This window comes from Hyperoodon ampullatus (genome assembly GCF_949752795.1).
Source record: "Hyperoodon ampullatus genome assembly, chromosome: 12".
Lineage (NCBI taxonomy): Eukaryota > Metazoa > Chordata > Mammalia > Artiodactyla > Ziphiidae > Hyperoodon > Hyperoodon ampullatus.
In genome coordinates, this window is record NC_136925.1 from 11,832,812 (window position 1) to 11,976,990 (window position 144,179).

Below are 144,179 nucleotides of genomic sequence, written 5' to 3' on the forward strand. Positions count from 1 at the left end.
GGTCTAATTGGGAGCAGTAATTGTTGGAATTAATCATTTGGTTTTCCGGAAGGAGCTCATAATAGAGGACCTCCTTCCAATCCCACCATATGCACAGCATCACCTTCTCTGGATGAAGACCTGCCTTTAGTGTGGTTGGTTGTGGTTCATTTCCCTTGCCCCACGATCTCTTCCGTTCCACATTATTGTACAGTGTCCACTTTTCATCGCCCGTCACCATTTGTTTTAAAAACGGAAACTTTTCATTACATTTCAATAGAGAATTGCATGCGGAAATATGGTCAAGAAGGTTTTTTTCTCTTAACTTATATGGAACCCAAACGTCAAAGCGATAAACATAACCATGCTGGTGCAAATGATTTTCAACAATTGATTTGGATATTTTGAGTATGTCAGCTATCTCCCGCGTGGTATAATATTGATTGTTCTCAATTAATGTCTCGATGTGATCACTCTCAACTTCAACTGGTCTACCCGATCATGGAGCATCATCCAGTGAGAAATCTCCAGCACGAAACTTCTCAAACCACTTTTGACATGTTCGATCAGTCACAGCACCTTCTCCATACACTGCCCAAATCGTTTTTTGTGTTTCAGTTGCGTTTTTACCTTTCTTGAAATAATAAAGCATAATATGCCGAAAATGTTGCTTTTTTCTTCCATATTCAATATTAAAATGGCTACACAAAAATTCACCAATTTTGATGCCTTTTTTTTAAATGCACGCTTATGTGACAGCTGTCACATACAACCTAACAAAATTGTTTCGAATGAAGTTAAAGACAACTAAGCAGAGCCATCTTCTGGAAAAAACTGAACGAAACTTTTGGCCAACCCAGTACATCAGCTATTAAAAATGGTTCATTCTAGTCTTGAAAAAAAATCACCAACTTCACATAAAATTTAAAGTGGTAGGGAGATTATGATCTTTAATTCTTTAACTCCTCTCCTAACCATAAATTCTCCTTCACATACAGAGTTAAAAAGGGATGTAAGAGGAGTTTAAATTCTTGGCCCTTCAGCCAAATAAAATAGTAATAAATGGCTGGAGTGGGAGAAGAGAAATTGAAGAGATTTCTTTCTGAGAATTGGTGCTGGTCTATGAACTCCCACCTCTAACTCCAAGAAGTGATGTGTGTGTGGAAGGCTGAGGTGACATGTTACCATCTAATCCCTAGCCTAGTAAGGGAGGCCTCGAGGGAACTACTTAGGAAATCTGACATATGGTCCTTGCATCTGAGAGAGGGCTGGTAGCCAACTTAGGCATGGGAGAACTTCAGCCGACTCTGGAGTTCGGCTGACTCCCTCTGGGATATCCAAGAAGGGCTGAGAGCTTTAATATGAGAACTAGGACAAGGCAGCTACATTGGGAATAGCCTGCGCTCTCAAAGGTTATTGGTGCAAGCCATACGGATCATGTGGTGTACAGGGGATTTGGGTGGTGTTGGAGAAGGGGGAAAACTGGCCTGCCGTTGTCTTAAATCTCTCCTCCAAGCCAGCGGGCCTTCAGGAGAGGATTAGGAGACCTTAGCAGAAAGAGGCAGAAGTTTAAGTGACCACAGTATGCCCTGCAGCAAGTGAGGGAATTCTAAGTGGCTAGTTGGACTAGAGATATCTCTAGTCACTTTGAGGAAACTATAGGAGAGAGGCCTCCCCAGAAGTGAATGGCCCACAGGAGAAAAGGTCACATTCAAACACTCGCAAGTTCAGAGAGCAGGAAACCACCTTGGATGGTACAATTCACAGTAAAACTCTCTTCTCGATTTTCTCCTTCCCCCCTCATTTTGCCCTTCCCTTCCCTTCAGCAGGATTCCAGCCCGAAACAGGTCGGGGGTAACATAACCACATAATGCTTTGTCAAGAGATGTGGACTTCATCCATAAAGTTGCGTTGTGACTACAAATACGTTTGCTCAATTCAGTGGTTAACGATGTACCCACGCTCCATGGACCCAGGCAAGCCACCCGGAACCATTCCGTGGGCTTCACTATGGGCCTATGGCGGTACCTTGCTCACTTATTTATGAACATCACGAGAAGCTGCGATTTCATTCTGATATGTTCACAAAGTCAAGTACGTTTAGGGTATAAAGTCATCATGGAAATTTACAGGCATGTAGAGATCTAAATATAAAGGCCATAACATCACATGATAAGGCAGCGTCCAGCCCAGCAGCTACTCAGGCTGGGCCCCGGTGCCAGCAAATCAGAAGGTCATTTGGGCAGCTGGGAAACGTTCCCTTCATTGTCCGCCATTCCTGCAACCTGGGGAGGACTTCTGCCTTGGACACTAGGGAGCCTCTTCCTTTACAGCGGCAGTGGAAGCCCCCAAGGCGGCCGAGCTCTGCAGAAACAACGGCTGCGGCGCGCGTGCGCTCCTTGCTTTTCCGGTTCAGCAGCCAGGACCTACTTAAGTATTCCACAATGGTGACGTGACCGGGAGGACACGCCCCTCAGAGCCCCGCCCCGCAGCCGGCAGCGCGTGACGTCACGGCGTCCCGGACGCGCCCCGCCCCCGGACGCTCGTCGCCAGGGGCCGCTCGCGGGCCCGGTCTCCTAGGCAACCAGGCGCTCCGCCCCTCAACCCGTTTAACCTTTAGGGTACGCGGGGCCGCGCTCAGCGCTGGCTCCGTTCTCCTCTCCCTTTACCCCCTTCGCCGGGGTTGTCCCGGCCGGAAGCGAAGATGGCGGTGGCGGCGGTAGGCGCGGCGTCAGCCGAGCTGGTGATCGGCTGGTGTATCTTCGGCCTCCTGCTCCTGGTAGGGGAGACGCTTGGAGTTCCCCAGGGCCTGGACGGGGGAGGGGGCAGCCCCGCCGTTGGCCTCCGGGGCCGGGACTCTCCTCGCCCCGCCGCGCCCGCCCCTGCGGGGGCTGCGGGGGCCCTGGTCGGGGCCGCGGTGAGGGGCGCGCCGGCCCCTCGTTGCCCGCGCGGGGTGGTTCCCCCGGCTGGTGGCTGCGTCCTTACTCGGACTCCGCGCTGGCGCACCTGGGTATGGGGGCCCGGGGAGAGGAGAGGCCCTGGGAGCCGGGAGCACCCGCCTCCGCTAGTCCCGTGGGCGGCGCGTCGTTGCCCCGGGAGGGGGGTGTCTCTGCCCCTCTGAGTGGTGCACCTTGTCCCTTCCCTTAGGATGGGAGTCTGCAGCCTTCTCTTCCCATTGTGAGACCCTGCCTTGGTGGCGTGCGGTGTTTGTTCTGACGCCGGGTTTCGCGTTCTTTCCAGGTCTCTGATGGGCGAAAACCTGTGCAGGGCGGAGCTGGGGCCCCGGTCACTGCCCGTGTCAGGGTCTGTGTACCCACCTGTCTGACTTTAGGTGCCTCCTTCCCAGCCCCCTGGTTCCTGCTTCTCCACTGAGCAAAACGTGGGCCTTAATGGGCCAAATGGCCTAGGTTGTACTTCCCTAACCCATATTAAAACCCTTTTATTTGGGAATTCAGTTTATTTCTCTTCGTACCCTTCCCCAGTCTCACTCTTCCCTCGTGGTCTCCAGCCCATCCTGTTGTTGCTTCAACAGGACAACTATCTGCCCCAAAGTATTTTGCCACTTTTCATTAGGAAAACAACAAAATCAAACCAAAAAACTGTTTACTTCACTTGTTGAAATCAAGACTTGTCTCATTTTACTTCACTTTCTTGATTCCACTACCGTGTCTGCAACCTCTGTGTTATATAGTCTGTTTTTCCAGTAAGTGTTGACGCGGAAACTACTCTCCCCTCCAAAGTGCGAAAACTTGAAAAGGCTTCTCTCTCTTTTTTTTTTTTTTGCGGTACGCGGGCCTCTCACTGTTGTGGCCTCTCCCGTTGTGGAGCACAGGCTCCGGACGCGCAGGCTCAGCGGCCATGGCTCACGGGCCCAGCAGCTCCGCGGCATGTGGGATCTTCCCGGACCGGGGCACGAACCCGTGTCCCCTGCATCGGCAGGCGGACTCTCACCCACTGCGCCACCAGGGAAGCCCCGAAAAGGCTTCTCTTGTTGCCTTTACCCCTCGCCCGGAAAGTAATAATGCCTTTACCCCGGAACACACTTTATTCTGCTTGGAGAAAAGTGGAAACCGTGAAGGTTGGCAGTGGTTTCCAAAGCCTGTGCTTGGAGAGTTCACTGGCTTTTCCATACCCTCGTATTCACTTGACTTTGTAGGGGAGCAAAATTTGGCGCCCCAAAATGGCTCTCTGGCTTGATGGCTAGTTCAGGCTGATTATATGTAGGAAACAGAAGACTCGGGAAATCTTTCTTTTTTACCTCTGTCTTAGCTGCTGGGAGAATTTTAGGTAAGGGGCTTGTTTCCAAAATAGAGGCATCACCTGAGATATCTGCAGAGGATGTGGGCTAGGCGTGATGGTGGTGGTGGTGCTCCGCTGGGCCTAGATATCCGAGTCCCTCTGTCCTGTTGTGTCTGCCTGGCCCAGCAAAAGTGTATTTGCCAACCTTTTGCTTTCCATCTGCATGTGAATTGCCTTCCTCCTTGTCGAAGTCCCAAACCACCCCCCGCCAGGATCCTCTGTCTATAGCTGAAAGTGGTATTTAAGGTGAGGGCTTTGGCCATTTTGGCGAGTTTTCTTGGGTATCTCCCTTGTATACATGTTCTCAAGCGTTTGTTTGATTTTCTCCTGTTGATCTATCCCATGCCAATTTAATTGTTAGACCAGTCAGAAGAACTGAAGAACGAAAGGTGCATTTCTTCCTTCCTGACAGTTAGAGGAAAACAAAGGAGCATGTAACCTGTATCAAAGTCCAGGGGAGAGTCTCTTGGCAGTTATCAGTGAAAAACATGTAAGGTACAGCAGTTGTGCTGTCAATTGTAGGAGGATGCAAACAAAACAGAATGTGGCCTTTAGGAGGGCCTGAAGATAGGTGGGGAAACAAAAATTCTTGTAACAGGTTATTTTAAGTACTGAAAACCAAAGTATGGTTTTATGAATTAAATAGGACTTCAGAGAATAGAGAACAATATTGGGAGAAAGTGGAATTGAGGCAAACTTTGGGCAGGTAATGAAGGGAAGCCATTGAAGTTGGTGATATTACAGTGGGAACAAGATAAAATGAGAAGGGAATTAAAGGTCTGAAATTAGATGTGGGAGTAGAAAGAAGTTAGTAATGAGGGCCATTGTTTAATTTTCGGCAAGTCTCTTTAGTTCCTGGATTATTAGAAGAGAGCTGAATTCTCATGTCTGCTTCTGCATTCAGCCTTTTCAGAGGTTATTTTGGTTGAAGTATGTGAAGTTTTAGTGACATGCAGTTGGAAGCAGAGTATCTTTTAGGTCACTGGGGACCTTGTTCTATAATACTACACCAAAACTCAGTAAGTCGAAGCTTCTTAATATGAAATACGGATTCTGAAACCCTATCAATGGACTTTCGTTCAGTTGTATTAAAGTCCACGTTGTACTTTGAACGGATCTTTCCCCATGCGTGGTTTTATAATGTGATGCATTTGATCATTTAGAAGATACTGGTTCACTGAGTTATGCAGACCTTCCAAATATGGATACCTTTCATTATATAAATCAAAATATCACATTCATCAGTGTCACTACTGATCTTTTCAGAAGAAATGTCTCAGAAATAAGTATTGAGAATTGTCAAGCTCACAGTTTGGTTTATTTTATAATGTAGTAACTATTGATAGATTTGCTACAGAGTCCAAGCTCGCTCTGCTCGCCGCGTGACAGGCCAATGAACCTGAGACGAGGTGTGCAAATACGACTTTAACTCGGAAAGCCGGCAGACCGAGAAGATGGCAGACTAGTGTCTCTGAAAAACCATCTTATGGGGTCTGGATGCCAGTTTCTTCTGCAGAATCAGAGAGGGAGAGGTGGTGAGGAAGTAGTAGTAAAAGGGCCATCAGTCTTGCAAAACACTTCCTGGAATGACCAGCCTCGGAGAGGAGGGGGTGTGTTAGTTTCTTTTTCCTTGCAGCCATTCACAGGCAGGCGGGTTCCCTGAGGCAGGCCATTAGGTATGGTTATAATAACAAAAGCAACGAAAAGCAAAGGTTAAAGTCAAAGAAACAGATCCAACGTGGAGTCCGATTTAGCTCTTCCCTGTTACAGATTTAACCTGTAAACAACTGTTTGGGGTTCTGTTTTAAAACTGTAAAGGGATCTTGAGACCAAAAAGTTTGGGAACCTCTGGCTTAACTATCTTGCCTGCGTTGCCCTTTCCCTGCCTGTTATTGGCAAACTCCTTCCTTTGCAGTAATACGTGTCACGCTGAACTTTGTAAAAGTGCACATCTCCTTGAAGTCCAACAAAAAATTTATTGAGCACTTTGTGTCAGGTACGGCTAAGGATAGAAAGAAAAGGCTCATCTTCCAGTGACTTCCAAAATAATTGGGGAATGTTTTAAATATCTGTGAATTAATTTAGAAACAAACCCATTAAATATTAATATAAGTAACATTTTATGAAAGAATATTTTCCAGAACAAAAAGAAATTAGTAGGTTGTTAAGCTGGAATTTGAATGAAGGTCTTCTTTCTCCCTTTCTCTCTCTCTCTCTCTCTCTCTCTCTCTCTCTCTCTCTCTCTCCCCCCCCTTCCTCCCTCCCTCCCTCCCTCTCTCTCTGTCTTTCTCTCTTTCTCTCCCTTCCTTCCTTCCTCCCTTCCTTCCTCTCTCCCTCCCTCCCTCCCTTTCCTCTGTTTCTTTCTCTCCAACAACCAGGTTCCCAGGAGCACATTCTCCTTTTCACCTTATTTTTCCCTGCTATTCTGATACCAACTGAAATGTTAATAATGTAAAGGAATTATATGCAACAACTTGGATGGATTTCCGATTCATTATGCTAAGTGAAAGAAGCCAGACTCAAAAGACATACTGTATAAGGACATGATGACATTCTAGGAAAAGCAGAAGGTATGGGGACAGATAACAGATAGTGCTTGTCGAGGGCTGGGGAGTACAGAGACAGGTTAACTCTGGAGTGGCAAAGGGGGTTTTTCTGCGGTGATGGAACTGTGATTATATCTTGACTGTGGTTGAAGAATTTGGAAACTGGAACTAGTTAGGTGGTGCTTAGGTTAGTTAGGTGGTGCTTAGTTCAGTTCTGGTTCCTGAACTAGAAGGGAAGTAACGTTACATGAAAAACTGGGTTTGCCTGTTGATGGGTGTTGAACCAAAAGACACAACCAGGCCAAAGGGCAGGAGTAGGGAGACCACTGGGAATCTTTCCCAAAGCAGTGTCTCCTCAACAGCAAGATTGGGGCAGTTTTAAGCTAAGGGTGTATGCATATTATTAAGGGGCTTGAGCAGAGGAATAGAACTGGGGCAGAGGTCCACAGAGTCCAAGCTTTAATTGATTGAAGTCACTAGGGTCAGAAAAGGTCAACATCATCACCCCTTAGGTTCCAGTTGATCTAGTGGTTGAGCGCCTGAGGCGGGGTTAAATTCTGCAGAACAGCTCAAGAAAGTGCTTCAGGCTAACCTTTACCACCATTGAAACAGAATTGGGAGTTTACAACTGATTTATTATCTTTACTGTTGTTACTTCTCTCACCTGATAAGTCTTTTGTTCCTTTAAGATCTTTAATTACTGAGACCCATTCAAGCCTGTGCGCTGTAGCCAGGCTTAGATCACTAAATGGCTTGGGCCAGAAGTGGCTTCTCTTATGTCAAGAAGGCCATGCCTGGTTCTCTTTCTCTAGGGAATCCCCGCCTTATCTGCTTACTGTGAAAGTTAAATCTGTTGAAAAGCATGAAATGCCAAAACTAAGCTTGTGTCCCAGGGCTTTGATAGAGCTTAGTTAACACCCTGGTTTTCAGGTTCGCCTCAGATTGGAATCCTCAGGCATTTGAAGTGCTGAGGCCTGTAGGAGCCTCACTCTCTGATTGAAGTGGTTTGCGTGGTGGGTGTACAGGTAGGTATTTAAGTTTTTACCCAGGGGATTCTAACACAGCCAAGGTTGAGAATCACTGATTCAGGATCTGTCTGCTTCCCCTAGGATTAGGGCGGAGGTTCTGCAAGTGTAGTCCTTGGACCAGCATCAGCCTCACCTGGGAACTTGTGAGAAACGCGGGTTTTCTGGACCTTCTCCAGACCTGTTGGATCTGGAACTCTGTGCCTTAGCAGCCCTCCAGGGGATTCTGATTCTGGAATCTAAAGTTAGAGGATTGCGAGAGTACAGTCCTATACCCTCTGTTAGTTTCTAGGAAGATGGTGATGACTCTTAAGGGTACCTTGTTGAGATGTCAACCTCAGTACCTCTGAGTGTACTTTTTCCCTGAAAAGTTCCTTGCAGTGCACGTGCATCCATTTTCAGTGTTCACTTTTCTTCATTTAATGCCCTTTGAAATGTGAATTATACTATAATGTGTCAGTTGCATGGTGATGATTGGCAGTTAATCTTTAGTTGAATGGTACTCTTGAACTGTCATAATGGGACAGAAGTTAATTTTAATTCAAGTGGTATTCTGTGATGCTTCAGCAGTAGGAGTAGAATAGAATAACTTCTAGTCATGTCTTCTTTAGGTTGGGAAGATCTATAGGGAAAAGTATTCAGAGCTAGTTAGAACTGTAATGTTGTGTGAAACCATGAACGGTTATACTGTGTTCAGTGAGGAAATATGTAACTGAGCACTGTTATTTACAACTTTTGCTTGTTTTTTTTTTGGTGTCTTGGCACCCAAGTGAAGTTATACTGCTTTCATGAGCTCGGCTTTGAAAGTTATAAATCTTGAATAAATTTATAGGGGGTAGTGGATGTTGCTTGCACATCCGGAAGAATCGCTACTTGACATAATGTTTCCCATTGGGAACTTCCAAACACAGACTAAAATCAGTTTTAGAGAATACATAGGGCAGTAACAAAACATTTCTTTCTGTTCTATTCCAGGCTATTTTGGCATTTTGCTGGATATATGTTCGTAAATATCAAAGTCAGCGGGAAAGTGAAGTTGTCTCCACCATAACAGCGATCTTTTCTCTGGCGATTGCTCTTATCACATCAGCACTTCTACCCGTGGATATATTTTTGGTTTCCTACATGAAAAACCAAAATGGTACATTTAAGGTAATTATCATCATACTATGGGGATTTTTCCCTTTCATCTTCTTGGCAATTAAGTATTTACTGAAATGTTTAGCAGTGCAGTGTATGTAGTGTTTTATTGTCGTTTCTGGGAATAAGCGAGAATGGAAATGCACATAGAGGCCGAGTATGTGACAACTACATGGAACAGACTGTTCGCTGACTTACAACCATCCAAGTGTGAAGAATGCCTTTTGTTAATCGGAAAATGTGCTAAGTAATCATAATAGGGTTATTTTTGTGCCTCTTGCAGCTCCCTTGAAATCTGTTTGACTTGATCTGCGTCAATGCAGTACATAGATAATTTAGAAGGGATTTTGTTAGTGGCAGATTAGGGTCTTCATCTCTATGTCTTACTGAGTACTGTGAGTCACTGTGATGTAGGCTGCGGATTATCAGACCTGAGTCCTAATCTTGATTCTCACTGTCTAACTTGTGTCTTTGGCCCAACTGAACTTTTCTGGACTTCAAGTTCCTCATTTTTAAAATGCATGGTGTTGGACTGGAAAATTTCTGAGATCCTTTTCAATTATGCAAGTTACTTTTACATTTCTTATTAGCGTAACCTTCTGTGAGGCAGGAACTGTGTCTTGTTTGTTTCTGTATGCCCAGGGTCTGACAAGCAGTAGGCACTTAAATATTTGAATGAAATATTATTTCAGTTATCTTAGTAATGCATGGTTCCAAAATAAGTTCCTGAATTGGGCCAACTGGGCTGAAATGATTTGATAATTTTTTGTAGTTAGGTTTGGATAGATTCTGAGTGCTGTGAAAACTACAGTTATTTTTTGTAGGTCAGTCATTCAGTTAGCGAGTATCAATTGACCACTTAGTATGTGCTATCCACTGTACAGAGATAGTAACTAACGTTGAGTATTTACTGTGTGTCAGACCCTTTCCTAAATGGTTTACCTGTCTTCCCGCCATTAATGTCCCAACAACCCTATGAGGTAGATAGTGTTTATCCATGTTTTTATGGGTGGGAAGCCGGGATTCAGAGAAGTGACGTCACTCATCTCGGGTCTTGGGGTTTGTAACTGCTGTTGCTGGGGTTTGAAGTTCTGCAGTCCGGCTCCAAGACTCTTTGCTCACTGGGATCTGGATCTGTACCTCTATCTATATCTGTCCATCTGATACAGTGGAAGTAGTGTTATCCCTTGTATAATTGTTGTTTGAGTAGGAGATTTTTTAAGTTTTAAATTTAGAATATTTGATCTGTTTAGATTTTGTGGGATTATGTTTGCATCTTGAAATTTCTAAAGTAAGTATTTTCATGAAATTATGAACTTCCCCTTAGCTTATGTAGTTGTTCTGGGACCATGCTTAATTTAGTAGTCACTTTCTGGGTACTAGTTTTTTGTTTTACTTTTGTTTTTTTTTAATCCGTGAGATTGCATTTATACTTGTTTAAACAAGACTTCAGGAATTCACCCACCTAAAGAAGCAAAAGTATTACCCATAAAAACTTAAGGCATTTATTTTATTAATAATATGCCCCAAAAGAGAAGAAAATGTATAACTGTAGTTAATGTGCTTATTTTATGGTTGTTAAATCTGAATGTGCACCAATAATTAGAAGGGAAAAATTCCATGTTAGTGTTTTTTTCCCCCAATTAAAAAAAAATGTTTTCTTTCATTATTGAGGGATTATTTATTCAGCAATTGTATGTTCTTTTTTTTTTCCTGCTGTTCATTTACTTAGTTGTCTCTATTTAGTTCTGTTTGTTTTTAGCTAACTCAGCTTAATGTACCAGTTTTTGCCCAATACTTTGATGCCTTTCTTGATATTTTAAACATTCTTTGTTTCCCTTTCTGTCTTTTTCTGGGAGGGCTGGATGGGGGACTAGTGAAATTCATAAGAGTTGTCATTTGAATCTGGCATGTGCTAACACTCAAAGGAGAACTGAAAAGACTTTCAAAGGACACTTCCCCAGTAAACCGTAGCGAGTATTTTCTCCAAAATGTTATTAATGAATTCTCTTGAGATGCTTAGTGAAAGACAAGAATAGGTATTTAAGAACTGGTTTTCAGACTTCATGCCGCAGCTGTAAATTTAGCTGTCTTCGGGTAGAAGTGTCCACAGTGTCTTTAATCGCTTCTGTCCTTATTAGTCAGGATGAATGTGCAAGTTGACGTTGTTTTCCATGATGAATTATGTTGTATCCTAAGTTTTACAATGTGCATTTCTTATTCCTAAATGAATATAAGTATTGTCTAACTTTCTCCATTTCCACCTCAAATATTGAAGCCTCTAAACCGATTAGGGACCTGCTTAAAAGGTATAATTGTTTGGAAACTCGAGATATCAAGGACTGCTGACATTTGGCTTAGGAACTGAGGGTGCCAGGCAGGCAATCAACATACTTTCTCTTTTTTGTCTTATTTGCCCTCCTAGCTGTTTCTGCCTTCTTTTGGCCAAGGGTGTATTGTAATAATGTCTGAACTGTTTCCATTCACCTTTTTTTAAACACATGGCACTATGAATAATTTCAGCCAGATAACTTCTTTGTTTCTAGTTTTTGTGAAATAATTAACTTTATAGATTAAAGGGAAAAAAACCCTAAAAGTCTAGTCAGAAGTGTTCTATTATAGTGTCTAGTTGACCAATAACTTTAGCTAGTGATATACACAAAGTATACCAATCAAAAAGATCAGAAATGGCCACTAACGTGAACAAATATTCTTTATTTTATACAGTGTGTAAAATTAAAATAAAATCAGTATTTAAGATATGGCATTGCAACATCGCAGCATTTGTTTTGGTAGCTAAGATATTCACCTCCTCCTTCCGTCCATCAATGGTTAGTCTCCTCATGGCCCATAGTTAGGAGATGTCTGGGTTGAACTCCACTACTACCTCATTCCTACTCTCACATGCTGGTAATTTCATCTTAGAACTCTGTACTCTTTGCTACACATTAAATATATTCATGCACTTAATATTTACTAAGTATGAAATGTGTACCTGACAGATGTGGATGCTAGAGATGAACGATTACAACCAATGAGGCCGCTGCTCTCAGGGAGCTTACATTCTGTGCGAGCAGACCAACAGTCAACACACAGAACAAGCTCGCTTCCTCGTGCTCACTTCTGTGAGGATGCAGAACAGAGCGATGTGAGGGTCAGCTTGGCTGTGGGTGTTGAGGCAGGAGAACGGGCCGAGGAGGACCAGGCTGCCGGCGGTCCTGGAGGTGGGAACTGAGCGAGGGCCGCCTCAGGGAGAAGCAGCAGCAGGTACAGAGGCCCTTAGGCAGACACGATTTTGGCCCGTTTGGCCGAGGTGTGGCATTGGGGGCTGAGCTTTGCTGCGAGCTGAGATGAAGAAGAAGGTGGGGACAGATTGTTGGTGACTTTTCGGCCATGTTAATGGGTTTAGATTTTCTTCCAAGGGCAATGGGAAGTTAGTGAAGGTAAAAAATAAAGGTGATGTGGGTTAGAGGGGCACTAGTGGAGAAAAGTGATTAAAAGCGGTATGGATTGTGGAGCTAGAACTGCTTGGATTGGCTGATGGATTAGATATGGGGGTGGAAGGAAAATGAAAACTAGAGATTAACGAAGCACTAAAGCCTAGTACACCTTAGAGAAATAGGGCAGCCTGGGGGAGTAATGAGACCTGTGTGTGCACACGGGCAAGTGAGGGATGTAGAAAAACGAGCTGTATCTTGGACAAGCTACCTTCAAGGTGCCTATCATACGTATTCAAGCGCGTATTCAAGTGCGGCATCGAACAGGGAGTTGAAGCTCCAGGGACACCTTAGGGTTGGAGAGAAGTGTCTGGAAGTCATCAGCATGTGCGTGGTATTTAGAGCTATGCACTGTCCAGCAGCTGGGGAGACCTAGTGGTCAGAGAAAGCTTGGCATGGGCCATGGATTCGAGAGCTGCATTAGTTACCTGGAGGCTGGCCCAAGGGGAGGGGCTGCAGCCTGGGAGGTGGGAAGGAAGACGAAAGAGGGGCTTCTCAGGAGAAGAATGTGTTTCAGGAAGAGGGATGCTGAGAGGTGGAGGGAGAGAGGGAGGGGAGTGACCGCGGCTCTGGTGAAGAGCAGTTTCCATGGAGCCGCGGGGCAGTGTGCGGGCCGGAAGGCGGGCGAGCAGTGACGGGATGCTGACAGCTTTTCAGGAAGCTCTGTCCTCCAGGGGAGTAGGAGGTGGGGTGGGGTGTGTTTATCTGTGGTGGAGGTGTGTCCTTTCATGGAAACTACGAGAGCGTGTGTGCTTTAGGGTTCAGTAGAGTGGGAGAGGTGTCTGGGAGGAGAGAAAGGGTGTCACTGCAGGTGCAGTGTCTTTGTGAAGGCGGAGGGGTGGGGACCCAAAGGGAAAGGGTTGGCTGTACATAGCACCGGTGCTCGGCAGAAGGAAAGGCTAGCATTCGAGTACAGATGGCGGTCGGTTCTAGACTTGGGGGTGAATTGAGTAGCTCTGTTTTGTCCTCAGATTATTTGAGAGACCTTTAAGTCAGTGTTTGTCAACCATTGGCTTCTGTGCTGGGTGACCCTTGTGAGGGCTGTCCTGTGCATCACAGGTGTTTAGCAGGTCCTGGCCTCTGCCACTCAGTGCTGGTAGCGTACAGAGCCCGCCGCCACCCTCCAGCGTCTCCAGGACATTGCCAGGTGTCCGTGGGGGGCGGAGTCACCCCTTCGTGAGAACCATTGGCCTAAGGTGAGGTTATCTGGTAAAATTAAGGAGAGTCAAGTGTGGTTTGGGGTTGGACTGAGCATTTCAGAAAGTCATCTTGAAGAATGGGAGAGGGAGTTTTACATACACGAACCGCTACCTCTTTGTTCTGTGGACTTTATATCCTTTTGCTTTCTTCTAAAATGTTTTTCTTTCGTATTCTTTACTTAGTATTAGTTCTTGTTTGCCTCACATTCCTGTGGGGCTTCTGAAGTTCCTTTTGGTCTCTACTTTGGGAGGCAGTAGCTTGTGAAATGTATCAAAGGCACAGCATTTCTCAAAATGTAGAAGAAGGAAGTTTCATACACTAAGCTCTTTTGACAGTACATCAGATACCTTGGAAGCAAGACTGTATATAAAAGCCAAATACACAAATAGTACTTCAGTGATGTTGTATATTTTACACATATTTTTGCTTTAGAATAGTAACAGTAATGCTGTCTAACTGCCACAAGATTTGGTTAAACTAAAGAACGTTGGAGGGTAAAAGATACTAAATTTCAGTGAACCTTTGGCTTTAATTACCTTCAGACTTTCTACATTTAATCTTTTTCTGAGGTTGGGGTCTTCTTCAGTTTTGAATTTTAACTTTTATGTGATTCTCAATGGATACGTTAATACCTCGTGGGGTTGTCTTGGAAGTTGGTAGTGAGCTTGTGTGAGGATAGATGTAATTATCCTCTGTTCCAAAAAACCTTCAAGTTTGAAAAATCTTTTAAAATGTCTGTTTTGATGTATAAACAATCACTAAAGAAGCACAGCTTTTGGGAGTGGAAGCTTTGGTTGTGTGTATATTCATCTGGATACTTGAGTCGTTGATGAAGAAATTTCCAACCATTGGCTAGACTTCTCCCCAGTGCTTCTCCAGTCCTGTGTGGTGAGCACTGCCTAAAGTTCTTTCCATTTTTCTGTAGTATATGTACAGTGTTTCTTTCATTACGTTTTTTAGACAAAGATTGCGTATGTTGTTAAAACTATTGGTTGCAACTTGTTCTGTTTACCCGCACTCAAAAGTACTTTATGGATATCCATATACGCCTGTATGTTTTTCAGATGACTTTTAGAATCAGCATGGCAAAACACTCTACCCACTATTGGGATTTTGATAGGCAATATATAGTTTCTATAGATTAATTTGGGGGGATTTGGTATTTACAGTCTTTTCATGTGGGAACGTGTAACTTTTCATTTATTTGGATCTTTTTTATACTCTGTAATTATTTGTTTCTTTATATAGTTAACGTAATTTTAAAATTTAGGCCATTAAGTTTTTCTTTTTTTAAAAAATTTATTTGTTTTTTATTTATTTATTTTTGGCTGAGTTGGGTCTTCGTTGCTGCGCGGGCTTTCTCTAGTTGTGGCGAGCGGGGGCCACTCTTCGTTGCGGTGCGTGGGCTTCTCATCGTGGTGGCTTCTCTTGTTGCGGAGCACGGGCTCTAGGCGCGCGGGCTTCAGTAGTTGTGGCGCGTGGGCTCAGTAGTTGTGGCTCAGGGGCTCTAGAGTGCAGGCTCAGTAATAATGGTGCTCCGCGGCATGTGGGATCTTCCTGCACCAGAGACCAAACCCTTGTCCCCTGCATTGGCAGGTGGACTCTTAACCACTGCGCCACCGGGGAAGTCCTCTTAAGTTTTTCGTAGTCTTAATTGCTATTGGAAAAATACTATTTTCATTGTGCGCTGTGTGTTAAGGTTTGCATTTGTAGTGCTAAATTTGGGCTTTCCACATTTTTGTTCTTTTAGGCATTTGTCAATTAGAAATTCATAGGTATTCATTGCTAGAGGTGTTTGTAGGTGAAAAAGGAAAAAGAAGAAAAACCTGAATTATTTTAGGAGAGTTAAATGTTTCCACTCTTCCTTAAGAGACCTTGTAAGTGGGATGTTGATACTGACTTGAGCTTTTAAAGTACTGATAGAACAAAATTGACCTGGATACAAATTTGAGCCTTGGTACTTAATCGCAATGACCAGTCACATTGACGCTCCAGGCTTAATTTTTTATATGCATACAATTAGGATAGTCAAAAAGGCTTGCTATTATACCCCAGTTCTATTTCATTAATGTATAGATTTTTTTATTTGAAAAGATTAATTAGAATTAATTTTCTATGTTAAAGTACTAAATTTAAATGACTAATTTAAAGAAAATGTGGGTTGACTGCTAAGAAGTTTATATTGACTGTTCTTTTAGGTATTTTAAAATATCTTTTTTCTAAAATACAAATCATACCTGTCACTCTGCACAAAACTGCATCACTATTTTCCGTTGCCTTTAGGACAGAGGCCAGAATACTTGGCGTGACTCACAGTCCCTCAAACCTAATGCCTTTCCCTCCCTCACTCCACCTGCTTTCTCTTCCCTTTCCAAAAGCTCTAGTCAATCTATATTTTGCTTCCTGCAGGTTTTTCAAAGTCTCCATGTATGTTCCTTCATTCTCTTCCCTCCTTCCCACTGTGTTATTCCGGCCCCAGTTTAGTGGCCCTGGCCTGTAGCTGCCTCTCCTTCACGTGCTTCCCCAGAACCATGTCGTCACGTTAGCTCAGCATTCACCTGTTGAAATTGCCTGTTTACTTGTCTGTCTGTCACTTCTTGAGGGCACAGACCATACCTGTCAGAGTCCATGATACATTTATAAGTGATATTCAATAATATTAAAATTTAAGTATAATTGTTAAGCAAATGGCTGTTTCATTAATATTTCTATTGTTTCCTTTTGATCCTAGGTCTGGGCTAACGCTAATGTCAGCAGACAGATCGAGGACACCGTATTGTACGGTTACTACAGTGAGTATATTTCTATTTCATTGCCTGTCTGGGCTGCTCGCCAAAATGTAGAATAAAGCTACATATAGACTTTTTTTTTTTTTTAATTGGAGTATAGTTGCTTTACAATGTTCTGTTAGTTTCAGCACAGTGAATCAGCTGTATGTATACATATGTCCCCTCTTGTTTGGATTTCCTTCCCATTTAGGTCACCACAGAGCGCTGAGTAGAGTTCCCTGTGCCACACAGTAGGTTCTCATTAGTTATCTGTTGTATACATTTTATTGTGTATGTGTCAGTCCCATTCTCCCAAGTCGTCCCAAGTCCCCTTTCCCGCCTTGAAGTCCATACATTTGTTCTCTACTTCTGTGTCTCTCTTTCTGCTTTGCAAATAGGTTCATCTGTACCATTTTTCTAGGTTCCACATACGTGCGTTAATATACGATATTTGTTTTTCTCTTTCTGACTTACTTCACGCTGTATGACCGTCTCTAGGTCCATCCACGTCTCTACAAATGACCCAATTTCGTTCCTTTTTATGGCTGAGTACTATTCCATTATATATATGTACCTCATCTTCTTTATCCATTCATCTGTTGCTGGGCGTTTAGGTTGCTTCCATGGCTGTTGTAAATAGTGCTGCAGTGAACCTTGGGGTGCATGTATCTTTAGGAATTGTGGTTTTCTCTGGCTATATGCCCAGTCGTGGGATTGCTGGGTCATAATATAGTTCTATTTTTAGTTGTTTAAGGAACCTCCATACTGTTCTCCATAGTGGCTGTACCAGTTTATGTTCCCACAGTGTAGGAGGGTTCCCTTTTCTTCACATCCTCTCCAGCATTTATTGTTTGTAGATTTTTTGATGATGGTCATTCTGACTGGTGTACAGTGGTATGTTGTTGTAGTTTTGATTTGCATTTCTCTAATAATTAGTGAAGTTGAGCACCTTTTCATGTGCCTCTTGGCCATTTGTATGTCTTCTTTGGGGAAATGTCTATTTAGGTCTTCCACCCATTTTTGGATTGGGTTGTCTGTTTTTTTGATATTGAGCTGCATGAGCTGTTTGTATATTTGGGAGGTTAATCCCTTGTCAGTTGCTTCGTTTGCAAATATTTTCTCCCATTCTGAGGGTTGCCTTTTTGTCTTGTTTATGGTTTCCTTTTAATTCTGATATCACATTTGAGATGACTGTTTCAACACCATGAATAAGTAGTATAGAACTCATCTGGTCGTCCTGAAACTTCTGTTACCTACTTTGTTTCACTTAGGTTCACTTTCAGCCCTTCTTTGTGGAGGTTCAGTCAAGTTCCCTTAAATCTCTGCTCTCTTCCTCTGATACCATTGTTTGGTAACTTTTGTTACCACTTTCCCACTTGCACTCTTGATTTTGAAAATCTCAGTTTTCTAGAAATTTCTTCTATGTATTGGCATTAGTAGAGTGTACTGTCTGGGAGTTTGCAGCATCAGCCAGTTTAACCTGGGGGTCATGGTGGATTGGTGTGTTTCATACTCTACAGAACCGATTAATCCGGGGGTGGTGGTGGATTGGCCCTTCCTTCCCTCCTTTCCTCTCTCTTCCTTCCCTAGTGTTGGATTAGAGAAGCTATTTATAATAACCACCTAAATGTTTTCAAAATTGTCTCTTTGAATAAATATGACTCGTGCTTTTATACAAATGTGTAAGTGCTGAGTTAGGAAAGGGCTGTCCTTTTTTTTTTTTTTCCCAGCAATGAATCAAGAGGTTGAATAAAATTTCAGTAGGACACTGAAAAAAAAATCTATAGAAGTTTCTGTTGATGGGGTAAGTTTTTCAGGGGTTTCATTGGATTTTAGCTTAGCTGCTTTGGCTCTTTTGTTTCCTGATCTAAAATCTACAGGACCTATGAAATTCCATTTCTTTGGTATAGATTTCAGAAATATTTTTATGGTATTTTAATGTAGAATTTATTATTTCTGATGAATAAATTAAATGTATATCATGAAATCTAGATTTGACCTGTTAAGTGAAAACTTTTGAAATGGTGGTATGTTAAGCAGAATACAAACTTATTGGCAGGATATAAATCACTTCTTCAAAAACAGTTTTGTGGGATGGGGCCTCTCTCCTGTGTAACACTACAGTGTATTTATGCTGTCGAACCTGTGACAAGATAAGCCAGCTTTTATCTTAGTGCAGTCCAGGTTTATGAACCATATCTTATCAGTGAATCTAGAGGCTAGTGGATTGATCCATTGTAACCAAGGTTACAGAGACTTCTACACTGGAATGTTAATTCAGCGGTCTTTCCAGTTGGTTTCATAGAGAGAATTAAGCCTACAGGAAGTGATCTGTGATTATTTTTCTTAATCCTTCCAAGGATAGTGTGTTTCTAGTATCATTTTAAATGCATGGGAGAAAATTAATCATTATAAGCAAGATGATTTAGGGACTTAGGGTTTGATCCTCTGTATAACTTGGGTTGTAGTGAGAAATAATAACTGCCTCGGGATAGGATAGTTGAGTCACTGATCCAGGGAAGAAATCTGCATGAGAAGCCCGATTATGAATAGAAGATTTCTTGATGACTATGGAATTGAAGCAAGAAGATTTAATTCATTAATATTAATGGTTGTTGTCATAAAGTTAGTTATATCTATTTTAGCTATGGCTGGTAGGCCTTTGACTTTGACTCAGATAATGCCCTACAGCTAGGAACCATAGCTTCTGAGATGGTTATTGTCCTCAAGCCCAGCCGTTGCCCAGAAATGCTGGATATTATCTAATTACATATTACATCTCTGATTCTGCATGCTGAGGACTAAGCAGACTCCAGAGAATCCGAAGCACTATTTTTATCCATTCCCTTCTGTGAGATTCTGTAGTTCATCTAGTATTGCCTAACATATCAACACATTTTCGTTGTCTGACCTTCCCAGGCACTGTGCAGGGCTTTCATGTTCAACACTTTCTTTGATCTTCATGAACATCATTTTGTGGAGGTATTTTCTACTTTTTTTTTTTTTTTTTTTTTTTTTTTTGCGGTACGCGGGCCTCTCACTGCTGTGGCCTCTCCCGTTGCGGAGCACAGGCTCTGGACGCGCAGGCTCAGCGGCCATAGCTCACGGGCCCAGCCGCTCTGCGGCATGTGGGATCTTCCCGGACCAGGGCACGAACCCGTGTCCCCTGCATCGGCAGGCGGACTTTCAACCACTGCGCCACCAGGGAAGCCCGGTATTTTCTACATTTTACAGGTGAAGAAATTTTTGCCTAGCGATGTTAAAGATCACCTTGTTAGTGAGTGATGTAGCCCAGAGTGGATATTATTTCCGAAGCTGGAGCTGCTTACCGTTAAGTGGCCTGCCTTTTAATAAATTGTTCTGGGGATGTTTGTTACCTCTGGGAATGCTTAGCCAGCCCTGAACCCCTGGGGCCGCTTCAGACATCATCTGGAGACCTTTTAAATAGTACAGAATGTAGATTACATCTGCAGAGATTCTGATTTACTTTGACATTCAGTTAATATCACCACTGTTCTTATCAGAGAAGTGTTTATGTATTGGAAGGATGTAAGACTCAAGGTGCTGGATTCAGGTTTTCCAAAAATTCCGGTTTTCTCTTGACACCTCAATTTTTATCATTAGTAACAAATACTGTTACTTATTTTCTTTAAAGTGATGGACTCACTTTATTCATTTTTGAGAGAATCTGCCTAATACTCCAGTCTGGATAGCTATAGTTTTTCTGTCCGTTGTTCTTTCAAGTAAAAATGATATTCTTTGAAAAAAAGTGCCTAGCGTAGCTCACAACTGAAATAGCACAGGTGGTTCTCACAAGTACACTGAATGTGTACTTCCCCAAACACAGAACACTAAAAAGATGTGCACTCAAGGGAAGACATCTCAGAATTTTTCTACTTAGAGGAACTTTGCTGAATAAAAGTGCCCCCCGCTGGTGAGCGCTTGTAGGGTGAAGAGTACAGTAACTACTAGTGGAAAGGGAAACAGCATCTTAACATTGTCATGCAAATAATTTCACATTGCGGATACCCTGCAAGGATCTTGCTGATCCTAAGGTTTCAAAACGACATTTTTAAGAAACTTCTGTTACGTTAATGGGACTTTGGGTGTTTTTTCTGGAAAGTTTGTGGAAGTGAGGCCTGCTGCTTCTACCCACTGGATACCCCCAGCTGTTGATCGGTTATTACCAGTCTTCATTAACTGAAGCTGCCTGCAAAGGTACAGTTTCCTGGAGCTCGTGGAAGGCTGAGAGGGTAGAGTTTGTTTCTGCCCCTTTGCCCTGTACTCATGGGGACCTTGCACACAGGAGGAGACTTCCTCATCTGAGGATGTTGTGCCCCCGCCAGAAACATTAAGGACTTGTTTTGTTTTTTCTCGTTCTGAAAGTTTTTGTTTATTTCTTCATCTGTGTCTTCAAATTTCTTTGATATTTTCTTTGAAAAAGCGTCTCTTGTCTGACGTTTTGGCTCTCGGTTCTGTTTTAATCTCATATTTGGACCTCTTATGAAATCTTTTATCTCTTCTGTATATGTTTAGCCTTTTATCTGAGCTCTATTTTTGATTTTGAATTTATTTTTATCTTTAAATTCTTTCATTTTATTTATTGTAGTCTATTGTAAATGTTTATTCTGTTTTCTCTGACTATTCTTGAAATTTTTAGTTTTAATTCTTTCACCATCTACTTTCCTTTACTTTCTTTTAAGTGAATTTTCCTTTTATTTAATCATTTTTCCTAACCCTTGTTTTGATTTTGTAGTGAGTGCAGGCGTTGTAGAGATGGGGAGAGCCCAAACAAAGAGCAGGGATTGTTTAAGGCTGTCGTGCTGGCTTGTCTGTAGTTGTCCTGTCACTTTCTTCAGAGACCCTTTCTCCTCTTGATGCTGATTTTTCGGGCTGTCATTTTTTGTCTACATATAAATCGAGTCATATACTATGTATTGTTTTCTGTTTGGCCTCTTTAGTGCTCAGCATTACATTTGAGACTTAACTGTATTGTTGTGGGTAACAGATTACTGTGTAATATTCCATTGTAACAGCATACCATAGTTTATCCATCCTCGTATTGATGATCAGTTGGGTTGTTCAGCTTTTGGCTATTTCAAGTACTGCTGCTGTGAGGCTCTTGTATATATGTGTGTGGTGTGTGTATGTGTCTACGTATACATATAGATAGACACATATACATATATATATATAAATATATACACTGCATTGTTTTCCACTGTACAGATACTCTTTTTCAAATAATCCCAGATAATTAGATATTTAGTACGTTCTTACTTTTTGCTGTTAAGCAATTCTATAGTGAAAATAGGAGACTTTGCCAAAGTGTGTGCATATTTAGATGAGTTACGTTATGGAACTGAGGAAGAATAAGATGGACCAAGAAGGTTTCAAACTCCTGTTTCTATGCCAGGCATTTTAGAGCACCTAAGAGAGTTTTTAGGAAGTTTCTCCTCACTCCCTGTTGGTTAATTGCCGAAAAATTGTACAGTCATTTTTTTTTTTTTTTTTTTTTTGCGGTACGCGGGCCTCTCACCGTTGTGGTCTCTCCCGTTGCGGAGCACAGGCTCCGGTCGCGCAGGCCCAGCGGCCATGGCTCACGGGCCCAGCCGCTCCGCGGCATGTGGGATCCTCCCAGACCGGGGCACGAACCCGCGTCCCCCGCACCGGCAGGCGGACTCTCAACCACTGCGCCACCAGGGAAGCCCCTGTACAGTCATTTTGAACTTAGTATCTAATTTGTGAAGAGTGCCATGGGACCTGGAGGTCAGCTTAACTTCTCTCTGACTTCCCCACCTGTGAGATGATACTGGAGTAGTGCCTCTTCATCGTAGCAGGAGTGTGAGAAGTGTTAGTGCTGAGTAGGTGTTAATGCCGGGCAGACTTCTCTCGAACTTCATATCCCTGTGTCCAGTGGTCCATTTGTCAATTTCTACCAAGAAGTTAACATCTCTAACTTAACATTTCTAGGACAGCTGATCCTCAATCTGTTATACTCTATAAATTTCCTGGTTTCAGTGAACAGCAACTGGAAGAATAGAGTTGCTCAGGCCAGAAACCTTGGAGTCGTCCTTGACTCAGTTTTTTCACACTGTGTATCACATATGGCAGTACATTCTCTTGTGTTTGACTTTCAGAATTTATCCATAATCTGGGAGTTCCCTGGTGGCCTAGTGGTTAGGATTTTGGGCTTTCACTGCTGTGGCCCTGGGTTCAATCCCTGGTTGGGGAACTGAGATCCTGCAAGCCATGCAGCATGGCAAAACAAAAACAAAATTCATCCAGAATCTGACCACTTCTCACTGCTGTCTTAGTCAGTTGGGGCTGCTGTAACAAAAGCATCGTAGACTAGGTGGTTTAAGCAGCAAACATTTATTTCTCTGAGTTCTGGGGGCTGAGAAGTCCAAGATCAAGGTGCTGACGATCTGGTGTCTGGTGAGGACCTGCCTCCTGGTTTGCAGATGGCCCTCTTCTTGTTGTGTCCTGACATGGCAGAGAAAGAGAGAGAGAGCAAGCTCTCGTGTCCCTTCGTACAAGCACTAATCCTGTTCATGAGGGCTCCACTCTTGTGACCTAATTACCTCCCACCTTGAAACCCCGGCTCATTGGAGATTAGACTTCAGTGTATGAATTTTGGGGAGACGCCGTTAGTCCATAACGCTGTGTAAATGCGAAGGGATAATGGGTACTTCCATGTTGTTAAGGTTGCATGATCTGGGGTGTGACCTCACACGTGGCCAAGTAAGAAGGTTGGCAGAGCCTCTCCCCAAAAAGCAATACAGGACTGACAGAAGAACAACTTCAGTGCTTTGGAAATCAACCAAATACAAGACTCTTTGTACTTGCAGACTGGTAAGGACAGTGGTTGTGTGTAATGTTTTAGACTGGGTCTGTTGCCTCCCCTCTAACCAGCTCTCCCCTCTTCAGCATGGTTATGTTCTGAACTGAATGAAGATAAAAATACAACATATCAAAATTTATGAAGTGCGGCTAAAGAAGTGCTCAGGGGATGACTTGCAGCTTTAAATTTCTCTTGAGAAAAGAAGTCTCAGTTGGGACTTCCCTGGTGGCACAGTGGATAAGACTTCACGCTCCCAATGCAGGGGGCCCGGGTTCGATCCCTGGTCAGGGAACTAGATCCTACATGCTGCGGAGCAGCTAAGAGTTTGCATGCTGCAACTAAGGATCCTGCCTGCCACAACTAAGACCTGGTGCAACCAAATAAAAAACAACAAAAAAAAGTCGTCTCAGTTGCCTAAACTGCTGCCTTATGAACTAGAAAAAGAAAAGCCAACTGAACTCTAAGCGAGCACAAGAAAGGAAATAAAGGTTAGAGGGAAATCAATGAAATAGAAATCACATATTATACACCGTGACAAAGTGGGATTCATCCCAAGAATGTGAGCAAGGTTGGTTTAATATCCCAAAATCAAGTCATTTAACATACCATATTAATGGAATTAAGGACAAAACCCACAATAGATACAAAATCTCAATAGATACAAAAAACATGAATTTTACAAAATCCAGTATCCATTGCTGATAGAAACTCTCAGCTGTCTGGTTACAGAAGAGAGCTTCCTCAACCTGGTAAAGGGTATCTATGGATAACCTACTCCTGACAGGTGGAAGACTGAATGCTTTTCCTCTAAGATTAGAGGCAAGGCAAGAATGTGTGCTCTCACTAGTGCTGCTCATGGGGATTCTAGCTAGTGTAATAAGTCCATATATAAATAGATAAATAAAGGCATCCAAACTGGAGAGGAAGAATTAAGACTCTTATTTTCTCAGCTGACATGAGATCCGATAGGTACAAAATCTCAAGGAATTATATAAAGTCAAATAGAACCAATAAACAAGTTTAGCAGGGCTACAGGATGTAAGATTCATATGAAAACTAGAAATCTACAATTCAAATGAAATGAAGAAAACGATTCCATTCACAAAGCATGAGAAGGAAAAAAGAAAACACCTGAGAACACATTTAACAAAAGAAGTGTAAGACTTACACACTGAAAGCTACAAAAAATTGTTGATAGAAATTAAAGATCTAAATAAATAGACATTTGTTATTAATGGATTTGAAAACATAATATTGTAAGGATGGCAGTTATAGCAATTTTCCCTCAAATTGACAGTGTTTTTTTTTTCTTTTTCTTTTTTTTTCTTAGAAATTGACAAATGGTTCTTGAAATTTACGTGGAAATGCAGAGGATCTAGAGCAGCCAAAAACCATTTTGAAAAAGAATAACGTTAGAGAATTATACTATTAGATTTCAAAACTTACCATAAAACACAATAAACAAGACAGGTGATATTGAAGAGGGATAGGTACATAGAGCCATAGGATTCAGAGACCAGAGAAAAACCTTTACATTCATGATCAATTGATTTTAAACAGCTGTGGCAATTCAATTTAATTCTTCTCAGTTTCAATAATTGTTGGGTAAATTGGATAACCACATGCCAGAATTACAACAACATTGAGCCTTACCTGACATATACAAAAATTAACTCAAAAGTCAGAGACCTAGACTATAAAAGTCTAAAACTTCTAGAAGAAATTCAAGGACATACGTTCATGATGGGTTAGACAGAGAGTTCTTAGATATGACACAAAAGCTTTATTCATAAGGGAAACCTTGATAAATTCTACTTTATCAAAATTAAAAACTTTGTCCTTCAAAAGACATAATTTAAAAAAATGAAGGTAAGCCACAGACAAGGAGAAGATATTTGCAAATCATGTATCTCATAAAGGGCTTGTATTCAGAATGTATAAACAGTTCTTACCAATCACTAAGTATACAGTTAAAAAATGAGCAAAATATTTGAGCATACATTCATCAATAATGATCTCTAGGGACTTCCCTGGTGGCATGGTGGTTAAGAATCTGCCTGCCAATATAGGGGACATGGGTTCTAGCCCTGGTCCGGGAAGATCCCACATGCCATGGAGCAACTAAGCCCGTGCGCTTCAACTACTGAGCCTGCGCTCTAGAGCCCTCCAGCCACAACTACTGAGCCCATGTGCCGCAACTACTGAAGCCTGCGAGCCTAGAGCCTGTGCTCCGCAGCAGGAGAAGCCACCACAATGAGAAGCATGCACACTGCAACTAGAGAAAGCCCACGCACAGCAACAAAGACCCAATGCAGCCAACAACAACAACAACAAAAACATTTATTTAAAAAAATTAATGATCTCTAAATTGCTTGTAAGCACATAAAAAGATGTACAACATTGTTCATCATTAGGGAAATGTAGATTAAATCCCCAGTGAGATGCTACTACACAGCCACCAGAATGTGTCAGCTTAGGCTGCTATTACAGAATACCGCAGACTGGGTGACTTAAAACAACAGACACGTATTTCTCATGGTTGTAGAGACTGGGAAGTGTAAGATCAAGGTGCCAGCAGATTCAGTTCCTCTCTTGGCTTGCGGAAGGCTGCCTTCTTGCTGTGTCCTCACGTGGCAGAGGGAGGGGGAGAGAGAGAGATCTGGCTTCTCTTCCCTTTGTCCTGAGGACCCGAATCATGTCATGGGGGTCCCACTCATGACTTCATCTAAAGCTAATTACCTACCAGAGGTCCCACCTCCAAATACCATCACACTGGAGGTTAGGGCTCTAACCTGTACATTTTGGGGTGAACAAACATTCAGTCCATAATGGCTGTAGTAAAAACCAGACACTATCCAAGTATTGACAGATCGGAGAAACTGGAAAGTTCAGACGCTGCTGTTGGGAATGTAAGGTGGTGCATTACGTTGGAAAGCGGTCTTCACCTTTGCTAAAAAGTTAAACTTACTGTATGATCCAGCTGAACATAATGTCCACATGAAGATGTGTGCAAATTCCACAGCAGCTTTTTTCGTAATAGCACAGAACTGGAAAGAATCCACACGTTTGACAACTGATGAATATTTAAGTGAAATGTGTTCTGTCCGTACAGTGGGATGCGTGTTCAGCAATCTGAGTCAGAGATCATCAAATTGTGGCTTGGCCCGTGGGCCCCTGAATCTAGAGACCTATTTGTTTACCTGTTGTCTGTGGTTGCTTTCATGCTCTAACATCAGAGTTGAGTGGTTGTGATAGAGATGTATAGGCTGTAAAGCTGAAAATATGATCTGACCCTTTACAGAAAAAAATCTCCCAACCCCTGTGCTTAGTGAAAGAAGCTGGAGACGAAAGACTGCATCTTGTATAATTGCATCTATATGAAATGTCCAGAAAAGGCAAATCTCTAGAGACAGAAAGCAGATCAGTGGTTGCCTCAAACTGGGGGTTGGAGTGGGATTAATTGCAAACTGGCACAGAGCAGCTTGTCTGAGGTAATGGAAATGTTCTAAAAATGAATCATGGTGATAGTTACCCAACTGTATACATTTACTAAAAGTCATTGAATTGTAGACCTACAATTCGTGCATCTTGTGATATGTAAATTGTATTACAAAGTTGTTGGGAAAAATATTTAATGGGCAAACGTAAGTCAAGAGCTTAGCACAGAGCTGGATATACGACAGGCTGTCAGCACAGGATAGCTGCTAGTGTTATGACTTAAAACTTGAGGGGACTTGCATTATTATGATTTCTTTTTATTTTCTAGAGTTGGAATCTTATCCTAATTTACAGATGGAAATAAAATGAGGCTGAAAAGTTATGAAGTGCTAAGGTTTATAAATTGGAATGTGATTCTTTGTATATCACACAACATGGCTTCCAAGAATAGTCAGGTAGTGATGCTAATTTGCATTATGTCTTTTTTATGTGCTGTTATTTCAGCTAATATTTCTATGTATAGCTTTGGAGTCAACAGTTATTGATAACAGTCTAGTTATTAATTGCCACGCAACTGTGAGTTACACTATAAATTGCTCAGCCTTTTCTCTGACCATGTAGTTTAACAATTTCTTGTTATAAAAATGGCATTGCAGCGTAAACCTTGAAATAAATACCATAGAGAGAGGAAACAACCAACGAAAATAGTCCTTAAGGTAAAGGACTGTTCTTCAGACGACATATCTAAAGTAAAACCTGTAAACGATTTTATTCTCCAAGTTCTATACTGTCAGATCATGCACCAGAATGTTTTAATCACTTTGGTCTACTGTCAGCAGTGGTACTAGTTATCTGTTGTCACGTAACAAATTACCCCCAAATTTAGCAGTTGAAAACAACAAACATTGTGTTACCGTTTCTGTGGGTCAGGAGTCCGGAAGCAGTGTCTCAAGGCTCCTCTAGGGGGGACCTGGCTCCCGAGCTGCACCTCATGGGCCTGGGCGGCCTCAGGTCTTGTCTGTGTGTCCTCAGCAGTGTCAGTTCCTGGCCATGTGCACCTTCCGTAGAGCAGTTCACAACAGGCCTGCGAGCACGCTGGAAACCAGTCCTTCAGTAACTTGTTTCCCCACTTTTGTCATACTGTCTTATCAGCAGTGATTTACTGGTCCAGCCCACACTGAAAGGCAGGGCGTGAATATTGGAAGTGCTGGCCTCATCAGGAGCATTTTAGAGGCTGCCCACCACAGTTGTCTTGCAAATGTTGACAATCTTGATATTTACTCAACACAAAGTACTTTTATACTTGCAAAGTATTTATTAAGCATGCAAAGTTTGAGGTTTGAAATCAGCATTTTGAAGTTCCCTGTGTGCCTTTCCCTGACGCCATCTCCTCCCCAACCCCCTTAGAAATAACCACTACTTAAATTGTCTGTGTTAATTCCTTGCTTGCCTTATAGTGTTACCACTGTGTCCTTATTTCACATTTTTTTGAACTTTATATGAAATTACTTGCTTGTTTTCATTAAACCACATGTTCGGGGGAATTCAAACATGTTATTGCATAAAGGGTAGTTTATTTTCATTGTGTATGTCTATATACTGCATGTTGGTCAGTCTGGACATTTGGAATTTTTGCTGTTAAAAATTGTGCCATGAACATGTTTGTACACGTTTCTTGTTGCATGTGTGCAAAATATATACATATAATGGAGTCGATGGGTCATAAGTTATGTTCATCTTCAACATTCTAAATAATGACAGATCATTTTTCTAAATGTACCAGTTTAAGTCTTGTTAGGAGGATATAGCCTTCTAGTTGCTCTATACCCTAAACTTTGAAATCACCATGTATTTTTCGTTTTTGCCAGTCTGGCGAGTGTGAAATGAGCATTCACTAATCTGCATTTCACTTATTTGGAAATGAAGTTGCATGTCTTTTAAGATTTATTGGCTTTTTCAGTTTTCTGCTTCAAGTGCCTTTTTGCAGTTGGGCTGTGTTTTTCTTACTGATATAAGAAATTTTTTAATGTACTCTGAGTAGTTCATACAGTGATTCTAAGTATTCTCTCTTTTTCCCACTAGAATTAAGCGATGTGAGAGTAGGGAACTCTGAGTTTTGATTTAACCATGTCTGTGACCCCCTAGAATGACGCCTGGAAAGTACTCAGTAGACGTTTGTTGAATTGAATACCTTTGTCAGGGGAGATAATCACATGAAGTTTTTTGGTTTTAGTTCCTCCAGGTGATGTGTTACATGGATAAATCGCTCTTAAACCAACTTTGCATTCCTAGGATAAACCCAGATTGGTCATAACGGTGGCTTTTTGGGTTTGTTTTTAAGTCTTCTGCTGGATTTGACTGCTGCTGTCTTGTTTAGGATTCTTTTAAAAATTGATTGAGAGGTGAAACTGGTCTGTAATTTTCCTTTATCTTATTCTCATCAGGTTTGAATATCAAGACTCTGCTAGCTTCCCAAAATGAATTGAGAAGTGCTCTTTCTGTGTGTTAGAGAATGCTGTGAACCACTGAGCGCTTCCGTATGGTTCTTTTCTCCCATAATCTGTTTACATGTGACTGGTGACTAAGGGGTAGAAGTGAGCATGGCACTTTGTACTAATATTCCTAAGGAACCATTCACAAAAGTTTTGCTTTTCACCTTGCAGCTGAGCTCTTCTGTTTTAGAATTCTTACCAGCCATATGGGAGTACATCCAGCAGGGATGAAACAATGATTTCATTGAATTAGGAGGTGTGATTTCTGTCTGACCATTTTGGTCTCCTTATTCCACTGAGTGAACAGGCCGTAACAGTTACTGTATCAGCTGGAGAGGCTGGTGCTGATTATTAGGGGAAGGAGGGAAGGAGAAGTATATCTGGAACCCAGGGGACTCTGTGGCACCTCGTGATGCTGCCGTGTTCAGTGGCAGAAACAAACTGAAATCTATTCCACTCACCCCTCACAGCACCACCAGGGACTCAGGATGGCTCAGGAGTGAATGTTTGGGGTCCCCCTTCTCTCTTACAAAATTCTCTCTCAGGAATTACACCTGGCTGCTGTGAACAGATTGGAAATGCATGGCTTAAATAGTACAGTGGTTTTTCAGTCTTACTTAAAATAAGTCTGGAGAGAGATTATCCACGGCTGGTAAGGCAGAGTCAGGAGGGGCCTGAGCTCCTTTCCTCTGCTCTCCACCCTTAGTACCTGATTTCTACCTTAAGGTCACCACAGAGTCCAAGAGAGCAGCTGGAGTTTAAGCTGTGATGTGTCCATTTCAGGCAGAAAGTCAAAGGAAGGGAGAAAGACAAAAAGGGAGTGGGAGCTGAAAGGAAAATGAGTATTCTGTATGCAGCTAGCGGCCTTGACCCCAGATTGTTTCAGCTGGGACAATGGGATAATTTTAGAAGGCTTTTACAGTGCCCAGAACATCTTTATACTTTGACCCTCTAAAACAAAATGCTTTGTAATGATTAACTATACTATTACAATATTGACTAAGTTATTCTTTGTTTTAGTGTGTTCACGGGTAGTTGGGAGGGATAAAGAATGTCTAAAAATTCAGAAGTCTAACTTATCCAGGATAATTCTTATGTGAGTTATAATTAATGATGCAGTTTTGAAAAGGTAGATTGTTTGCTTTGCATATATTTCAAAAATCATAAGAATTATCATGTATTCTTTGTTACAGTTTTTGTCTGGCCTTTTGAGAGTTGACGGCTTTCTGTGCACTTGTTTTTGTTAGTTTTGTTTTAAAAAAACTCGTTTTATGAGTTTAATTTTTGCCACTTTCTCTGGGCATGAGGTTTTTTAAACTTATTTATTTTTCTTTGTTTTTTTGTGTGTGTTTCTTTGTTTTTTCTTTTTTTTTTTCCTTTCTTTTGGACGTGAGGTTTAAAATATTTTTCTTAGTCTGTTTTCTTTGATGTTAGTGGGACTATTAAACCAAGTAGTCTGTTTATCTTTTACGTGCCGGTAGCAGTCTTTTTTTTTTTTTTTGCGGTACGCGGGACTCTCACTGTTGTGGCCTCTCCCGTTGAGGAGCACAGGCTCCGCTCCGGACGTGCAGGCTCAGCGGCCATGGCTCACGGGCCCAGCCGTTCCGCGGCATGTGGGATCTTCCCGGAGCGGGGCACAAACCCGTGTCCCCTGCATCGGCAGGCGGACTCTCAACCACTGCACCACCAGGGAAGCCCTGGTAGCAGTCTTTTAACAAAAACATTTACAAGTAAATATAAAGACGTCAGGATATAAGTGTCATCCCTGTTGGAGTTAAGAATAATTTTACTTTGAAAATAGCTATCAGTTTGAAGTACAATTTTATTATTTTTATTTATTTATTTTTGCATGGAACAGTGTTTTTCTTTTTTTAACATCTTTATTGGAGTATCATTGCTTTACATTGTTGTGTTAGTTTCTGCTGTATAACAAAGTGAATCAGCTACAAATATGCATATATCTCCATATCCCCTCCCTCTTGCGTCTCCCTCCCACCATCCCTATCCCACCCCTCTAGGTGGTCACAAAGCACCAAGCTGATCTCCCTGTGCCATGTGGCTACTTCCCACTAGCTATCTATTTTACATTTGGTAGTGTATATATGTCCATGCCACTCTCTCACTTTGTCACAGCTTACCCTTCCCCTTCCCCGTGTCCTCAAGTCCATTCTCTACGTCTGCGTCTTTATTCCTGTCCTGCCCCTAGGTTCTTCAGAGCCATTTTCCTTTTTTTAGATTCCATATGTATGTGTTAGCATATGGTATTTGTTTTTCTCTTTCTGACCTACTTCACTCTGTATGACGGACTCTAGGTCCATCCACGTCACTACAGATAACTCAATTTCATTTCTTTTTATGGCTGAGTAATATTCCATTGTATATATGTGCCACAACTTCTTTATCCATTCATCTGTCGATGGACATTTAGGTTGCTTCCATGTCCTGGCTATTGTAAATAGTGCTGCAGTGAACATTGTGGTACATGTCTCTTTGTGAATTATGGTTTTCTCAGGGTATATGCCCAGTAATGGGATTCCTGAGTCATATGGTCGTTCTGTTTTCAGTTTTTTAAGGAACCTCCATACTGTTCTCCATAGTGGCTGTATCAATTTACATTCCCACGAACAGTGCAAGAGGGTTCTCTTTTCTCCACACCCTCTCCAGTATTTATTGTTTGTGATTTTTTTGGTGATGGCCATTCTGACCAGTGTGAGGTGATATCTCGTAGTTTTGATTTGCATTTCTCTAATAGTTAGTGATGTTGAGCATCTTTTCATGTGCGTCTTGGCCATCTGTATGTCTTTGGTGAAATGTCTATTTAGGTCTTCCGCCCATTGTTTAATTGGGTTGTTTGTGTTTTTGATATTGAGCTCTGTGAGCTCTTTGTATATTTTGGAGATTAATCCTTTGTCTGTTGTTTTGTTTGCAAATATTCTCTCCCATTCTGAGGGTTGTCTTTTGGTCTTGTTTATGGTTTCCTTTGCTGTGCAAAAGCTTTTAAGTTTCATTAGGTCCCATTTGTTTATTTTTGCTTTTATTTCCATTTCTCTAGGAGCTGGGTTAGAAAGGATCTTGCTGTGATTTATGTTATAGAGTGTGCTGCCTATGTTTTCCTCTGAGAGCTTTATAGTGTCTGGCCTTACATTTAGGTCTTTAATCCACTTGGAGTTTATTTTTGTGTATGGTGTTAGGGAGTGTTCTAATTTTATTCTTTTACATGTGGCTGTCCAGTTTTCCCATCACCACTTATTGAAGAGGCTGTCTTTTCTCCATTGTATGTTCTTGCCTCCTTTATCAAAGGTAAAGTGACCATATGTGCATGGGTTTATCTCTGGGCTTTCTATCCTGTTCCATTGATCTATATTTCTGTTTTTGTGCCCGTACCATACTCTTGTCAAGATTGCTTTGGCTATTCAGGGTCTTTTTTGTTTCCATACAAATTGTGAAATTTTTTGTTCTAGTTCTGTGAAAAATGCCAGTGGTAGTTTGATAGGGATTGCATGGAATCTGTAGATGGTTTTGGGCAGTATAGTCATTTTCACAATGTTGATTCTTCCAATTCAAGAATATGGTATATCTCTCCATCATGTTGGTATTATGTTTAATTTCTTTCATCAGTGTCTTATAGTTTTTTGCATACAGGTCTTTTGTCTCCTTAGGTAGGTTTATTCCTAGGTATTTTATTCTTTTTGTTGCAGTGGTAACTGGGAGTGTTTCCTTAATTTCTCTTTCAGATTTTTCATCATTAGTGTGTAGGAATGCAAGAGATTTCTGTGCATTAATTTTGTATCCTGCTACTTTACCTAGTCCTAGTAGTTTTCTGGTAGCATCTTTAGGATTCTCTCCGTATACTATCATGTCATCTGCAAACAGTGACAGCTTTACTTCTTCTTTTCCCATGTGGATTCCTTTTATTTCTTTTTCTTCTCTGATTGCTGTGGCTAAAACTTCCAAAACTATGTTCAGTGATAATGGTGAGAGTGGGCAACCTTGTCTTGTTCCTGATTTTAGTGGAAATGGTTTCAGTGTTTCACCTTTGAGAACGATGTTGGCTGTGGATTTATCGTATGTGGCCTTCATTATGTTGAGGTAAGTTCCCTCTCTCCCTACTTTCTGGAGAGTTTTTATCATCAATGGGTGTTGAATTTTGTCAAAAGCTTTTTCTGCATCTATTGAAATTATATGGTTTTTATCCTTCATTTTGTTAATATGGTGTATCACATTGATTGATTTGAGTATATGGAAGAATCCTTGCACTCCTGGGATAAACCCCACTTGATCATGGTGTATGATCCTTTTAATGTGCTGTTGGATTCTGTTTGCTAGTATTTTGTTGAGGATTTTTGGCATCTATGTTCATCAGTGATATTGGACTGGAGTTTTCTTGTTTTGTGACATCTTTGTCTAGTTTTGGTATCAGTGTGATGGTGGCCTCGTAGAATGAGTTTGGGAGTGTTCCTCCCTCTGCTATATTTTGGAAGAGTTTGAGAAGGATAGGTGTTAGCTCTCCTCTAAATGTTTGATAGAATTCGCCTGTGAAGCCATCTGGTCCTGGGCTTTTGTTTGCTGGAAGATTTTTAATCACAGTTTCAATTTCGGTGCTTGTGATTGGTCTGTTTATATTTTCTGTTTCTTCCTGGTTCAGTCTCGGAAGGTTGTGCTTTTCTAAGAATTTGTCCATTTCTTCCAGGTTGTCCATTTTATTGGCATAGAGTTGCTTGTAGTAATCTCTCTTGATCCTTTGTACTTCTGCAGTGTCAGTTGTTACTTTTCCTTTTGCATTTCTAATTCTGTTGATTTGAGTCTTCTCCCCGTTTTTCTTGATGAGTCTGGCTAATGGTTTATCAATTTTGTTTATCTTCTCAGAGAACCAGCTTTTAGTTTTATTGATCTTTGCTATTGTTTCCTTATTTCTTTTTCATTTATTTCTGATCTGATCTTTATGATTTCTTTCCTTCTGCTAACTTTGGGTTTTTTTTGTTCTTCTTTCTCTAATTGCTTTAGGTGCAAGCTTAGGTTGTTTATTTGAGATGTTTCTGGTTACTTAAGGTAGGATTGTGTTGCTATAAACTTCCCTCTTAGAACTGCTTTTGCTACATCCCGTAGGTTTTGGGTTGTCGTGTTTTCATTGTCATTTGTTTCTAGGTATTTTTTAATTTCCTCTTTGATTTCTTCAGCAATCTCTGGGTTATTTAGTAGAGTATTGTTTAGCCTCCATGTGTTTGTATTTTTTACAGATTTCCTATAATTGATATCTAGTCTCAAAGCATTGTGGTCAGAAAAGATACTTGATATGATTTCAATTTTGTTAAATTTTCCAAGGCTTGATATGATCTATCCTGGAGAAATGTTCCATGAGCACTTGAGCAGAAAGTGTATTTTGTTGTTTTTGGATGGAATGTCCTATAAATATCAACTAGGTCCATCTTGTTTAATGTGTCATTTAAAGCTTGTGTTTCCTTATTTATTTTCATTTTGGCTGATCTGTCCATTGGTGAAAGCGGGGTGTTAAAGTCCCCTACTATTATTGTGTTACTGTCAGTTTCCCCTTTTATGGCTGTTAGCGTTTGCCTTATGTATTGAGGTGCTCCTATGTTGGGTTCATAAGTATTTACAGTTGTTATATCTTCTTCTTGGATTGATCCCTTGATCATTATGTAGTGTCCTTTTTTGTCTCTTGTAATAGGCTTTGTTTTAAAGTCTATTTTGTCTGATATGAGAATTGCTACTCCAGCTTTCTTTTGATTTCCATTTGCATGGAATATCTTTTTCCATTCCCTCACTTTCAGTCTCTGTGTGTCCCTAGGTCTGAAGTGGGTCTGTTGTAGAAAGCATATATATCAGTCTTGTTTTTGTATCCTTTCAGCCAGTCTGTGTCTTTTGGTTGGATCATTTTATCCACTTACATTTAAGGTAATTATTGATATGTATGTTCCCATTACCATTTTCTTAATTGTTTTGGGTTTTTTTTTTTGTAAGTCTTTCCCTTCTCTTGTGTTTCTTGCCTAGAGAAGTTCCTTTAGCATTTGTTGTAAAGCTGGTTTGGTGGTGCTGAATTCTCTTAGCTTTTGCTTGTCTGTAAAGGTTTTAATTTCTCTGTCAAATCTGAATGAGATCCTTGCTGGGTCGAGTGGTCTTGGCTGTAGGTTTTTCCCTTTCATCACTTTAAATATGTCCTGCTAGTCCCTTCTGGCCTTCAGAGTTTCTGCTGAAAGATCAGCTGTTAAACTTTTGGGTTATGTTATTTGGTTTTTTTTCCCTTGCTGCTTTTAATATTTTTTCTTTGTATTTTATGCTTGACAGTTTGATTAATATGTGTCTTGGCGTGTTTCTCCTTGGATTTAGCCTGTGTGGGACTCTCTGCGCTTCCTGGACTTGATTGACTGTTTCCTTTCCCATAATAGGGAAGTCTTCCAATATAATCTCTTCAAATATTTTCTCAGTCCCCCCTTTTTTTTCTCTTGTTCTCCTGGGACCCCTGTAATTCAAATGTTGGTGCATTTAATGTTGTCCCAGAGGTCTCTGAGACTCTATTTAATTCTTTTCTTTCTTTTTTTTTATTCTCCTCTGCAGTAGTTATTTCCACTATTTTTTTCTTCCAGGTCACTTATCCATTGTTTTGCCTCAGTTATTCTGCTATTGATTCCTTCTAGAGAATTTCTAAATTTCATTTATTGTGCTGTTCATCATTGTTTGTTTGCTCTTTAGGTTTTCTAGGTCCTTGTTCAACGTTTCTTGTATTTTCTCCATTCTCTTTCCAAGATTTTGAATCATCTTTATTATCATCACTCTGAATTATTTTTCAGGTAGGCTACCTATTTCCCCTTCATTGTTTGGTCTGGTGGGTTTCTGCCTTGCTCCTTCATCTGCTGTGTGTTTCTCTGTCTTCTCATTTTGCTTAATTTACTGTGTTTGGGGTCTCCTTTTCGCAGGCTGCAGGTTCGTTGTTCCTGTTGTTTTTGGTGTCTGCCCCCAGTGGCTAAGGTTGTTTCAGTGGGTTGCGTAGGCTTCCTGGTGGAGGGGACTGGTGCCTGTGTTCTGGTGGATGAGGCTGGATCTTGTCTTTCTGGTGGGCAGGACTGCGTCCGGTGGTGTGTTTTGGGGTGTCTGTGGACTTAGTATGATTTTAGGCAGCCTGTCTGCTAATGGGTGGGGTTGTGTTCCTGTCTTGCTAGTTGTTTGGCATAGGGTGTCCAGCACTGGAGCTTGCTGGTCGTTGAGTGGAGCTGGGTCTTAGCGTTGAGATGGAGATCTCCGGGAGATTTTCACCGTTTGATCTTACGTGGAGCTGGGAGGTCTCCCGTGGTCCAATGTCGTGGACTCGGCTCTCCCACCTCGGAGGCTCAGACCTGACACCCAGCCAGAGCACCAAGACCCTGGCAGCCCCACGGTAGTTCTGTGATCTTGGACCAGGCAGTGTACCTCTCTCTGCCTCAGATTTCCTTTCATGTAGCACCTCCTCACCCCAGAGGCCCAGTCAGGTGCGAGGGGAGGGCTGTCACTCCCAGGCTCTGCAGGGAGGAAGCCCGTGAGGCTGAAGTAGAGCTTTAAACAAAGCAATTTCTCTGTTTGGTGATAGTGGTAGCAGCATTTTTTTTTCCCATTTACAGATATATTGATATAAGTCCAACTTGGCATTAGAACTGATCCAAAACAAATAAAAATGTTAATTTAATTCCTTCTTTACAGTTTAACATTTACAGGCTAAAGGAAGAAATCTTTTTGAAGGACACTGAGAAAAAACAGATAACCAGAAGGTAGCTTAGAATGTGGTTTCAGGGAAACAAAGGCTTAGAGCAGTGCCAGACTGAGGGTATGTCAAGAGTCTCTTTAGAATTGTGTCTTCCCCACTTCCTTCCTCCAGGTGTTCACTCCTAGAAATTGTCTTTTCTGGGTATTCCTACCAGCAACATAGGAGATGTTTGCTTGCTCCACATCCTCACGTCTCTTTATAGTCAGTAGCTGTCCCAACCACTTGTTTGGTTTGGGTCATAATAAACCGGTTTTGCTAGTTCTCAGACTTCCTTAAGTTCAACAGTAGAAGATGTATTCTTGTGTCGGTGGTGCTGCTTTTATTCAGTTTCAGGTCTGTGAGGTTCATCCTCATCACATGTGTTCATGGTTTATTCTTCCTTATTGCTGTATAGTAGTCATCTGTGTGACTGTATCACTCAGTGTATCCGTTCACCTGTTGGTGGACAGTTGGATCAATTCCAGTTTTTTGTTGTTGTTGTCGTTGTTTTTTGCGGTACGCGGGCCTCTCACTGTTGTGGCCTCTCCCGTTGCGGAGCACAGGCTCCGGACGCGCAGGCTCAGTGGCCGTGGCTCACGGGTCCAGCCGCTCCGTGGCATGTGGGATCTTTCCGGACCGCGGCATGAACTCGTGTCCCCTGCATCGGCAGGCAGACTCTCAACCACCACACCACCAGGGAAGCCCCCGATTCCAGTTTTTGATTACTGTTAGTAATGTTGCTGTTAACTTTCTTGTTGTGAATCAGACCTGATATTGTTTAATTCTCACATAACTTTAGGAGGACCTGCTTGTGTGGCTGACACTTGACCAATACCTGGGGATCTGGCGCTTGGATGTTCCCTAATGTTACTAATTGCTAAATGGTCCTGTACAGCTGAATACAGCATGGAACCACACAGTCCAACTTGTTTAGCTTGTTTGTGTGCGTGATTTATGGTGAATACTTGCTTTCCTTCTCAGGGTCTGTATTTGGTCATCATAGCTGGTCAGTCAGGCAAATGTGCCTATATTCTAAGTCCCCAATAAGAGCCCTGGACTCTGCAACTCAGGCAGGCTTCTCTGGTCAGAAGGACTTTGCATGTATCACTGCACTTCATTGCTGGGGGAATAGAATTGTTCAGTCATATGGTAGGTATATGTTTAACTTAGTAAGAAACTACTGAACAGTTTTCTACAGTGTTGTGCTGTTTTACACTCCCTCTAGCAAAGTTTGGGAATGTCTGTTGTTCTGCATTCTTGTCAACACTTGGTATTGTCAGTTTAATTTTAGCCATCCTAGTGGGTCTGTAATATCTCAGTACAGGTTTAGTTTGCTTCTTCCTGATGACTAATGATGATGAGCACCTGTTAAAAGTGCTTATTGGCCATTTTGTATATCTTCTGTGATGAAGTATCTGTCTTTTGTCTATTTTTAAAAGTGGGTTATTTGTATTTTATTTATAGGAGTTAATTTTATACCTTCTTATGCTAAATGAGTATAATGGTAACTTAGGCATTTACAAGGTCATTGATCACACAAGTTCAGGAATGCCAGGAATGCTTATGAAATAGTCATTAGGCTCTTTGGCTGTGTGAAGGCCTAGGCCACCAAGTAGTAGACACAAATGATATACTGAGGCTGAAGCCAAACCTTACTGCGTCCGTCAGTTTATCAAAGTTTTTGGCATGTGGTTGTCAGCCCACTATACTCTGTTGTCCTAATTTAGGGTTTTTCCTCTTCTGTACAGATTATTTGATTATTTCAGTCATAATATTGGTATGGTGTTTAGAGTGATTTATAGTACTTTCCCTTTATGTTTAATTTTTTGAAGCTTTTAGAATACTTATTTTGGTTACTTTTTTCAGTACTTGTTTATTTCCACTGGCTCTTAGATCTGTAATAGAAATGTTAATACTGACTACTCTCTGGTTTGTAGTAGAAACACCAGTATTCATTACCCTTAAAGATTTACTGTCATTATTAGTTTCTCATAATATTAAAAGATTGCGTAAATTTCACTGAATATCTGTAGTGCCAAAATTCAGTAGGCTGACAGTCATTTTGTGATTGGTCAGTATAAATTAACTCTGATTTTTCTGTCAGTTATCTAGGGCCCTGTTCTGAGTTCTTTTTTTTAACTGTTGCAGTTAGTGGGGGCTGTTTCGTAAGTGGCCTCCAGATAAATGAGATGGTGCTAGCAGGTATTTAGATCATGTTTAAAAACTCTGTAACTCATACAGTCGTTCCTTCCAAGAGAATAAGTAATTTGGGGTTTATTACACATTACTAACAAATACTTTTTTTTAAATAAAGGAGTATAATGATTATCCTCCTGTGGTGGTTTTATATAATTATGTTGTCACTATTTTCCATGAACTTATGTATATGCAAATAAATGTAAATACACAGAAGGTTTTTTGTTTTGTTTTGTTTTGTTTTTTTATGCGGTACGCGGGCCTCTCACTCTTGTGGCCTCTCCTGTTGCGGAGCACAGGCTCCGGACGCGCAGGCTCAGTGGCCATGGCTCACGGGCCTAGCCGCTCCGCGGCATGTGGGATCTTCCCGGACCGGAGCACAGACCTGTGTCCCCTGCACTGGCAGGCGGACTCTCAACCACTGCGCCACCAGGGAAGCCCCACAGAAGGTTTTAAGGCCAGGTTTCTTAGGTAGGTTTGTTAATTCTCAAAAAGTTGTTTATGTTATTTTTATTTTAAATGCTGTATCTTTTGCTGTTCAAATTTTAAGTTCTGTGTTGAATTAAAAGAAATACTTTGATTGACTGACTACTGGTTGCAAGTATCTGAAATCTAATGTTATTTTAAAGCAGATTAATAGAAATTCATATTAGTTAACTTTGAATCTGGTTTTACTGTTCTTACTTTTTCTCTATCTTGATTTGTTATGAGATCAGTTTCATAACACTGCATATTTTAAACTTAGATGAGGGAAATTATTTATATCAAAAATGCAGTATCAATTATAGTTGTTTCTTTAACTTGAGTGACTGGCAAATGTGTCACCTGTACTCAGTATTAAGGTGGAAGGAAGACAAAAGTTAAAGTTTATTTAAATGAGATGGCTCACAGAAAGTTCTTAGCACTGGTGAGTACATAGTGAGACCTGAGATGTTAGCTGCCACAATTTATCAGCACAATTACTATCATGATTATTGCTAAAAATTGCCCCATAGTTAACTTGAATTATGATTTGTTATGTAATAGTGGTGTTGATTTCTTGGAATGGGGGTCAGAAAAGGCTGATTTTGGATATTACATATATGTATAGAGTTACGGTTCTAGGGATCAGATGGGGTGTGTGTGTGTGTGTGTGTGTGCATATATGTATGAAACAGTTATTAAGTTCATGTGTTTTATTTTAACTCAGCTTATTTCTTTCCACAGCCTTATATTCTGTTATATTATTCTGTGTGTTCTTCTGGATCCCTTTTGTCTACTTCTACTATGAAGAAAAGGATGATGATGATACTGGTAAATTCACTGTGAGTAGCTTTAATTTAGATGTCTCAGTTTATGGGGGAAAAGATTATTTCCTTCTTTTTCAGAGAGTGATGTGACTTTGAATTTATTCTAGAGCAGTGTTGTCTAATAGAAATATAATGTAATCCACATGTGAAATTTTAAATTTTCTAGTAGCCACATAAAAATAAGTAAAGAGCAGTTGAAATTATTTCTCATGACACATTGTATTTAATGTAATATGTTGCAAGCATTATTATTTCAAATAGTCAAAAACATGTTAGTAATGAGACATTACATTTTGTCACACTTTGTCTTTGAAATTTAGAGTGCATTTTACACTTACAGCACATGCCAGTTCCAGCCAGCCATATTCCAGGTGCTCAGGAACCACATGGGACTTGTGACTGCTGTTTTAGAGCGCTTCTAGAGCAGGGGTCAGCAGGCTTGTTTCTGTAAAAGGTCGGGTTGTAAATATCTTAGGCTTTGTAGGCCTTACAGACTCTATCTCAGGCACTCAGCTCTGTGGTCATAGTGTGAAAGTAGCCAGAGACGGGACTCAGCGAGTGTGATGTGAAGTAGGACGGGGTTGCGTGTGGCCCACACGATGTAGATTGCTGACCCCTGTTCTGGGGCATAAAGGAGGGACATTTGCAGACTGGTCTTACTGGTCCATGATAACACTGCTACAGAAACCTGATTAGTAGAGCACAGGTGCACGCCCAAAACTGCAGATCAAGGTCACTTAAGTCTTGGTAGAAAAATCTTCACTAAAACATTAGCAGATAGAATTCAGGAGCATCTTGAAAGTACATTAATGCAGTATAACTGAGTTGGGCCTATCTCTAGATTGCATTGGTGGTTTAGAATCAGCACATCTGTTAATAAATAGTAATTTAATAGGTCCTCGAAGAAATTGTATGTTGAAGGGTATTTGCGAAAATCGAACACTTTATTTGTGATTTCAGGGGGAAAAAGCAGCAGAAAAGGAATAAATTTCTTTTGTCTTTTTATTGAGTTATAGGAGTTTGTTTTATACCTTGTTTTTGTTTTATATTTAAATACACAGATATATTCACTCAAAAGCCAGCATTATGCATAGGTGTGTTTATTAAAACCTTAAAACATTTGCATTAAGATCATGAGCAAAGTACTTCAACAGTATTTTAAATGATTCCCAGAGTGGTAATCAGTGCAATTTGTTAGAGAAAAAAAATACTATGCTGAAATATTTATAAAGAAAGTCGAATTATTGTTTGCAGATACTATGTAACTCTACATTTGAAAACCCAAGGTATGTAAGGTAAAGTGGCTGGTCACCAGTTTACTGTTGAAAACTGAATGAGATAAATGCTTTCTCTTCTCTTCTCTTCACTTCTTCTAAAGCACATCTTCCCCATCCCTTTTGGTTGACCCTCCTTACCTTTACTTTAGGTATTTGTGAATAAGAATTCATCATTTAAGCATAAAGTTAATTTCTTTTTTTTTTTAATGATACCATCATCTGTCTCGTGACATTTATTTATTTATTTATTTATTTATTTATTATTTTTTGGCCATGCCTTGTGGCATGTGGGATCTTATATAATAAGTATACATAAGTATATGTTTGTTTTATATATGACGTATACATACAAACCTATGTAAATTAAATATTTATTGTAATTATTAATTATTACTTAACCCATTTTGGTGAATTGGGATAGGGGCATTGTGGATTCTGAATGCTCTCTGTTTTGAGAAATATTTTATTAAATATTGTGATAATTTTACTAAAGTAAATTAATTACTATTAATTCTCCCACTGGAGAGTTAATTATGCTTTAGGTGTTCTGCTTTTCACAAGGTCTAACCATTGAAAAGATTTTAAAAATCTAGTGTAGTTTGATAGATACTTAAGATGTGGTATATACATTGTTTTTCTTCAAATTTTAAGATTTATTTTTCAACAGGGGGAGCTTTACACAGTTGAATATAAATGTGCATAGGATATGAAAGTGCTGTTACACTATAGCCAAGAATATTTTACATTTTAAAAGTCTTACTAAATGGAATATTTTTTTCTCTCTTGACATCTAGCAAATTAAAACGGCATTCAAGTATACTTTCGGATTTGTTGTGATTTGTGCACTACTTCTTTTAGTTGGGTAAGTCTTGATTTTTGTTTTACTGAAAATGGAAATAGCATTATTTTAACAATAATAATAATAATAAGGACTCATTCATAAAAGTATAGGAAAGAAGATTAAGAAAATCTAAAAAAAAAGAACAAACTACCTTTTATATCACCAACAAGCAATAACCATAATTAACCTTTTTTTCTACAATGTTCTGTCTAGACATTTTTTATGTGCTCAAATACATGCGGAAAGCCCCTTCTCCCACATAACCTTCCATGTTGTAATTTTACACAAATGTGATTATATTTTATGGGATTCTTGGTAATCCACTGGTTGACATCTCTTCAGTATAGTGAATGTATATCCATCAATTTTGTCTGTATTGCATTTCCTTCTTAGGATACAACAATTTATTTGATCTTCTAGTGATGACTACTTTGATTCTTATGATGTTAGCAGTTTTTCCATGTTAGCAGTTTTTCCATTTTTATAAACAACACTTTGATGAAAAATCCTTGTCTGGATATCTTTTCAGATTTGATGCATCAGTCTTTAAATCTTTGAATTAAACTTTGTCAATGAGTTCGTTCTTAATTCTTCTTCCTTAAGTTTTTATAAAGTAATGGCAATAAAATTCTGCACATTTTTTATACATTTAAAGTTTTCTTTTTGGAAAACATTTGTCCCTGTTAATGGAAGACGTTCATCTTTGTTAAAATAGATCTTGATAATTTTGTTTTTTATGTTAGGAAATATATGAGGTGCTAATAAGTTTTTTAAAGTTTCTGCTTGTAATTTGGTCTCAGAATTTTCAATAAGTAAAAAAAAATTATCAAATACAATTTGTGGTGCGAATAAAATTGGTCAGTAACTTTTTGTACTTCTAGGAGTTCTTAGAATGCACATGTTCTATAGTCAAAGTATATTTTTAGGTCCCTTCCTTGCCTTGATATGTCATGAAAAAGAGTACTTGCTGAAAGGACACATTTTAGTGGTTTTGCTATTTATTTTAGCTCTCAAGTATATTTTTTTAAGTCTTTTTTGGCTTTTTAAATTAAGCTAGATATAGTTAGGTGAATTTGCTTTGTCAGTTTCAGGTCCCTTATCTGTAAATCTAAATAGAGATCAGCAAACTTTTCTTAAAGGGTAGATAGTAAATATTTCAGGTTAGGGGTCCATGTGGCACTGCTCAGCTCTCTTCCTGTAGCTCTAATCACAGACAATACATAAACCAAAGGACGTGACTGAGTGCCAGTAAAACTTTACAAACACGGGCAGTCCATAATTGGCCAGCTCCTGATTTAGACCATGACTGGGAACCCTCAGTAAAACCACAGATCTTTACAAGAGCCAGAATATCTTTCCCAGACAAAAGGGTTCCTGAAGGTTCTTCTGAAATTTGTTGGTTCTTTGCATGGAAAATCATCTTCAGTCCTAGAGAGTTTACATTTTGTATGATTTTAATAAGCTTTAACTGATTGTCTACATGATATTTATTTATTTAGAAGCAGTATATTAAAAGTGAAGCAAACAGCTCCTTGTAAATCCATTAATAACGAGAAGTGATGGTTTGACCAGATATTTTGAACAATAAAATATTCACTTATTTTCCAAATACTTACTGTGTTCCTGATGTGTTCCAGATACTGTACAAGGTGCTGGGGAAACAGCGATTAATAGAAAAGACAGTTCCTTCTTCTCACGGGGCGTACGTTCAGTAGGGGTTAGGGGAGTGGACGAAGAAAATAGCTTGTGTTGGGGGTGTGACATTTTCGGGGAAGGCACTGCTGAGAAGGTGGGGTGAGAAGACGCTTGAGGGAGGTGCAGGCGCCGTGACACATGTGGAGGGAAGAGCGTTGCAGTCAGAGCAAAATCAGGTAAAAAGCCCCGAAGCAGAAGAGCATCTGGCACGTCCGAGACGAAGTGAGGAAAGCAGGGCGGCTGGAGTGGAGGGGTGGAGGCGGGAGTAGCTGAAGGTGCGGGTAGAGGGGCCGGAGCTGCCGAGCCGAGCAGGGCATCAGGGGCCGTTGCCAGGACTCTGGCCTTTATTCTCGAGGAGTGGGGAGCTGTTCTGGGGGTCTGGTCGTGCAGTGACATGATCGACATTTTGCAGAGATCTCCGGGTGGTGTTTTGAGGGTTGACTTTGCGGGGGGTAAGGCAGGAGACATGAGGTCTGTTCAGTAACCCAGGCAAGACAGGATGGCAGCAGCAGTGATTAGATCCTGCCTGTCTTCTGGAGAGAGAGAGCTGGCAGAATCTTCTGGTAGGTCAGATATGGGGGGGTACGAGAGAGAAAAGGATGGAGGGTGCACCTGGAGTTAGCCCAGCTGCAGAGTCCGAGAAGCACTTCTCTCACTTTTGAAACCAACCGCAAGCTTTGATAATTCTCTGGAAGGATTCACAGAACTCACCAAAAGCAGTTATATTCATGGTTACCATCTATTACAGGTAAAGAATACAGACTAAAATCAACCTTTTAAGACATGCATAGGACAGAGTCTGGGAAGATTCCAGATGTGAAGCGTGTGTTGTCCTCGGGACACATTCCCCTTCTGGCTTCCATGTATGACAACGTGCATGGAGTACAGGTTTCCCCTGCCATCCAAAAGTAGACGGTTCCTATGAAACCTTTCATAAGCTGAGAAGGCCTAAAGGGAAGAAGCAATTACTTTAGGACACATCTGGCTCATGGACGCACAAGATAAATCGGGTAAAGCACAGATGCCCACAGACAAAGGTCAGAGCTGTGGTGGCCGATGCTGAGATGCTGAGCGTGGTCCCCGGCAGGGAGCTTGGCGGGGCTGCGCTCTCTGCTCTAGGTGCACTGCACGCCGCCTCCGGAGCAGCTCACTCCAGAACCAGCACTGATGTTGTCTTTGCTTTTTGCCTTTTTTGTAAAAGTGACGATCCTTCAGATTTCTTTTGGTTAGTGAAAACAGGTGCTAATGTAGGTCTTTAGTAAAAGTGAAGTGGTATAAAGTGGACTTTTGGAAACCTGGGGGAATACTTGTATTGCCAGCCAGGGAGGCTCACGTGAGCCTTGGTGCTTGGAGTTTTTATTGAGACCCTCTCATGCAGGCGTGTCTGAGTCACTGATCGCCCGCCTGGTTATATCAGCCCCCACTGATGCCACTGACCCAAAGCCCCACCCTAAACCACATGTTGGTCTTTCTGGCCACCATCTGAGGTTGGGTGTGGCCACCCCCTGTCCTAAACACAGACACTTCCATCAGGTATGACACGGATGGCATCCCAGAATCATGGGCAAAAGTCAGCCCTCGTTCTGGGGCAAGGCCGAATTCTTCACTACACAGGAGGGGTGACGTTATCATCAGCAGGCAGACCTGAAGGAGGAGCCGCTTAGGAGAGGGAGCGTCAGAAGCTCAGCCTGGTCCATGGCTAAGTGTTCAGAACGTTCAGGCGGAGATTCGGAGTCAGCCGCCAGGTCAGACTTCAGGACACTCAAGTTGTAGTCCCTGCTCTTTTCCAGTAGTGACACCCAATGAAGAAAATGAGCTTTATCCTGTGTGAGGTGTGGGCAGTAAGCTAAGTGACTGCTGTGCGGTTCTCCCTGGGTCACCTCCTGCCTTTCTTAGTACCAGGAGCCTGTTTTGGTGGAGTTGATGGCGTTGGCTGTCGGGGGGCAACAAGAGAGCAGGCAGGGCGTCCGAAGCACTCAGGCCGTGGGAGGGCCAGTCAGTGGGGAAGGACGTGCCCTGCATGGTTCTGAGAGGGATAAGAATGGAAAGAGTTCCAGGTAGGTGCGGAGGTTTGCTGGGCAAATGAAGGAGTTCCTCTCTGGTCGCCTTTATTTTCTCCATATATGAGGTGAAGGCATCTGCCCCGGACACTGATGTAGGGGAGAGTGTGTGGACTCCTCTATTTCGCAAGCCAGAAGTTTGTGACTAAAAGACAAGTAGCGTCTGGTCATCTAGGGCAGTGTTCTTCTCATTACCGTGTGTGAGTATTTGAATGAGGTGCATTTAGGTTAACTGATTGACTGCATTTCCTGAAACTTTCTTGAAGGTGACACGCTTCTAGTTTTTGTTAAGTGATGTATTTTTTTCTGACAAAACAGTAGATAATTTTATGGCAAAAACGTGGTCTAGGTTTAACTAATTCACGCAGCTAACACTTGGAACTCCTGTGGGTTGGGTAGTCTTGGGAATAAGGTTGGAGGGTCGTGATGTTTGTCCTCAAGGTTCACATGGGGAGAGATGCAAATAGATAACCTGAGTTACAATATTTAAGGGCTCTAATAAGAGATAGACGCCAGGTGTTGATGGTGGAGTAGCAGGTTCTGCCTTGCAGAATCAGGTAAGACATAAGAGGAAGTAATCTTGGAATCAAAATTTGATGGAGTGGAAGTTGGTCAGCAGACTAGAAAAAAGATGAACAGCAGGTGTTATGTATGCTTCACCCCTGAACAACATGGGTTTGAACTGTGCAGGTCCCCTTATACGTGGGTGTGTTTTTCAGTAGTAAACACTACAGTACTACATGATTGGTGGAGTGTGTGGATGTGGAACTGTGGACGCTGAGAAGCTCTGGACGTGGTGGGACCATGTCTGGGGGGCCGAGTATAAGTCGATGCTCAGAGTTTTGACTGCGTGGAGGGTTGGTGCCACTAACCCCCGTATTATTCTAGGGTCGCCTGTATTAGTCTGCTCACACTGCCGTGAACAGCAGGTGTTTATCTTCTCACAGTTGTAGAGGCTTGAAGTCCTGATCAGGGTGTGGTCAAGTTTGGTTTCTGGTGAGGACCCTCCTCCTGGCTCAGGGACGGTGTCGTTCGCACTGTGTCCTCACCTGGTCTTTCCTCTGTGCTTCACGGGGGAGAGAGTATCTCCAGGGTCTCCTCTTCTTCTCGTAGGGACACCAATCCCATTGGGCTAGGGTCCCACCATTATGACCTCATTCAACTTTAATTACCTCCCTGAAGGCCCTGTGTCCAAATACCATCCCACTGGGGGTTCGGGCTTCAGCATTAATTTTGTGAGGGCAAGTTCAGTCTATACTCTGTTCTCTGGCCCCCCAAAATTCATGTTCTTCTCACACAAAAAATGCATTTACTTCATCCCAGCAAGCCCCCAAAGTCTTAACCCAGCATCCAGCCGGAGTCCTAAGTCACATCTAAACATCATCTAGATCAGGTATGGGTGAGACTGATTCCTCCTGAGTCAGAATTCTTCCCCAGAAGTGAACTGGACAAGTTATGTGCTTCCAAGATACAAGGTGGGACAGGCATTTCCATTCTAAAAGGGAGAAATGGGAAAGAAAAAGTGATGGTAGCCAAGCAGGTTCAAAACCTAGCAAGGCAAATTCCCTCAGACCTTCAGGCTCAAGGCTAAGCATCTTGGATGGATGCTCTGCCCTGCAGGCCCCCGAGGGGCAGGTCACTGCCATGGCCCTAGGCAGCGGCCCCGCCCGCCCCCTTGATTCTGGGTGTGGGTTCTGCCCCCTGACTCTGCAGCAGCTCCCTGGCAGCTAAAGCTGAGTGGAGGGCGGGGGGTACCCTGTCCTCTGAAATTGAGGAGGAAACAGCCTTGCCTCCTTGGGGCAGTAGAAGTGGCAGCCTTGGTGATAACTGAATTGCCTTTGGGGTCATTCTTGGGTTTTCTTGAAGGATAAAGCATGTTCTCAGCTAAATAACTATCACCCTGTCCCGTAGAATCCCCAAAGTCTCATAGCCTTCCTTTATTTTGTCTCATCTCTGTTCCCTTAGTTCAAGTTGGCTGTGTCTCTGCTAGTGTTACCCTGTCTGTCTTCCTGTCTTCTGCTGAGATAGCTGATTGAATCCATGGTTTCCACCTATACTAATCTCCTTGTCAAATGGTTGTTCAGCCACACTCTTAGAACATCCTTTCTCATTGTTTGCAATATGGATAGGCTGCTTCCTTTTTGCTTAACCTATCTCTCTACTCTCTCTCTTTACTATAAATGGTAAGGAGAAACCAAACATCTTCTTCCAGCACTTTGCTTAGAATTCTCGTAAGCTAAATATCCCATTTTATCTCTTGCAGGTTCTGCTTTCCATAAAACACTACAAAACAGTTCAGCCAAGCTCTCTGTCGCTTTCTAATAAGGATCTCCTTTCTTTCAGTTTCTATTAACGTGTTCCTCGTTTCCAGCTGAGAGCTCCCCAGAATGACCTTTAGTGTCCATATTTCTCCCAGCATTCCGTTCATGGTGATGTATGTCTTCTCCAAGATGACAGAGGTGTTCTCTGTAGCGCTTCTCTTTTCTTACTGAGTCCTCAACATAATGACCTTTAACATTCACATTTTTATCAGTAGCCCCTTCGGGGCAGCTTAGGCTTTTTCTGGCATGCAACCTCAAAACTCTTTAGGCCTCTCCCTGTCACTGAGTACCAAAGTCACATGCACATTTTTTAGGTATTTGTTACAAAGTAGCAACCCGCTTCATGGTACCAAAATCTGTATTAGTCTACTTGTTCAACCTTAACAAAATACCACAGGCTGGCTGGCTTAAACAGTGGACACTTGTTTTCTCACAGTTCTGGAGGCTAGAAGTCTACAATCAAGGTGTCGGTGAGTTTGGTTTCTGGTGGGAGCTCTCTCCTTGGCTTGTGGACGGCCACCTTCTCACGGTGTCCTCACACGGCCTTTCCTCTCTGCTAGCAGTGGGGAGAGAGAGCCCTGGTGTCTCTTCCTCTTCTTACAAGGACACCAATCCCATCGGATCAGAGCCTCACCCTTAGGGCCTTATTTAACCTTAATTACCTTACAAAAGGCCCTGTATCCAAGTACCGTCCCCATTGGGGGTTAGTGCTTCAACATAGTAGTTTTGGGGGGAGGGGACACAGTTGAGTCTATAACATATGGTAACTGAGAGACTGAAGTTAGCATGGAATAGTTAAAGAATGATATAAAAAGTACAATGTAAATTTAAATCCTCCCTCCCTCGGTACAAAAAAAAAATGTAAGATGTGACATTTCAAGTGTTTGTGGTGGCAAGTGACAGACCATGACCTTAGCCACATAGGTGGACTCTGGGTCTTACTTACAGTGTTTAAGACGTTGCGTTTTATCCTGCTGAGCAACTGAAAGGCAGGGCAGATGTGTATGTGTTGGTGTGTGAACGCAGGAAAGCAAATACGTGTGAATTGGTTCTAACACTGAAGGATGCGTCAAAAGGGGCACTTGGGAGTTGGTCAGGGAGTGAAATATAAATGGTAGCTGGGAAGGCCACTTAGTGACCACTGTCGTAGTTCAGGGGAGAGGTGAGGGCCTGAACTAGAGTAGTTACAGAGAGCAGAGGGGAAGAAACAGGCTATTTGGAAGATAAATAGGACTTGGCATTTGAGTGTAGGAGGTGAAAATCTTATTTTCAGTTCTGCTGAATTCATCATTTCAATTCCATATCCACTGAAATGCATTAGCCTTTCCTTTGTCTCTTCCTGAAGAGGTAATCTGTATTAAGCTAATTCACTCAGTCAGATGGGATGTAAAATATTTTTTCTAAGCAGTTTCACTATTGTTAAGAGCCTAAGGGAAATTTATAGTCTCACGAGATTCCGGTTCTTATCTTGTTCTAGCATTGTGTGTCTTTGAAAGCTGAGGTTCTCTGTATCCAGTTCTTTGAGAGGGACTGAGATGAAGAAAGTATCTGTACCTTTCTACCACACAAATCCCATTACACTCTCGGTTACTTGAGGACCGTCACCATTTGGTAAAGGCCTGAGAATCTTATAACTGCTGCCTCCCTTCAAAATGACTCTGGCTGTGGTCCAGGCTCATCTGGCTGAAGCGGCCTCTGCATCTGTTAGGAGGTGCTCCCGGCAGGTCTTTGTCTGCGGGGCTGGTATTTGGCCGTGAACATTGCTTGGGCCCTTCTGGTTGTTATGCTCCATGTTCCTGAGTCCCTTACCTCACCCTCAGCCCAGTCAAAGGGTAAATCCCGGTTTAGCAGGGTCTTCAGGACCAAGGCCAGCGTCCGTTGATTAGTTAGTGCCTTTGCCATATTGGTTGTTAAATGTCTTGAGTAGTATTGTCCAGGACATATTGACATATTTAGTTGTGACTCGTTTGAATTCTGCTTGCGGATGTTACTCTTAGCTTATGAGAAGATACTTTATGTCTGTTTCTTGGATTATACTGCACTGGTGGCCAGGTGACTGCGGAGCCAGCTCTGGGTTTGTGCTTTTGCTACTCGTTCTAGTTGTACCTAAAATACTAGTGCTGAGATGTTAGCGCTCTGCTGGATTGCTTCAGAGTAAGTATTTTCCTGAAGTCGTTCTGACCGGAGTTTGGGCCATTTAACCTTTTATTATTTTTTTTATTTTTTAATTTTTTGGTCATGTCAAGTTTCCTCTGGTGTTATTCTTCACTAAATATTTGAACTGCTCAAGAGCCCTGCTCAGCCGCTAGAACATGAAAGTGTCAAGATCGAGAGAGCTAATTGCTTTTCTTCTGCCACTGGACAGAATGTCTGATTACCTAAAACTGACATAAATACTGAATGTTCTAAGTAGGAATGCTATTTTTAGGTATTTGTGACACGTATTTCTATTTTAATAGACTTTAGATGATATTTTATTACAACATAGAAGTTTTTCCCCATATTCACAGAAGTGATTATTCCAAATAACAAGTTCAAAATATACTCTTCAAAAAAAAAAAAAATATATATATATATCTGGAAAAAATTGTTCAAATAAAATAGAGGGATATTACATAGGTAGTTTTTTCTTGCTTGATTTATATTTTTGTTTAAATGCTGATATATAAGTTAATATCATTGTTGAAGTATAATATGCAAGAGTTTGTTTTTTGATTCCACCCTCTGCTTTTATAACCAGGGCAGCAAATAATGAGCTCTTTACATTTATTGCTCTATCCCTGTGAGTAATCACTTTTCTTTCTAAAGTAGTGAGAAGTATATCTCCAAGACTGAGAAGAGTGTAGTAAACTGATGTCAGTGCAAATAGTTAGAAATTTAAATAACCTCATGACATGTCTGATGATTCATCTTTTTATAAGAATAAAAAGTATTGGTAGTACCAAGGAGTAAAGGTTTTTGAAATTTTTAAAAATTAGAATAATTACTTTGTTTTACTTGCTTACGTTATCAGGGCAGGTACTTAAATATATTGGTGAACTCATGCAGTATTGCTTTGTCACAAAAACGGATAGATGTTACTGCTTTGCTTACAATTAAAATCAGGTTGGAAAGAAGGTAGTATTAGAGTTACTTCTTACATTCCTGTTTGATTCTCCATATACACAATCTAAGGGATACGGAGCCCTCTACTTTAGTCTCTTGTCTTCTTGCTTCTGAGCTAGATAATAAAGCGCCTTTCTGTCTGTCTGCCTCTCTCTTTCTCTCAGCTGTCGATTGAAAAATAAATAGAAACTACTCACTTTCATTATGTATATTAGGTAGAAAAATAAACAGAAAATACTTACTTTCATTATGTATATTAGGTAGAATCTTGAAGGATACAGAAAAATACTAAGAAGAAAGTAAAAAACACCCCTGATTCTACAATGAGATATTTACTGCTAATTCTGGTGTATTTCCTTTCTGTTCTTTTTTATGCATATAAATATACTGAAATCATTACTTAATGTTCATATTCTGTTCTCCTGATTTAACAAAGGAATTCTTAACCTGTTTTGTGCTGTGGACCTTTTTGACCATCTTGAGCCTATGCCTCCTTCTCAAAATAGTTTTAAATGCAAAAAATAAAATACACAGGATTACAAAGGAAACTGATTATGCTGAATACAGTAATTAAACCATTAAAACAAATTTGTGATATGGTAAGCACATAGATAAGCAACTTCTCACACCTCTCTGTACTTGGTGCAGATCTGATTTGCTAATTCTTTTGGGGGGAAAGTTGATCTCGGTTTAAAAAATTACTAAAAATTGAGTTTCAGGTCATTTCCTTTTATTTGACCTTTTGTCCTTAAAACCACTAAACAGTTATTTTCTCCTTCATAGTGCTTTTGTTCCATTGAATCCTCCCAGTAACAAAAATTCTACAGAGTGGGAAAAGGTGAAGTTCCTGTTTGAAGAACTTGGAAGTAGTCGTAAGTATTCTTTTAAAAAATAAAATCCATAATAATTCACATTTCATGACTCTTGCAACTTTTTTCATAAGTAGTCTATTTTTACACTGTTAAAAATTTAACTTCATAATTCTTTTAACCTGTGGTTAAAAGGGTATTAGACAAATTAGGAACTTTGTGTTACTGAGACTTCTAGCCATCTAGCTAGAAGTCTCTTGACTTCATAAAATTACCATGTTGAAAAGACAATGTAATTTTCAAAGTGTTTTAGCGGTAAAGGTCTTATAATTTCTGTGTGGTCTTTAATTCACTTAGGATAATATAGAATAATATGTTAAAGAAATGTGCTAGATATATTGGTGTTTATTTTTAATTTTTAACTGAGAGAACCCTATATTGCTCTTTGACCATGATTAAGTAATCTTTTTGTGGAATATAAATTACAGAGGTTTTATGTGGATGAGATAATAGTTTATTATAAATTTACCTCACCAAAAGATCTAAGATTTCCTTCTCTTAATCAACATGACCTTGGTTTTTAGAGAGGAACAAAAAAGCAGGTTTAGGAAGTTAGCTTAAGAAAGTTGCTTAATCATTGAAAAATATAGTTGGTGTTAGAAACTGATATCAAATAAGAATGTGTATTTTATTACTGAGAATTTCATGTGCCTTTGAACTATTTTCAAAGAAAGCTAGATAACTTATTTTATGAACATTATGCTGAAAATTTGTATTGCTTTTGTATTTATTCTTTTTATTAGGTACTGTACGTTCCTTGATCAGCACTTTCTCTTTACCCAGATACAATATTAAATGATGGTTAAATTAGGTCTTGGAGTCTTTGCTGTACAACTTCTTAATTTTCTTGCTTTCCACTTAAGATTTCACCTTGTAAATTGTGGTCCATTAATATCTTGCTGATACCAGCAAGAATACGGATAGCGGGTCTGGCATATACTGATACTGTGTGTCAGGATTTATGTACCTGAGCCTGTTGCTGAGAAATAAATTGCTTCTTTTCCTGCAGTTAACTCCTTCAGGTCTCTTTAGTAACTACTCTTCTGCCCTAAACATTATTCTGTAAGTTTTGATAGTCTTTGAGTGTTAGCATAACTTGAATCAGTGATTATAATAGGTAGCATTACTGTACTTGCTGTAATCTCCTTAGTCTTAACATTTGAAAAACCTCATATCTTAAATACCATATTTTAGAGCACATTTGGCTTATCACTATTAGTAATATCAACTTTTTGATTAGCCAGATATCTTAGCAGAACACTCCACTTTATCAATTCTAAGATGCATATTTTTATACATTTTCATATCTCTGATTTTGTGATGTATTTTATAAGTGGAGGTGCCTTAAAATGGCTATCAGCGAAATGCCAGACCTCTCCTAGTTGTATGAATACTTTCTGTTGATACTTCTAGTAAGATCAAGAAAGTAACAGCACCAGTGGTGTTTGATTTAATAAAATGTAGTATTATATGTAGTTAAAAAAAATTAAGGCTTAAAAATTTGTCTTGAATAGTTTCTGAACTTGTTAATAATATGCTGTCTCTAAGTGTTATATTTTAAAACTGAGATGTGAGTTTTAATAGGATGGGTCATTCTGTTATTATTTAATATTGATACATTAAATTAATTTAAAAATTATATTTGGTTCCACAGTACCTGCATTTAAACTAGATCAATACAGGTCCGATAGAACCTGTATTAAAACTAGAACAATTAGTATTACTCCAATTTAAGAATATTCAAATTTGCATATTTCATTGTATTATCTGGTATGTTTATTTGAAAGTGTCACTCTCACTACTCACTCATTGGCCTTCCTTTAAAAAGTTTCCTAAATCTAACTTGTTAGCATAGTATTCCTGTTTTGGTATTATGTTTGAATCTATTTTCTGTTTGTTTGCTTCTCCCCCCGCTCACTAAGGGAGCATGCTAGCTCCTTTCAAGTTAAAGAGGGAAGTAAACTCTTTACGATTTTAGTTCTAGGCTAAATTTTAAAAACTTAACTTGAAATTTAAGAACAGAGGAACTACGAGTTTGAATGGAGAGGGAAGACAGGGCCAAGGTCAGTGGCATTCCTATCATATTATTTCTCGAGGGCTGCCTTTGAGAAAGGCCAGGGCATTTTTTTGGCCAACTTTTGAGCATCTAGTATTTTGCTGATTTCTTTTTAGGCTCAATAATTAGGCAGTAATTTCCCTCTTTAATTTTAAGAGGTGAAAGAAAGAAAGTCTTAGTCTGAAAGATCTTTAACAAATCCTTTTATGAAGAGCTATTTAAAAACTCCTTTCCACTTGGAGTTAGCACTTCAAGAATGGGGTAATGCATATTGGTTTTATTCCTTTGGAATGTGTGAGAAACCCAATTTTTATATTTCTGTTGATTGGTTGAATATAAACGTTTGAATAGTTGTACATTTTTAACAGCGTTTTTCTTCTTTTGCAGATGGTTTAGCTGCCTTGTCATTTTCCATTAGTTCTCTGACCTTGATTGGAATGTTGGCAGCTATAACCTACACAGTAAGTATAATGGTAATAATTGAGTTAAAATTAAAGAATCACTTTATGATGCAATTTTGTTACCTTATTGGTATATTCAATTTAGCTCTGTTTTCCTCTTTAATATCTAGTACTTTCTTCATTTTTCTTGAGAGGAGGGTAGATTTTTAACTACTTGGTCATAATCATTTTATCTGTATTTGTGAAATTTAATATTCAGAAACAAACTTTATAATTTGTGAACCTTGAAGTGGTTATATACTATGCAATAATAGATTTAGTGATTTATAAGCATATTAGAACTCTGAACCATAGATCAGTACCTGTTGTGGATTCAGTAGATTTATCCTATATGGGGATATAGGGCTTTTAAAATCAGATATTTTACATCACTTGATATTTCTCTAGTATAAAGAATCTAATCTTATACTCTCAGAGACTTTGATTTTTTTTTTTTTCTGGTCTCTCTGGGAATGGTACAATATGACTTATAATAGCCTGACAAACTTGTGTGCAGAGTGCTTTTTGAGTTTTTTGCTCCAATTATAGAGGAAAAGCCAGTAAAAATGCTTCTTACTTGCCTCCCAAGGGAGAGTTGTGCAGGAAGCTTTAAATTATATGGAAACTTTTCAGATTAATGGAGTTTATGTTTAGAGCCTTCTTGATTGATACAAAGATGAAAAATGCTGGTTATAAAGAAAACATTTTGGGTATTATTCCAGTGTCTCCCTTTAAACAAAAGAAATGGGCTGTTAGTGTGATAGCAGAATCTGGTTTTGTTGCATAATCATTCAAGTGTCATAATGTATAATAAAAGAAGTCTAAAATCATGCATTTTAGTATCTTTCAGGTGCTTGGGTATTCATAGCCATTTTTGCTTTTTTCATGTATTACTATACAAGGAATATATCAGTGGGTAACTATCTTCCCATCTCAGAGAATATATGTATTACATGTGAATTGTCTTTTAGGAAACATTCACAAGTTAATAACACATTAGGAGTTAGACCTAGACTCTAATTGCTATTCTGTGACTGATTTGTTATGCTGATCTTGGGTTTGTCTTTTACCCTTCCTGGGTCAGTGTTTTCCCCATTAGATGGGAATAAAAAAATGCCTCTTAGGGATTTTTGAAGGTCAAACGATACTTTTTGTAAAAGTGCTTCGAGAAGTATAGGGAGATGAGGATATAACAGTCAATGAAAGATGAGTCGGGAGAAATGAACAGAAAAAGAGGAAACCAACACGTAAGGTCATCGTCAGGAACCATGAAGGGTCTGTGATTTTACCCCGCTTGTAGCTTGTAGTCTGCTACAGTTCCATGGATGTTGGTCAAAGGTGTAAGACTTCTGGTCAGAGAAGAACTTTCTGTTGCACAGCAATGGCAGCAGCCACGGGAGCGCGTTGTCTTGCGCCCGTTTCCTGAGTCCCGACTCCCATGGGGCAACATGAAGAGCACCCATCGAGACTGTCGCAAAGCTGAGGACCCTTGAGTGTAGGGAAGCTGAGTCTTTATTAACGGACAGGAAACGTGCCTGCTCTCGCTCCAGAGGAATACAGTCTTTGTCTTCCCAGGCTATTTGCTGCACAAACATTCTTGAAAAGATAGTACAGAGAAAAAAAGGGCAGTTAGTGCCTGGCTTGCAAGATGTGCAGAAATGAGAGACCCATGGAGAATTGTCTTCTGACGGCCGGGCCGAGTGGTGGATGCTGTGAAGATGCTCACACAGTGCAGTGTAGGGGACAGACAGTAGTGACAGGTCAGGAGTAGCTTCTCTGACCTTAGAGCAGAGACCTGAGTGAGGTGGAAGGACAGCCAGCCACGAGGGGAGGTGAGTGCAGAAGTCCTGGGGTGAGCACCCTGTGCTGTGCTCAGACAGTTAGCGGGAGGCAAAGCTGGTGTGTGGGAGCTCAGGTAACTGGGGAGGGTGGCAGACGTGGATGAGGGCATGTTTTATAGCGCCTCATGGACTGTGATTAGGATTTTGGATTTCATTCTGACTGAGATTAGAAGCTACTAGAAGGTTCTAAATGGAAAGTAATAGGATCTGACTAACATTTTAACAGTATTACTCTGGTGGGTCTGAATTCAGTAAGCTCTGGGGCTGATGAGTGGGAGTGGGAAAAATGTGTGAAATTATTAAAACTCTTTGAAAGAGAGCTTCCCTGTAGGAACGATATTGTAAAGATAAATATTTCAAACTAATATAGTTTATATTCAAATGGAAACTGTGAAACTTATCATTTATGCAATGAAACCAAGTATAATAATCATACTGACTTAGTTCAGATAGCCTTAGAAGAGCTTTACTTTTTCTAGAATGCAGAGGGCTGGGCTGAAGGCCATTGATAAAACAGTCAGAGGACCTGATGGCGGGAACCAGAAAGACAGGATGCTGAGTAGGTGGGAGGGGCCGCCAAAGGCCTGAGCCCAAGGGGGAGGGTCCAGTGTCATAGGCACCAGGTGAGACTGCCTAGGGGTTACCTACCTAGGAGTTACCGTGTGTGTTTTCTTTAAGTAGCATAAGCAGTACCGTTATGATCCTTGGGGGAGAGGCTTAAATGTGGGTCCCTTTTAAGTCCATGGATCTCTTGAACTACTTTCCCATCTAAAGTGGGAGTAATATTTAATAAGGTTGTGAGGATTTAATTAAGCGATTCATCAAGTCTTGGAATCTGTTGGCCACTCAATCAGTAATCACTAGGCGCTCAAACTATTGAATGTTCAGTGTCATGTGGTTCAAGCTACAGATTCCACCGCTTTCCTCACACAGTGAAAGTAAACCAGGTGTTAACAGCAGCTGTGTCATGATCAGTGAGAATGTGGATTATGAAGAGGTAAGTCAGTCAAAGAGACATTCACAGTCTGGTGGTGGTTACTCTTGGGTGTGTGGATAGACAGATAAACATCATGTAAATAGCACTACAGAATGTGCTCAGAATTGGGTGGAAGAATGTTTTGCTACCAAACCACAGTCTCGCCAGTTTTACTACCTAGGTGGGATAGAGAAGACCCTGGTTAAGGGGGAGCATGGTATGCATAGCCGAAGACTAGCTATGAGTGTGAGTGTTTATGTAAAATGTGGTTTCTGAGTCCTGACTTCCCCATCTGAAAAATGGGCCAATAATACTTATTCAGACTTTAATAAAAACTTGTTGAAAATCAACTGTTTATTGATACGTGGTTTTATTATTGGTAGGTGGCTAATGGTGCTAATTATCATATTTGCTTGTGAAAGCAAAGTTTTCTCCTAAGTAGTTAGGGAAAACTCAAGAATTGGAGCAGAACATGAATGAGGGTATAATAGATAAGCATGGGGAATAGAAGAGGTTTAGTTTTAATATGTAACGAAAGTGGGAAGTTAATGCTTAGAGCACTTTGACCCTGAGTACAAGGAATTAATTATTAAAGGTAAGATTATGTCTGTTATTGAATCTGTAGCTATCAGTATTGAAACCACAGAAGTTTTTGTAATGTATGTGTCAGTTGAATGTGAATTTCTTAGGTATGCATTGTTGTTTAGTTTAGAAACTAGTTGATTATTTAAGTTTTACCAAGATTATATCCACTGTACCACATCTCAAGGAATAGCCAAGTAATTGGGCACTCAATTTTAGGAGAAGAATGTCAAATGACATGTTATCTTGCCTGTTGTTTTCAGCTTAAATTGAAGGGGAATCTGCTACTTTTTAAATTAAAAACAAACAAACAAAAAAACCTCTAGACACAAATATTTATGCAGATATTTTAATTTTTTGGTGCCACCAAGTGGGGAAATGTTGAATAGTGCTATTTTCATACAAAATGTATCATATGGACCACTGAAGTGCCTGTAAAGACAGCGACTACTGAACTTTTTATTATGTACACTTATCAGTAAAAAAATTGAACATGTCTTCCAGGAGTTTATGAATTATATATATATTTATGCTAATAAATATCAGTTTACTATAAATGTAGACTCATGTATTAAAGAAAACTAGAGTGCTAAATTAAGGATTTGAAAATAGAAATAAATAGAGCAGTGGTTCTCAATAATCTTTGAAGACAGAACTCCACTTTAAAAATTAAATTTCTTAGCCTTCTGTGTGATAGTGTGCTTCATTGAGCCTGTGACCTGATTTGTAAGATGCACCTTATGTACCATTGTAAGGAAAAGGCCCTGCCCATGCTCTCTAGTCATTTATAGTTTTTGTTTTATATTAATGAGAGAAGTGTTTTAGCCTTACCTACATAAAAAAAAAAAAAAAAGGCATATCAATCTTCTGCATACAATATAAGGAAAATATAAGTGAAATAAGTTGTAAAGGTATTCCTAAAACTTCACATTTGGAATGTGAGTCTGCTGAATCACTTTTTTGAATTGGCTGTTCATGTCCATGTTTCACTCTACAGGGTTGTTTTATGCTATCAAGGGAATTGATGCTAACAGCTTTTCTTGGGTGCTCCATTCTTGTCTCAGGGATTTTCTTTGAAGCTGCTAACACACCTGTTGTGTAAATTTAAGCCATTTTTGTTGTTGTTTTGTTGTTGTTTCTTCTTTTGCTACCTAAGTAGCAAAGTACAAAATGTCTTCTACTTTGGGCATCTTCCTTTCTTAAGCTTATAAAGCTTTTGACTATTGCTTTGCAAGAAAATACAGAATCATGCTCATTGTTCCAGTTAATTTTTGCTTCACTGCTTGCTCCTTTGTTCTGTCTTTCCTTACACATTAACTTTTTGCTTCAATGTCAAATCGTAGTACTATCTTATAAGACATGGTAAGTGGCAGTTAAACTCAAGAGTTGTACCAAGAATGCAGGTAACTCCACTGGAGAAGTAACTATAATGTAACTAGCTATGACCAAATTTGTGAATGTGCAGGTAATGACAATTACATCATGACTTCTGCCTAGCCAGTGTTTGTAAGATGCATCCAAATTTCACTGATGTTAAATGTGAAAAAATATATGTATATTTTAGAATCAATGAATATTTAAAAGGGAAATCTTCATTGAATACATGTTAAGTGAGTTGTTTCCTTAGTCATGACAGCATCCGTGTCCTTGAATAATAGGTGTTATAAGTATACGCAGGACATATATTCAGTTTACAGGCAGTGCTTGGTGCTGACCTTTCTAATCCAAGGCTAATAGGTTGGAAACTCATCCTTCACAGAAGAGAGAGGTGCAGGGAAAAGTGCTGTTCTTATAGGGGCAAGAAGGTATTAGAAATGTTTGTAGTTTGTATATATTCTTTCAAAACATTTGGCTTTTAAAATACAGGTGGTGATTTATTCTTGGAAGTTGAAACAAATAAAATTGGAAGCAATTATGGCTGACCTGGAAGCATTTTAAATATGATCTCTTTATCTTTGTTGATTTTCTGGTAATTCACTAGAGGGCAGTAGTAAGCAATAAAAGTTTTGTGTTTCTGAAAAATGATAGCCTTCATATATTTTTTTCAAAGAAATCTGAGGTTAAATTCAAAAGATTGTTGTTTAAAGATCTTAAAGTTGTAGTGATTAAATATTTTGTATATGGTGTTATGTCAAGTTTATCTTAATCTAAATATTATACTTAAATTTCCTGATAATCATTGAAATTTAAGCATGTAATCCAAAAATAAGCTAAAAGCTAGGTAACCAAAACAATGATTACTTTCTTTTACTTGTTCTCTTCAGACAATTAATAATTCACAAAAAGATGTTGTATTCTGGTACCATGTTACCACAAGGTGTTACCAAGGACATACTTTTATTTTCTAAAATTTTTACTTTAAGCTATTTATTTAAGCTATAGGAATGCAGTTTAACTCTTTGAATAAATGTGTAAATTCCATGTAAGGAAATAAGTTCATGTGAATAAAGGGAACTAAAATTTTTTTTTGTTTGAATATTATTTTCTTAGAGAAGTTATTTTATTAATTGAACACATGTTTGTTCTTGGAATAAAGGTAGGTAAAAGAAGAATTGAGACCTAGAATTGAGCTCTAACCCTAATAGAGCTCTAACCCTTTTGCTCTAATAGAGCAAAAGAACTGAGACCTTACGTACCAAACAGTCTACTGCAGTTATTACTAGTCTGGCTGAGAAATCTATATTGTTATGAACTTTCCACATGATTCTGATTAGCTAAGTTTGGCAGATCTAGTGATAAAACAGACATGCAGACAAATAATGTTAATGTCCAATGTCCTGTACTATAATTGAGTTATAAGCAAGGCACATTTACAAATCAAGGAAGGTTTCTCAGGTGTGGTGTAATTAAGCTGAGACCTGAAGGGCACTGGACTGGGCTAATGAGGTAGGGTGAGACGTGGGTGTTCCAGATGAGGCACTGCATGTACACAGGTGTGGATGCGGAAACTGCAGTGACTGAGGAGCAGTGAACCATTTAGAGGCATGAGGTTGGGTGGTAGGGATCAGGTCACGAAGGGCTTCACAGGCCAGGATTAGATAGTGGCGTCTATTCACAAGACTAGTAATTGTACCTCTCATTGGAAAAAAAAAAAAATTGTAAAGTGACATTTTCAAACAGTCGTTCATGAAATTCTGATACATACAGAAAGAGGTGAACAGAGTAGTGTGGCTCTGGCTAAAGCAGCAGCAGCAGACCGACCCTCCCTGGCTCCCTGCCTTCTTGTCTCCTGTGTGGTCCTGATGGCCCTGACGCAGAATCCTGGGCACTCCCACCAGAGCACTTGGTCCTGGGGAATCTCAGTGGATGCTAATCAGAGGAATGACATAATCTGACATGAGGGTTAGAGCAAGATCGCTTTGGAAACAGTGTAAAGGATGGATTTGTAGAAAGTGAGACCAGCAGACCAGTGAGGAGAATTTAGATGACCTTGTCTTTGACAGTAAACTCTAAGTAGTGGCCACGTTTTTAGTACTGACTGGAGTACAGATTCCTTGGGAAATAATTGGGTTGTCCAAAAAGTTCGTTCAGGTTTTTCCATAACATCGTATGGAAAAACCCAAATGAACTTTTTGGCCAACCCAATAGTATTGAGTTCTGAGGTTAGTATATTTAGAGACCCAGATCCATCAAGCAGAATAGCAAAATTTGGGGTAAAATAAGCCTAGTTCGGAGGTGGTTGGAAAGACAGGAAAATATACTTGGGCATAAACTGGGTTTAGCAAAATAATGTTGCCTCGGCAGTTGGTTGTAAAAAGCAACGTGGACTTGTGGTAAAATGATATGTGAGTGTGGAGAGTTGGTGAATAATCATCATGTAATACTGTATACTCATCAGAGTCTTAAAGTGCTGTGTTACTTTTTTTTCATTACCGTTTAAAAGGTGTGGAACTACTAGAATAACAGATAGGTCAGAGTGGTAATAGGGATAGGACACTCCTACAAGGGAAGGGTAACATCTCTGGGACACCTTGGCTTCCATATGCTTTTTTCTTTACATTTTCAGTATTTTGAGGATATAAAATTTACTGTTAAAAAAATAAACCTGATTAAGTTTTTCCTTTTTATATTTTACCAAGGTCATAAGTTAGATAAGAATTTAGCTAGTTAGAAGAAAATTATTCTACTCTGTCCAAATTATATTTTCTTCTAATACAAATAGAACCTTTCCCCAACCTCTCCTTGTTGTTTTTGTTTTCGAATGATGGGGAAATCATGAGAACATTAACATATGTTTTAACAATATTTAAAATGCAAGATTTTAAGTATCTCTCCTTTAGAAAATGCAAGGATTTGCATATTGGGTAATAATTTCAGCTAGTTAATTATCTAAATACAACATGCTATATAGAGTGAGTTGATACTACCTGATAGAACTGGTTGATATCTGGGATTTCCTTTTAATCATGTTGTTTGTTCCTATTCCCCCTTAATTAAAAAACAACTCTGATGTGTCAGTTTATGCTTCCCTATATGAATTGTGGTTTAATCAATGTCTAAAGGAGACTCAGAATATTGAAGTGATTAAAATCGACACTAAACATATTTGAGATCATCCTGGGAGTTGACAGCCAGGTAGCAGAGAGCATGAGAGAAAATATGCAGGATTACTCAGGATATTTTAGAGTTTGGGGTTAAGCCTAAGAGGTAGCGTTTATCACTTCTGCCCACATTCATTGCTTGAACTCAATCTCATGGCCCTACCTAACTTCAGGGAGGCTGGCTGAAGTAGTTTGGCTGTGTTCTCAGGAAGAAAATGGAAAGATTTAAATACATGATGTTGTATCTACTTTAGAGCCCATTGCTGCAACCAAGAGGTGATAGTTGTCAGTTTTGCTTCTAGGATTTAAGGTCAGTAACGATTTGGAATAATGGTCACATGGCAGTTGCCATTAAGTGTTTTTAATAGTTACAATAAAATTTCACATTCGGGACTGGCTAATATAGAATTGGGTAATATAAAATAATATGTTTATTTTTAATGCCGATTAATATTTTAAAATTTCTTGTAAGAATTATATTTAAAATACTTAGTGAAAAGACTATAAATATTTAGAACTTACAAATAAACTACATACAGATCATTGGTATGCTAATCAAATAACATGTATATTAAAATACTTACATTTTACTAAGGGTTTACTATATACACTTGGGTAAAATTGGTTTTTTCCATAGAAAATAATTTTATAAATTGTTGCTACTGATTCATACTATCTTAACCCCTGATTAGCCTGAAATTGTGAGTTATTACTTTGATAAAGTATTATATTTACATTAATTTTATAACTTGTCCTTTGAAAAATAGATATTACCTATTCTAGGAATAGTATTACAGACATAACTATGTAACTAAATATGAAATAAACAGAATTATGAGGCAATATAATCATGATTCACTCCCATACACCCTGTTCTTCGGTGACTGTCCCCTTCACAACTGCTTACTCATTTTGTTATTACTTAAAAGGACATTTTTTACCTGAAAATTCTGTATAATATGTTTAAAATAGTATTACTAGGGAATTCCGTGGTGGTTCAGTGGATAGGACTTGGCGCTCCCACTGCCAGGGGACCAGGTTTGATCCCTGGTTGGGGAACTGAGACCCCGCAAGCCTCATGGCGCAGCCAAAAAATAAAGAAATAAAATAAAATAGTATTACTAAAACGTGTTTTACTTTTGTTTCTTTCAGGCCTATGGCATGTCGGCCTTGCCTTTAAATCTGATAAAAGGCACTAGAGACACTGCTTATGAACGTCTAGAAAACACTGAAGACATTGAAGAAGTGGAGCAGCACATCCAAATGATTAAATCAAAGGTGAGTTGATATTTTATTGTAATCAGGGAGCATAAAAGTACTTTGTCTTTGAGCTGCTCTGTGTTGTGACTTAGACATTGGTAAGCCCATATTTTGACATTGTTTGAGTTTCTGTTCAACGTATCTTTAAAGAACCATAGTTTTAAAAAATTGTCTTCTGTGAAATGTAAGACACTGACAGTATGAGAATTTTTACCAGTGTTCTAACAGCTAAAACACAAAAGTTCTACTTACGTATGATGAAGACCTTGCTAGTTCCCAGGTATGCTGATTCCGTGTGTAATATCAGATTTCACTGTATCACTTATGTTAAAGTTTTATGTACTAGTTGAATAAGATAAGATTACGTGTAACCACTTGCCAATTAAATGTACTTCTAAAAACACAATAAACTTTTTCTTCCTCTGTCACCTTCAAGTACCAGATAAATCTTATTTATAGAACATAGGAAAAAATGGAAAGTTTTCTGAATTATTCTATTAAACTATCATAATCCTGAGACAGAAACCAGATGGTAATAACACACCAAAAATAAAACTGTTTACTGGGCTCTCTTATGAAAGTACAGGCAAATAATTTAATATAAATAAAAATGTTAGCAATTCAAAAACTATGCTATAATAAGAGAATATTTCATAATTATAAGATTAGGTTTATCCCAGGAAGGTGAGGATGATATGTTAGAAAATAAAGTAGTTTAATATATTGAGAATAAATGAGAAACATAAACATCTTAATAGATGCCAAAGAGTATTTGGTAAGAGTCAATTTGTAGTTAACGATGTTTAGAGAAAATTCTTACCAAATTGGAAGAAAAGAAGTTGTTTAGCAAAGGAGGCCTACCGTGAGCATCGTACCTAATGAAAGAAACGTTCTCACTAAAGGCACATATATGACAGGGATGTTCGTATCCTATTCCTAGTCAGATAGAAAAGAACGTAGGGGTAACTGTGGAAGGGAGAGGAGAGAAAAGGGGAAGTAACTTCTGTTATTTGCAGATAGGCTCTACCAAGAAAATCTAAAAGAACCAACTGGCAAATTAATAGACCTAAGAAGAGTTCATCAAGGTGTCCAGATACAAATGTACAGGATCATTCACCAGGTGGAGGATGTAATAGAAAATGACCTTATTTCCAATAACTGTGAACTGTAGAATAATAAGAAATGTCAGAATCTTCCTGGTGGAAATTACAAACTTTATTGAAATACATAATAGAAGACTGAAATAAATGGAGAACTTCATCCGTTCCTACTTGGGAAGATTCAATATCGTAGAGATGACAGTTTTCATACGTTTAGGTGGAAATTCAATACAGTCTATAAAAGATAAAAAATGAAATCTTTATAAACCTCCTACCATATACTAAACAAATTCAGAATTTAAATACAATATAACAGTTACAAAACGTTAGGAGAAAGTGAAAATCAAATTTTATTTTGGTATGTAGAAGACCTTTCTAAATAAGACTCAGAACTCGAGTGCAAATTGAGCAACTGGTGAGCTTTAAATTTTTATGTTTTTAAATTTATGTACCAAAAAAGTGGCACCAAAAAGGAATTTAAAGAACCAAAAATAATTTGAGAGGAAATAATCTGCAATATAGCTGATATATACTGAGCATCTTTAAGTCAAGAAGAAAAAAAGACAAGAAATACATAGAAATAATGAACAAAAGACCTAGAGACAGTTTACTGAAGGAGAAATTAAACTCTTCAGTAAAAATATGAAGTGATGCTTCAGCTCATTAGTAATGAGTAGGTTGACTAAGATCCCAGTTTGTGTGGGACCTGAGGAGTTTTCCAGAACATGGGGGGGCTTTTATTGCTAAAACCAGATGGCTGGTAATTAGAGCGACTCAGTATTTTTTTTATCCTTTAGAAGTCTTTAAAATTTTTACCTTCATCAGGGGTCGATAAGAATTTGGGGATAGGAATACTGTTTGAGGGAATATAAAATATACAGCTTTTTAAAGAAAATTGAATGTTGTCACATGCACGTGTACACACAAACGCACAAACAACATACCTTTTAATAATTAAATTTTAATGCAACAGATGCCTAGGAGCCTATCTTACTGGATTGTATGTATGCGCTTGTACACAGGTGAATAAGGATATTCATGTCCCTGCCCCCTCAAAAAAGAAAATAATCTAAATGTTCAAAAATAAGGTATTTGTTAAATGAAAATATCATGGTATAATGTGCTGTGCAATGATGAAAAGGAATGAGGTAGATTTATATAGCTTAGAGAACATATCTTATGAAATTAAGTTAGACTTTCTCAGTTTAAATTCTGGCTCTCCTGATTATGCAGGTAATATCTGTGGGCCTTATTTTCCTCATCTAATAAATGAATAAAATGCTGTTATCAACCTCAGAGTTTTATTCGGAAGATTTAAGGAGAATAAGGCACAGGAAATGTTACCTATTACGTAAAACAAAAACCATAAGTATGTTTACGCAGAGGGACACATGTAGACACATAGATAAACATGGTCTCTGTGACGGCGATAACCACAGAAGGGGGGTGGTCGTTGGGGACCATGGGAAGAGCAGCTTTCACGTTTTCCTGTTTTTCCAACAAAGGATATTGTTTATATGCTGTGTAACTTCATTTCTTTCTTTCCAAATGAAATAATTGGTTGACTGGTGGGTGTCTCTCCTGGTGTCTGTCGGACCACAGTTCTTCTTACGTTGGTTTAGACAGTTGGTACAGCGCCTCCATTCATCCCACTGATGCTTCAGCAAATGGGCAGATAATTTGAGTGTGTTTTCAGTGGACCCTTAAATCAGCTTACTAAAAAATTGTTTTCCTGAAATAGGGAATGCCAGCAGTGAAATAAATCTACCTTGTTGGTATCCTTTTGATATAAGAATGGCAGTTTTGAGAAAAATTGTGTAGTTAAGATATAAAGTACCACACACTTGAAGTATCGTGGCCTGGATCTGTCTTCTGGAGGGAGGTATCTTATTCCTCTGGTCTTCAGAAAATACCCTTCTGTAAGCTTGCTTTTTGAGGGATACAATTTGATAATAACCAGTGTACCTAAAGCAGTGAAGATAGTTAAATAATAATAATAGTCCCATGTATGCAAAGTATGGTCTCTGGACCAGTAGCATCAGCATCTCCTGGGAATTTGGCAGAAATGCAAATTCAGGGCCCCACCTGAGACCTAACTAAGTCATGTTCTCTCGGGGTAGGATCTAGAAACCTGCATTGAACGGACTGTCCTATTGATTGTTATGCATGTGAAGTTTGGGAAGCAACAGGATCAGGAACAGAACGTGGCAGTGCCGTAGTGTAGAGAGGTCGCTGTGACCCTGACATCCCCTTATGAAAGGTATCCGGGCTGTTTGCGTGTGTCCCTTATTCCACATTAATGCTGCTCTGGGCTGTGCTGCAGAGCACACCGGCTGGCGTGTCCCTCAGCATCCTATTTCAACCTTGATAGGGATTTTTAATACTCTAATTATCTAACGCTTTTATAGTTTAAAAACGTCCCAGGCATTCCCTGGCAGTCCAGTAGTTAGGACTCAACGCTTTCACTGCTGAGGGCCTGGGGGTTCAATCCCTGGTTGGGAAACTAAGATCCCACAAGCTGCATGGCCTGGCCAAAAACTTTTAAAAAAAAAAGAAAAAAAAAATGTTGTCCCATGTAAATATTTTCTTGGTCCTTCCAATAAAAGCAAACAAACTTATATTTCACCTTTTTAGTATTTAGCAGTTGTCTTGTTATTGTGGTTTATTACTGTACCGAGTTGAAGACACTTATGGGCAGGGGGGAGTTCGAGTGGGAAAGTGTCACTCAGACGCCACAGAAAGGTACTGCTCATGGTTACGGTAAATATCATATGAAAATAGATGAGAACTATCTGTCAGATAGGCCAGCCGAAGAAAACATGACTCATTTGCCAATGTAAATGGAGATAAGAAAGTGCTGGCTCTTAGCAATTGTTATAAAAACCTGTGCACACCACATACTAGTACTGCATCACTCTGCTGGTGTTTGAATCAGGGACTGAGAAGCATCAGCTCAGATACACTGTAACACAATCAGTTGACCAAAAGGAGAGAGAGCGTAGGACCAGATATGTTAAGATAAGGGATAGGATGAGGAATTTGGAGATGAAGGAGAATAATTGAGCAAAGAACATAAAGTGCCTCATAAAAAGGGTGTTTTTAAAAATATTTATCTGTCTCCACATGACTTTACCGTATACGGTATTTGGAAAATAGGGATCAAGAGGAAGTTCAGCATTAAATGTACACACATTCACATCACATTTTGACACTGATCTGGGTTCAGAGATGTGTATTGTCACATAGAAGTTGTTGGGTTCTTTCTTTTTTTTTTTTTTTCCAATTTGTAAATTTGCCAAAGGAGTCAAATCGAACCTAAAAGTTTGTGTTGCCTGATCTGCTAAATCTGATGGGTACTTTATAAAGACCTTAATGGTAAAAAATACTGTTTTATTTTGTTCTGTTATTTGCAGAGCAAAGATGGTCGACCTTTGCCAGCAAGGGATAAACGTGCCTTAAAACAACTTGAAGAAAAGTTACGAACACTTAGGAAGAGAGAGAGGCACTTAGATGTCATTGAAAATAGCTGGTGGACTAAATTCTGTGCTGCTCTGCGTCCCCTGAAGGTAAGTGGAGTTTTACAAAATTATGCTGTCACTCTTCCAAGTTTCTGTAGCACCTCTCAGAGGGGTTGAGTTCTCCTTGTGAGGCATCGCAGCGTGGAACTTAAGAGCATGGGTTTCGCAGTTAAAATAATCTGGTTTTAAATCACAGCTCTGATATTTGGTAGTTTGGGCCAGGTACGTAACCTCTCTGAGCTTCATTTACTCATGTGTAATGTAAGTATTATAGCAGAGGCTTGGGGGAATTTAAATTAAAATATAGGTAAGTAATGTGGTATTCTCCTGCTTTTACAAGGTTGTACTTTTCTGTGGGAGATCTGGGACCCATATTACATCTTTCTCAGATAGGCAGATTTCAATATTCAGATTGAAAATTTCAATAGAATTTGCTTCATTGTGAGGTGGCATGTTTCTGAAAGTATGTAAAAAGGTATTATTTAAAATGGAAAACCATTAATTTCCCTTTTTTTTTTTTTTTGAAACCATCATTAGCTAGCCTTAAATTCTTCAGACTGTGGTCTTCCTCTTATAATTCAAAAGGAAATGAGGAAATGCACTGACTGCTTCCCCTAAAAAGCTTCTCTTTTGAAAGACTTCTTCAAAAACATACCATAATCAGTTAGATCTACTGTGTATCACTTTTAAACCTTTCTTAACACTTACCTCAGTCCCTTTTCCCAAGGTGACCAACTTTATTAAGTGTGCAGATTGATTTCGCCAAATGTAGGTATGTAGGTATAGAAGATCTACATCACTACAGAAAGCTACTTTACGTCTTCCCCTGTGCCACTGAGCTCAGACTCCAGCCACCCACTGATGGCCTTCTGTCACTGAGGTTTACTTTTATGTGTTCTGTGGAGTCATGGCATATATAGGCTTTTGTCTGGCTTCTTTGGCTCAGCACAGTGCTTTTGAGGTATCCTCTATGTTACTGCATTTCTTTTCAGTGGTTCATTTTGTTGTCTTGCTAAGTCGTGTTCCAGTGTGTCTGTATCACAGTTTGTTTATCCACTCACCTGTTAGTGGGGATCCGACTTGTTTCCAGCTTGAGGCTATGATGATTAATGCTGATGTGAACGCTGTGTACAAGCCTTTGTGTAGACAGCTACACATTCATTCATTTTTCTCGAGTAAATGCCTAGGAGTAGAATTGCTGGGTCTAATGATTAATACACATTTCACTTTATAATAAGTGAAGTATTTTTCAAAGTGGTTGCACCATTCTGCATTCCCACAGCAGCATGAGATTTCCAGTTGCTTCACATCCTTGTCAACTCATATTGTAACTGTTTGTGATAGTTATTCTAATGGGTGTGTAATCTTATCTCATGGTTTTGATTTGCATTTCCCTGGTGACTAATGATATTAAGCATCTTTTTTGTATTCTTACTGGCCTTTTGTTTATCTTTTCTCAAAGGCCTGTTTAAATCTTTGGCCACTTTTAAAGTTAGGTTTTTGCTTTATGAGTGAGTTATGAGACTTCTTTGTATATTCTGAATCAAGTACTTTGTCAAATTTGTGTATTTTTTTTTGTTTTGTTTTTTTTATTTTTGGGGTTTTTTTTTTTGCGGTACGTGGGCCTCTCACTGTTGTGGCCTCTCCCGTTGCAGAGCACAGGCTCCGGACGCGCAGGCTCAGCGGCCATGGCTCACGGGCCCAGCCGCTCCGCGGCATGTGGGATCTTCCCGGACCGGGGCACGAACCCGCGTCCCCTGCATTGGCAGGCGGACTCTCAACCACTGCGCCACCAGGGAAGCCCAAATTTGTGTATTCTTAATGTTGACCCCTAGTTTATGCCTTGCTTTTATGTTGTCTCAACACTGTCATTCAAAAAGATGTTTCTTAAGTTTTTATAGAGAGCATTTTCTCCTGAGTTTCTTCTAGATGATAGTTTTAGTTCTTATATTTTAGGTTTGTGGTCCATTTTAAGTTAATTTTGTGGAATGATGTGACTTAGGGGTCAAAGTTTATTTTCCATACGATAGCTAGTTGTTTCAGCACCTTTTTTTTTTTTTTTTTTTTTGACAAGACTATCCTTTGCTCATTGAATTTCCTTGGTACTTTTGTCAAATCGATTGTATATATGTGTGGGTCTGTTTCTGGACTGTCTTCTGTTCTGTTGATCTACATGTTCTTATGCTAAAACTTGATTACTAGAGCTTTATAATCAGTCATGAAATCAAGCAGTGTCAGTTCTTCAGTTTTGTTTTCCTTTTTCAGTATTGTTTTGGCTCTGCTAGATCCTTTGCATCTCCATATAAATTTAGAATTGACTTGTAACTCCACAAAACACCCAGTGGAATTTCTATTGGATTACTTTGAATCAGTAGGTAAATTTGGGGAGAATTGTTATCTTAATATTGAATCTTCTAATCCATGAATGTGATATCTTTCTGTTTATTTATGTTATCGTAAATTTCTCTCAGCAGTGTTTTGTAGTTCTCAGTATAGAGGTCTTGCAGATATACTGATAAATTTATCTATATCTTCATTTATAATATTACACATAAACCCACTTGTAAATGACCTATCCCATCTTTACACTGGCATAGCAGTAAGCCTCAAGTACATAGAAAAGCTTGGACTAGGTTCTTGGATATCAGTGACTGATCAATACATAACCTTGTTTGTTATGTGTTTGTGTTTAAGAACAACTGACATAATGTCGATTCATTAACATTGAACTTAGGACCAACAGCAATATAACTCATGCCTGAACAAAACTAACACATGTGTTTTCTCAGTAATCATAGCCTTCTTAGTCTTAGGAACCAAACAGCACTTCAGCACTATGCTTGGGGGCCATTTTAAACAACAAAGTTACCAACAAAAAGCACAAAAAATGCAAAGAATGTAGCACTAAATAGACCACTTACAGAGTACTTGTTTGCAGTGTGAGAGCTGAAACAAGAAAGCAGAGTGTGGCCTGGTTCAGCCTCAGCTAGGAACTTAAGCATCGGGTGACTTAGAATTTTTACCTCTCTGCATGTATCTGCAAGACTGCCAAGAGCCACATGTATTGATTTTAGGGTCATAAATAAATTTTAGTGAGCAGTGGGCTTGCAAATGCCAGAGAATCAACTGTACTTATAAGTAAAAACAACAACAAAAATCCCCAAGTCCAGCAAGTTTTCTCTCCAACTGTTACTGCAAAACTTTGTGTTAAGCAAAGACAATCTGGAAAACATTGCATGGTAGGGAGAAGAGAAGATTTGGAGGTGGGCCTAAGATCGATCTTAAACCCCCCAAAATTAGGTGAAATAAGCCAGTCACAAAAAGACAGATACTGTATATGAGGTACCTAGAGCAGTCAGATTCATAGAGACAGAAAGTAGAATGGTGGTCTCCAGGGGTTGGGGGCAGGAGGTATGGGGAGTTGTTGTTTAATGGGTACAGAGGTTCAGTTTTGCAAGATGAAAATAATTCTGGAGATCGGTTGCACAGCAGTGTGAATGTATTTAACACAACTAAACTGTACACTTAAAAATGGTTAAGATGGTAATTTTATGTTATTTGTATTTTACCACTATTTAAAAAACCAAAAAGAGAAATGGCCAAAAAGCAGGTAGAAATGAAGAGAGTTGAACTCAGAGGGGAAAATGGGAGAAAAATACACTTAATTTCAGAAATGAAAACAAAATTACAAGGTGTCCAAAGGAGAATAGAATCAAATAAAATTTAGTAAGGGGAGGCTTTGAAGAAAGCCAGAAAGATAACCAAGAGAAGGAAAACAAGATGAAGTAAAAAGGATCAGAAAAAGAGTGTTGAAATGAAAGAGAAAGAAAAACTACCTGTGTGTAGTGGTTTCCATGCAGTAGCAAAACAAAACAAATTAGCAGAATATTGAAATGCATAATCTCCCACAAAACACCAAAAAATAAATAGACCTGAATCCACGTGTCATGAATATTCTGTCGTGGTCCGAACGCTGGTTGGAAAAGAATTTCCAGACACAGGGCAGAATGTAGAGAAGACAGGATTTATTAGAGGGAAGGGTCGCTGCCAGGACAGTGGGCCGAATTCCTAGTAGTCTGGGAGAGTCGAGCCCGAACATGTGCTGTGGATCAGTTTTTATAGCCAGAAAAGAAAGGAATGGTCTGAGGTAAAAATTTCGTTTACTGATTGGTCGAGGCACATATACGTTCCTTCTGTTGGGTGGGAGTGGGGCAGGGCAGATGCCTTTCCTTATTTGCTCAGGTGGGCATCGCCCAGGTGGGCTCAGGAATTTCATAACCATGGCAACATGGGAGGGAGGGCGAGTAAGAGTCCGGTAGGGGGTGTAACGCTGACACTTTTTCAGGCAGGGTTGTCCTTTGTCCTTGAGACACCATTGTCCTTGGAGCACCACATATTCTATTTCACGAATAGACATGAAATAGACACTTTGTACCTGGGAAAGTTATGTGCAATTTCCTAGTAAAACTGACTTCAAAATTAAAGAAAAATCCTCAAGATTTCTAAGAAAAGAAAATCAACTCACAAGGGCAACATTGTTAGACTTTTTAAAAAAACATACAAAGCAAGGCAGGAATGGATGAACATTAAAAACAAACAAACAGGGGCTTCCCTGGTGGCGCAGTGGTTGAGAGTCCGCCTGCGGATGCAGGGGACACGGGTTTGTGCCCCGGTCCAGCAAGGTCCCCACATGCCGCGGAGCAGCTGGGCCCGTGAGCCATGGATGCTGATCTTGCGCATCCAGAGCCTGTGCTGCGCAACGGGAGAGGCCACGACAGTGAGAGGCCCGCGTACGGCAAAACAAACAAACAAAAAAACTCAATGAAAATGTATGAACTGTCAACCGAAAAAAGAGTTGTGAGTCAAGTTTTATTTGGGGCAAAATGCAGATTATAGCCCGGGAGACAGCCTCTCGGGTGGCTCTTAGAAACCGCTCGCCAGAGCTGGGGGGAAGGGCAGTGTTCTGTACAACGTTAGTGACGGGGCACGTGCAGCCAAGCACACACTGAGGCAGAGGCTGTACGATGTTAGTGACGGGGCCCGTGCAGCCAAGCACACACTGAGGCAGAGGCTGTACGATGTTAGTGACGGGGCACGTGCAGCCAAGCACACACTGAGGCAGAGGCTGTACGACGGTAGTGACGGGGCCCGTGCAGCCAAGCACACACTGAGGCAGAGGCTGTACGATGTTAGTGACGGGGCCCGTGCAGCCAAGCACACACTGAGGCAGAGGCTGTACGACGTTAGTGACGGGGCACGTGCAGCCAAGCACACACTGAGGCAGTGGCTGTACGACGGTAGTGACGGGGCCCGTGCAGCCAAGCACACACTGAGGCAGAGGCTGTACGACGGTAGTGACGGGGCCCGTGCAGCCAAGCACACACTGAGGCAGAGGCTGGCTGCTAGTCCTGAGGAGCAGACGTCACCACTGATGATTTCAGTGCTTTTCTAGATGCGAGGAGATGCAGGAATCGGGCTCATAAAATCTTCTCCAGAAAATATCTATCTATATGAAGGTCTGTTCTACCCGTTTTTCCCAGAGCACAGAGGGCCTCACTCATCATCTCCACCTTGAATTCCTTTCAGGGGGTGCTGAAGGTCAGCGGCTGCAGTGGTTTGTGGCTTAGTCCTTGTAGAGGCAGATGGCAAGTGCCAGTTTTTAGTTGGCAGAACCAAGGAATTTATATTTAGCCAAAATAGCCTTTAGAAAAACAGTTACGGAATTCTGTACCCATGAGCTCTTTTGAGAAGTCCACTCGTTGCCAAGCTTTGACCAATTAAGAAGTGAGAACGTAAACATCAGCGAAGGGAAAAATGGTGAACATGTAATATTGTAGGTCTGTGGAAAGAAGGTGTGGGTTAGGGCAGAGAATAAGGCAGAAACGTATGTGCTGATGAATAGAAATAATGTAATTAAGAAGGGAGAGAAAGAAAAGTAGAATTTCTCACAGATTACTGTGTAGGCAATAGGTAGGAGGAGTTGGACACGTAAAAACTAATAAATTGTTTAGTAAACGAATGAATAAGGAAATGGGGGCTAAGGGCACTTGAAAATTTAAGTACACTAGAACAAAAATGTAAACCCTCTTAACAAAAGAACTAAAAATCAAAGAGCAAGGAATTCACATTAACTGGAGAAAGAAACACGGGAAATTACACACAGTTATCAAACAGCAAGATATTTTTGAGACAAAATGTGTTAGTCATATCAATAAATGTGAATGAACCTAACTCACTATTAAAAGAAAAAAATTTAATTTTCCTCAGAAAGCAGGATATAACTATATCCTAAAACAGTGATTCACAAAGGCTAAAAATGTGTATTGAAAGATATACTGAGCAAATGGAAACAATAAGAAAGCAGGTAATGATCGTGCTATTAGACAAAGTAGGATTCATGCCAAAAAACGTTAAATCCAACAAAGAATCACTCTCACTTTTTGTGATAGACAGAATGCCTCTGTCTTCCCCCAGTGATATCCACACCCTAATCCCTGAAACCTGTGAGTATAATATACACAAAATGTCAAAAGGGACTTTGCAGATGCAATTAATGTTATAGACTTTAAAATACGGAGCTGACCCTGGATTACCTTGATGGGCCCAATCTAGTAGCACAAGTCCTTAAAAGCATAGAACTTCCATGGCTAGAGTCAGACAGATGTGCTAAAGTAAAGTGTAAGAAAGAGACATTCAGAATATAAGACTTGAGCTGCCATTACTGATTTGAGGATGGAGGGGATGTGAAAAGGAATGCAGGAAATGAGTGCCCTCAAGGAACTGAGAGGCTCCCAGCTGATAGCCAGCAAAGAGATGAAGACCTCAGTCCTATAACCTCAAGGAGTTGTATTCTGTTCCTCAGACTTGATCATCTCAATCGATTTATCTTCAAGTTTAATGATTCTTTTCTCCTGACTGATCAAATCTGCTGAACTTTTCACTTTGTTTTCTAGTGAGCTTTTTGTTTCAGTTTTTATATTTTTCATCTTGAGAATTTCAATTCCCTTCTTTTTTTTTTATAATTTCCACTTCTTTGTTGATATTCTATATTTGGTGAGAAATTGTTCTCATGATTTGTTTTAGTTCTTAAGACATGCTTTTCTTTAGTTCCCTTAACATATTTAAAATAGTGGCTTTAAAGTTTTTGTCGAGTAAGTTCAGCCTCCTCAAGGACTTCCTCGAGGACAGTGCCTGTTGATTTTTTTCTTCTCTCTATTAGTCATACTTTCTTGCTGCTTTGCATGTCTCTTTAATTTTGCTTTTTTGTTTTTTGTTTATTTTTAGTTAAAACCTGGGAAATTTTAAATAATATAATGTGGTAACTCTGGAGATCAGAGTCTCCCCTGGATTTGCTGTTATTACTCTTTGTTGTTGTTTGTTTAGTGACTTTTGTGAATTAATTCTGTAAAGTCTGTATTCTTTGTTGTGTGTAGTCACCCAAGTTTCTGCTTGGTTACTTTAGTTAATAACTGGACGAGAATTTTCTTAAACACCTAGAACCAGTAAGCCTCCCAGTCTTTGCTGAGGGGCTGTGTGTGAGTGGAGACATGACTTCAGCACCGAGGCTGGCACTTACAGTGCTGCCTTCACCTGCACTTCCTGCTCGTGCAGACAGAGTTTCAGGGTCAACCACAAGTGGACATGTAGGCCTCTCCCGTCTTTCCTGAGCATGCACAGGGCCTTCTTCATTCCCAGGAATATGTGGAAACTTTTAAGAGCACCTGTGGACATCTCATTCCCTAGGTTTCCATTTTAATCTTTTTAGTTAGTTTATTCTTTGCCTGATATTGACTAGCTCTTGTGGCCATGAAGTTCATTGGCTGCCTGTAATTTTTTGACAGACACTTCTGCGGAAAAGGAATTTTTGCACTGTGTGAACTCCAGTTCAGGCCAAACACAGACAGTCTTGCAAATGGGATCTTCCATGGCATTACCAGGCGGGTCGAGTAATGGCAGTTCTCTGGGAAGGGGACTCTGAGAGAACTTCAGCCCCTTTCTGCTTTTGCAGGTGGCTGCCAGGCTTATGGCTTTTACAGGCCATCTACCATGCACGAGAGAGGAGGGATTGGTACTAGAGCCATTCGGAATTCCACGGTGCTCTGTGCTCTTACTGAGATTCAGCCGTTTTTCTTGAATAAATGCTCCTAGATTGTTGCATGCCTCTGGTTAATTTCCAGAGTGTTGAAAAAGTTGATTCTGACCATTTATGCCAGTTTTCTCATTGCTTTTAGGGGGGAAAGGATTTTCAGAGGTTCTTATTCTGTTACCTTTACTGATGTCATCTCTTTGGCTTAATTTTTATTTTAAAACTGACACTATAGCTAGTGTGGAATATGTAGCATTTAGGTCAGCCCAGGGTGGTCACCACTGACATGATTCTGGAAGTACTAACTTAAGTTCTTATATATAAATATATACAGTTTCCTTGGTCTTTATAAAACATTTATCTTATTAATATTTTTTCTTTGTTTTGTAAGTAGCTGTGATTAAACAGTCTAACTCTGGGTCATTCATCTCAACAGACTGGGAAAGTAGTTAAGGATTTTCTTTTCTTTTCCTCCCCCAAAATGGGGATCAGGGGAGGGGAATGTTAATTTCTCCTGCTGTCTCTGGGTCATGTTCCTCTACTGCTCATTGGTAGTTGGCAGCTGTACTACCTCATGCTACAAGCTATTTCTTATCAACAGGCTACTTGGAAGTAATATGTTTCCTCAGTGTAAGGATATTGTCTCCAGTTCACTTAGGCATCAAGTGCCATGCTCAAACCTAGTAGAAAAAGATTGTGTGCGCTCCTTTACCTGCTACTAATAAACTTGTGTTACTATGAATGAATCACTTCAAACTTACTTAGCAATGAAACTTTTTTTTTAAATAAATGAATGCTCATGTGAAACCCCGTATGTAAAATGGATACATGCAAGGGTTTTTATTTCAAATGATGCCTATAGTCGTTTTTTTTTTTAAATAAATTTATTTATTTATTTGTTTATTTTTGGCTGCATTGGGTCCTCGTTGCTGCGCGCAGGCTTTCTCTAGTTGCAGCGAGAAAGGGCTACTCTTGGTTGTGGCTCGCGGTCTCTAGAAAACAGGCTCAGTAGCTGTGGCACACGGGCTTAGTTTCTCCACGGCATGTGGGATCTTCCTGGACCAGGGCTCGAGCCCGTGTCCCCTGCATTGGCAGGCGGATTCTTAACCACTGCGCCACCAGGAAGCCTATAGTCTTTTTGGTCCTCTCTTGCCAAGCTACTTCTTCCAGTGAGCTCTAAAAGCACTCTTTCAGAACTGAAGAGTTCCCTAGAACACAGTCCTAAAATTTATTTCCATATTCATCTTTATATGCTGGGTAGGATAATGGGTTGTTATTCTACTTTTTTTATCGTGTCAGAATTCTAAAATATACTCAACGATCATGTGAAATAAGATGAAAAATCTCCTTAACATTCATGATGTTTTCCATCGATTCCTATCAATTCCAGGCAAAGGAGAAACCAAAACACTTAACTGTACTTAATAGGACTCTTCCTTTTGGCTCTCGCCAAACATAGGTTTCATCCCTTTTTTATTCTGAAATTTTATTCCTTAGGGACCCAGTTCCATCATTGTTTTCCTTGTTTTCTGTGGTCCTACTATAAAGTTCCTATGCTATCCTTTCATACTTCATACATATCCTTTCATACTATAAAGTTCATACTTGAGTACAAGGAAGTGTACAATGCTTATTACCACATTCTTCCACAGAGAGAGTTGTACATGACTGTTTCTTCAGTGCTGTTAGCACTCTATTTCAAGAATATTATCAGTTATGTAGACTTTTCTAGGCTGTGGTATAATCTATTTATAAGATATACACAGCTGACCTGTGAACAGCATGGTGTGAACTGCTCAGGCCCACTTAAACATGGATAATTTTTAGCAGCACATATTATAGCACCATGCCATCCGCAGTTGAATCTGTGGATATCGCAGTGGGCCGACTGTAAGTTCTATGCAGATTTTTGGCTGGGCAGAGGGTCAGTGCCTCTAACCCCTGCGTTGTCCAAGGGTCAGCTATATAGTATCTCATTACTTCTGTGAGAAAATGTTCCAAATTCTCTGTTTTAACAACAGGTTAACATAACCTGATGAGTTTCTCAGTTTTGGTTTTTTGTGTATGTGTATTAGTCTTAATGTAGTTTTCAGTTAACTTTTTATATTTGAGTATAACTGAATATAAACCTTTTATTGGACCTAGCAAAGAGTCTCATTTGTTTACTTACCAATGAAAACTTTCAAATGCATTGTCTCTTTTGTGTTTTTGTTCTCAAATAGTCTCATAATGAAAATTTAGATGATGCGCGCCTAGGATTATATACTAAATGATTACATATTAAATTAAAGTTTATCTTAGGTCATTTTTTTAGATCATTGTCATATGCTAGTAACTCATATTGAGCATAAGTGCTTTTAATATCAACTTCAGAAGTATATTTTAATGATTTATTTTCTTTTTCTTTGCTTTTAGATCATTTGGGGAATATTTTTCATCTTAGTTGCATTGCTGTTTATAATTTCTCTCTTCCTGTCCAAGTAAGTACAGTAGACACATTTTCTAAAGCACTTACACACATCCTATGATATTATACATTTTCCACGCTGAATTCCATTAGTGTAGCCTATCCATCTTAAGTAGCAATTTTACTTGAAGTGTTCTATAGCATTAACTCAAAGAATGACTAAAAAGCCCCAATAATAGACAGTATTTCTTTATTCTATATCAATTGAGCAATATCTGTAAGATATTTAAGTGAGGTTTAATTTGTTATCTATGGTTTTCTTTGACTCCATTGAGTCTGCATGCTTAAGTTATAATGATATTCTTTCTAAAGTAACTGAAAATGTGGTGCAATAGATAAATTCACTCTTTATACATTTTTTTGTTATAGTTTGGATAAAGCTCTTCATTCAGCTGGAATAGATTCTGGTTTCATAATTTTTGGAGCTAACCTGAGTAATCCACTGAATATGCTTTTGCCTTTACTACAAACAGTAAGTAAAAAAATCATCCATTTTATACTCTAGCAAACATTGTCACACTCTATCAAATTATTATGTTGACAAACCTATTAGTACTTGGAAGTATATGCTTGTGCCCTCTGCTGATTTGGCTTTTTATTTACATATAACTTCTATGTTGATATGTTGCTTTAAAAATTATTGTATTGATGTACTACTGAACTCTCATGTTATACATAACTTGATTTGGGGATATGTTATAAGACTTAGGGTGAACTTTTCCAAGCACTTCCCGTTTTTACTTTTTAATGAAGTCTTTTATTCCATATATAAATGTAATTTTTAGTTTAATTTGTTATAGGATTTTTCTTAGGATAATGATACTGAACAATTTGGTAATAGTTTGGTAGTTTGGTAATTGTTTCTTGGAGGGTTTTTTTTTTTTTTTGCATTATCCTAGTAACCTGATCAGTGTTGATATTTTAAACATTGCCAAATATGAACAATGAATTTTCAGTTAATTTTACATGACTTCTAAAGCCCTTATTGTTTGTGTATTAAATTTAATTTTATCTTTTTTCAGGTGTTTCCGCTTGATTATATTCTTATAACAATTATTATTATGTACTTTATTTTTACTTCAATGGCGGGGATTCGAAGTATTGGCATATGGTTCTTTTGGATTAGAGTGAGTATATGTTACAATATCATTTTGATTTTTTCATCATTTTGTGCAATAATCTCCATTATTGCAAATTATCTTAGATTTATAATATATAAGTTGTAAATATCTTGATACCAAAAATGGAAATACTACCTTTTTCGCTTCATGTTAAAATAAAAGTGCTCTTTGTCTACAGGGAGATTTTGCTCTCCCGGATACATTTGGCAAAGTCTGGAGATGTTTTCAGTTGTTATAACTAGGAGGCGCTACTGGCATCTGTTGGTTAGAGTACAGGGATTCAGTTAAACATCTTGCATTGCACAGGGCAGCCTCTCACAGCAAAGACTTATCCAGCGGAAAACATCAGTAGTGCCGAGGTTGAGAAGCCCTGGGCTAGAATGTTCTATTATTTTCCTTAGTGTTAGGCTGCATGGAAACACACTGAAGCACAACTGGATGCATGGTAGCTCAAAAGATAGCCCTTACTACTGGGAGTGAAAGATTACTGGATGTTTGGAGAAAGGGTTATTTTCTTCTCAGAGTCATCTTGATATAAATTAAGAATTTTAAAACGAGATACATCATCTTCATACTTCCAGCTGTGGGTAAAATTCAGTTAAATAGTGGCTTGAACTAATGAAAGACTTCTTGCTGTGGAAAATTTTTTAAATCTAGTATTGCTAGATTAAGTCTAATATCTCTGGATTTCTCTTGGCTTCTCCCTCATGATTGTGATATGGCTGCTTCAACCCCATTTATTCTGTCTGTGTTCCGTAAGGAAAAGGTAGCTAGGAGAAGTGGTGACACCTATATAAAAAAGCAAGGCTTTCCCGGAAATCCCCAGCAGACTGCTTTCCTTTTGACGTTTAATGTTTTATCACTACCAGCCACTACTAGGTGTAGGGAAGCTGGGAAATGTACATTTTTAGGTGATCATATCCCATCCAGTATTGGAGTCCTGTTACTCTATACTGTAGTACAATCTAGTAATAAAACAGGGAGGTGCTATTTTAGTTGCTAGAATAAAAGTGTGCTCTGCCGTTGAAATGAAGCCTGTCACCAGGCTCCTTCTATCTGTTACCACATGTTTTAGTTTCCCTCCTGTATGGATACATGTGAAAATAGCTGTAGTCAGATGAACATAAATTACCATAAACTATATTATAGCTTTATAGTAGAGTATAATATGAGGATATCGTATTTCATAGAAATGAGTATTTAAAACATGTGACATGTCTGTCCTTGGGAAGTAATATTATATAAAACTCAAATATATTACTAATACTTAGAGTTGAAACTCCTCTAATCTTTAGATAGAATGAGAAGTAGTTCTCAGTTCTTAGCTCTAGGAACTTCTAACAGATGCTATTACATAATAAGTTTAGAAGATTTTTCTGAAACAGACCGTGTGAATACAAATATATTCTCTAGGTCTTGAGTTTTTAAAATAAACATGAATCTAAACCTAAAAGCTTTACAGGGAAAGCTTTGTTATTCTTTGTTATTCTTATAATTATCTGGAAAGATTAAGAATTCTTAGCATTTATTTTGGGAAAAAGAAATGGTGGATTGAACTGTGTTCATTACCCCCGAACAAAGGAGTGGGACTCAGTCCCTTCCCATGAAACGTGTTGCTGAAATACCGTCACTGTGTTCTTTCGTTCCAGTTGTATAAAATCAGACGGGGTAGGACCAGGCCCCAGGCGCTCTTATTTCTCTGCATGATACTTCTGCTTATTGTCCTTCACACTAGCTACATGATTTACAGTCTCGCTCCCCAGTATGTTATGTATGGAAGCCAAAAGTACCTAACAGAAGTAAGTGCAAACTTTAAAAAAGTCATCATTTGGATATTTTAAACATAGTGAAATCTAAAATCAAATTCTAATTTGTGAAAGCTAACATAAAATATTAGCTCATCAGGTTAAACTTAATATTGCTCAAACTAGTTTTTCATTCCATTTTTCTGCATGTTTATATTTGCTTCATACAAGTTCTTTTTTAAAATAACACTGAATTTCATTACAGCAGTTCCTTAAATGGATCCCATGTTGCCAAGCTACTGAGCTGTATCTCAGCACTTTGCTAAAACTCATAATATTTACTCTAAAATAATATTTTAAGTAAGTTTATTAATATGGCTCCCCAAAAAGTTTTCGTGTGCAGAAAATTATGTCTGCTCATTGGTACCATGAATCCCATAGAAGAGACTTTATAACTCTTTTATTTGTACGTAACTATGCTTTCTCTTAACATGACAGGGATTCTCTTACCTGTTACAATGATTCCTTGGTGTTGATCTTTCAAAAGCCAGCTGTGATTCCTAGTTGTACCTGGCGAGCTAGTTTGAATATTTTGACAGCTTAAAATATTTTGACCATATCTAATTCAGCCTTTGTTTAGTTTCCTTTTCCTAAAATATCTCTTGCTCTACCTTCTAACAAATCAAATCAAATCCATGTTTCAGGGCCCAGTTCAAGCCTTACTTTAATGGAGTTTTTCATTATTAATCCAGTCTGCCCGGGTCACTCCTTTATCCTGTACTTCCTCCATTCTTTCTTTACTCTAATATGTAATTAGGAACAAACAAACAAAATCTAGTAAGCACATCAGACCTTTAATACCATCCATAATATTGCTAAGGATTGAAAAGTTAGTTCATTGAAAAATATTAAGTAACAATGCCAGTGGATCAAAGATAAGGCACGATCATAATGGAGGTAACGAATGACACAAGTTTGGGGAACAATGCTAGAAGGTCACCTTAGTCATTTTTTTCATTTCTTATACCTTTTATTCTCTTCTTGCCTTATCTCCTGCACCTGGTTCACTAGGTCATGCTTATAAAACATGCTTCTATGAATGAATGAAATAACATCATGCTTTTGCATGGATGAATGATATTCTTTTCTTATTCCACTGTGGAAAAATAAGTAGGCTGTTTCTCTGGGCAGAAGCTCTGTTGTTCAACACAGGGCCTAAAGATTGTTATAGGAAAGCCCTAATGTTAAATTTACCCTAAATCTTTTTCTTCTAGTTGCAATTTTATGTAATATACCTTTTAGAATATTAGCTAGATGTAGTTTAATAGAAAACAGTATAAAGTTCATAAAGTGATTACTTTTTAATCAAAATATATTTATTAATATACTATTTATATTTTAACTATATTTTCATCTTTCAGAGCAATATAACATATGATGCCCATAAAGGCAATTCAACCCTTTCTGTTTCAAAGAGATGTGATGCAGATGCCCCTGAAGGTAAAGTAGGTTTTATCACCCATCTTAGAATTTATAGCTCTGTAAGAAAAGATGTGTCTTGCATTTTGGTGTCTTAATCATTTGATGCATTTGTTTTAATATGTGGTGACAAAGGAACTTCTAGCAAGAAGACCTTGGTCTCTTCAGTAGAATATCTTGGTAATTTACTGATTTCCATTAGGGAAAGTATCATTACAAAGTAGTTACTTTTGAAGAACAAAACGTAGTTATTATTTATCACATGTACTAGTATAATGAGAAACATTCTAAATGTCTTTTTTCATTGTTCTTAAAAATTTCAGGAGAGTTTTGGTGGTATCTGCAATTTTTAGGACTGAGACCAGAAGTACCTAGGACCTAGAACAACTTTTGATCCATCCAACTCTAGTTACCTTAGCTAATAATAATAATGTCAATGATGACAGCAATTAACTATTAAGAACATGTAATTGTATTTCAGACACTGTGCTAAGTACTTCGTGTGTATTCTGACAAAAGCTCTGAGATCCTGTGCTCTTAACCTCTGTGAATTTTGAGACAGTCTTTTTTTTTCTGTTTTCTATGTGCTAAGATGAGGTTTTTTTCCCCTTTGAATATTATAGTATGCTGTCCTGATTAAGGATTCTAAATTGATTCTTTCAGGATTCGCAAAAAATTTTTTCTACTTTTGTCTTCAAAATGCTTTTATTTCAGGGTAAAATATTATGTCACATATAGTATATTTCTTGATAAATCATTCAGGGGTACCGTTATGGAAAAGATAAATTTGGAGTTTTTTACCAGGGTCAACTCTGGAACATGGTAGAGTAACAGGAATAGGTACAGAGTCCAGGGTAGCCCAGTGGAAGAAGTACGGAGCTCTACGTGGAATCACTGGGTGTGGGGGGGTGCTTCAGAAAGCAGGGCTTCGGAAAAGGGAGAGCAGTGCTGCCTCTCAAGGTGAATGAAGAATTTACCTGGTTTGTGCATCAAGGGGAGGCTGTTCTAGGCAGAGGAACAAAATGCTCAAACGTAATTCGCTTAAACTGTAAAGTTTTGTGGTCCAGCGAATGTAAAGCGCTGTTACTGTTTTGTTGTTTTAATTCTGGAGGGGTGTGGGTTAGAGGGAGGGAGAAAATGAGATTGCAGAGTTAGGACTCAAGTCCCGGAAGGCCTTGGAAGAGTTCTAAGCAAGGAAGTTGAAACTGTGGTCTGGTTTGTTTTCAGTAACTTTATTATAACAGAGAGAACGGGTTGGAGAAGTTGAGAGCAGAGCGTAGAAATCGGCTGGGAGAGGCTGCCGGCAGGGGCTGTGTGCAGTCATGCAGGAGAGATGGTGAGAGCCTGGAGTAAACAGTGGCCTGGAGGGTGTGAGATGAAGAGAGAAGCAAGAGGATTTCTGCTTGCTTGGGTCTGAAGCAGTGGCAAGGCAACAGAATATTCTAGAATGGCCCTCCAGTTACTGAGTAATGGGGTAAATTTTGGTATCGGCAAACTGAGTTAAAAATGGATACTAAGATTAGAGAAGAAATGTAAGAAATGATTAGTTGACTTGAGATGTCTCACAGACCTTGAGGCGGAGATTTCGTGGGCCCTTGGATATTTACATAATGAACTCAGAAGGTAGAGAGAGAGGACCGTGGAGACCGGGGTTCGGAGGAGGATGGCTACGCAGGGGCAGGCGGGTGAAGCAGGTGTGGGGAAGGGGACTGCACAGAGGCGGTGGAGGCGAAAGCTAAGTGCAGTGAGTAAAAAGTGATATAAAGCCGTGACTGAGTTTATATTCTTCACAGAAATTATTTGTGGAGATTGAGAGGGATTGGATGGAAACTAGAGCAGCCATGCAGGGTCAGGGGAGAATCTTTGTTTTTTTCTTTTTAAATGAGGAGAGACTTCAGGGGTGATGGAATGGAATTAATGGAGCAGTTGAAGAAAAATATCAGAAAGGATGAATGATGGGCCAGTACCATCCAGTTCTGGAGGAGATGGTATTTAGAACATCAAAGACTGAATGCTTTAGCTAGAAGGACGGATACCTCTTTCTCTAGAGCAAGGAAGGAAGCAACAGTATGGACTCAGATAGTGATTTCTTAGGGTGAACAGGAAGTTCTATATGATTGTCTCATTTTGCTGTGAAGTTTAAGTTCACTCATCTGCTGAGAATTGTGTGGGCCATTGGGCACAGAACTGAAGAAAGTGGCAAAAGTTTTGATGGGTGAACAGAAGAAGGATCTGACTGAAGATAAGTTAGTGATAGATAAATATGTCAAGGGCCAGAGATGAAATTATCTTTCTGTATTTTTGTTGAACAAATCTGTATAGCTGGTACCATTCTCCATCATTGCCTAGGCTGTCTGGGAAGGTGGGTTGAAGGACTGAAGTAGAATGGTAAGCCACGGACAAACTAAGAGTGAGAGAATGAGACCTACTGCAGAGTCCAGGGTGTAAGGGAAAGAAGGGAAGAGACTAAAGCTGGGAGAAAAGAATAAATCAAGAGATGAGATGGGGAAACAGACATGAAGAAGAAATAATAGTAAAAGGTTTCTTTTTTTTTTTTAACATCTTTATTGGAGTATAATTGCTTTACAATGGTGTGTTAGTTTCTGCTTTATAACAAAGTGAATCAGCTATACATATACATATATCCCCTTCTCTCTCCTCCCTCTGGTGTCTCCCTCCCACCCTCCCTATCCCACCCCTCTAGGTGGTCACAAAGCACCGAGCTGATCTCCCTGTGCTATGCGGCTGCTTCCCACTAGCTATCGGTTTTACATTTGGTAGTATATATAAGTCCATGCCACTCTCTCACTTCATCCCAGCTTGCCCTTCCCCCTCCCTGTGTCCTCAAGTCCATTCTCTATGTCTGCGTCTTTATTCCTGTCCTGCCCCTAGGTTCATCAGAACCATTTTTTCTTTAGATTCTATTATAGGTTTCTATTATAAATAAATGTGACTTGATTTTCCAGCTCTACTTTTGTAATGAGTTTAGTCCCAGGTTTTTTACTTTGAAATGTACATACACACGTCACAGCAGGGTTGATAGTTGAAATTCTTTGGGTTGTCGTTTTTAGCTCAGTGAAAGTAGAATGAAAAATTACTGTTGAGTTGATTTGAAATTTTTTTTTAAGAGGGCACTGATCTTGAAGATCTAAAATAGGTTCTGTTTCTTAAATTCTTACAGTAGTATTGAAACCTTAGCAGAGAAACTTCAAAATTAAGTTGCACTGGTAAAGGTCTTTAAAATGCCCTTATATTGCTAACTGAGTGAATTTTTATGTTATAGATCAGTAAGTTTAGTTAAATCATACCCTTGGCCATAACTTTTTTATGAATCACATTCAGTATTTTTCTTTTTCAGTCTAATCTAATTTATAGTGGCTTAAATCAGGGGTCCCTAGCCCCCAGGCCACGGACTGGTATCGGTCCATGGCCTGTTAGTAACCAGGCACACAGCAGGAAGTGAGCGGCAGGCAAGCGGAGCGAAGCTTTGTCTGTATTTACAGCGGCTCCCCATGGCGCACATTACCGCCTGAGCTCCGCCTCCTGTCAGACCAGCGGCGGCATTAGATTCTCGTAGGAGCGCAAATCCTGCTGTGAACTGTGCATGTGAGGGATCTAGGTCGCGCGCTCCTTGTGAGAATCTAATGCCTGATGATCTGAAGTGGAGCTGAGGCGGTGATGCTAGCGCTGGGGAGCGGCTGCAAATACAGATTATCATTAGCAGAGAGGTTTGACTGCACAGAGACCCTAATAAATCAACTGCTTGCAGACTCATATCAAAACCTTATCAGTGAGTGGCAAGTGACAATTAAGCTGCATTTGGTGGCAGGCTTTAAGTTGGAATCTGACACTTATTTTAGTCTGTGCCTGGCCTGCCCATTATTTTATTTACCACTTCCATCCATGCCTCTTTCCTGCACTGCATCCTTGTCTCAGTCACAGTTTTTGGTAAGCCCACAAGATAACCCTAGGCAAAATGAGTAAAAAACAAACGTCGCTGGGGAGCTTCTTTGAAAAGGGGGAAAGACTCAATGATGAGACAGAAGACTCTTAAGACTGCCAACAAAAAGAAAGCTGCATTTAAAAGAAAATACCAAGAGTCCTACTTAAGTTACGGGTTCATTGCAACAGGTGATTCACATTCTCCAAGCCCGCTTTGTATAATATGTGGTGACTGGCTATCCAACAAAGCCATGAAACCTTCAAAACTGCTTTGCCACATGGAGACCAAGCACCCTGCATTAAAAAGCAAGCCTTTGGAGTTTTTCAAAAGGAAAAAACATGAACATGAAGAAAAGCAATTATTGAAGGCCACCACTTCATCAAATGTGTCTGCACTGAGAGCATCTTTCTTAGTAGTTAACTGCATTGCTAAAGCTAGGAAGCCCTTTATATTGGGTGAAGAGTCGATCCTGCCTGCTGCTAAGGCCATTTGTCATGAACTTTTAGGAGAAGCTGCAGTTCAAAAGGTGGCACGTGATCCTCTTTTGGCTAGCACCGTAACTAGACAAATTGATGAAATAGCAGAGGATACTGAGGCACAACTGTTAGAGAGGATTAATGAGTCACTGTGGTACGCAATCCAGGTTGATGAGTCTACTGCTGTTGACAACAAGGCAACAATGCTTGTTTTTGTGGGATATATTTTTCAGGAGGGTGTGCATGAGAATATGTTATGTGCACTTTTGTTACCAACCAACACCACAGCTGCAGAGCTCTTCAAGTCTGTGAATGACTACATATCAGGAAAACTGAATTGGTCATTTTGTGTCAGTGTATATGCATGGATGGAGTGGCTGCCATGACTGGACGGCTTTCTGTTTTCGCTACTCGGGTCAAAGAGGTCGCTTCTGAATGTGAGTCCACACACTGTGTCGTCCATAGAGAAATGCTGCCTAGCCGAAAAATGTCACCTGAACTTAACGTTTTGCAGGATATGATTAAAATTATCAACCACCTTAAAGTACATGCCCTTAACTCACGTCTGTTGGCGCAACTCTGAGGTGATGGACGCAGAGCACACGTCTTCTCTTATACACAGAGGTGAGATGGCTTTCTAGAGGTAGATCACTGGCCGGAGTTTCTGAGTTATCAGAGCCGCTCCAGAGATTTCTTTTAGAAAAACAGTCACCACTGGCACTACACTTCAGTGACACAGAATGGGTCACAGAACTTGGTTACTTGTGTGACGTATTCAACTTGCTCAAAGAAGTCAGTCTGTCACTTCAGGGGAGAACGACAACTGTGTTCAAGTCGGCAGATAAAGTGGCTGCATTCAAAGCCAAACTGGAATTATGGGGGCGACGAGTGAACATTGGGATTTTTGACATGTTTCAAACATTAGCAGAGATTTTGAAGGACTGAGCCAGGTCCTTCTTTCTCCCAGCTGGTGCATGGTCACCTATCTCAGCTTTCAAAGGAGTTTGGGCATTACTTCCCAACCACAAAAGACCCCTGAACTGGGAAGGAATGGATCCACGACCCATCTGTGAATAAGCCAGGTGAATCGACTTTGTCCGTGCTAGAAGGGGATCAACTGCTTGAGATCGCAAGTGACGGTGGCCTTAAAAGTATGTTTGAGACAACTTCAAATCTCCATACATTCTGGATTAAAGTCAAGGCGGGATATCCTGCGATTGCCACAAAAGCACTGAAAAGCTTGCTTCCATTTCCAACATCCCATCTTTGTGAAGCAGGGTTTTCTGCAGTGGCAGCAACCAAAACGAGATCACAGAGTAGATTGGACATAGCTACACACGTTGGGTGTCACTGTCTCCCATCAGCCCCAAATGGGACCATCTAGCTGCAGGAAAACAAGCTCAGGGCTCCCACTGATTCTGCATTATGGTGCGTTGTATAATTATTTCATTAAATATTACACTGTAATAATAATAGAAAAGGGCACAACAAATGTAATGCGCTTGAATCATCCCCAAACCATCCCCCCACCAGTCCATGGAAAAGTTGTCTTCCACGAAACCGGTCCTTGATGCCAAAAAGGTTGGGGACCACTGGTTAAAATGACCTCCTTTGAACTGTCGAATATTTTTGTAAAACATTTTAGTTGACTTATTCTTTGAAATGTTGCTTTGCAGTACAAAAACATACCCTTTAGGTTTATGGCTTTATTTTTCCCAGTATTTTTTTCGTTCTCCAGCTAATCTCTAAATGTCAAGTTTACCTGTGCATACTTGGAAGAGGGTGGTAGAAATATGACCATTGAATTTGGGGTGGCAGGGTAGATTTTTTAAGAGAATACTTTAAATAAAAATGATGAGGGGCTTCCCTGGTGGCGCAGTGGTTGAGAGTCCGCCTGCAGATGCAGGGGACACGGGTTCGTGCCCCGCTCCGGGAAGATCCCACATGCCGCGGAGCGGCTGGGCCCGTGAGCCATGGCCGCTGAGCCTGCGCGTCCGGAGTCTGTGCTCCGCAACGGGAGAGACCACAACAGTGAGAGGCCCGCGTATTGCAAAAAAAAAAAAAAAAAAAAAAATTGATGAGGGGCTGTAGGAGAACTCTCCTCCCCCAGATTCAAAATTAAGATGGCTTTGGGGACTGCTGCTCGTAAAGAAAATATTAATCCTACTAATTCATATATAAGGAGAAGAAAATTATTGAGTTTTAAATGTTAAAAATTTTTTGAAATGATAGAGAAAGATGAAGGAGCAGGTTGGAACATGAGATTTCATGCATACGGGTGGGGATGGGGTGTTAAGTGTGGTGACAGAGTCCATTTACTGCACACTAGGAAACGTCAGCATGCAGAAGAGAAATGCAACACTATTACTTGTGACATTTTAGTGGGCACACTGACTAGAGTAGATAATACTGTAATAGAAATACCCCATAAGGTACTTGATGTCACCTTCGTTATGTACCTTTTGCAAGTAACAGAATTTTGGAGAATGATTTTTAGATTATGAAACAAAAAGTGTAATTTAGAGTGTTATACTTAAAATTATTATTATTATTATGTTTTTTTTTTTTGCGGTACGCGGACCTCTCACTGTTGTGGCCTCTCCCGTTGCGGAGCACAGGCTCCGGATGCGCAGGCTCAGCGGCCATGGCTCACGGGCCCAGCCGCTCCGCGGCATGTGGGATCTTCCCGGAGCGGGGCACGAACCCGTGTCCCCTGCATCGGCAGGTGGACTCTCAACCACTGCGCCACCAGGGAAGCCCTTAAAATTATTTTTGAGGAAAGGTAATCTCCCTAGAAAGATGTTAAAGCAGTGATTTCTAAAAATACATATATTGATCTCTTACCATTATTGAGTGCATTTTCATAGACTTATTTTTCTTAAGTAATATTGCATTCATATATGAGGTGGTCTGGCATTTATGAAATGTTATAATGTTTGAGAGTCATCTAAAAATAGTTAAGGTTTTTTGTGTTTAAAATGATCCCTTAAAGAATAGGATGATTGAGCAGATTTATAAAGAATGCCTATCATACTATGTTCACAAAGTTACCTTAAAACAGCAATATTACTTAATTTACCCTTACAGGTAATGCATTGTTTATAAGTTCAAAGTGAGTCAGCTGAGCAAATTAGAAATCAAGTTTAAAATTTTATATGCTAATATGACAAAAGGACTTTTATTTACATTCTTAGTTTCACGTTCTTTAATTGCTGCTTAATCTAATAAGCATTAATACACAGACAACTTATATGTTAGTGTGAATAAAATAGTTAAAACAGACACAGAATTATGAAGAGTAACAAAAATATACAGAAATATTTGAGCCCAAATAGGAAGATGAATGATCAGTGTCCCTTTGTGGACAAACAGAATAGAGTACTGGGGTAGATTCTGGGAAGGAGAGAAAGCATCAGAGGAGACACATATACCACAGTCCCTGCCTTTGGAAAGCAAACAGCCTAATGGATTTGGATATGAAAATAAATAATTGTAATAGAAAAGTAAATGGCAAGCTATAATGAAATTACAGACAAAATGCTGTGGGAAGGCAAAAGGGGCTAATGGTTTTCTCTGCAGTGTAACTTTTTAACTGGGCCCCAAAGCATAAGTTAAATCCAAATGAATGAACAAAAAAAAACTGGAGGCTATTCCGAGCAGAGAAGAAACCTGCATTAACAAGGCATAAAAACAAATCTACTTGGCATCTTACAGAAAAAATAAATTGTGGCAGGACCACTGAATATTTGGGGAGTACAGTGAGGGATGAAGCAAGATAATATGTTTCCAAATGATCATTTTTAAAAATCTATGAACCCAAAGTCTTATTTCTGCCATCCTATTTAATTACTTTATCTTTCCTTGGAGTAAACTCGTGTTGTCTTATTTGGACATTAAAGCAACTGGAAATGGGATGATCTGTATAAATCAAACTGGATTTTTGTGGATTATTCTGGTTAAGTATATTTGTTAATATATATAGCCAGCCTTAAAAAATCATCGAACGATCTGTGGCTTTAGATTTTAGCTTTAGGATATAATTTTACTAGGACAAATGGTTAAGATGCCTCAAGTTAGCTGATGATGCTAAAATAGAAACTGATGTGTTAAACTTTAAACTACGTGAATTACAAAAAACTGATTTAAAATTAAAGAGCTAAAGCAGGCTTAAAATTATATATATTAAGTACAAAGGGAAAAGTAAGAATTATTTTGAATAACTAAAGATAATGTTAGAGGAAAATTAATAAAGTAAAATGTGCATTGATATCTTACTTTAGAAAGTAGTTGAACACTAAGTTCTGGAGTAAACAAGCCCATTATCAAGGAGTGACTCAAAATACATTCTCTATAAATAAAACGTGTTTACCAAGCTGTTTTGCTTTTGTCAACGATAAAAGCAGGTTGACTTGTTTTCTCAGAACCTCAAGTACCTTATCCTTCTGCAAACTTTTATCTAAGATATTATGTCAGTTAGAGAATCTTTTCCCCCTTGTTTTCTGTATTAGAAGTATAGAAATGGAAATACAGGCTACAAAGAGACACTTAAGTTGTAAACAATTTTAAAAATATAAACTAGAATGTTAAAGCAAAAAAAGGGAACTTTAGTGAGGCCATCCATCTAACTGGTTTAATACCCCTTTTTTGCAGATACAGATACTAATAAGTCCCTAAGAGATAAGTTAAAAGTTGATAGTATGAGACTTGGGACTATAATGCAAGTGTCTGGATTCCAAGTCTCTTTTTTTCTACATTTCACATTTTTGTGTTTTGTTTGCATCATCTGTCCTTTAATTTTAAAAACAAAAGGGTGTTACTGCTTTTTTAGTATAATGGAGACAGTCATTTGAAGTCACGAGAAAATCAAAGTCACAGACGATATAAAAGAAAATCAGAGGTCAGAGAGCTTAAACCTAGGTTATTTGAGAAGGAAACATGAGTCTGGACAATGAGAGATGAACAGAATACTAAAGCATTGCAGGATCCAAGGTACTGCTGTGTGCAGAGATCATTCGTGTGGATGCTTCAGAGAGATATTTACCAACTAGCCAATCTTAAACCTTTGAGAATGCAATTTCAGAAGGGTAGTATGGGCTGAAGTATTAGAGAATTAAGTGAAAAGATTTAACTATGAAGAAAATTCCTTTCTGAATTTGTTTTTTGATTGGGATTTTTACCATGCTTTCTAAATAGCCTTAAAAATCCCACATATAAGTGGCACGTGGACTGCAAGCATTAGGATATTGCTGAATGTTGTATATGAATCTAATTTTTAATCTGATACCATACAGAAGTGCATTCAGGAGCTTGCTGTTTGGCTAATGCCTCTTGACGCTTTTTGCAAAGTGAGTATATTCTTAATTCCACAGATCTGTTTCCCTCCTTCATGCAGTGAGGGAGAACATGGGGTTCTGGTTTGAGTATTTTGGGTTGAGTCCTTTGTTGAACATCCAAGTATAGATCTTGAGTTGGCAGTTGAGTTGGGTCTGGAGATCTGGAGAAGTTTATGCCGGGTTGGCTGGGGCAGGTGGGAAGGAAAGCTGTGAGGTTGGATGTGAGATCACCTAGAGGGTGAACTCAAACAGAGGAGAGATGCAGGGGTGGAGCTCTGTGGCCATCCCATTGAAAGAAGAGCACCCAGCAATGGAGAACTAAGAAGGAAGATTAGGTGACGGTAGTTTCCTGTAAGCCAAGGGAAGAGTGATCCACCATTTCAAGCAGTCAAAAGGAGAGACATATTTAAACAGATTATTACAGTAGGAAGAGGGGATGCTGCAAAAAGAGGAGCTGACCGTGAGATATTTGCAGGGGTTTCAGACACCAGGCAGGAGAGGGCTTTTCTTTTCTAGGGAGGAGTAAGCAAGGCTAGAAGGAACCAGCTGTAAGAGTGAGATGACCATGGGATGTTTTTCCTGAGGTCAGCCAGGAGGGCTTGCTTAGGAAGGGCTGTCTGCTGGCTCAGGCTGAGGCTAGGGCAGAAGGCGGCCCTTTGGGGGCCTGGAGAAGGAGGGAAATCTAACTAAAGGTTACTCAGGTCAAATCAACAAGCCTCTTGTTCTGATTGATCAGTGGGGACAAACAGCTTAGCAGATCTTTCGTGAAGGAGAGACAGAGTATAGAGGGCTGCTGTCTGGCTTCGTCCCAGGTAAACAAGGGAGGTGTCCAAGAGCCTTCTCTGTGTCATACATTATATCCTTTTTCATACTAAGTCCTCAAAACCTGGTGTGTATTTTACACTTAAGGAACATCTTAATTCAAACACTAAATTTTCATTATCTAAATGAGAACGTTTATTGGTTAAAGTGAAGTATAGTTCTACCAAAGCACTAAAGTTGTTTAATGAAAAAATATTTTACACTGCTTCAGTTTTTAGTTTAAATTAAATTAATTAAAATTAAATACAATTAGAAATTCAGTTCCCTAGTTTCAGTCTCAGCCATGTTACCAGTGGCTATTATATTCGACAACGCAGGTCTAGGGCCCACGTGAGTGGTTGGCATCTCATAGGAAATGCAGCCTCTTACAAAGCTAAGCCCCTCCCTCGCCCAAGGATGGCACCATCGTGTGAGTGTGAACCACAAGTAAAGTTAAATATATTACTTGCAGAAAACCGAAAGCAAAGTTGGCCTTAGTGTCAAGAACAGGAAGGAAGGAATTGCATTCCTAAGAAATTGTAGCCGCAGACTAGCTGTTTGCAGATTTGCAGGCCATATGCACATCACCAGAGTGAATTTGTTTCATTGGAATTTCTGGCAGTGCGGTAGGCACATGGTGCAAGTAAATTTAATCCTCCCTAGAGGAAAGTACCATAATTCTTGGCTTCACGGAATTCCCACAAAGGAGTGCAAGTGAAGACATCAGAGTCAAATATACAAGCACACAGGAATCAAAATACCATGAAGAGGGCTTCCCTGGTGGCGCAGTGGTTGAGAGTCCGCCTGCCGATGCAGGGGACACCGGTTCGTTTCCCGGTCTGGGAAGATCCCACATGCCGCCGAGCGGCTGGGCCTGTGAGCCATGGCCACTGAGCCTGCGCGTCCGGAGCCTGTGCTCCGCAACGGGAGAGGCCACAACAGTGAGAGGCCCGCGTACCACAAAAAAAAAAAAAAATTAAAAAAAAAAAAAAAAAAAAAAAATACCATGAAGAGAGCTAGAAGAAATAGCAGACAACAGAAAGAGATTTGCAAAGCCCTGATATTGGAATTACCAACACAGATTATGGAACAGCTAACTGTGATGAAAGGAATAAGAGCAGATCAAAATATCGGCAGGGAACAACAAAGTATTGAAAAAGAATGAATGAAACCCTAACAGATTTGTAAATGAACCAAATACAATGTTTAAAAATGAAGATACAGTAATTGAAGTTAAACTCAGTTTAGAAAACTGCAGATTAAAACCACAATGAGGCGTCTCCACTTACCGTTTGTTCGCTGTCGTAGGAAAAGTAGTAGGTGTCATAGCACAGCTCAGAGGAAAATGGGCACACGCCATACCGGGTGAACAAAATTAACATCATCCAGGGGCAGCGCAGCCTGTGCCTCAGGATGTGACACCCTGGGAAGAACAGGGAACAAGAATCAGATCCCGAGGAAACGGGAGACAAACCCAGACTGACGACTGACAAACATGGTATAAAGGAACTGGCTGTGTGCTTCAGAACTGTCAGTGTCGTCAAAGACCAGAGGCTCAGGAAGTCACAGATTCAGGGTAGTCAGGGGACACCAGAACGCAGTGTAGTACATGGTCCTGGATTGGATCTTGCACTAGAGGGTAAATGCACTGTGAAAAATACACTGGGATAAATGACATGTCGAAGAATGGACTGTAGAGCACATTTTAAAAAATAGAATCATTATTAAAATTCCTAAATTTAATAGCTGTTCTCTGGTTATGTAAGAGAACATCTGGCTATTTAAAAGTGCTCTGTTGTTAAGAGGTTAAACCACATGATACATGGTTCAGAAAACATAAGTGTATATATTTTGAGAAAATGATAAAAGGGAGGGAAAAAACATGAGAACCACTGTACACCACCAGATGGCTACTATTTTAAAAACTGACAGTACCAAGTGCAGGCCACGATACGGAATTACTAAAGATAACCACTTCTAATTACCATTTGGGGGGTATTATAATTACATTATTTATTTAATTATACATTACTTATATCCTTTAAAACATTTACACTTCTATATATTATTTTTTCTTAAATTCCAAAAAATTTAAATTGATATGCCCAGTGGTTCAACATGATGAATTTTGCCCCACAAAATGACAGAACATATTTTGAATATAAGAATTAGTGAATACAGTGTATGCTATCTGGTAATTCCCTAAGCAATTTAGATTAAAAAGTATACCTTCAAAAAAAAAAAAAAGTATACCTTCTTGTGCAAGTGCGTTGATCTTTTGTGTTTACTTTCAGTCTTGAATCTGCTACAAAATAATTTGTCTCTCACATTTTCCTGTCATTTCTGGTATAAATTTCTAGCATCAAATAAACCTTGGTTTAATTATAGGAATATTAAGCTGTGGAAAATGAATCATTCTTTGACTAGGTTTACAGAATCTATTCCTCTTGAGGCTCTGCAAAAGGACAGTTTAAATCCACAAAGAACATAATGAAAACTCTTCAGAAATTAAACCTCTAAGGACACACCATACTTGAAAACTTGTTGAAGAATTTTTTCATATATTTAAATAACCCACCAATTTAAATGCAAAGATGGTATTCTATGTTTGGTTATATAATCCAACTTACTTAAACAATTTAAGATATTTCTATAAATTTCTCACCTATTTTTAAAGATAGAGCAATTTTTACACTTTCTTATGTTAAGCATTTGCTCAGAAAGCTGTGAGTGAAACAGGAGGATTTTCTAGTCAAAGTCACTTCTTATGATAGTGTCAGAAACCTAGTGCCTTCTTTCTGGATATTTTCCATACGTACTCCAACTCTAGCATCTTATCCATTCCAGGGCACTCTCTTGTTAACAATTCATAGTAGACTAAAGTCTAAACCATTCCCAAATGCTGCTCTGTAAGTTTTAAAAGCTTTTTAATCCCATAAGATGTGGGGAACTGACACCAACATTGTGTTGCTAATGCTCAACAGTTCTGGGCACAGATGCATTTCCCTGCCCCTGCGTTAAATACCACCGAGAACAAACACAAATGCTTGAAAACTCCTACTGTGAAACAACTCCAAAAGCTTACTTACCAAGATGAATTGCCCAAGAAGACTTGCTTTGGGATTTCTCATTTCATTGTGTCCACCAACCCAAAACCTGTCATAAACGTAGCCCAATTCTAGCCTGTTCCCCACAGTCTCTAAGACCTTGATTAAAGTGGTCCAACCCAGCCCCTTAAACCTTATAAATAACCCTTTGCCCTCCTTGATCTCCCTCACTGCAGTTAGTCTAATAAATGTAGCTTTACTAGATCAATGAGGTTTTCTAAGTCATGTTTTGGAGACTTGACAGTTGACAATAAATAAGCCTAGTTATTCTGGATAATTTAAGGGGTGTTAATAATTTAATCAATAAATTCAGAACCTTAGATTTCCATTCCTATCTTCTAACTACTATCTGGTTTATCTGTACCAAAATGCATGTCCTGCCAACCCCTCAAACCTCAATTCCAAGGTTGAACTCCTTTCCTTCCCTCTTCCACTTAGTTTCCACCTGTCACCCTCATCTCATAGGGTAGCAGGAGTTGTCCTCTGCCTTTTGTGTGCCCTAAACTGTTTACTCAGAGGGAAATCTTGAAATCATATTTGCATTTTCTTGCTTCTTCAGTACTAACCAGTTTCCACATCCCACCAAGGTTAGATAAGAAATAGCAAACAAAAAGAAACAACTTGGGTATTTACCCATCAATGAGGATACTTGAAATAACATTACATACAATGTAATGATACAGCTTTATATGTTTTGACAGAAAAATATTCACCATATTTTTGATGATAGATGGAAGAATGTATATATTATCTCATGTTTTATGCTTTTGTGCATAAACAGTGTAGAAGTCAGGCTGCAAGTTCACAAGGATAGTTCAGCATACTTACATCAATCAATGTATGATACACCGCTTAAACAAAAGATGAAACTACATGAACATCTCAGTAGATGCAGGAAAAGAAATTCAACATCCATTCATGATAAAAACTCTTACCAAAGTGGGTATAGAGGGAACATATCTCAACCTAATAAAAACTATTTATGACAAACTCACAGCCAAAATAATGCTCAACAGTGAAAAGCTGAAAGCCTTCCCACTAAAATCTGGCACAAGAGCGGTATGCCCACTCTCACCTCTTCTATTCACCATAGTATTGGAAGTCCTAGCCACAGCAGTCAGACAAGAAAAAGAAATAAAAGTTATCCACATTGGTAGGTAAGAGGTAAAGTCGTCATTATATGCAGATGACGTGATACTATATTTAGAAAACCCTAGAGACTCCACACAAAAACAACTAGAACTGACAAATGAATTTAGCAAGGTAGCAGGATACAATATTGTATAGAAATAGGTTGCATTTCTTTACACTAACAATGAAATATCAGAAAGGGAATGTAAAAAAAAATACCTTAAAAATCACATCCAAAAAAATAAAATACTTAGGAAGACCTGACCAAGGAGGTGAAAGACTTATGTGCTGAAAACCATAAAACATTAATAAAGGAAACTGAAGATGATTCAAAGAAATGGAAAGATATCCCATGCTCTTGGATTGGCAGAATTAATAATGTTAAAATGGACATACTACCCAAAGAAATCTACAGATTTAATGCAATCCCTATCAAATTACCCATGACATTTTTCACATAACTGAAATAAATAATCCTAAAATTTATATGGAACCATAAAAGACCCAGAATTGCCAAAGCAATCCTGGAGAGAAAGAACAAAGCAGGAGGTGTAACCCTCCCAGACTTCAGATGATACTACAAAGCTACAATAATCAAAATGGTGTGGTGTTGGCACAAAAACAGAATATGGATCAGTGGAGAGAATAGCCCAGAAATAAACCCATCACACCTACGATCAGTTAATCTTCAGCAGGAACATACAATGGAGAAAAGACAGTCTGTTCAGCAAGTGGTGTTGGGAAAGCTGGACAGCTGCATGTAAATCAGTGAAGTTAGAACATTCCCTCATGTCACACAAAAACTCAAAATCGCTTACATACTTGAACATAAGACATGATACCATGTAACTCCTAGAAGAGATCATAGGCAAAATATTCTCTGGCATAAATTGTACCAGTGTTTTCTTAGGTCAGTCTCCTAAGGCAGTAGAAATAAAAACAAAAATAAACAAATAGGGCCTAATCAAACTTAAAAGATTTTGCTCAGCAAAGGAAACTGTAGACAAAACGAAAAGACAACCTACAGAATGGGAGAAAATATTTGCAAATTATGCGACCAACAAGGGATTATTTTCCAACATATACAAACAACTCATACAATTCAACAACAACAAAAACAACCCAATTGAAAAATGGGCAGAAGACCTAAACAGACATTTCTCCAAAGAAGACATACAGGCCATGAAAAGATGCTCAATGTTGCTAATTACTAGAGAAATGCAAATCAAAACTACAAGGAAGTTCCACCTCACACGGGTCAGAATGACCATCATTAAAAAGTCTATGAATAACAAATGCTGGAGGGCGTGTGGAGGAAAGGGAACCCTCCTACACTGTTGGTGGAAATGTAAACTGGTGCAGCCACTATGGAGAACAGTATGGAGGTTCCTCAGAAAACTAAAAATAGAATTACCATATGATCCAGCAATCCCACTCCTGGGCATATATTCAGATAAAACTATAATTTAGAAAGATACATGCACCCCTTTGTTCATAGCAGCACTATGTACAATAGCCAAGACATGGAAACAATCTAAATGTCCATCGACAGATGAATGGATAAAGAAGATGTGGTACATATATACAATGGCATACTCCTCAGCCATAAAAGAGAATGAAATAATGCCATTTGCACCAACATGGATGGACCTAGAGATTATCACACTATGTGAAGATAAGTCAGAAATAGCAAGACAAATACCATATGATATCACTTACATGTGGAATCTAAAATATGACGCAAGTGAACTTATCTATGAAACAGAAACAGACTCACAGACTAGAGAACAGACCTATTTATTTCAGTGGTTGCCAAGGGGAGGGGGGTGGGGGAGGGATGGAGTGGGAGTTTGGGGTTAGCAGATGTAAACTATTACACACAGGATGGCTAAACAACAGGGTCCTACTGTACAGCACAGGGAACTACATTCAATATCCTGTGATAAACCATAATGGAAAAGAATGTAAGAAAAGAATGTATATATATGCATAACTGAATTACTTTGCTGTACAGCAGTAATTAACACAACTTTGTAAATCAACTCTACTTCAATAAGAAAAAAATGTGTGTATATATATATATATATAAAATATATTAAAAAGTCGGGCTGTACCTCCGGGAAACAAGATGTGGAATAAAGAAATAAATATTCACTGTTTTTTGTTGTTGATAAATAGCTTTTATTCTGTAACTAAAGAAAAAACATCGTTAAGCCTTTTAAAGGATGAAAACAGTGAGAGACCAGATAGTGGCATGCGTCTGCCCAGTAGCTATTGATTATAGAGAAGACTTTTTTCCTTCCAGTTTGTTGAAAGGTAGCAGTGGGGAGGGTAGTTACTGAGACTTTGAAAAAATGTATTTCTTTTTTTTTTGGCCATGCCCCATGGCTTTGTGGGATCTTAGTTCCCCAACCAGGGAGTGAACCCGCACTCTCAGCAGCGGAAGTGTGGAATCCTAACCACTAGACCACCAGGGAATTCCCTGAAAAAATGTAATTCTTGGTAACATCTTTTTCCCAGAATGTGGAATATTTCTTTCTACTTGAACTGAGTTTCCAGGAGATTTTATAACTCAAGGTAACTAAGCAGTAGTGCTCAAGTACTTACATAATCACTAACAATGGATTCAGGTGGGGTTTTTTTTGTTTTTTTTTACCTACCAATACTTTTGCCTGTAAGCAAAACTAAAAAATAAAAATAAATTTTTTAAATTGAAAAATGTATTTTGCAGGAGAGGCTACTGTTTAAAACTAGTTTTATTAAAGGAGTTACTCCACTAGTTTACATTTGATGTTTGGTATACAGTTATAAATAAAAAGCTCATTTTAAGGAAAGCCAGTTTTTAGAGGCTGAAAATGAAGCTGTTCAGGGGATTTCGTTAGAAACTTAGCTGTATGGCCTGAGGTTAAAAAGGGACACCGATGCTTTGTGATGACAGTATTTGTTAACGTCTCCTGTGGTGCTGTGTGCCCAAGTGGGTGGTCCATAAATGTAATTTGAAATGAAAATGTTACCAGGCTCTTTCTGTGTGGATTTAAAAGACAGGTTTGAATATGGACTTTAAATTTAATACCTCCTACCCCATGTTAAGTGAAGCTAATTAATTTTAGCTTTCTGGAATTTTGTAACAAGAAGACCCACTTCAGGAGAATATATGTAATCCTTTCCCTTAGACTCAAGCACATGGGGCCTTTAAAAAAAACACTATATGGTCTTTTTGTCTTATAGTCTGCAAATTTGGAGGTGGGGATGGGAAAGTTAAGGACAGATTTAGTCTAAAGATGAGGAGAAGTCAGGTCACCTAGAATTGTGATAATTTTGATAGCCTTATTTAGAAAGTTATCCTGTTTATTTGAGGAATACAACAATAATAACAGCCTTTGCAATTTGAACACCTTTGGAAGATATTGACATATCATTTTTTCTAATACTGAGAATCAAAGCCTGTGTGTCTTGAAATTCTAAAATAAATTTATAAATTAATTTCCAGGATTCCATATGATCATTTAGTTTTTCTTATCTATTCTTCCTTGCTTTTTCATGTAATAAATGTTTATATTGATATCTAGTATGTGCCAGGCACTATTCCAGGTACTAGTGACACAACAGTGAACAAAGCTCACATATTCCTGTCCCCATGGAGCTCACTTAGTAGAAGGAGACAAATAAGTATGTCAGGCGGTAAGCATTATGGAGAAAAATACAGTGCCAAAGGAGGGTAGGCGGTGCACAGAAGGAGGGACGGTTTGAAATGCTGAGTAGAGTAGAAAGGAAATTCTTACTGAGAAGCTGACATCTGGGCAAAACGACCTTCAGGAAGTGAGATTCCTGGGGAGAAGCCCTGCAGACCAAGGTGACAGCAGGTGCAGAGTGGGGCGGGGGAGGGGGACTGGACGAGGAAGAGGAGGAGGAAGGGCAGGTCATCAAGGTTAAGGACTTCAGGGTTTACGCTCAGATGCAAAGTCTAGAAGGTTGTGAGCAGATGACTTGATGTGATATGTAGACCAGGGCCTGGCAACCGTTTTCTCTAAAGGACCGGATAGTCAATATTTTAGGCTCCGTGGGACCTACAGTAGGGTCCGCACTGCTCAGCTCTGCCACCGCAGCACAGAAGCTGCAGTACACGGTACGTCACGGATGCCGTGGCCGTGTTCCAGCAAAACTTACAAAAACAAGGAAGGAACGGTCTAAATGTTTCCTTTTGGGGTAAAGTTTACCAGCCCCTGAGATAGACCATAAGAAACCAAGGGCAAAGGCAAGTTGAGAGGACTTTTGCAGGAATCCAAGGCAGAGCTTGTGGTGGTGGTGGATGTGGCAGGAAGTGGTCAGATTCTGGACAGATTTTGAAGGTAGACCCAGGGGGATTTGCTGAGGAGTCGAGCATAGCATATGAGAGAGAAAGGGGTTATGTGTGTGTGTTTAGAGTTTTAATTAGAAAACATTGCTTAATATTTTATATTCTGTATTTGATAATATCTAGAATAATTGTCTTTTTAAATCTATTTCCAACTTTCCAGGCTGTCCTTTTTTTTCCTTTGAACCTGTTTGACTTTGTTCTTGGTATTCCATCATAAACTGAGAACTAATAAGAAACCTAATAACTTCTCAGTCTACCGTTGGTTACCGCACATTTTTTCATTAGGTTTCCCTTATGGCTGAAAGCACGTGTGTAGTTGCGGTGTGGTGTGCAGGGTCAAGGAAGAAAGCGAAATTAAGATGTTAGCGTGTTAGCTTAATCTATGGGTAGTCCTAAATGAGACTTATCAACCATATGAAAATAATATACAGAGCCTTCTTATTTTGGTAATGTGCTTTTATAAAAATGTTTAAAATGAATAATTATTGGGGAAGTACAAACTATTAGATAAGGTCTTGGGCCGTATGTCCTGACTTCACTATTGCTTTTACTACCATCATTCTTCAATGCACAGTTATCTTCACTCACTTTCTCTTCAGCTGATCAGTTGCTAAGGGATGCAGAGTCTGTTGCCATAGTGACCCTCACATCTCACCTAAATGACATGTCAGATGAATTGCTGAGCCTTTTAACTAGTGCTCCACTCTGATCCACACTACACAGTGCTGTTAGTCTAATTGTTCTGAAGCAGTGGTTATCGAAGTTTCATGTGCATCAGAATCACTTGGAACGCTTGCAAAATACATCGCAAAATTTTTGATTCAGTGGATCTGAGGAGGGACCCTAGAATTTTCCGACGGTTTTGGTCTGGAAACCACACTGTGGAAACCGCTGTTCTCAAGTCCTCTGGCGATGTCATTCTTCCACCAGGAGCCTTAAGTGCTGCCCTGTACCATCTGATAAATTCAGCCGAGGACTGAAGGATTCCACTCTCTAACCCATCCTGCATGTTTCCAGCCTTTTTACATACACTTCCTGAACGTGCCCATCTTTTCCGTCTTTGCTTTTCAAATGTTTGTTCTTGGAATGTCACAGCCAGTTTCTACCCATCTCCTCCCATCTTTGTCAGTCAGAATCCTGGCCGTCTTACAAGGTTTCTTTCAAACCTGACCTTCTTTTTTGAATCTCCAAACACATGTGCCGTTTCTCTTTTTTTCATTTGAATCCCCATAGCATTTATACTTCTGATGACATGACCTTACTCTGTCTTAATCTATCATCATTTATGTGTCTTATCTCTGTCCTACCCTTTTATAGGAATGTGTAAGCTCCTTGAGGATAAGAAAACATATAGATATATATGAGTATATTTTTCTGCCTTGTTCAACCAGCATTTGTAGTTGTAGAATGGAACCACTTTTAAAATTTGTTCCTTTTTTTCTTTCTCTTGTTAAAAAATGTTCTTAAAGTAACATAAGATTGATATCTACCTAGTGTCTTGTCGCTTCTTGCTCACAATGGGAGGAAACCCATTGTATTTACTTCCTTCTAAGTACCTACTGACCCCTTTTCTTTGGATTAATTGCTTTCTAATTGCGCTGTTCAGCTCTAATGTTATAATTTCTGTTCATTGGACTTCTGATGCATTAGAAACCATATCTTCTTTCTTGATTTCCTTCCCAGAGCTCTTAGTTTACCTAGAGTTAAAGAAAAGAAATGCTTTGCGCAAAATGTATATCTGAAAAGTATTATATCTTCACAATTGATAGAATTGATGAGTTTCTGCTTAGAATTCTATGGAAGACTTCATTTCTTTTAGAACTTTAAAGGCATTGCACCATCTGTGTTTCATTTTTGACTGGTGAGAAATCCAACGCCAGTCTATTTCTTCTTTGGAAGTTAACTTGATAGTTTGTTTTCTCCATTGTCCCCTTGGGGAGCTCTTGTTCATTAGTTGCTGGATATCTTCATCATCTGTCTCCTCTCATATTTCGTATTTTCAGCCTACCATTTTGCTCTAGATTCTTGGATATGTATTCAGCTTTATCTTCAAACTATACCCTGAATTTTTTATTTTATGTAACAAATTTGTACTTTCCTTGAGGTACTTTACGTGTCTCATTTTTCTTTTTCAAGCATCTTTGTTTTATGGATGTAATATCCTCGTCAATATGTGAAGATACTAAACATTTTTCTTAATCGTTTCCTTGTTTCCTTTAAGTAAATTACAGTTCAGTTCATCTTGGAGCATTTCTGTCTATCTTGTTCCTTCCCCTCATGCTCATCGTTTTCTGTATATATCTGATGATTCATTCATATTTATGCTAGTTTGTATTTAAGTATCAGGAACCTGGGAAGCCTCATCACTGGGGACTTTATGACTGGGGTTTCTTGATCCTTACGTTATTTTTTAAAGTAAATGAGAAGGAAACCAGCTGTTTTACTGGAGACCTTTTAAATGCCAGCTTTCCATCGTCCAGAATATTGCTGAGGTCTCCCATCACTGTGTGGCCTTCCTCCCATTCTCTTTGCTGTTAAAAGTTTGCTCCTGGGGCTTCCCTGGTGGTGCAGTGGTTGAGAATCTGCCTGCTGATGCAGGGGACATGGGTTCGAGCCCTGGTCTGGGAGGATCCCACATGCCGCACAACAACTAAGCCCGTGAGCCACAACTACTGAGCCGGCACGTCTGGAGCCTGTGCTCCGCAACAAGAGAGGCCGCTATAGTGAGAGGCCCACGTACCGCGATGAAAAGTGGCGCCCGCTCGCTGCAACTAGAGATAGCCCTCGCACAGAAACGAAGACACAACACACACATACACACACAAAAAGTTTGCTCCTGGCTTTATTCCTGCTCCATAACTTTAATGAGGTCCTGGGAAACAGGACGGGAAACAACTGACTGTGCTCAGGCTACCCTCTTGAACCAGAAGACTTTGTGTTCAACAAGTTAAAATAGTCCTTCATGGTTAAGTACTATGAACTTATAATCTTTCACTTGACAAATAATAACTCTGTGTTGATAGCCTCATTCGATTTAATTCTACCCATCAAATGGGCAGAGCAATATTGAAGTTAGAGTGATGAGATAGAATTATTATTTAAGAATCCTGCTTGATCTCCAGCATCTGTATTTGACTCCAGATAAGTGGAGAGGAAACTAAAGTTTTAGCCAGATGGCAGTTTATTAATTTACCATAGGAAGTATAACCATTAAAGAAACTAGAGGCTCAGGGCTTGTGAATTCTCATTGGAGGAAGGAATCTGGAAAACCAACTTTATAGTCACATAGTTTCTAAGTGGGCCTGGAGTCAGAAGAGGGCCTCACTGACATTGGCTGGTATCATCCAGCTGAGAAAGCCTTATGTATTGTGTCCGTTGTCAAGTGAGGTTGCCGTGCAGACCAGAAAATTAAGTATCGATCACAGCATATTTTTCTTGGGTTTTGCTTGAGATCCAGAAAGTCTCTTACTGTCTAAGTTGTTTTCCTAGGTGACATTTTGATTGTGTTGATGACAGTTCAGCTAGGACAGTCCACTGAAGTTAGCTAGGTGTAAGGTTTCTCAGTTCTTCGGAGTCCACTCTGAAGACAGCCCAGGTGATTTTGTAAAATTTCTCAGCCACTTTTTATAGATGCTTGCTTAAGGATGCTGTCTCCTAAAACGTCAACCTTTTTTTTTTCTTTAAGCACATGTAGAATTCTCTCTAATTCTCAGAAGTTCAGTTTATCTTATCACTATCTGTCAGAAGTAGATATTATCTCAATGACACTTAGAAAGAAACTGATACTTAGAAGTTAAATGATTCCAGAATCTCACAGTAAATATAAGTGGCAGACTCAAGAGCCAAATCTCAATTTTCTGTCTCTAATATTTTCTGCTATACCCTGTAAATTGCTACCATTTTATGAAAAAGATAAAGTAATAGAAAGCAGTTGTTTTATGTTTTACTATCTTGGACAATTAAGAGTAATAGTAAATCTAATTAATTTAGGGTTTACTAATACAGTTTAAGATTGTGTCTACATGTTATGCTAATACTTAACCTTTGTGGCTCTCTTTTATAAGTTGGGTATGGCCAATTATTTTTATATGGTCAAGACAAATGAAATTAGGTGCATTCTTTCTTAAAGGAGCAATACATATTTTAGCATCTTTGAAATACATTAAACTTACTTAAATGTAATCAGAGCTCAACACAGATGATACTGGTTCTTAAAATAGTCACTATAAAAAGTTACTCTTTAGTACAAAACATGTGGCAAGTGCTATCTTTATTAGCCTGGTACAATTTATATATCCATAAAATATAAAAATCAATTTCCTTTAGAATTTCTGTGATGTTTGATGTTCACCAATTCTTTCTTTCCCTTTTACCCATCTCCTGCAGTGAGATTTAACAAAACATTATTAAACTGTATGCCATTTGTTAAGTTTCAGATGAGCATACAATTTTGGTTTTTATTACATATTTAAATTTTTTCTGCCCTCCTTATTTGGATATATGTTGCTAGTTGTTCAGATCTTTTTGTGCCTATATATTTCACATGCTGTAAATCCATTTGACAGTAGTTACTCACTGGCATTTTACTCCCCAGAAGCTCAGATCCAGCCTTCCTTTCATCCCAACAGCTCGTGTTTTCACTTGGATTGTTTCCAGGTTTGATGAACCTCTTCCTACTCTCAGTTCCCTCTGCCAGCCTGCAGTGCACTCATGTTATCCCCTTTGTTAAAACCATTTGATAAATAATTCCTAATCATATCACAGTAAAGCCTGAGATCCTTAGCCTGTTTCCAGTTAAGATTTGTATGTCTATTGTATTCAGTAGTAGCAAGACCCTAATCAGAAACCAAAGTTAGCACGATCACGGGCAACCATGAGAAAGGAAGTGGTGTTATAAACAGTCCAGTCTTCTCCCAGTTTTTTTGTCACTAGTCAAACAAAGAAATTGCTTTAAAATTCTCTGTGGTACATGAATTTTCCCAAATGCCCTCTCTCTGTATGCACATGTAACATAAGGATTTGTTTTATAAGTAAAGTACAAATATAGAGTTAATTAATTCTAAGCTGATTTCAAGTGAAGGTGTAACATGGCGATGGCATAATGGTGGCTTAAATCAGCACTAAGTATTTTTCAAAACATAGTTAAAGTAGAAGGTGCTGTTTATTATAGTTAATGAGCAAAGTTATGTTAATGGCAGTCAGCATACATTAACAATGACATAACCAGTGGTCTAAAAGGAAACAAGAAATAAGTAGTATTAAATCTATCAGGTATATTTATAAAGGTGGCTGTTACATGAGAAACAAGTTTAATGGCACTTTCTGTTAGTTACTCATCTAGTTTGATGATAAGTGAGAGCAGATGGGGGGAGGATGGTAGAAGCAGGATTTTGATTCTATTCATAGGCTCCAGGGGCTCTTTCTTGGTTCTTTTAATCCTGATCCTTACTGTATGGCCACTTTGAAGAAAAAATTTTGTCTGAACCCCTATTTTTAGCTTTTCATTGTAAACATGCACTCTTTGGTGTAATTGGAAGTTTATGTGTCCCTGTGAGGAATAACAGCCAGAAGTCTCCTGAACAATTCCAGTTTTAGAATGTACTCCCTAAATTGAGGAATTCACATTTACTTTGAAGGCCAAACCAAGTTCGAAATACTTACTGTAGTTTTTTAGATAGCAGTAGAAACACCTCTCTAGATCTCCTAGATATCTATGATTCAGGTGGGCAGCTGGGAGGTGGCAGATGGTGTATTCAGTGTGGAGTTATCGCTCAAACATAAAATATATGCATGGGGATTATTAACTAACATTCCTCTGTGGACATATGCCACTTTATACACATATAAATATAATGACATATACATATAAAGATAACTGTAAAAGCTGTTACATACTTTTTCAACAACAAAGCAGAACACTAACAATGTACATTTTTTTCTTATTTTAGAAGGCTTGCATCAAATCTCCAGCCTTTGAAAGTGGTAAACATGTAAAATAATGTGATAGGAAAAATATTTAAGATATGTTGTTTTTGTGGTGGGGAAAATAATCAGCAGGTATAGCCAATTTAAAATGTCACTGAGTGGATTATTAGACCCCCTGGGAAAAGTGATTTGATTCTACCTGCTTTTGCCAGCTCAGCCTTTGTCTTGTAATCCCTGTTCTAGCCTTGAAATTTCTGGTTCACTCAAGTTCTGACCCCCCAAATACCTTTAGGTATGGAAATGAGTAATAGAACTTTTTATTTTTTAAGTTTAGAGCATTAGCAATGTTGAGAAGGTTGAATAACTTTTTAAAAACAGGTTTGTGGGCTTCCCTGGTGGCACAGTGGTTAAGAATCTGCCTGCCAATGCAGGGGACGCGGGTTCGAGCCCTGGTCTGGGAAGATCCCACACGCCGCCGAGCAGCTAAGCCCGTGTGCCACAACTACTGAGCCTGTGCTGTAGAGCCTGCGAGCCACAACTACTGAGCCCACACACGCCAAAACTACTGAAGCCCACGTGCCTAGAGGCCGTGCTCAGCATCAAGAGAAGCCACTGCAATGAGAAGCCTGCTCATCGCAACAGAGTACCCCCCGCTCGCCGCAACTAGAGAAAGCCCTTGGCACAACGCTCAAAAAGCGTTGATGTTTTTAAAATAACTGTGAACAGGCATTTTTTACAGGCCGTTCCGTTCTTCATTTCAAATTGGTTATTTTTATTTAAAAGTATATTGCTGTGCAGCAGGTATCCTTTTACTGAATTATACACATTTAAATTTCACCAAATTCATTTGTATCTGTTTTGACTGTAGAGACAGAAGAATAATGAACATGTACAGATTAGTCATGATGCTAATACCCAAGCGAGTATTTTCCTCACTACTAGTGTGCACATAATCTTCTAAAATCTTAAGATGAGTTTTTATTGGCACCATTTGAGCAGCTCTTGAAAATTTTATTCTTTATCATGGTCTTAGTATATCTTGAAGAAGAAAATGGACATTAACTTCCACTTTGCAACCCTCGTTTGGTCTTCAAGATGACCCTATCAGGAAGTGTGGTGACAAGCAGAGTCTCGTGGTTCAGACTTGCCCATTCACATGGCAGAGAAGTGACCAAATGATACCTGACGTCAAGTCTGTCAAGACCAGGGCCTGGACTTGCTTTGTCGTGCTGGACATTTAAGTTATACTTTCATTTTCGAGGCATATTCAGAGCATCTTGTTTCGACATCCTTGGAATCTTCTCAGATTTTAGTCAAAAGAAATTAGAAAATGTATTATTTAGCAATATGATTTTAAAGTAAAATATCCCCTTTTTAAAAAGTTTAGTTTTTCAGCAGTCATACTGAATATGAATGCCAGGTATTCTGATGGGTACTGTGGAATATTCAGGCCAATCCAGTGGAAAAAGTGGCAAATTGAGTATGTTATATTACTGTGAAGCACCTTCTGTGATCGAGGGGAGAATTTGCTCTGGGGCAGAGTGGCTGACCAGTGGTTTTCCTGCCGGGAGGCGTCTCTGCTGCCTGAGCTCTGGCGCCTGGTGTGAGGCCGTGATCTGGGGGGCCAGGGACTGTAGGACAGGAGAGAAACATTTGTCCCTCCCCTGCTGCTTGATACCTTTTTGGTTTTTCTTAGGATGCTTGGAATATTCCTCTTAGACTTTTGTGTTGAGAAAGAGAACGAGGAATACGAAGGGGGCCCTTGGGGATCAGAGGATCTGCATTAAATTGCTGTCCTGCTTCTGAGAGGAAGGTGCTTCTCTGTTAAATGGCATGTTTTCCTGCCAGAAGCAGAGGCTGTCTGTCCAGCTGGGCATTGAGCCATCCGGAAGGACATGCTGAACTGTAGGGGAAGGGAGGGGAGGGTTGGGATAAAATAGAACCTAATGCTACTTTTCAGAAATCCATGGGACAAGTGGTTTTCATAAACAAGTATTTCCTTAGACTTCCTTTACTAGATAAAGGACTTTGTAAACTAATGGAAACAATGTGTTTGGATAAAATAGTATGGAGTCTCACACAAATACCAAGTAACCAGTCTGCCAATTTCTCTTTAAAGGTTACTTTTTTTTTTTTTGAAGGAGAAAAGTAAGTGATTTCTTTTTAAATTCAAGCTATAATGCTGTCTAAAATTCAGACAGTAAGCAAATCAGTAGATAATGATTTTTCTGTATTTCTGTATAAGCAGTGACCATTTTTTCAATAGCATTCTTAAAAAGAAAAAAAAGCTCAAAAAAATCTCAGTTGGATTCTTAGAAAAGAATGCTAACCACATCTGATTACTTTCTTCATTCTTCATCAGGAAAACTTTGTTTTGTTTTAGGATGTGTCTGGCATTCCAGGTTAAAATGCTTTTTCAATTACACTGAACTAGCCAATATAATTTTTTATACCTAAGAGCTGGGGTTACATTGGTAGCATTCACTTTTAAAAATATGTCATATTAGTTGATAATTTAAACTATATTAAGGTGATTGAAAGAGTGGGCTTTGGAGATAGGCCTAGATTTCAATCCTGTCTCTAACACTGATAATTAGTCTTGCTTAATAACCTTTTAGGTCAAGTATTAATAGTCTATTTCAAAAGAGAAACTACCTCACCCTAGTCCTTTATTTGCTTTTATAGATCAGTGTATTGTCACCCGGACCTACCTGTTCCTTCACAAGTTCTGGTTCTTCAGTGCCGCCTACTACTTTGGTAACTGGGCCTTTCTTGGGGTAAGTACAGGTGTCCCAGGGATGCTGTGACCATTAGTGGCCTGTTTTTGTCACAGCAATGCTATTGGGTTTTAAATTTGGTGCTTTCTGGATGACTTCAGGTTTGAGAAATAACGTACACCTTATTTACATTTGCAGGTGTTCATGATTGGGTTGACTGTCTCCTGCTGTAAAGGGAAGAAGTCGGTCATTGAAGGGGTGGATGAGGATGACTCAGACCTGAGTGATGATGAGCCCTCTCTCCACTCCGTCTGAGGGCTTCTGTTACACAGGTTTACTAAGCTGACTCTGCATCTCTTGTGCATTTGTAAAGTGTCAAACTAACATGAGAATGAACTGACTAGCTTTCATCAAAAATGAGAGCATGGCTATTAAAAAAAAAACTATATTTTTTATGTTTTCTGAAGTGACATTATTATATCATAGATTAACATTTTAAATTGCTATAATAATACTATATAAATATAAAAGTACTGGCCTTGTGAGGGAATGTTTGTAACAATTTTTTTTTCCTCTAGTGTATAATAGTGTTGAATTGATTGAAAGTCTTCCAGAATTAATATTCCCTTTGGTCACTTTTTAAAAACATAATAAATCACTTGTATCTGTGCCTTTGGGTCTCTAGAGTACTGTGGAATTTTCAAGTGTCTATATCTGATTGTTGAAAAATAATATTCACAGTATAGCTGATAAATAAACGTTATTCCACTATGCAGCTTGTTTTCTATTTTCTACATTAAATCACTAGCACCATTGAAATAGATTTCATGAACAGATTTCAGGCTGCTTGGTGTGCCAAGATGTATTATATTGTTCAGTCCATTAGATATCTTATCACCTCTACAGTATTTTAAGGCATATACATTGTTATAAATAACCTCAAAAGTTGTATTCCAGCATAAATGGGAATATTGTCAAGAATAAGTAATCCTGAAAAAAATCAGGGTACTGATCAGTTTAAGATATATGACATCATACTTTACCTTTAAAAATATTTTCTCATTCTAAAGATTTAGAATTTGCAAAAGATATAGGGAAAGCTATATACTATCGATAGGGTATTTTGAAGGCATCCTGGATACTGAGATCCTAGTTTACTAACACAGGCAAATTAGAACTCATGAAAAGCACATATTATGATCCTTGAAGTAGAATACCATTAAGTTTCTGAAAAAGACTTAGGAATTAACCATCTCCCATTCAGTTCATCTCTTAATTTTTGTGTCACTTTGCTCTCATTCTTTGTCTCTCTGGATAGACCTCCACACCCTTCATGTTTGGCACCTTTGATGTTATTCACCAAGATTCCATTCCCTTCTGTTCTTATTTCACATTTTCTTTTTGGACAATCTCATATACCCTCAGTTTCCAAACTTTTACTTACCTGTTAACTAGAAATTACTACTTCAATTGCAGCATGTTGATAATTGAACTCGTTTTTCTGGTCATACCAAGCCTCCTTCTTTATTCATTTTTTTGACAGATGGCACCAGCACATACCTGGTTGCCAAAACCAAAACTCAAGCAGACCTCCTTATCTCCTGTGTGTACCTGGCCCATCACTAATCAGGCCATGTTGATCTCTGCTTAACTGTCCTTCCATTTTCCCTCTTCTCCATTCTTACTATGTTACGGACTGAGTTGTGTCCCCCCCGCGCCGCCACAGAAAAATTTCCATATTGAAGTCCTAACCCCTAGTAACTGAGACTCTGACTGTATCTGGAGATTGGGTCTTTAAAGAGGTAATTAGGTGGCGCCCTAATCCAGTATGACGGGTGCCCTTATAAGAAGAGGAGGAGACATCGGGGATGTGTGTGCATAGAGAAAAGGCCACGTGAGGACCTGCAGGCCAAGGAGAGAGGCCTCTGGAGAACCCGACCCTGCCGGCACCTTGATCGTGGACTACCAGCCTCCAGAACTGTGAGAAAATAAGTTTCAGTTTATGCCCCCCAGTCTGTGGTATTTTGTTACAGCAGCCCAAGCCTTCTAACGCACAGTGCTTCTTAATTTCCTCATTGGGCTTTCTGCTGAGTCCCAGCTCCTTTCAGTCCTTCCTCAACAGTGAAAACACAAATCAGATGATGACATTTCTTTGCTGTGAAAAGCTTTCCGTTGTTTCAGAATGAAATTCATAGCTTTCATGTGACATCTAAGGCCGTTCTGGTGTGTGTCCTACCTACCTATCCAGTTTTCACTGCCATCCCCACAGATGTCTCACCATTATCCAAATGGCTCTGATTTCTCACATCCCCACTCTGCTGAACTGTCCCTTCTGCCTATGACACACTTCCCCTCCTCTTGTCTCCTAAGAGAATCCTTACTCTTCAGATCTCAGCCATGACGTTATCTGGTCAGTTACCCCCCCAGTCTCCTAGGCACAGTTAGGTGCTGTCTTTTCCCTGCTCACAGGGCTCCCTGTACAGTGTGTTGTGACTGTTAGCTTCAGGGCTGCTTCCTCTGGGCTGCAAGTCCTTGAACACATATCTGGTCGTTCAACTTTGACCCTGGTGCCAGAGCAGCTCCCTGCACTTGGAAAGCACTCAGTTGGCAAGCGAATTTGCTAATTCAAAGCTTTATGGGAGAAGAATCAAGATGCCGAAATAGAAGGACGTGGAGTTCACCTCCTCCCACAAATACATCAAAAATACTCATACATGTGGACAGTTCTCACAGAATACCTACTGAACGGTGGCAGAATATCTCAGACACCCAATATTGCAAGAAACATCTCCACATAACCAGGTAGGACGAAAGAAAAAAGAAATTGGGATGGGACCTGCGCCCCTAGGTGGGAGCTGTGAAAGAGCAGAAGTTCCCACATCCTGGGAAGCCCCTTCACTGGCAGAGAGATCAGCCAGGACAGAAAGGGAGCTTTAGAGGCTTGAAGGAGAGCACAACAGCAAGTTGGCAGCAGGCAGAACAGAAAGAGAACTGCATAGGTGGTCCATGCCATTGCCCTGCACATGCCAGCCTGAGACTTGTTCTCTGTTGCATGTGGGTCCGGGTGCTAAACTCGGACTTTAGAGGACAGACCCAGGGAGAGGGCTGGTGTTGGCTGTGTGGAGTCAGCTTGAAGGGGCTGGAGTGTGGTATGGCTGCAACCAGGGGTGTACACAGAAGAAGCCTGGGCCTGCCATAGAAGTGAAGCACCTTCATTAAGTGGTGCATGAAGGGAGGGGCGGGGCCTCCATAGCAGCCTCTTTCTTGGTGCACTCTCAACTGGCTCGGTGCCACCTCTACAAGCTCTGGGAGCTCGTAAGTGCCAGCAGATTGCCCACACGCAGAGGCGGTGTTGAAATCAGAGCTGATCCCCAGGGGCCGCATGACTTAGGAAACGGATGAAATCTGAGCCCTCCCCTCAGCCGTGGGATCTGCAGATTTACACCACCACCACCAGCTTTGTAAGCTCTGCCTACAGGACTTCCAAGTGAACGACGGGTACTCCCGCAGCTGGGTCAGGTCTGGCCTTAGCAGCTGTGGGCTCTGTTGGCACATGCATGCAGAGACAGAGCCAGGGTCTGGGCTGCCTCCATAGTTCCCATGGTGGGTCCAAGTGCATGACTGCTGCGGTCCTGGTACCTGACGTCTTCAGTGGATCTGCACCGGTGGCTTTGTGAACAGAGCACCTGAGGGACACCAGGGACGATTGCCAACATTCCCACAATTGAGCCAGGGCCGAGGGCAGTGCCAACAATAACGTGAGCCCTCACAACAGGTTTCAGGTGACGCCACAGAGCGCACTCCCTGGTGGACAACTCCAGTGAAGGAATACTCAGTGGCTCATCTCCCAGTGGGCATGCTCCAATCCACCTATACACACCACAGCTCAGAAACGGATCTGGTGGCTTCTACTCCAACAACTAGGGAGCAGACCCTGCCCCACAATAGGGCGGTGACAGCCACAGAGCAAAGAGGAGGCCCCGCTCAACATCCAGTGCAGGCTCTGGTCACCACAACACCAGTCACACCCGCTATCAAGGGGATAATGGCCAGCACACACTGAAGAAAGACATGGCAGGCATCCATACAAAAAACAGCCCTCACACCAAAAATGTTAAAACCACACAGGCTACAAAGGGATGTTCCCTCATAAAAACAACCCTCCAAGAACACAGTTTCTCCTAAACTCATAGAATCAGAAATATAAGTAAAATGAAGAAGCAGAGGAACCACTCCCAATTAAAAGGTCAAGAGAATTCCCCTGAAATAACAATGAAACAGACCTCTTCAGACACCAAGTTTTAAAAAGACAGTGAAAATACAGAAGGAATTAAAGTTTATTGAGGGAATTCCCTGGTGGTACAGTGGTTAGGACTCTGCATGCTTTCACTGCTGAGGGCCCAGGTTCAATGCAGGGATCTAAGATCCCACAAGCCACGTGGTGTGGCCAAAAAAAAAAAATTATCGATAGAAATGCAAATGACTGTAAAAAGGAACTAGAAACCATAAAGAGGAGCCTAGAAAAATTAGAAAACTCATTTCCGACACAAAAGCTGAGCTAAAGGCAATGAATAGCAGATTGAATAATGCAGAAGAACGAATAAGTGATCTGGAAGATAGAATAATGGAAATCATCCAATCAAAATAACAGAAAGACAAATGGAAAAAAAATGAAAGCAATATAAGAGACCTATGGGATAATATAAAGTGAGCCAATCTATGTATAATAGGGATCCCAGAAGGAGAAGAAAGAGGAAAGGGGTTCAAAAATGTATTTGAAGACATGGCTGAAAACTTCCCAAACCTAAAGAAGGAAACATGTCCAAGTACAAGGTATACAGAGGGCCCCAAACACCAAGGCATACTGTAATCAAAATGGCAAAAGTTTAAAGATGAAGAGAGGATTCTAAAGGCAGAAAGAGAAAAACAGAGTTAATTGCAAGGGAACCCCTATAAGGCTACCAGCTGATTTCTCTACAGAAACTTTGCAGGCCAGAAGGGAGTGGCATGATATAGGGGAAAATCTGCAACTTAGGATACTCTACCCAGCAAGATTATCATTTAGAATAGAAGAAGAGACAAAGAATTTCTCAAGCAAAAACTAAGAGAATACAGCAATACTAAACCTATCCTAAAAAAAATCTTGAAAGTTCTTTTCTAAATAAAAAAGAAGCAAGAATCTATAGCAAAGAGAAAAATCACAGTTGGAAAGTAAATCACTTAAATAAGCCAGTACACAGATTAAAAAATAAAAACATTTTTCCTAAAGTGATGATAACCGCAATGAATGGCAGAAGGATAAACATGAAGATGTAAAAGAGGACATCTAAATCATAAAATGTGGGGGAGGAGAGTAAGAACCTGTAGATTTGTTTTTAGAATGTGTTTGAGCCTATATGACTAACAGTCTAAAGCAAGTAGATATAAGAAGGGATTGACATACTTTAAAAACAGTAATCAGAAATCAAAGGCATACAATAGAATCACAAAAATCAAAAAGAAGAAAACAAGCATAATACAAAAGAAAATCATCAAACCACAATAGGAATAACAAAAAGAAAAAGAAAGGAAGAAATGCAAAGTCAACTGGTAAATAAGGTTTAAAATGGCAATAAATACATATACAATAAATACAATAATTACTTTAAATGTCAGTGGACTAAATGTTCCAATCAAAAGTCAGAGTGACAGATAAAAAAAACTAGAGCCTACAATATGCTACCTACATGAGACCCACTTTAGAGCAAAGCACACACATAGGTTGAAAGTATCAGAATAGAAAAAGATCTTTCATGGAAATGGAAATGACAAGAAAGCGGGGATCGCAATACTCATATCAGACAAAATAGACTTTAAAACAAAGGCCATAAAGATAAAGAAGGACAATATATAATGATAACAGGATCAATAGAAGAGGATATTACACTCATTAATATATATGCACCCAAATACATAAAACAAACACTAACAGACATAAAGAAATTGATGGGAATACAATAATAGTAGGAGACTTTAACACCCCACTCACATCAATTGACAGATCTTCTAGACAGAAAATCAATAAAGCAACAGAGATCCTAAATTATCTAATAGAACAGCTAGACTTAATATTTTCAGCACATTACATCCCCCCAAAACAGAATACACATTATCTTCAAGTGTACATAGAACATTCTCTAAGATTGATGACATAACAGAGCACAAAACAAGCCTCAACAAATTTAAGAGGATAGAAATTATTTCAAGCATCTTTTCTGACCACAATTGCATGAAACTAGAAATCAATGACAGAGAAAGAAATGAGAAAAAAAACAATTACAAGGAGTCTAAACAATATGTTACTTAAAAACCAATGGATAAATGATGAAATCAAAGAGGAAATTTAAAAATACCTTGAGACTAATGGCAATGAAAACAACCATACAAAATCTATGGGATGCAGCAAAAGCAGTTCTCAGAGGGAAGTTCATAGCCATACAGGCCTTTTTCAAGAAACAAGAAAACCTCAAATAAACAAACTAACCTACCACCTAAAAGAATTAGAAAGAGAAGAACAAACAAAACCTAAAATCAGAAGGAAGGAAATAACAATCAGAGAAGAAATAAATAGAAATTTTTTTTAAATAGAAAAAAATCAGTAAAATCCAGATCTGGTTCTTTGAAAGGGCAAACAAAATTGACACCCTCTGGCCAGGCTCACCAAGAGAAAAGAGAGAAGACCCAAATAAACAAAATAAGAATGAAAGAAGAGAAATAACAACAACTGATACCACAAAAATACCAAAAACCAAAAGAGAATACTATGAACAATTATATGCCAACAAATTAGACAACCTAGAAGAAATGGACAAGTTTCTAGAAACATGCTCCACCAAAACTGAATAAAGAAAAAAAAAAGTAGTTTGAACAGACCAATAACTAGAAGTGAAATAGAATCTGTAAAAAAAAAAAAAAAAAAAAAACCCAAAAAACAAAAACAAACAAAAAATCAAATGCCTACAAACAAAAGTCCAGGACCAGATGGCTTCACAGACCAATCCTACCAAAAATACAAAGAAGAACTTATACCAATCCTTCTCAAACTCTTCCAAAAGATTGAGGAGGATGGAACACTCCCAAAGACATTCTATGAAGCCACCACCACCCTGATACTAAAACCAGACAAAAACACTACCAAAAAAGAAAATTACAGGCCAATATCTTTGATGAATGTAGATGCAAAAATTCTCAACAAAATACTAGTAAACTGAATCCAACAACACATAAAAGAGATCAGATATCACGTGCAAGTTAGATTCATCCCAGGGTCACAGGATGGTTCAACATATGCAATTCAATCAATGTGATACACCACATCAACAAAAGAAAAGACAAAAACCACATGATCATCTCAATAGATGCAGAAAAAGTATTTGATAAAATTCAACATCCATTCATGATAGAAACTCTTACCAAAGTAGGCATAGAGAGAACATACCTCAACATAATAAAAGCTATTTATGACAAACCCACAGCCAACATAATACTCAGTGGTGAAAAGCTGAAAGCCTTCTTGCTAAAATCTGGAACAAGACAGGATGCCCACACTCACCACTTTTATTCAACATAGTTTTGGAAGTCCTAGCCACAGCAATCAGACAAGAAAAAGAAATAAAAGGAATCCAAATTGGAAAAGAAGTAGTAAAACTGTCACTGTTTGCAGATGATGCGGTGCAATACATAGAAAATCCTAAAGACACGACCAGATAAATATTAGAGCTCATCAATGAACTTGTTAAAGTTACTGGATACAAAATTAATATACAGAAGTCTATATAAACTGTCAATTTCTGTGATCAGAAAGAGAAATTAAGGAAAAAATCCCATTTACCATCTCATGAAAAAGAATAAAATAACTAGTAATAAACCTACCTAATGAGGCAAAAGACCTGTACTCCAAAAACTATAAGTCACTGATGAAAGAATTTGAAGATGACACAAACAGATGGTTTGATATACCATGTTCTTGGATTAGAAGAATCAATATTATTAAGATGACTATAAGGCAGTCTACAGATTCAATGCAATCCCCATCAAATTACCAATGGCACTTTTCACAGAACTAAACAAAACTAAAACAAAAATTTTTTTCATTTGTATGGAAACACAAAAGACCCCAATTCACCGAAACAATCTTGAGAAAGAAGAACAGAGCTGGAGGAATCATGCTTGCCGACTTCAGACTACAGTATAAAGCTACAGTCATCAAAACTGTATGGTACTGGAACAAACAGACACATAGATAATGGAACAGGATAGGAAGCCCAGAAATAAACCCACACACTTATGGTCAATTAATCTATGACAAAGGAGGCAAGAATATACAATGGAGAAAAGACAGTCTCTTCAGTAATGGTGCTGGGAAAACTGGACAGCTTCATGTAAAAACATGAAATTACAATATTCTCTAACACCGTACAGAAAAATAAACACAACGTGGATTAAAGACTTACGTTTGTAAGACTGGATACTGTAAAACTGCTAGAGGCAGAACACTCTTTGACATAAATTGCAACAATTTTTTTTCTGGATCTGTCTCTTTCTGGATCTGTCTCCTAGAGTAATGAAAATAAAAGCAAAAGTAAAGAAATGGGACCTAATTAAGCCTAAAAGCTTTTGCACAGCAAAGGAAACAATAAACAAAACAAAAAGACAACCCACAGAATGGGAGAAAATATTTGCAAATCAAATAATTAATTTCCAATATATATAAATAGCTCATACAGCTTAATATAAAAAAAAACAAACAACCCAATCAAAAAATGGACAGAAGGCCTAAATATACATTTCTCCAAAGAAGACACACTGATGGCCAACAGGCACATGAAAAGATGCTCAATATCGCTTACTATTAGAGAAATGCAAATCAAAACTACCATGAGGTATCACCTCACACCAGTCAGAATGGCCATCATTAAAAAATATAGAAATAATAAATGCTGCAGAGGATGTGGAGAAAAAGGAACTATACCACACTGTTGGTGGGAATGTAAATTGGTGCAGCCACTATGGAGAACGGTATGGAAGTTACTTAAAAAAAACTAAAAGTAGAGTTACCCTGTGATCCAGCACTCCCACTCCTGGGCATATTCTGGAGAAAACTCTAATTTGAAGAGATACAGGAACCCCAGTGTTCATAGCAGCATTATTTACAATAGCCAAGACATGGAAGCAACCAAAGTGTCCATAGACAGATGAATGGATTAAGATGTGGTACGTATATACAATGGAATATTATTCAGCTCTAAAAAAGAATAAAATACTGCAATTTGCAGGAACATGGCTGGACTTAGAGATTATCATATTAAGTGAAGTAAATCAGGCAAAGACAAATATCATATGATATAACATATGTAGAATCTAAAAAAATGATATAAATGAACAAATTTATAAAACAGAAATATTATCACAGACATAGAAAGCAAACTTATGGTTACCAAACAGGATAGTAAGAGGGGGAGGAGATAGATTAGGAGTTTGCGATTAACAGATACACACTACTATATATAATATAGGTAAACAACAAGGTCCTACTATATAACACAGGAAGCCATATTCAGTATCTTGTAATAACCTATAATGGAAAAGAATCCAAAAAAAAAATGCATATGTTTAACTAAATTACTTTGCTGTACACCTGAAACTAACACAACATTGTAAGTCAACTATATACTTCAATAAAAAAAAATCATTTTGCTAAAGGTAGTTTTACTAAACGAAAGTTTGGCTAATGACATAAAATTTATAAAACTACAGAAGGGGGACTGGTAAACTATGTGAAAAAGAATTTTCTTCAAATGCTTTTAGCATGTTGTTTCATAGTTTTTTCATGATTAAACATACCTTTTTCAGTTTAAAGGTGATATGAACTTGTAAAAGAATTCAAGCAATTCAGAGGTTGTAACTGACCTAGAGAAATAATAAATACAATATGCAGCGATCTCTGAATTTATTTGATCAAGGATTTGTTTGTCCTGTATCTTCTAATATGGAGCCCAGTGGGAGAAATTATGGACAAAATTATGTCTACATTACCTTCCACTTCCAATATTTGTGTCCTATTTCTCTCTTTTGGTCAAAGAGAATTATAAATGTGACTCCAGAGTTGAAAATTGTGAATACAGTTGTTGCTTGGTATCTGCAGGGGATTGGATCCAGGACACCTCCAGTGGATACCAAAATTTCTGGATGTTCAAGTCCCATGTGTAAAATGGTGGAATGTTTGCATATAACCTACCCACATCCTTCCATTTCCTTTAAATCATCTCTGGATTACTTATAATACCTAATACAATGTAAATGTTATGTAAACAGTTGCTAGTGCACTGGAAATTCAAGTTTTGCTTTTTTGGAACTTTCTGGAATATTTTCTTTCTGAACATTTTTAACCCCTGGTTAGTTGAATCTGTGGGTGTGAGACCCTTGGATATGGAGGGCCAAATCTACTAGTGATTATTCCTCTCTGTGTCACAGTTTCTTCATTTGTAAAATTGGAATAATAATATTATCCCCTTCATGGGATTACTGGAGACACAAAATCAGTATAAAATGCTTAGTTTAGTGTCTGTTAGGTGATAAATTCTCAATATTTATTAGCTATTTTTGTTGTTATTTCTAAGGTGCTTTCCTTTATTTAATAATGCTCTTTAATAATCAGGGCTCCAAAAACTTTATATTTAAGAAATATTCCTGTAATCCCACCTCTAATTTAAGTACCTAGTAGATTCAAAAACAAACATTTAGTCATATTATGAGAGCTCAGAGTGTAAGAAACCCTATAGAGGAAATACCCTTGAGATGTAAACTTTTGTAATGTAAATCATGGCTATTAATGTCTTTGTTTTTTCTGCTTAGAGACCTCATTTTCTCAAATTGTATTTCAAGACTCCAAATAATGAAATGCAAGAGTGAAACATCCCAATTACTTCAAGCAAAGGAGCAGTGAGTTATAGTCAGAGCACTAATTATGAAGCACAGCCATTGTGTTTCTCCTTCCTCACAGGCTCCCTTGCTGGGTGGCTAGGAAAAGACTACAGTACACTCTTTGTCTTCTAGGTTTTTGTGTTTCTGTTTACTTAAATGCACAGAGTGGAGAATTTCTCTTCAGTTCCTCCTGGGAACATTGTGAATTCAAAAAATAACATTTGTAAAGCTTTTTTCTCTTTCAGAGTGAATAAAAATTGTACACGTACCATCATTGCGTGGTTCAAAAGCAAATTAAAATTAAGTGAAACATTTGTCACTTTAGAGGCTAGAATTTGCAATTTATTACCTAAGTTTCTGTTTCCTCATACACCTCCACCAAACTTGCTTCCATCAGCAGTGTGATAAAAGTAAAAAGAGACGAAAGACCTAGATCAAAATCTGACCTGAGGTGCTTAGTAGCTGGGTGAATTTAGGCAAGTTAATTTTACTTCTGTAAGCCTATTTCTTCATCTGTAAAATGGGTTCGCATTGCCTACCCTGTTATCAAAGCACTCAGAACACAGCAGGCACTCAGCCAGTTATCACCAAGGACCAGTCTATATACGTACAAGCCTTAGGAAGGCACATGGTTTCAAAACAAAATGGATTTGAGTGCTTTGGGTGGGGTGTATATTCTCCAGGTGGCCACACTTTCAATCCAATAGCATCACGCATTTGCAAATACGTGCTCCAAGAAGGCTTCTGAGTTTGGCCCTCGGCAGTCGATTCTGTCCCTAGAGTTCAAATGGATAAGCTTCCCAAAGGAGTAAACTGAAAACACAGGTTTCTCTCCCCATTCATTTCACAACTATTCCTGTGGGCTGACTGAGCAGAAGTGGAGACCTACAAAGATGTATAAAGCATAGCCCCTGTTGGGGCCCAGGGCAGGCTGCTCTAAAATGTGCCTCAATGGTATATTGATTATTTTGAATTAAATTTACTTAAGAAATGGCCAGTGCACAAAGGACACTGACTCTCCTGTTTGTCTCCCTGAAAACAGGAAATAAATCTCTCATGTGAAAAGTATGCTTCCTGCATCTGGAAGTAGAGGGACACTCGTCACAAGGGACAGGGAATTTGGGCTGAGAAGACTGTATAAAGAAACCTTGCTGCTTCAATTTAGTACCCCAAGCCCACACTCTGTTTAGATCCTTCACTAATTAAGCACCCAAAGCCTAAGTTTCGTTATCCTGTCAATTCCTCCCAAGTTTATTGTTTCTTTGTCTAAAAAGTATAAAAACTGCCTGCTTTTGGTCAGTCTCTGAGCGTCATTTTATGATCTCCCATGCACACAAAATTAAATTGTTTTTTCTCCTGTTAATCTGTCTTGTGTCAATTTTATTCTTAGTCCAGCCATAAGAATTTAAGAGAGGTAGAGGGGAAATTTTCCCCCTCCTGACACTCCTATCCAAGGAACTTTTCCATTCGATGATTTTTTTTAATAGTTTGAATTAAAATTACATAGTATATTATCAGGGCAAATAAGTATGGCAAAATTGAAAGGCATATAAATATCAGAATTTAATGAATTAATTTTCTGTTTTACCTTTAACTCTTCTCAGCCTTACATCTTTCTCCTAAAGCTTTAAAAATGGAACCTCTAATTTTTCATCTACGCTACTTCAGGTGCCAATTTTCAGTGTAAAATACAGTTTCACACTGTCAAAGACAAATGACCCCCAGGAGCCCTTCTGGACGTGGCAGCTGTCTGTTACCTCAGCCTCTCCCTATTTAGTTGTTGAAGTAATTTCCTCAGAGAATTGTGCGTTTTTCTCTTTCAAAACTATCTTTCTCCTCCCTTTGGTTTGACAGAAAAAGAAGAAATTTTGACCATGGAGGCTCCACATTTCCCAGCATGACTCCACTTTTCTACTCAGTAAAAGCAATTTCTCACTTTTTTCTAAGTCCCAGTCAATTTTCTCCTTCTCCTGAATTTCTTTGTAACTGTTGCATGTTCTTCCCTGATCCAAGTTGTTCACATGCAAAAGAGCCAGACTTTCCTCCAACATATATTAAAACAATATTGAAAAATGCATCTCAACAATTTAGCACGTTTTAAACCTAGATGTGAACATGTCTCCCTACCATACATTTTTTAAATGAAGTAATCAAAACCCAAACAAAAGCCAAGCTTTGCTCTCACTCCATAAAAATCACAGCAACTTCAAAGTTACATTTTTGTCCTGACTGTTCTTTTGAAATAGATATAAATATCATATATTTATAAGATTAAGCACTTTTAGAATCATTAGAGAAAAGAAAAATAAATTAAACTCTATAGAAATTTCCAGAAGACCCCATAAAAGAAAGAGTGGCGTCAAGGGGTCATGCCCTGGCTGTAGCCTCAGGACCTCCCCCTCCAGGACTTCCCAGGTGTGTGTGGCCATTTACACAACAACCCAAAGAGCTCAACTAAGTGCCTAGGGTGACACCTGGCTTGTAGTAGACATTCAGTGAAAGGTAGTTGCTACTACTTTGTACACTGGTGTTCCTGCCAACAGAACTAAGTCTTCCAACCATCTGTCTTTGGAGTTGGGATAATGGCTTGCTATTTGATTTCATCCAGCCATGTTCCCTCACCTCCCTGGATAAAATCATCACTGTTGGGAATGTCTAGGCATTAAGGCACAGCAGATGTTTTCTGTGAAAAGAAACTTTTGCCATTGTTTTAAGTGTTATATAATTTCTGAGAGTGTAGGGACCTTTTTTTTAGGCAGTCTCTTACTCAACCTGCAATTAAGAGATACTGAAGAGGTAATCTAGCTATGACTACGTTAACATTTCAACATAAATCGCTCTTTACATTTATAGCAGCATTCCTTTGACATTATTTGCCTGAGAGCGGCAATTATTATGAGTCATGGTGACTTAACAAACACAGCGCGATTTCAATCAGAAACATGTTGTGAATGTTTACCGCGTGCCAGACTCCAGGAGATACTGAGATTACAAAGACAAATACAGCCTGCAAGACAGAATCCTCTCACACCTTCGAGAAAGCCTCATTTCATAAATGGGCTTACTCAGGAGCTTTCAGAAAAGCAGATTGTATGACTCTGACAGAGTGTGTGAGGCCAATAATATCAACACCTCTCATCACCAAGGCTCCTGTCCACCTTGGGTTGGTGGCTGTAAATATTGTTTCCAAAATCCTTGGGCAACTTCTACATGACCTTTGCTCCAAAAAATTTCTTTATCTGCTTGTGAGTCACTGGATGGCATTTTCTAGCAATCAACAGGCATTCTAGAACCCACCTTGGGAAGCACGTGTGTAGACCTCTGTTTATACTCCCAGCTGTACCCAACTAGCTGGTAATTGGTACTCCTGATCTTTTTTTATTCTGGGCAGAATATCAACTGTAGCTGTTCCACTTCACTGATAATGAAGCATGGAAGAAGTCAGGATTTTTACAAATAAATTGAAGGTGTGAGGATCCTTTTAAGTACAAAAGCTTTAGGTAAGCACCCTGTCAAAAGTAAAGGATTAGGGGGCTTCCCTGGTGGCACAGTGGTTGAGAGTCCGCCTGCCGATGCAGGGAACACGGGTTCGTGCCCTGGTCCGGGAAGATCCCACATGCCGCGGAGCGGCTGGGCCCATGAGCCATGGCCGCTGAGCCTGCGCGTCCGGAGCCTGTGCTCCGCGACGGGAGAGGCCACAACAGCGAGAGGCCCGCGTACCGCAAAAAAAAAAAAAAAAAAGTAAAGGATTAGGAAATATTTACGCTGGGCTTTGATTTATGACGTTAGGATTTTGAAAATAAATATTTACAGAAAACAAATGGATTGTTTCATACCAGAGAGGAGCAAACTGCTCTGTCCTTTACCTGTAGAACTTACAAACAGTGCTGGGACCTGCATGTTTCTCTCTCTCTTGTTCCTCAAGCGCCAAGTCTTTGTGATTTGCGTTCAGCCTCGTTTGTGCTTTATTATAAATAATGCCCAAAGTATTACTCAAATCCACTTTTCAAAAACATACTTTTTACTTAAGTGTTCAATCTTATATTTTCATTCTTATTAAGACTTGGAAACAACAGTTTTGAAAGGAAAGCATCTCCAGTTAAAAGTGAAAAGGGTCCTTGGGGAAAATAATACCTTAGTTTTCAGAAATTCACTATAGACACGAGTCTTTGAAAGTTTGTTTTAAGCTGTTCAGGGAGATATGCCTGGTGGACATATCGGCGTCAGGTTGTGTGTTTGACTTAAAAAGTAATAGAATCTTGCCCGCTTGGATAATAGTCTTTCATGTCAAATTTCTTGTACTGTGTTCTCCCTTTTGGAAAAAGTGTAAAGTTTGGTTGGTATGGTGAAATTAGTTATGATTTTACTCGATTTAAAAATCTTTAAACGTTTACTTTTTACATATGTATTTTTTGTGAAGTTTCTGTTATGAAGAACTGAGTTAGGGGGACAGCAGAGAAGAGCAGCTTGGTGGCAGCTTTTGGGGACTCGGGCTCCTCCAGCTTCATGTCCCTTCATGTTTGTCTCCCAGAACAGAAAAGCAGCATCACAGGAGAAGTGACGGAAAAGGGAACTCCGGTGGAGATGGTTCACCCACATGGCGCCTGAGCCGTTTTCCCCTTTGTGCCTCGGTCCCCTCCAGCTCTCTGTGTTTTTCCTCCGTATTCTGGACCATTTTGTATTCCTGATTGGTAACCCTGTTCTCAGCTGTGACCATCTTCTTTTTTTAGTTTGTCCATTGAAATTTTAACTACTTATTATACATATATGTTACATGATAATTATATGATTTTAATTAAATGATCATATGGCAAATCTATTAAAATCACTTAATTAAATTAGGTACATGTATTTTTTCCAGAAAGTCTATTTTTGTGCTCTAATGTCATCTCTTTAAGATGTATTTTAAATTCTTTTGTGTCTTCACTTTTTCCTCAAAGGGAATGTTCTGCTCCACAGGATCCATTTGGCCTTCCTTTTTCGGGTTACATGCCCCCTTCAGTGTATTCTGATTTTGCTTTGCTTGCTTGCTCATGTTACGTCCTCTTGACATTCAGGTTGTTTTGGACTCTCCATCCTTGTCAGCAGTGTCTGCCCTTGTGGGTCAGTGGTGAATGAGCTGACCAATCACTGCCAGTTCTGGGACAGAGGGACTGTCTACCAGCAGGGGAGGAAAGGGGGCAGTTAAGCCCATCATGCAATTCCTGCCCTTAGCTCCCCCTCCACCGAGGCTGTTATGACCCAATGAGCCCTCATAAGACCAGAGGTAGCAAGCAAGCAAATTCAGCCCCGCACTGCATCCTGTGCCCTCTCCGAGAACCACAGGAACTCTGGCCTGCCTGAGTCCTGGAGAAATGTATGGAATGGGATCCTTTGGACCTCCCAGGACAGACCCCTCCCCCAGATCCTCTGCTTTAGCTTCTCCCTGATGTACCTAGATAATAGTGTCTGATACACATTCCTGAGCTGTTTTACAGACCCCCCATTAAACAGAAGAAATTAACTACTCGGTGACCATGAGCACGTATCCCCCAGACCTACTGGAGCCTGAGGATTGGTAATATTAACCCCTGTGACACTGCCCTGTTACCACCGTCACCCAACCAGAGGACTGTGCACAAACTGATCACACACCCTGGGACTCCCCTCCCTCACCTGGCCTTTAAAAAGTCTTCCCTGAAACCCATCGGGGAGTTCAGGCTTTTTGAGCATTAGCTTCCCTGGACTCCTTGTCTGGCGCTGTACAAGAAACGCTGCACTTTCCTTCACCACAACCCGGGGTCAGCGGATTGGCTAACCTGCACGTGGGTCAGTGGACCCAAGTTTTGGTTTCATAACAGGAAGACAAGGCCTCAAACCACCTCTTGTACATCAGCTATCTTAAGCATCAAGATAACAGTTCCTTATTAGAGCAATGTGAATCAAAACTACAATGAGGTGTCACCTCATTCCAGTCAGAGTGGCCATCGTCAAAAAGTCTTGAAATAACAAATTCTGGAGAGGGTGTGGAGCAAAAGAAACCCTCCTGTACTGTTGGTGGGAATGTTAATTGGTGCAGCCACTATGGAGAACAGTATGGAGGTTCCTTAAAAAACTAAAAATAGAGCTACCATATGATCCAGCAATCCCACTCCTGATCGTATAACTGGAAAAGAGAAAAACTCTTATTGGAAAAGATACACGCACCCCAATGGGTGCACCACCATTGCAGCACTATTTATAATAGTCAAGACATGGAAGCAACCTAAATGTCCATCAACAGAGGAATGGATAAAGAAGATGTGTTGCATATACACAATGGAATATTACTCAGCCATAAAAAAGATGAAATTTGCAAAAACATGAATGGACCTAGAGATTATACTAAGTGAAGTAAGTCAGACAGAGAAAGACAAATACCTGTGATATCACTTATATGTGGAATCTAAAACAGGACAGAAATGAACTTACCAGAAATAGACTCACAGATGTAGAAAACAAACTTATGGTTACCAAAGGGGTAGCTGGGGAGAGGGATAAATTAGGAGTTTGGGGTTAGCTGATACACACTACTATATATAAAACAGATAAACAACAAAACCCTGCTGTATAGCACAGGGAACTATGCTCAATATCCTGCAATAAATGATAATGGAAAAGAACATGATAAAAGGATATGTATATATGTGTGTAACTGAATTACTCTGCTGTATGGCAGAAACTAACACAACCTTGTACATCAGCTCGACTTCAATCTAAAGAAAGATAGCAATCCCTGTGCCTGCTCCATTGGGGAACATGCCACCTTGGGTGCACCTGCCACCTAGACCAGTTTGACTGCCCTGCCTGATCGAGAATGTCAGAGAAGAAATGGGAGGGAGAGGTGCTCAGCTCACTAGGAGAGCCTTATATGTTAGATGAATTCTCTAATTCTAATAGTTCTTCTAGCAGATTGTTTTATATTTCCTAGGTATGCAGATGTATACTCTACATGTAATATGTTTATTCCTTTTTATGAACAAAGGCTGAGTCTTTCATTTGATCACTTTTCCAAAACAACCATGGCTTTATATGTGGAATCTAAAATATGACACAAGTGAACCTATCTATAAAACAGAAACAGAATCACAGACATAGAGAACAGACTGGTGGTTGCCAAGGGGGAGGGGACTGGGGGAGGGATGGAGTGGGAATTTGGGGTTAGCGGAGGTAAGCTTTTATATATAGAATAGGTAAACAAGTTCCTACTGTATAGCATAGAGAACTATATTCAATATCCTATGATAAACTATAATGGAAAAGAATATTTTTTAAAAATAATGTATATATATGTATAACTGAATCACTTTGCTGAAATAAATCAACTATCACTTCAATTAAAAAAATAAACTAGGGGGCTTCCCTGGTGGCGCAGTGGTTGAGAGTCCGCCTGCCGATGCAGGGGACGTGGGCTCGTGCCCCGGTCTGGGAAGATCCCACATGCCGCGGAGCGGCTGGGCCCGTGAGCCATGGCCGCTGAGCCTGCGCGTCCGGAGCCTGTGCTCCGCAACGGGAGAGGCCACAACAGTGAGAGGCCCGCGTACTGCAAAAAAAAAAAAAATAAAAAAAAAAAATAAACTAAACAACTGTGGCTATTGGTTCTATACAAACTACCTTAAACTCAAGCTTTGAATCCAACTTAACCTCATCATTACACTATGAAGAAAATGGAGACATTTTATTGTATTTCTGGGTAGGCATCATATTTAAGCCTAAGAATCAGAAAAGCTTCAGATATATTTTAGGAGATTTAGATCCAATTCAGAGGCATAAATAAAATTTTAAATACCTCATTGTTAGGTAAGAAACAAATACTTTCCACTAGGAGTCTCTTCCTACTAAAAATTTATTGGATTGGATCATTATAGAAGTAATAGCTCCTTATTTTATTTCATTCCTTTTTTTTCTAGGTCTTTAATTTTTTTTTACATGTGTACAACTATATGAATTTCTGCTGCATTATATAACCACTCATGTGAAATGTTCCTCCTTGGGGTGGGCTCTGTAGCAGCCCTGTCCATGTATAGTAAATGCATACATGTGATCATACGAATGTACTGATCTCAAGTTAGTGAATTCTTAGAGTTTCTCTCCCTCCTGCTCTCTCTCTTTCTGGATTCTCTCTCCTCTTTCATCTCTTTCTTTTTTTTTTTTTCAGTACGCAGGCCTCTCACTGTTGTGGCAGAGCACAGGCTCTGGACGCGCAGGCTCAGCGGCTATGGCTCATGGGCCCAGCCGCTCCATGGCATGTGGGATCTTCCTGGACCAGGGCACGAACCCATGTCCCCTGCATCGGCAGGCAGACTCTCAAACACTGTGCCACCAGGGAAGCCCTCATCTCTTTCTTATACCTTTCCCTACCTCTGCAATCTGTGAACCATATAATTACTCACCACATTAAAAACCTGATAACCCGGTACACTCCTATATTTTTCCAAGCTTATATAATCATATGTTTATACCACATTTAAATAATTATATGAATCTACAGGACTTTTAAAAACCTTTGCTTCACAAGAGATAGTATACATTTGTTTCTATGTCTTGCTTTCCTTATGTCCTTATTTGTTGTACAGATCTCAGCAAATCATCTGACATATCTCTGATTTATTTCCTTTTTAAAAAACTTTTTCTTTGTTTATTCTTAAGTTTATAATTATTTTTAAAATAAAACGTTCATTCTGTGAAATGCACCAAACTTAAGCGTATAATTTAATGACTTGATAAATATACACACTGCTGTAACCAACACACCAATCAAGACATGAAACATTTCCATCTCCTTGGGAAGTTCCTAGTGGTGACTTCATGTCTGATTTTTGCCTATCATTGATAAGATTGCTAGGAATATTTGCGTACAAGTCTTTGTGTGGGTAAGCGGATTTATTTGACTTGGACGTATGTGGCCATTTCACTCAGTTCCAGCTGGTGGTGGAATGGCAGGGTCATTCGGTAGTGTAACTTTTTAAGAGCAGTCAACCTGTTTTCCAAAGTGGCTGCACCACTTTCATTCTCACGGGCGGCACATGACAGCTCCAGTTGCTTCTGCTTTCTCACCAGCACTTGGTGTGGTCAGTCTTTTACAGTTTTAGCTATTTTTAATACTTAGATGGTGATTTTCATTTTTTTCCCCTAATGACTAATGATGTAACTTTTTATGTCTTTATTTGCCATCTGAGAGTTCTTTACATATTCTAGATATGTGTCCTTTATGTGATTGACAAATATTTTCCCCCAGGCTGTGGCTTGACTTTTCATTCTCTTATCAGTGTCTTGTAATCAGCAGCACTTCTTAATTTTGGTGAAATCTCATTTATAGGACTGTTCTTTTATGTTTTGTGTCGTATCTAAGAAATCTTTGTCTAAACAAATTTCACAAGATTTCTCCTACGTTTTCTTAAGGGTTTTATGACTTGAGATGTTACATTCAAGTTTATGATCCATTTCCAGTTAATTTTTATATATGGTACAAGGTATGGATTGAGGTCCCTTATTTTGCATATGGATATTCAATTGTTCCAGCACCATTTGTTAAAAAGGTTATCCTATTGCCACAAACTTGCCTTTGCATCTTTGCAAAAGGTCCGTTGTCCTTTGAATGCTTGGATGTATTTCTGTATTCTCTATTCCTTTCTACTGAACTATTTGTCCATTTTTTTGCCAAAAAATAACTTGTCTTAATTACTTTATAATAGTCTTGAAGTAAGGTACTGTAAGTTCTCCACTTTGATCCTCTTTTAAAAACATTTTTGGTCCTTTGTTTTTCCATAAATATTTTATAATTGACTTATCAATTTCTACAAAAACATGTAGCTTGTACTGAATCTACAGATTAATTTGAGGTCAATTGTTATCTTAAAAATACTGGGTCTTCTACACCATGAGCCAAGTAATCTCTCTCCATTTATTTAGGTCTTTAATTTTTCTCAGCGATGTTTTGTAGTTTTCAGAGTACAAATCTTATACATTTCCTGACATGTTTATCCCTAAATATTTCATATGTTCATGCTATTGTAAATGGTATTTTTAAATTGCAGTTTCTAATGGTTCATTGTTATACAACTGATGTTTTATATTGGCCTTCAATTCTTCAACCTTATTTAACCCACTTAATTGTTCCAAGATATTTTTTTGTAGCTTCCATCTGCAAAGACAGTTTTATTTCTTCTCTTCCAATATGAATGTCTTTACGTTCTTTTTATTGCCTTTGGGGTCTCCTGTATGCAAATGCAACTTAGAGGTCAGCCAGTGATTTAAAAGAAGCTTCTTTTTTTTTTTTCCCCACAGATTTTGGGGCTTCTCCCAGTGAATGACTCCCTCTTTTCAGGGCTTTTCCTCTCAATTTCCAGCCACTGTGACAGCCCCAAATTCTGTCCTTTGACATCTCAAGCCAATAAGATGTTTTCTGCCTGAGGTTTAGTGACTCTGCTCCTTGTGGGATGAAGAGGGCCTCGGGGCAAAAGCTATCTGAAAGTGGGTCCCCCATGGACATCCATTCTTCCAAGGCTTGATTTCCTTCCAATTTTCGCCTGTTTTTGGTCACTCTCCACTGCGTTTAAATAGTTTTTTTTTTTTTAATATTTACAATTTTGTACAGGACGGTGTTGAAGGGCACATTGTATGGCAGCTTTTGTCCCAATCTTTATACTGATGTTTGAATAGAAAACCACCTTGGAATATAGAAATAGGTGCTCTGTTGTGCCATGAGGAATAAAGTCCTTTGTTTTTGACCTGGGGGTCTGGTTTCTTGTGTTAGCACCTGTGAAACTGTGATAGACTAACTTGTTAGCTTCAAGCAGGGTAAAGTCTCAGATTCTCCCCAGCCCTTGACAGAGGGCTACTCCTGTTAACTCAGTCCACTATTATAAGAACCTGGACCAGTTTTATAAGCAAATCTATTCCATGATGTGTAAATACATTTATTCAATTATTCTCAGATTGATGGGATTTATTTTTTTCTCTCTCTTTCCCTCTGCCAGTATAAACACATACATCCTTGTAAAAAAAAAAAACCATTCTGTTTAGGGGCTCTTTTTTTTTTTTGAAGTTGGATAGATAGCCACAAATATGATGGCTTTGACCTTATTCCAATTCTATTGTTTGCCTATTGACTATCTTTATGATCTCTTTGCCATCTAAAGTATTTAAGGTTTATGTAGTCAATGAAATCTATCTGTGCCCGTTATTAAACATTTTGTTTTTAAGCTCCAAAGTCATTCCAAATGCGAGAGCTGAGACTCTGTAAATTACTTTTCTACTTGCAGCTAGCTTCATGTAGGGTGTGTGACCCAGGCTCGTAGGCCCCCTGAGCTCCTAGGCTTTATAACCCCAACATTTTCTCTCTGTTCTCCCAGCCTTGGAGTAGGGATGTGTGTGTGTGTGTGTGTGTGTGTGTGTGTGTGTGTATGTGTGTGTTCGTGCTGCTTCTGCAGTTACTATCTCTGGGTAATCTCAGCATCTTCTTCTTGCCCACTAAGCTCTCCAACAACATGTACCAAATTTTTATACTAAATTCCCTCTGCTGAAACAAGTAGTGCATTTCTTGCTTTCCTAACTGTATCCTGACTTATACACAATTTCATAAAAACTCCTAGACCTTGATTTTAAAATATATTCCCTAAACACTAGTTTGTACAGATCTTATATTTTCTGTTGATACTTAATTTTCTGTACATTGAAATCTTTAATATATTTGAAATTTAGTTTTGGATTCTTGTATAAGAGAAAGATTAAATTTGAATTTTATTCTGAATGAATACTCAGCATAGCAGCAGCTTATTAACTAATTCATTGTTTTCCCACTAAGTTATAATCTAAAATTATCATGTTAATTATCATATACACTAAGATATATTTCTAGAACCCAATCAATTTTAGATTACCTCTACTCATTCCATATTGCAATATTATAGTAGATTTATAGCTTGATATATTTAAAAATTTCCTATTTCTATTTCTAGAAACTTGTGTCTAGAAATTTTAAAAAGTTATTGATCTTTTTAATGTTTATCTAGTATTCAGCTTTTAAAATTAAATTCTTATTAATTCTAGAAGATTTTTTCTAGAATCTTTTTAGTTGATGGGCTTATGATATATAAAGTTTAATTTGTATGAAAATAACACATGTTAACATTGTTAAAACAAACTTTTTTGAAATTTATTTCATCTAATATTAATTAATTTGGATTTATAAACTTTTCTTGATTGGTAATTTTCTAGTATGTCTTTTTTATTCATTTACTTCAAACTTTCTCTATCCTTTATAATCTGCATGTGGCTGGATTTTTAGCTTATTTCTTAATATTGTCTGACAATATGTCTCCTTTAATTAAAATTTCAGTTCATTTAAATATACCCAATTATTCATAATATGGATTTTTCCTGCATATTTTACAGAGGTTTTTATTTAACCTGATTTTTTGTTATTTCTTTCTTCTTCATCCCTCCCTTCACTCTTTCTCTTCTTTCTTTCCTTCTTTTGACTTAGGCTCTATTGCATTGGGAATTATAATCTCTATATCAATGATTTTAGTTCATATTCTGGGAATTTAAAGTCTAAATATAGTCAATATCCATATGCTTCCCTTCAACCAGGGATTGGTAAACTTTTTTTTTATAAAGAATCAGACAGTAAATATTTTAACCTTCGGGTTTTTTTTTGCAAATACAACTCTGTGATTGTAGCATAAAACAGCCATAGACAATACATAAAGAAATAGATGTAGCAGTGTTCCAAGAAAACTTTGTAAAAATTGATGCTGAGTTGTCACCAAGGGTCCAGAGTGGGGGGATGGGGCTCCTCCAATGCCAAGGGCTCAGAGGGTGGAATATTAAGCCACAGACTGTTGTGAGTTGAACTTTGTCCCACAAAAAGGTATGATGGAGTCCTAACTCCTGGTATCTGTGAATATGACTTTATTTGGAAATAGTCTTTCCAGATGTAATCAAGTTAAGATGAAGTCGTACTGGACTGGATCCTGGGGTTAGTGCCAGACTGCAGTCAGGCAGAGCTGGTTCCTGAATGTATACATATAACCAAATCACTTTGCTGTACACATGAAACTAACTCAAAAATCTAATGACTGTTGTCCCTGTAAGCAGGCCAAGAAGACACAAGCAGGTCCACAGAGGGAAGATGACCACATGAAGATAGAGGCAGAAATAGGACTGATGCAGCTACAAACCAAGGAACACCAAGAATTGCTGGTAATCATCAGAATCTAAGAAGAGACAAGAAAGAATACTTCCCTAGAAACTTCAGAGGAAATGGGGCCCTGCCATCTCCTTGATTTTGGATTTCTAGCCTCCAAAATGGAGAGAATAAATTTATATTTTCCAAAATAAAAGAAAATAGGGGGCAAATGAGTTTTCAGCCAAAGGACGTAGTTTGTCAACCTCTGTCATAAACATCAAGTACCTTAGAATGCTTCAGCTCTAGTTGCCCCATCTGTTTTTAGGTTACATTCAAATGTTGACAGGCAATCTAGCTATATCCTTTTAAAAAAATTCTACAAAGTGGATATTATTTTATTGTTTTTTTATTATTATTCTTCACTATTTTCTGTTTTATATTAATACATATTTAGATTTATCCATATGTTTATCATTTTTCTTTACTCATTTTTTTCTGTCTCTGATCTCTTAAAAAAATTTTTTTTTAAATTGAAGTATAGATGATTTACAATGTTGTGTTAGTTTCCGGTGTACAGCAAAGCAAGTTGGTTATATGTATACATTCAGGAACCAGCTCTGCCTGACTGCAGTCTGGCATTAACCCCAGGATCTAGCTGCACATGCCAGTGGTGAGCAGCAGCCCCAGAGTCTTCAGGACCATGACTCTGCCCACTAGTGAACCAGGAGTAGCCACAGGGATCCCCTAGGATTCCACAACCAGCTACCCTGGGACCAGGCCCCACTAAACAGCAGCATCTGCACAACACAGGGCCTGGCAACCAACTGGGCTAGGGACAAACCAAGCTGAAGAGACTGCCCACGTAGCCCTCCACAATAGAAGGACACATGTAGCCCTCTTAGGGGGAACCCCTAGAGCCCTAGAGCCTCGGGTGATGAGAGGGGAGTGCACTGCCAGGACAACAAGATGCCTCCTACAGACAGCCACTTCTCCAAAGGTCAGGAACACAACTAATCTACCACATACATAAACGTACCAAAAAAAAAAACACAAAAAAAACCAACCCCAAAAAACTTAGACTAAATGAGGCAGCAGAGGAATATGTTACAGAAAAAGCAACCAGATAAAACCTGAGAAACAAACTAAGTGATGTGGAGATACACCATCTAACTGAGAAAGAATTCGGAGCAATTTTTGTAATGATGTTCAAAGGTGGAGGATGGATGCACAGAGCAAGAAGTTATATGTTTTAAACAAAGAGTTAGAAAATATAAAGAACAAACAAATAGAAATGAAGAATGTAATAACCAAAAAGAAAAATACATTAGAAGGAATCAATAGTAGACAAATTGAGGCAGAAGAACAGATCAGTGACGTTGAAGACAGAGTAGTAGAAATCACTCCTGCTAAACAGAAAAAATAAATAAATAAAAAGAAATGAGGACAGTTTAAGAGACCTCTGGGACAACATCTATTGCACTAATATTTGCATTATAGGGGTCCCAAAAGGAGAAAAGAAAGAGAAAGGGCCTCAGAAAATATTTGCAGAGTTAATAGCTGAAAACTCCCAAAACCTGGGAAAGAAAACCATCACTCAAGTCCAGGAAAGGCAGAGTCCCATACAGGATTAGCCCAAAGAAGAACACACCAAGATACACTGTAATCAAAATGACAAAATTTAAATAAGAGAGAATACTAAAAGCAACAAATGAGAGCAAAAAATAATGTATAAAGGAACTCCCATAAGGCTGTCAGCTATTTTCTGGGACTGCCATAAGGCTATCAACTATTTTTTCAGCAGAAACTCTGTAGGGCAGAAGGGAGTGGCATGATATATTTAAAGTGATGAAAGAGAAAAAACTACAACCAAGAATACTCTACCCAGCAAGGCTCTTGTTCAGATTTAATGGAGAAATCAAAAGCTTTAGAGACAAGCAAAAGCTAAAAGAATTCAGCACCACCAACCATCTTTACAACAAGTGCTAAAGGAATATCTCTGGACAAAAAAGAAAAGGCCACAACTAGAAATTTAAAAATTACGAAATGGAAAAGCTCACCGGTAAAGGCAAACACACAATAAAGGTAGGAAATCATCCATACACAAAACTAGTAGAGAGGATAAAAGATGAAAGTAATAAAATCATCTGTATCTACAATAAGCAGTTAAGGGATACACAAAACAATAAGATGTAAAATATGATATCATGAGGGGAAGAGAGTACAAATACAGGATATCTAAAATTCATTTAAAATTAAGAGATCAGGGTAATTCCCTGGCAGTCCAGTGTTTAGGACTCTATACTTTCACTGCTGAGGGCCCAGGTTCAATCCCTGGTCAGGAAAATAAGATCCCACAAGCCATGTGGCACAGCCATAAATAAATAAATAAATAGATAGATAAAATTAAGAATTAATAGATCAGCCTCTTAACATAATTACGTATATGTATAGACTGCTATACAAAAAACTCATAGTCAACTGAAACCAAAAATCTATATTAGATATATATACAAAAAGAAAAAGGAATCCAAATATAACACTACATATAGTCATCAAGTCACAAGAAAAGAGAACAAAGAAGAAAAGGAAAAAAAAGACCTACAAAACGAATCCAAAACAATTAACAAAATGGCAATAAGAACATACATGTGGATAATTACCTTAAATGTAAATGGACTAAATTCTCCAAGCAAGAGACACAGACCAGTTGAATGGATTAAAAAACAAGATCTGTATATATGCTGCCTACAAGAGACCCATTTCAGATCTAGAGATGCATACAGACTGATGTGAGAGGATGGAAAAAGATATTCCATGCAAATGTAAATCAAAAGAAAACAGGAGTAGCAATATTCATATCAGAAAAAAATAGACTTTAAAATAAAGCCTGTTACAAGAGACAAAGAAGGAAGCTACATAATGATCATGGGATCAATCCAAGAAGATACAACAATTGTAAATATATATGCACCCAACATAGGAGCACCTCAATACATAAGGCAAATGCTAACAGCCATAGAAGGAGAAATCGACAGTAACACAATTATAGTGGGGGACTTTAACATCCCACTTACATCAATGGACAGGTCACCCATTCAGAAAATAAATAAGGAAACACAGGTCTTAAGTGACACATTAGACCAAATAGACTTAATTAACATATAGAGAGAGCATTCCATCTGAAAACAGCAGAATACACATTCTTTTCAACTGCATATGGAACATTCTCCAGGATAGATCATATGCTGGGCCACAAAGTGAGTCTCAGTAAATTCAAGAAAACTGAAATCATATCAAGCATCTTTTCTGACCATAACACTATGAGACTAAAAACCAACTATAAGAAAAACAACTGCAAAAAACACAAACATGTGGAGGCTAAACAATATGCTACTAAGCAACCAATGGATCTCTGAAATAATCAAAGAGGAAATCAAAAAATACCTAGCAATAAATGAAAATGAAAACAGGACAATCCAAAACCTATGGGATGCAGCAAAAGCAGTTCTAAGAAGGAATTTTATAGCCATACAATCTTACCTCAGGAAACAAGAAAAATCTCAAACAAACTAACCTTACACCTAAAGCAACTGGAGAAAGAAGAATAAATGAAACCCAAAGTTAATAGAAGGAAAGAAATCATAAAGATCAGAGCAGAAATAAATGAAACAGAGACAAAGAAAAGATCAATGAAACTAAAAGGAACTTGTTTTTTTTTTGTTTGTTTGTTTTGTTTTTTTGCGGTATGCGGGCCTCTCACTGTTGTGGCCTCTCCCGTTGCGGAGCACAGGCTCTGGACGTGCAAGCTCAGTGGCCATGGCTCACAGGCCCAGCCGCTCCACAGCATGTGGGATCTTCCTGGACTGGGGCATGAACCTGTGTCCCTTGCATTGGCAGGCGAACTCTCAACCACTCGCCACCAGGGAAGCCCAGGAACTTGTTTTTTTAAAAAAGATAAAAGAAGAAAATAAAAAGAATGAAATAATGCAATTTGCAGCAACATGGATGGACCTAGAGATTATCAGACTAAGTGAAGTAAGTCAGGAAGAGAAAGACAAATACCATATGACATTGCTTATATGTGGAATCTAAAATATGACACAAATGAACTTATTTACAAAACAGAAAGAGACTCACATACATAGAAAATAACCTTATGGTTACCAAAGGGGAAAGGATAAGGGTGTAAGTTAGAAGCTTGGGATTAGCAGATACACACTACTATATATAAAATAAACAGCAAGGACCTACAGTATAACACAGAGAGCTATCTTCAATATCTTGTAATAACCTATAATGAAAAAGAATATGAAAAAGCATATATATATATGTGTATATATATATAATATATGTGTGTATATATATATAATATATGTGTATATATATATATCTGAATCACTTTGCTGTACACCTGCAACATTGTAAATAAAATATACTTGAATAAAAACTTTTAAAAATGATGTTCTATTTTCCCACCCATTTGTTCTATCTCTCCCTGCTCCCAACTCTTATTAGATGAGACATTTACAACATCTTAACTTTCCTCATCTCTTGTCTGTCTACCTCACTCCCAACTACATGAGACATCTAGAAAATTTTTACTTTCCTGTGTCCTTTCCACTGTATGAATTCTTAGGTTTTGCTGAACTAATTTAGTATTTTAGTTCTAGATCATAATTAAAGTTTCCATTGAATTTCCTTTTCAGAAATGACTTTGTTTTAACATGACATATTTAAAAGCATTTTTGGGCTTCCCTGGTGGTGCAGTGGTTAAGAACCTGCCTGCCAACACAGGGGACATGGGTTCGAGTCCTGGTCCAGGAAGATCCCACATGCCACGGAGTAACTAAGCCTGTGCACCGCAACTACTGAGTCTGTTCTCTAGAGCCCACAAGCCACAACTACTGAGCCCCTGTGCTACAACTACTGAAGCCCGTGTGCCTAGAGCCCATGCTCCACAACAAGGGAAGCCACCATAATGAGAAGCCCACACACCGCAATGAAGAGTAACCCCTGCTTGCTGCAACGAGAGAAAGCTCACGTGCAGCAACAAAGACCCAACACAGCCAAAAATATTAAATTAAAAAAATTTTGAAAAGTGCTGTTCAAATTTTAATTAATAAATAAATAAAAATAAATAAAAGCATTTTTTCAGAAGGTCTAAGAGATAAAGCCATTCAGACTTATCCATGTTCTCCGTTATTTCTTTCTTCCTCAGGGACACACATTTTGAGGGCTCTGTTTTGCTCCATTTTTTAGTTTGAATAAAGTCCTTTCTAGAGTATTTCTCTCAGTTGGGGTATGTGATATGCTCTCTAAATTTTTGCATATATATAAGTATCTTTCTGGCTTGCTGGTGAATAATTTTTGGCTGGGTATAGGATTCTTGGATTGCAATACTTTTCTCTCATTAGTCTCCCATAGTTTATCTGGGAAAAATAAGTCTCAGTTTATCATTAGATTTTCATCAGCAACCCTGGTGACAGGAAAGGCGTGGACTCCCAGAGTCTAGATTTATTCCACTGCGTTCTTCTACTACCAGTGTTATGTATATGAGAAGTCCAATATTAACATGTCTTCTTTTATCTAAATAACTTGCTATTTTTTAAAATGTTTGATTTTTTTCCCTTTGTCCTAAGAGCTTGAAAATTATACCAGAGAATGACTAGATGTCTCTTTTCCCACTAATCCTGCCTGAACTCATGAAGTCATTTAAAGCTCCAGGTTCAAGATTTCTTCACTTTAGGTAATTCTTTTCCTAGTACATGTTTAAGCAAATGTTTATGCTCCATGTGTTGTTTTTTCTCTTACTGGAAATGACTGTGATTTTCATGTTACGTATCCTGGCTCTATCATCCAACTCTTATTTTTTCCTTCATTCTACTTGGGGTACTCTGGACAACGCCTCCCCTCAAAGATGTCCACCTCCTAATCCCTGGAACCTGTGGATATGTTACCTTGCAGATATAATTAAGGATCTCAACATGGGAGATTATCCTGGATAATCCTGGTGGGCCAAGGTAACCACAAGGGTCCTTTTATAAGGCTTTTCCTTTTTACATGGAAGCAGGATGTCTGAGCGGAGAGAGGATGCTTGGCTGCTGACTTTGAAGGCAGAGCAAGGGACCATGAACCAATGAGTGCGCGTGACTCTAGAATCTGGAAAAGGAAGGAAACCCACCCCCCAGAGCCTCCTGAAGAAAAGCAGCTCCAAAGAACTAGTTTAGGCTTATGATGTCTGGAACTGCAAGATAATGAATCTGTGTTGTTTTAAGCCACTGGGTATGTGGTAATTTGTTAGAGCAGCAATAGGAAATCAATACACCATCTTCTTATATTTTAAACTGTGGCTTGAGGTTGATTGTCCATGCCTGTAATTCAAGTATTACAACTATTAGCCTCTCTTTCAGTTCTCCTACCAAAATATTTAGTTGAAAATGATGTGGTTTTTCGGTAACTCCAGAAACTATTCCTTGCACTCTTGAGTATCCTTACTTGTGCCTATTATTGTTTTATTCATTTTGTCATGTGCCTCCTTTGCTGTTGAGCATTCTGTCCTGACTGATATATTTCTCCTTCTGGTTGCTGGGCCCTAGGTGATGTTATTTTTCTTTGCCAGCTCTCTGGGAATTCCTCCGGTGGTGGGGCATACATCTGTCTCCACCTGGTCCAACTGTGCAGAAGCAGACAGGCTGTCAGTCTCTTAACCAAGACACCTGGAGGAAGCCTCCCTGCTTTCTGGTCTCTTTCTTCTCTCTCAGGCTCCAGGCCAAGGAGCACCCGACCATTATTCCAGCTTCTTCTTCATATCCTCAGGGAGAGGAAGTCTGCACAGGCCCACTCCTTTCCACCTGAGATTCCTAACAGCCTGGCTGTGACCTTCAGCCTGGGCTTCCCGATGCTGGTCTCCAGGTGTTGACCCAGTCCCAGGGGGTTAACTTCACCTTATGTCTTTCACGGAGCCCACGGCTTTCCTTGGATTTGGTTTCCTGTCAGCACCAACAGTGATTTGGCTCAAATGGGGCAGAATGATTGAAATTGATGCTGGAAAAGAAGGTCGTTATCTTCCTGGAATCCCAGGGTCCTGGATATTTTTTAATCCTTTGGAATATTCTTCATATGTCCCATTTTTCCATTAAATTTAACATTTATCAGCACTAATTTTAAGTTTTTTAATGGTGTCACCTCTATTCAAAAATTTATCTTCACATCTCGTGTTCTGGAGTATGCCTTCACCTGACTCCTCTAAAAAGGTTAATATATTTGCATATCTGGGAATGTCATTTTGGTGACTTTCCACAGAAGCAACACCTTGATTTATTCTTTTTGACTCTTTATAAGCGAGATTTCTTCAGATGTAACTCTTTTGTCCTGGCCTGGGTTCATCCAGAGGGGAAAAATATTGCTCTGAATTTTTATTTTCTATCCCTTTAGTATAACACTTTTCAAACTGCATGTTTGCAAAATTACTATTATTTTTTTACAGTTTTTTTTTCTTTTTCTTTTGGCCACAATGTGTGGCATGTGGGATCTTAGTTCCCTGACCAGGGATTGAACCTGTGCCCCCTGCAGTGGAAGTACAGATTCTTAACTGCTGGACTGCCAGGGAAGTCCCTGCAAAATTATTTTTACATGTAGCCAATTATTTTTTAAAACCTGAGGCACGGTGATGCCTATTCCTAAGCTTAATTACTATTTTACTTATGTTTGGAACTTCTTAACTTACATTTTTTTTAAAGCACATTCTCTGCATTCAAATACCTTATTCATTTTTTAAAAATTTATTTATTTATTTTTGCTGTATTGGGTCTTCATTTCTGTGCGAGGGCTTTCTCTAGTTGTGGCAAGCGGGGGCCATTCTTCATCTCAGTGTGCGGGCCTCTCACTATCACGGCCTCTCTTGTTGGGGAGCACAGGCTCCAGAAGCACAGGCTCAGTACTTGTGGCTCACGGGCCCAGTTGCTCCGCGGCATGTGGGATCCTCCCAGACCAGGGCTCGAACCCGTGTCCCCTGCATTAGCAGGCAGATTCCCAACCACTGCGCCACCAGGGAAGCCCCTTAATTTACATTTTTTAAATACCAATGTCCACATGCATTCATCCTGTGTTCTTCTTTGGAAAATGTTGTCATTTGTAGGTTAGATCTATTATCCCTGGTTGTCATCTTTTTGCAGATGTTTTAATATTAACATTTATACCTTTGGTGACCAGGATATGGTTGTTACTTTCTTTGTAGCTTGCTGATTCAGCATTTTGTCATGAGGTCTGCTTTACTATGATTTTAGGTAAAATTAACATGTATGAACTACCTACCATGTGCTAGGAATAGATGTAGTGACATTATTTCATTGCAGACATTTAACATGCTGTGACATGTAACTCCAGGGGCACTGTTTACATTATATTCCCCAGGGTTGTAAATGGGATGTTTCTGATTAGCCTAGAATGTACC

General features: G+C 39.2%; 1 protein-coding gene across 1 annotated transcript; it reads left to right on the top strand.

Moving 5' to 3' along the window:
• Nucleotides 1–8,959: 8,959 nt before the first annotated feature.
• LMBRD1 (LMBR1 domain containing 1) lies at nucleotides 8,960–112,359 on the top strand. The gene is made up of 15 exons (XM_079716773.1): nucleotides 8,960–9,001; nucleotides 16,418–16,478; nucleotides 40,363–40,460; nucleotides 42,517–42,584; nucleotides 52,528–52,616; nucleotides 55,057–55,130; nucleotides 64,202–64,327; nucleotides 68,823–68,975; nucleotides 79,429–79,493; nucleotides 79,850–79,952; nucleotides 80,503–80,607; nucleotides 82,251–82,400; nucleotides 83,768–83,846; nucleotides 111,584–111,675; nucleotides 111,814–112,359. The coding sequence occupies exons 1-15, from the start codon at nucleotides 8,975–8,977 to the stop codon at nucleotides 111,928–111,930; spliced, it is 1,407 nt and encodes a 468-aa protein (XP_079572899.1). The 5' UTR covers nucleotides 8,960–8,974; the 3' UTR covers nucleotides 111,931–112,359.
• The last annotated feature ends 31,820 nt before the right edge of the window (nucleotides 112,360–144,179 follow it).

Excerpts from the sequence above, each read along its gene's own strand:
- LMBRD1 (XM_079716773.1), top strand. The coding sequence starts at position 8,975 with ATGAAAAACCAAAATGGTACATTTAAG. Across the intron at positions 64,328-68,822 it reads TCCAAATGATTAAATCAAAG|AGCAAAGATGGTCGACCTTT; the intron begins GTGAGTTGATAT and ends TGTTATTTGCAG. Across the intron at positions 79,953-80,502 it reads TTTTGCCTTTACTACAAACA|GTGTTTCCGCTTGATTATAT; the intron begins GTAAGTAAAAAA and ends ATCTTTTTTCAG.